Raw genomic sequence first — 108,770 nt, 5'->3', positions numbered from 1 at the left:
GACTCAAGGATGTGAATTGATGCTCTCATCAAGGGGAGTTAATACGCGTTGTACTCTTTTTTCCCTTACAAGGTTTTGTCCCACTAGGTTTTTCTTGCAAGGTTTTTAACGAGGCAACCAAAAGGCGTATTTCTAAACATGTGTACTCTTTTTCCTTCACTAGGATATTTTTTCCATAGGGTTTTTTCCTAATAAGGTTTTAACGAGGCACATTATTTATGGACATCCAAGGGGGAGTGTTATAAGAAAAATCAAATTATGGTGGATGTCTTCTCTTCCTCCATGATCTTCTCAAATGCTTAATAACATATTCAATGACATATTTCTATGCTTAATGACATATTCAGTGATATATTTTTCCTCACTTTCATGCCTATATAAAGGCCTTGTAATAGATAGAAAAATACACACAATTGAAGAAGAAAATCTCTTCTTTCTCTCTATCTCCATTTCTTGTTCATGTTTTACTAAATTGTTTTTATTTCATAACAACATGTCTTGTTCATATTTTACTAAATTACTTTTATTTTATAACAATGCTATTCTTTTTGCCATTTTTCCTCATTATTTTCATTCCACTCATGTTTAAAAAACTCAAAAGTCACTATTAAAGAAATATTCATTTTCCCCCAAAAGTCAAAACCCCTAGAATTCTCCTACACTAATGTATGTGCTGATAGTCAATCAATTTCATTATACTTAAAACTTTATTCTGTAGTTATTGTTGCTTGATGGAGGAGTATGTTAGTAATGTAAATTTTATTGTTGAAATGGGGGCAGTTGGGACTATGACTATACTAGGAAAGATTGATAAATTATTTTTATCAAATGGGATATTTATGATACTTCTATCCGGTCAAGAAGGAAATGCAAATTACTCTTAATAATAACCTATTACAGCTACTTCATTCTTTTATTTACCTGTTACGTTATTCCAAATTTTCATCAGCATGGTCTTATCCTTTTTATTTTTTGCTGAAATTCTTGGTCTTCTCTAAGGATGCGAAACTTTGGTTCCAATTAATATTATTATAATTTCTGATGTTCTTTAAATCATATGTTCATGTTTATGGTCACGAATGCCTTTGCTTTCACTTCAGAGTAAATGGTGCTTCTCCTACAAATTTGCTTCCACATATTGCTTCTCCTACAATGTATTTATCTGATGTCCCCTTTTGTTTAAAGTCATAATTTTTTAATATTTGATATTAGAAAAAGAAGTTTGTAAATTCAATGAAGTTTCTTATGATCGCGCGAAGCGTAGACAATTCCACTAGTCTTAATATAACTGAGAGACTTTACTTGACTAGACAATTATCGTTCATGCAATTGTGGAATTAAAACATCTTTCGATCATTCTCCTTAAATACTTGATTTGAAAGCCCAATAAGTTATTAGACAATAACATGTTTGGCCATGCTTCTAAAATCAACTTATTTTGAAAAATACTTTATTATTTTTTGTGAGAAGCAGTTTGTGTTTATCTAATAAGTTTAAAAAATACTTTTTTGAGCAACAATTAATGTTTGACCAAGCTATTTTCCTCAAAAATGCTTTTCAAAAAGTGCTTTTGAGAAGAAACTACTTTATTCCGCTTCTCAAAAAATGCTTCTGCTTCTATTGAAAAGACTTTTCCTTCTAAAAACTTGACCAAACACCTTAACTTTGGAGGAAAAAGTACTTTTGGCTATAAAGAAAACACTTCTTGCAAAAAAAAAAAAAGCACGGCCAAACAGGCTATAATTATAGTATCATGTGATAATGTTGCACAAATTTCCTTTGTTTCTTAATCTGATTTTCAAGAAGTTCAGATTTTCAACCCGAAATAGAAACCACATCTCCTACATCCTAGTTTAACTCAACTTTACGCAAATGATGAATAAGATTTACAATTATCAGGTTCGAGAAGAAAATAGTTACTGGAGAATAGTCATGTGGCTGGCGTAGGATGGTGAGGGAATTGGGGGGGGGGGGGGGTTGTTGGACCAAGAGGCTAGGAACCTTCTTCTTGGCAATAAAAGACTCAGAACACAGGGAATGTCATAAGTGACATCTTATACATTGAAAACCACATATTGCTCCAGTTTGGAAGAACTGAGACGAGTAAATTGTCGCGAAAATAGATTTGCAAAGCCAATAGAACATATAAATCCTTTGCCTTGGGAGGAAATCCAGCAGGCCGTGAAACGAGAAAGTGGTCATTGTGTTTCAATCAAACCAGTTCTATGCCTACTTCTTTCACTGAATCAATAACTGCTTTGACCTTTCCATGGTATCTTTGCTCTCTCTTAAAGAAAACAGATATGGCGGGAATACCTTTAGCCTGCAATCGCTCTCCTAACAACTTACCGATTTTTGCAGCAGCAGCAACATCTCTAGTATTTTCTTTTCCTTCTACCATGGCAAGCCTTAAGCCTTTCTCTTGTGTGCTTGCAGAAGCAGCCACTGTTGCAGTTGGTGTGTGAACTACTTGAGCATTTACATACTTGTTTGTGAAGTGCATCCTCAGCACGTAAGGTTTGAGATACTTTGTCACTCTGTCTGGTCTAATTGGGGGGGGGAATCACCATTCTGCTAGAAGTAACAAAGACATCAAAAGAAGTATCATCAAGGAAGTTAACTCAAAAGAAAAAAAGGGCAGCCCGGTGCACTAAGCTCCCGCTATGTGCGAGATCCAGGGAAGGGCCGGACCACAAGGGTCTATTGTACATGGCTTTAACCTGCATTTCTGCAAGAGGCTGTTTCCACGGCTCGAACCCGTGACCTCCTGATCACATGGCAGCAACTTTATCCGTTACGCCAAGGCTCCCCTTCCATCAAAGAAGTTAAATGAAATATCAAAAAATCTTAGATAGAGCTCAACATTCAGGGAGTACTTCTCATCATCAAGAAATGCAATTTTGTATCTTACACTAGAGCTAACAATAACTACTAATCCTAAAAGATAGCTAAGGGAGTACAAATCCATCATTTATGAGATGGCTTCATAGACCATCCGTTCCAAATCCAGCAATGGAAGAGTTATTTAGCAGATAATAGATATATACAACTTGACAGATAATTTACCATTTTGAGTTTCAAGGACTTAAAGTCTCTTTTTATATAGTCGATCTATCTGTAATTCATGTCCTCTAAAATCAGTGCTCTTCTTAAATTTCATTGAAAACTAATTCCTGATTTCCACATTGAACGAGGCAATCTTCCGTTTAATACCTTTTATAATTACATGGAAAGCAACAGGAAAGGTGAAGATGGACCTGAGATATAGCAAGTGTGGCTGGAAACGGCAGTTAGCAAGTAAACATGACGGTGGGCCAAGGTACAGACTGGTGTAAGTTAACAGAAAGGATACGATTGCAATGAATTGATAGCTGAGGTGCATGGCTATTGGGGCAAAACGTGGAATAGGATAAAGAATTGCACAGGCAAACATGGTAATTGTCACCATTTCCAGAAAGGTGGAATGGCTTCCTACTGTCTGAGAGGAAATAAACAGTAAAATAACCGTCACCTCCCCCCCCCCCCCCCCAACAAAAAAGTATCACTTCCGAAGGCGAAACATTGGGATGAATTTTGAAGAAACAGCTTTTTCCTTGATAAGTAATAAGGATTTTATTAACGCATCCAGCAAAAAAAGAAATGCTGGAATGTAATTACAAAAAGTGCATTAACACTTCATATCGTGTAATGTACTCAGTAGGTGTAACATGGCTTCAACATCATTTACATTTGCCACATTACACCAAGACGAAACAACTAATTTTTACTCATAAAAGTTGGTTTTAAGCCATTAAAACCCATCTTTTGTTAAGTTTAATAAGAGACTTTGTTTTAATTTTTCCAAATTTTAAGCTTAATACTTTATAGATTCCTCAATGATTACAGCTTATGGAAAAGATAACGGTGGCAAACTGGTAAACCAATTCCTCTAGCACTGGTAAAGATGGACTCAAGAACACACTGACTCTTGCAAGATATCTAGGCATGGTCGGTTTGGATTTTGAAACTGATTCTGACTCTTCCCGTATTGGGTACTAGATAATTGAGTAGAATTTAATCAACTATTAAGTAACAGTTTGGTTATTCACTAATAAGTGATTATTCTATACACTGGCAGAAATAAACTAAGCATAAGATATAAAAACTGCATACCAAACAGGGCTTTAACATCTCCATCTCCATGAAAACATCATTTTAATGCTTTACTTCCTCCTCAAACACTCATCTATAGCAAATACCAAATTCATTCCTACGAATTCTTTCAAATTTTAGCGATTTACTCACAACATTTCACTCGGTTGACCCAAAAACGAAAAGGGTTTTGTTAACCAAGATAGCCCAATTCCAATTACAGTAAAACAAGTTCATGTATAAACATTCCATCAAACAGGTAGCAGGCACTGGTCAATCCTAAACGAAATTTTCCAAGTTGCCTAACACGACATATTTAAGATCTGAAAAGGGTACAGTTTAAATGCTACATATATAGCGAGTAATATTAAAGCAAACCTGAATCAGGTGTGTGTTTGGACGACTCTTTAGATTTTCCTCACTGAAATGCAGCAGAGCAAATATAGAGAAGAGCGCTGTGTCTTTCTTTGAATGCGAGCATAAATATAAGAGACGAAGCATTTGAGGGCTCTTCTTGGGCCGGGTCCAATAAATTTTAAGTAACGAACAAATTGTCTCACTAGAGACAACAGAATACGGATAACAATACAGAGGAAGGTCTTTGGATGGCCCAACAATCAAATATCTACTCCCTCTCAAAGTACAAATAGCATGAGCTAGTCGGTTTCGGACCGGTAATGGAGAATTTGGAAAGTCATTAAAAATATAGTCATTATTTTAATAGAAAAACAGTAAGTTCCAACATAATATAGTCATTATTTTAATAGAAAAACGGTAAGTTTCAACATAATATGTTGGATTATGAATTTTTTGCATAAAATTTTTTGGCATATTATGCTGGAATTCAAACACATTATGAAATTACAGTATATTATATTGGTATCTCATAGGTAAAAAATTACGAAAAAGGGTCAGAAATGCCCTTAACGTATTAGAAATGGCTCAAAAATACCCTCCTTCCACCTATGGGTTCAAATTTGCCTTTAATGTTATTTTTAGGCTTAAAAATGCCTATTTAGGAATAGATTGGCTTTCTGAGTTCTGAAAAAATGGCTTTTTAATTAAACATGTAGCATTTATTTAGTCTGAAAAAAAGTGATTTTTTTTTATACTAAAAACTGAAAAAAACGAAAATATTTTAGTTTTGATGTAAGAACTAAAATATATAAAAAATAAACTCTGAAAGCATATGGACAAACAATGAAGGAAGAAGAATAGGAAATATTTTTTTTCAGTTTTTACAAAAACATTGCTTTAGAAAATTATTTTTTAATTTTTTTCCAGTTTTTACAAAAATATTATTTTAGAAAATATTTTTTCAGCTTTTTTAAAAGCAGTTTTTTTTCTAAAAACTGGAAAAAAAAATATTTTTATTTTTTTCAGTTTTTAGAAAAAAAAATCACTTTTTCCAGACTAAATAAATGCTACATGTTTAATTAAAACGGAAAAGGGTCAGAAATGCCCTTAACGTATTAAAAATGGCTCAAAAATGCCCTCCTTCCACCTATGACTTCAAATTTGCCCTTAATGTTAAAATGTTCATCAATGCCATGTCATTTTTCCGTTAAGAGAGGGGCATTTTTAAGTCTAAAAATAATATTAAGGGCAAATTTGAACCCATAGGTGGAAGGAAGGCATTTTTGAGTCATTTCTAATACGTTAAGGGCATTTCTGACCCTTTTCCGAAAAAATTATAACTCCAGATATCATGCTGAATTTTTTTTGAATTTTTAAGGATATTTTTATTTGATAAAATAGTGATTAAATTTCGATTACTTTTAAAATAGTGGCTATTTTTCAATTATACCTCTAAACATAAAATAGTCCCAAAGGTAAAAAAAGAAAAAAAGAGGCGGAAAAGATGAGATAACTAATTACTTGACTCATAGATGGAGATGGAGGGAAAGCCCTCCAACTCAAGTACGACATCAAAGTTGATCGCAGTCACTATTTTATCTTTTTACTGTTCCAGCAGTGTTTGGGCCTTTTTCTTATAGCTATAAATTGAATAGGTTCCGAAAATAAACCACCAGTCAACGATAGGTTCGGAAAATAAACTACATCAGTCAACGATATGGTTTCATTATCAAAATAGATGTATTTCTTTGCCTTTTAGCAGATTAGTCTCTCGCACGTGTACTTCAAATTATTTTTTACAAAATTTTGAATAATCACTTGAGATTATTAAAACTTATTTTTGAATAACGAATAAACCAAAGGACTTTATATAGCTGATGAAATTAAATAATTTGTCATTAATATTTAATTAGATACAATAAATAAGATAGAAATAAGATTAACCTCCGGTTAAGAAAATAAGGATAAAAAGAGAAAAAAGATAAATACATTACTTGGCTAGGAGAGGTCTCACGTCACCTCTCTATAGGAACAACAACCCAATATAACCTTACCCCTACCACCCCTACCATGATGTAGAGAGGCTGTTTCTAATAGACCATTACGCAGACCTTACCCTTACCATGAGGTAGAGAGGCTGTTTCTAATAGACCCTCGGCATCCTTCCCTCCAAGAACTCCCCACCTTGCTCTTGGGGTGACTCGAACTCACAACATCTTGGTTGGAAGTGGAGGTTGCTTACTATCAGAGCAACCCCTCTTGTCAACCCTTTAGGACTTATAAATTGAGTTGGCCTCGATGAGGATGTCGAGTTTCAAAGGGTGCAGGTGGTTTGTTAGGGGTCCGACTCTTTGAACTTGAGTGTGTGTGAAGAAGAAAATGGTATCCGGCACATTCTCTAACTTTGCAAAAGATAAAAGAAAAGATCAAGCACAAAACTTTCTAGTTTTTTACATTCTCCAACAAAAGCTATGGACTCCACACCTTTTACGGTCTCAATTCTTGCCCATTAACAGCATACAACATTATACGGGAATCGCATTCACAACGCTACGAGAAATATAATATGTCAATAATGAACTCAAGGCACTTAAACAAAAGATATATCCATATATAAATCCTTCGTTGAATAAATCATCTGATATTTAATTTAGATATGTTTGAGCAAAAAAAATAAAAGAAGTGAAGAAATGCATGAAGTACTCACTGTTGACTACTCCATGAGCAAATAAAACAGTGAAACTACATTTTTGGTTTAGTTTGTTGAGAATTCACATGAGAATGAAAGTTATTCTGTCTTTTTGTAGTTGCAAAAAAGGCAAATACATTTAAACCTCATTGAAGCCGAAGCCTTCTTATAGCGGTAAGTATCGGTAAGCATTTAAACCTTCTTGTAACGGTAAGCATTTATTCCATACAAATTAGCAAAAACATTACTAAGCATTTGTCTTAGAAACTAAAGGGAAAAGTCGCATATGTTAGGAACGCATCCATTAGAATTTAGAAACGGCGGTAAAATTTATTTTTCCTTATTTATCATGTAGCTACAATCAAGGGAAAAGACACAATTTTGTTAGTGTTTTTTTTTTTTTTTTTTTGTATTTTCTTTAAGTAAGGTAAAGGGAAATATTGCAAAAAAAAGGAGAAAAGAGATAAATCTAATTGCTGGTCATTGGGAATGCCACATCAGCTTTTTATTTAAAAACTAATGAATTACCAGCATGAAATAAAACTAAATTACTGCAATTTAAAAAAATTCTTTATGGTTTTAGTTCTATTAGTTGAATAAATTATAGGACATATTTATGTTTTCCGATTGCTCCAACACACTTCGTATAATCAGTTTCATAAAAATAAAAAATAAATTGAAGGCAAAAGAAAAAGTAATATTACTACCACAATGATATTACTAGTAAAAAGGGGGTTGAACATGGGGTTGTTCTTATTTTATTGGAGGGGTAGTAACTTTACATATACAACCACATAGTAACAAATAAATTTTTTTAGAAGTAACAAAAATGATAAAACTTTGTTGTTCTTCATCCTTATTAAAATCATGTTGTCATTAATTATATTCCGACAATTATGAAGCTTTATTTCCTTCCGTACATTAATTAATGTCTAAATTAACGATCATAAAATATTTTATATCCACCATATATCATTATACTTCTCCATTGAAGCACCATCAATAATTTATCTCTTTCTTCTCCATCACTAAAAGAAGAAAGAAAAAATTTACTCACTATAACCACTCTTTACATGTGTGTGATGTGATTCATATATAATTGAGGATATGAAGGTAATCCCATAATAAATATATATGAACACAATCCCAATGTTAATCACACTTCACTCAAAATGTCTACATTTCAAGTAATGGTTAGGTAAAATATTATTTTTGTTTTTAATTTTTGTATGGTTTCACACAAACAACTTTTTTTAGACACGTAAATGTTTTACCTTCTCGCTCATTTTAATCATTTTTATACTTTTAAGTATTATAAAAAAAGACTTTCAGTATCAAGTGTAGATATGTTTTATTTTTTCCTCGATTAGAAATTATAAACTTAACTAAATAATTTTATTAGATTTTTAGGTCTTACAATCTGTATAGGTTTCTAAATTTTTGTCATTTCTTTGATTTTCTGGAAATGGAAAGAAGAGAAAATACTTTTTGAAAAAGTTCATTTTTCTTATTTTTATAATAGGAGGTTTACTTGGACTTATTTTATATTTAAATTTAATAATAACTTCAATGTATAGTCATAAATTCATAATAATATATCTTGCATGATTCAAATGATAATCTAACACTCAGCATCAAGATACGAGTTAGCACGTGAGTTCCATCGAAAAAGATCTTAACAAATAAAAATATCATTAATTTTAAGAGAAGTAAAGATTTTAATAAACCTGGCCAATTGAGAAATGTAAAATTTATATCCGACCAACATCCATTCACATGAAATAGGGCCTTTCTACATCAAAGCTACAACGCCAAGGATCTTTCTGTCCTAGCGCCAAAATTTCATGCTCGTCTTTTAAACCTGAAAATAACCAAGAATCTCCAAGATATATTAATGAGAATATGCAAACAGTGATGTTGGTGGAAAAGTCGTGACCCTTATATCTCCTTTAGAAGTCATTTTTCCAGAATGATGAAATTCAAACGCCGTGATCCATTCATATGGGATAAGTGAGTAAAGGAAAAACAAAAATACATATGTATGAACGAAGGAAAGAAAACATAACTTTTAAAAAAGAGATGATGCATCCACTCCATAGAGATGGACAAAAGCTTTGAAGATGACAAATTGTTATTAAAGCCCAATCTGAAAAACATTTTCGGTTGCCTTTTCAACATACATGATGCTGAAATTCCTCACCATTGTGATGAGGCATTAGATTCTATATATAATTGCCACAAGTCCTTTACAATTTTGCCGTTGGGTTCTCTTATGTAAGAAACACGGTTGTTTATTAACAGTAATGACTTTTGAAATTCTTTTTCAAAAGACATGACTTTTGGACTCCTATAAAATTATTAAATTATTATTACAATAAAAAGAATGAGTTGTAGAAATGTGAAAAAATAGAGAAAAAAGATAATTTGAAATCCTTGTTTAGGAGAGTGTCACATCACCGGCCAAAGTCCCTCTATTTTATATATATATATATATATATATATATATATATATATATATATATATATATATATATATATATATATATATATATATATATATATATAAGCATGCACAAGGTTTTTATAATTACACATGCTATTGATGTATATCTTCTCTATAAAAAAATTTGTTCTCAAAGGATGTTGTCAACATGATCAAACTTGTAAATTGATAAGAAATTATGGCTTTGACTCCCTAGCTGGCGGCATACCTTGTATATTGTGTTTCTTTGTGGCCTTAAAATAAATGGCATGCATCAATACATATTATTCTTAATAAACATTAATAATAGGAATGTTGCTTTGAATGAGAGTGAAAAAAATATTCGAGAAAAAAGCTTAATGCATGTGCAAACACCTAATGAAACGAAAAAAAGAAAAAAAGAAATTTAATGCAAATAGATGAAATCAAATGCCAATTAAACATGAAGCTTTGTCCCTTCAGAAGAAATTACCCGTAGACATTAGACTATTATCTGAAAAACCAGACAAACAAAGTTTTTAATGACCAGAACACTCTATTGAGGGAGTTGTTTAAAAAAAACAATCCTTTCATACCTCTAAAACAAATACAACTACCTAACAATTTGAGACATAAGAATTGCGGTTTATGTTATATGAAATACTAATTTTATCTATTAGCCAATTTAGATATGTTTTTATATAAGTTTTGTCCGATAATGAGATAAAATTTTCATATGAAAATTTCATTTAGTTCTAAATATTGATGAAATTGCAACCGTGAAATACCATTATTAGAACTAGAGCCTAGATGAATTGTGTCTTTCATTATTATTTTTTCCTTAATAAATGAAAAATATAAAAAGATTTTCAAATAAGAGTTTCACTTTTAGGTATAATACGTGTATATGTGGTTTTACTACGTATAAATTTCTTAGTCTTATTATCTTATACTCCATAAATATAGGTATTTTGATTTCTTTCTTTCAATGCTCTTTTTTTTTCTTTCTTTTCTATTTAATATTCCCTCTATCAAATTCGCTATCACCTAAATAATCTCTTATTACAGAAAATTCGTTACTTCCCATCAAACTTCTATTTTCTATTTGTTCACTATTTTTTCCCCTCTTTCCTACGGTTAGTCTATAAAGTTATAAACTTTACTTTCATTTTCATGCCTACAAATCTCCATTAATCTTCTTCTCCAATTTTCGGGGGAATTCCCAACAGTTTGTTTCTTGCAATTTTAATATTTCTGTTACCCATACTATAAATTGAGAAAAGGTTAAAAAGAAAACGTTTGATCATAAAAAGAAATCATTTAGTAAAAATCAAAGAGATCCAAGTATAGAGAAGCTAAGAAGCAATTGTCATCACATGCAAATGTAAAATTGTAATTATAAAACTTACCATATTCGACACCGACGAATAGTATATCCAGCATGAAGAAAACATCCAATAGGATATAGCAAACACTTCCTCAATATTCTTCTTCCTAGCGCAAAAACAAAGGGAGACTATATTCATTAGTCAGACATAGGCCTGGCAAGTTGGCCGGTCCAGGCCCGGGACCGGCCCAGGACCGCGGGCCAGACGGGCCAAACGGCTAAACAGGCCAGGACCGTTTGGTCCGGTTTTAGCGGGCCTGGTCCGGTCTCGTAGACCGGTCCTATGATTGGGCCCGTCAGGCCCGGGATCGTTTGGCCCGCCAGGGCCCGGGACCGGCCCGGTCCCCTTAGCGGGCCTAGCGGGGCCCAACGGCTATTTTTTTTCAAAAATAGCCGTTGGCTATTTATGAAATAGCCATTTAACCCCTCAACTTTGTTTTAATCCCAAACTTTTTATAATTACACTTTTTCCCTATTTTCAACTATAAATACCCCATCATTATTTCATTTTTTCTTACAAAATCATCAATCTATCACAATCTCTCTCTAATTTACTTCTACTATTGCTTACTTTATTGTTACAATTTGTGAAACAATTGTGAAGTTGGTGAATTGAAGTCTTCAACGATAATCAATTTCCAACAAGTTGTTCGTCAATTCGGTAAACTCGTTCCAACTCTTAAGTTTTAATATTATAATTTTGTTTGTTTTATTTACTTTGCTTGATTAATTAAGATGGCTTATTCCTTAAAAAATATGTTTAGTAAAAATAAGGGAAAATCGAAGAGTGGTGAATCTAGTGGCCAATATGTTTCTCCTCCACTTCCCCCGGCTCCCCGACCCAAACATGTTATCCGTCCTACACCTCCTATTCTTGATAGCGATAATAGTTTATTACAATTTACCAAGAGTCAATTTTTTCATAATATAGCACTCGGTGAACAATTAAACCATGAATATATGAATGCTCTTTATGGTAATCCAACTATTGATGAAAATGATGATGAAGAAATAGATTTTGATGAAACGCAACCGGATGATGATACACCCACTAGTCCTGCTCCTGAAGTTAACCCAACTAATAATAATCTAGATGATCCCCCATCTGACCCTCCTATTAGTGCCCCTACTTTTTCTAGACAACCTCCTAAACGGGCAGAAACATCTCTTGTTTGGCAATTTTTTACTCAACTAAGAGAAAAAAATAGGGCTAAGTGTAAAACTTGTGGCAAAGAGTTAGTTTTTCAATATGTTGGAAGTCGGGGGGGACGGGAAGTTTGACTAGACACATATTGCTACACCCTCAAGATAAAGCTAGATATTTTCGTATGAAAGATTTGGCTGAGGGGACAAGTGCACCTAGTCAGGCTGACCTTAGTACCGGGTCAAATCAATTTCAACCGGGAATTAACACTGTTACCGGTGGTATTTTATATTATGATCCAAAAAAAGATCGGGAAGAATTGGCAAAAATGGTTATTGTTATATATATTAAGATGTATATATAGTATAGTATAGTATATATATATAAGCTTATATATATATGTATATATACTATAGTATATCGAATATACTATGTATATATAGTATAGTGTGTATATAACTATATATATATATATATATATATATATATATATATATATATCTTAAAATGTATATATACACTATAATATACTATAATATATATACATAGTTTATAAGTCATATTCGATAGTATACATCTTAAGATATACTATATATACATCTTACTATATATATATAGCTTATATATCTTAAGATGTATATATATCTTAAGATCTACTATACTATACTATATATATATAGTATATCTTAAGATGTATATATAGTATATTTTAAGATGTATACTATGTATATATAATATAGTATATATATATTTTAAGATGTATATATAGTATATAAATCAAATATAGCTTATATATCTTTATTACTATTTTTTTCTCTAACTTCTATAAAAAAAAATTAAAAATAGAAAGTTTCTGTTGGGCCTGTTTAGGCCCGTTTGGGTCCGGGACCGGCCCACTAAATCCGGACCCGTTAGTTCGTGGTCCCAGTCCCAAGCCGGTTCCAGCAATAAGCCCGCGAAGCCCAGAATCGTTTAGGACCGGACCGTATAGGACCGGCCTACTTAGGACCGGACCCGCGAAGCCCACTTAGGACAGGGCCCGACCCACTTGCCATTCATGAGTCAGACATGAGAGATATATACTTAACACTGATAAATAAGAATGCATACTTTATTATTTCTATGACCATCATTTCAAATGCACCACAAAATTAATAAAGCCAAAAGAATGTAGGAGGCAAAGTAAGTCAAACAGTTACAAACGTGAATAGATAATATACTATAAAAATATTTTACGTTTAATTCCCACTTATCAGTATCACAAGGGCAATTAAAAGCTGACAATTCTGAACATATGAAAGATGGGAATTTAGTGAATCAAACTCAAGAAAAAACACATCAAATTAAAACAAACCATCAAATACATAACTCAATGAATTCACTAAAATAATTACTACTATAATTTAATCAAAATTCTTTGGGCGAAAGAGCAGAGCAACATCAAAATGAAAAAAGCATTAGAGAGAATTGGAGATCAAAAAATAAAAAAAGGTGAAAAGGTTGAGATGGTTTTCCCATTCTTCATTTGTGAAGGACGAACACCGAAAATTAAATAAATGAAGGATGGTTTTTCTTTTAAAATTGTGGAAGTTGAAAAGCTAGAAGTTTTGAATTGAAACAGTGTCTTTTTCTTTCCTATTTTCATGCAATTCAATCAATATTGAAACTGTGGGGCTGCAATTAAAGCCGTAAATATTTTTGAAATGGTTCTTTCTTTTTCTATCTCTTTCTTCGTGGAGGGAGTATGAAAAGTTTGTGTAGTAAATTTAAGACGTTTAATTTTTTTTTTTATAATATGAAAATGAAAGAGTAAAGTAGTAATAATTGAGATATTTATTCCTACAATAAGTCTTTCACAATAAGAAATAGAAATGAGTCCAGTAGTAAAAACTAAGACATATTCTTAATAAACAAAACGTAGGAAAAGGACAAAAACGGATAAGAATGTAGAGAAGATTAAAGGGTGTAAACGGTGACAATATGAAGGGGTATTACGTTTGTTTTTCTCAATTAATTTTCTTAATTATTTATATTAGAATGTGTATTTACATTTTTTATACAAAAATATTTTAAAGTAATGTTTGATTGGAGGGCAAAGTGGTCACTTAGTTTTTAATGGATAAAATTATAAATCAACTTTTGACTTTTGGGTGTTCCTACTTTTAGTATAATATGATATGATTTGATAAAGATTGACAATATTGTAGCTTCCATAAATCTGGCCATCCCAAGCAATCTTTATTTCTCCTATAAATCTCAACAATATGAGTTAAAATCTGTCCTAGTGAGGAATCTGTTACTGGGACATATGGCAATTGACTAGTTTTTCCCTTCAAGGAACAAGACAAGTACTAAGAAAGCAGGCAATAAGTTGTAGAGAACTTCCTCAAATAGGCTGGCTCAAGTTATGCAAGACATAGCAACAACTAACCAACTGCATAATCATCAAATGCTATAAACAATTTCTCTTGGCAACCCCAACTAATTCCCAGTAAGGTCATAGCCACATGGTACAAGTTTAACATTGAAGTCCAACTCCAGAAAAGGACAACTCTGCCAAAGTTAAATGAGTAGGACAATTTCAAGCAGGGAAAAGACAAAAAGACAGTCAAATATAGGAATGGCAGGCGGTGCGGTGCTGTGCGGGTTCTGTCTGAACCCCACACAATTTCAACCCGCCTCGCCCTGAATAAGATTTAAACTCGCATCCGCCCGCCCCACCCTCCACCCCCACATTCACACGCACTGCCCTGCCCTCCCCTGCAAATTCTTTTAATAAAAATTCTCTTTTTTTTGTGGTTTTTTTGCCAACAAAAATTAGCCGAAGGAAATCCTGATTTTTGTCTCATATGTAATTGTTCTGCCATTAGTTCACTACTGTATTTGTATTTTCAATGGCATTACCATATACAATTATTTTTATAACTTACAATGGTTCTAGAATGACTTTCATCTGCAAATTTAAAATATATGCCAAAAGTTTGTCGCTGGTTCCAACTTATGCTAGCAAAACAGTCTTGGTTTTTGATTGATGTTTCCTATTTAATACTGCTCAAGAACATAATATTTAGCCTTTATGCCTGTTAGTTCAAAAAATTAAATCCCCAACCTATGACCCGCCCCGCGTGATTTTTTTAATTTAAACATTGAACCCGCCCCGCCCCGCAAGCTCCCAAACCCACCCCGCACCCGCACCACCCCATTGCCATCCCTAGTCAAATACGAGCTGGGAAATGAGTAAGCCAGTAACATGGAAAAAAGAAAATACAAGAGACAACTCTTGTCACACTGAATTCTACAAAGTACAAACACAACATAAGCTTACAATAGAAACATATTCGTTTGAAACAGCAAATCCTAGTTATCATAGGCGCATTGCTCAAAAGCTCTTTATCACATGAGAACAGAAATATAAATATTTTCAACGTCAAAGAACCAGATACCACACATCTGATTACTCATATTGTTCAATGCTTCACCGCTTTCTGGTATGCCTCTTGCTGCTCTTCTTACGGCTACTTCGCTCTTCAGAATCGGACCCAGAATCTGAAGAAGACTCAGAAGACTCAGAGGTTGAGCTGTATTTCCGGTGTCTTCTCTTCTTCTGCTGCTGCTGCTTCTTCTTCCTCTTCCTCCCCCTCTCTTCCTCTGAATCAGTTGAAGAACTATAACTTGATTCACTTTCCCCAGAAGATTTATCGGACCTTGTCACTGATGACGCCTCACTGTCAGATTCAAAGACTGAAGCCTCACTATCACTCCCGGACTCTGTATCCGACTTATGCTTCCTCTTACTCTTCTTCGCAGATTTTTCACTCTTCCTCTCCTTCTCAATATCTGGGTTTTCTAGATCATAAGATATTGATACTTTCATCCTCAATTTTGGATTTTTCAGCTGCTGTGTACGAGACGGTCGTGATATGTAAACCCTCTCATTCTTGCACTCATAAGTCCAGTGCCCTGACTGGAAACATTTCTGACATTGAGAAGCTGCAGCAAGGGTGGAATCTGAAGCCTTGAGGTCTTTCCTTTCCCCCAATCTCACCTGTTTCTCAGTACTCATCAAATACATCTGCCTCTTTGCTTCTTTTCTTTCCTGCCATCGACTGGGTCCTTCTTCCTTCTGGCCATATGCATTGACATTTCTAGTAGCGGCGGCGGCGGCGCGCTCAGCCTGAGCACGACTCAAACCCTTTGCAGCTGACAAGGTTGCAACCTTAATCCTTTCTGCTGCATCCTGAGCACCACTTTCCTCATTCTTAGAGGATGCCATGATATTGGCACTCAACAAAGAAGAGTCCCCTCTCCAAGTTAACCTTAATCTCTACCAGTACCCTGGACAGAAAACTAGAGAACAGCACAAAGAGTTAAGGTTAGTGAAAAGATAACCAAAAACCAGCCAAAACATTAAAGTAATCAAAGTATACTCTTTCAACCACAATTTTTAATACAATTTATACTCTTCCAAGTACAGTACATCCCCAAGTAAAAATCAAAAGATAATGCCTCAATCCTAAGCTAGTTGGTGTCAGCTATATAATTCGTAGCATCTACTCAGCCCCATTTCATTCCAAAACCCAAGAAAACCAATCTTGTCTTCTTATTCCTTTCTTTTTTTTTTTCCTTTTTTCCTAATTCAGAAAACAGCTTACGAAAGCATAAAAAGAAAGATTGATACATGGGAAACGGATAAATTTTGGAAAATTATATCATAAAAGACTGCAAAGAAGAAAAATACGAATCTGAGCAGGCTTTCTCAATCCAATTAGGCAAAGCAGAAATCATCCAAAAATCAGCATAAGAAAGGTACTAGAGTTTCTGGCCATTCGCGAAATCTGGGGGAGAGAGAGAGATACTTAGAACTTGGTTTCAATGGAGAGGAACGGATGTTGCTACACAAAAACAGCATCAATGAGTTGAGCGTAAAAATTGCAAGGGTTATAACTTACTTTGCCGATTTTTGTTTTACAACTTGTTTGACTTCAAAACTTAACATACGAATATTATATGATTCAATTACCATAAAGCACGACCTCCTTAGAATATTATGCAGTCCTAGCTTTACCCCGAAAGTACGGGTTATAGCATCTTTGATTCGTTTAACCTCCAGCCCTCACGACACTTCCTTAACACTTGTTTTAACCCATCATTATCTTTGTAAAGGTCCTTAAACTCTTCGGCTCGTATTGATTCACTTAAGACGCATTCTAACAGGGGTTTAACATGAATTTTGATAACACAACTATTTCTTTTTCTTTTTTTTTTTGTTATAAGTAATAAGGATTTAATTAACGCTTCCAGGGAAAGAAAATGCTGGAAGTGTGTTAAACTTCATATCGTGTAATGTACTCAGTAGGTGTAACACGGCTTCAGCATCATTTACATTTGTTATGTTACACCAAGAAGAAACAACTAATTTTTCCTCATAAAAGTTGGTTTTAAGACATTAAAACCCATCTTCTGTTAAGTTTAATACAGAGACTTCGTTTTAATTTTTCCAAATGTTGTGCTTAGTACTCTATAGGTTTCGATTTCAGCTTATGGAAAAGATTAAGGAGGCAAACTTGGTAAACCAATTCCTCTAGCACCGGTAAAGATGGACTCGAGAACACTCTATGACTCTTGCAAGATATCAGGGTGTGGTCGGTTTGAATTTTGAAATTGATTCTGACACTATTTGTATTTTGGTACTAGATAATTGAATAGAAAAATCAGTTGTATAACAGTTTGGTCATTCACTAATAAGTGATTATTCTATATCCTGGCAGAAATAAGGTAAGCAAAACACATAAAAACTACATACCAAACAGGGTTTAACATATCCATCTCCATGAAAACGTCATCATAATGGTTTATTTCCTCCTCAAACACTCATCTATAGCAATCCTAAAAATTCTTTCAAATTTTAGCGATTTACTCACAACATTTCACTCGATTGACCCAGAAACCAAAAGGGTTTTGTTAACCAAGATAGCCCAATACCAATTGCACTAAAACAGGTTCATGTATAAACATTCCATCGAACAGGTAGCAGGCACTGGTCAATCCTAAATGAAAATTTCGAAGTTCGCACGACTAACACAACACTTTTAAGATCTAAAAAGGGTATAATTTGAATGATTCATATATAACAAGTAATTTTAAAGCAAACCTGAATCAGATGTGTGTTTGGACGGCTCTTTAGGTTTTCCTCACCAAAATTCAGCAGAGCAAATATAGAGAGGAGCGTTATGTCTTTCTTTGAATGCGGCATAATAAAAGGGAAAGCATTTGAGGGCTCTTTTTGGGCAGCGTCCTATAAGTGAAATCTAAATTTTAAGTAATGAAAACATTCGGTGTAGTACGCAAATAGCCCGGTTTAGGACCCTATGTCACAACCCCAAATTTCCTCCGTAGGAAGTCGTAATGACACTTAGTTTCTAAAATTAGGTAATTCTATCAATGCGAAATAATCATAAATATCTGAAATAAATAAACTACAATTCAAATAATTACAACTCCCAAAACTCGGTAGAAATAAGTCACAAGCTTCTAAAAATTTATTCTCAATGTTTCTATGTATCAAGGTCTAGGAAAAATAAGAAAGTAACATAAAATGATAGAAGGGGACTCAGGAGGCTGCGGACGCTGGCAGATATACCTCGAAGTCTCCGTACGCAGGCAACTCACTGACGTCTAGACTGGTAAGATGTACCTGGATCTGCACAAAAAGATGTGCAGAAGCGTAGTATAAGTACACCACAGCGGTACCCAATAAGTGCCAAGCCTAACCTTGGTAGAGTAGTGACGAGGTCAGGTGAGGCCCTACTGAAATATAATAATGGCATGGTAAAATGTTTAACAATATAGTAAAATAAAATGACATTGAAAATGAATCAAGTAGTGTGTCACCATTTAATTAAGCAAAATAATGGCAAATAATATCCTGTGGAAACAAAACAGAATTTTCTTTCAACTTTAAGAAAATCACAATAAATAATCAAGGCAACTGCGGCCATAAATCAATATCAACAAGGGCACTCTCGAGGTACCGCCTCGTAGTCCCAAATCATAAACAAATTTACAATATCTCATTTCCTTATCTCACCGCGGGAGCCTTCACAATTTATTTTAAAGAAAATATTTTTCCCGAAATAGCATCCCGCGTTTTAGCCATCCTTATCACACCGCATGACTTCTAGTAGTTCCCCTTACTAGCCACGCGTATCAAGCCACCCTTATCTCACCGCATGCGTTTCAATACCCAAACCTTATACCACCGCATGTGTATCAATATCACAATATATCATAATTTGCACCTCAAGTGCTCAAATATTTTAACGTGCCAACATAATTCAACAACAATATTTTCTAAAATAAAAAGCTCACGGCTCATGCCAAAATAAGTCATCAATAATATTTTTCCACAATAAAGAGCTCACGACTCTATCACAATGAGTACAAAATTCTTATGCAAATATTCAGGAATAAATAATTCAGCAAAATAATATTTTAAAATCTTTAATACGTTGCTTCAATACCAAATTTAAAATGTCAAATATTTCATATTAATAATATTTAAATTTAAGAAAATCAATTTCAAATAATGCACAGAATAAAAGGAACCAAGTTTTAACTAAACAGGTAAAACAATTAGCAGAAATAACAAAATGCTCTAATTAAGAATTTGATGCTTTGCAGGAGCTACTCCGAGCTAGGAGGGAGCTAACGAGTGTTTTGGAGTCAACATGGAATGTGAAAGGGAAATCGAAGGTTAGCCCGGTCGAAAAGGAGCGAGAAAAGCAAGCAAAACGACCCATCCAGGTGCGCGGCCGCGGAGTGGGATGTGAACTGGTCCGCGAACTCAAGGCAGTGAGGCAGTCCAAATCCGTGGTCGAATCCATGGCCGCGGACGGGCGCACGAAAGCCAAACATGCAGGGTTAATTATGTAATTTTCTAGCCGACTAACCTAAACCTATATGAAACCTAAACTCGCCCAGAAGTGGGGGATAGCTGTTTTTAGAAGATTTTAGAGGCAAGAACGAGGGAGAGAAGACGGATAAATTCCTAATAATTTTCATCTTCTTCTTCATACTTCTATTTGTTGATTATGAATTATTTTAGTGATTTGTTTTTCATTAGTATGAGTAGCTAAATCTATTATCTAGGGTTGATGGAACCAATTATTGAATGAAGTCTTGACTCTATTTTGTTATAATTGAGCCGTGTTTGTTCTATGACTGTTCAATTACGTATTGTATTGTGGTTAATTGAAAGGGCCCTCGATTAATCATGTCTATTCACCTTGTGTTGCTTGAGAAAGAATACTTGGTTATATTGTTGTTGAACAACACCACTTTTGGGGAAGTTAAGAGATTAATTACTTGAATTTAAAAGTGGGGTTAGAAATAACGAAGCTTTGGTGGGATAATTCTGAGTTGCATAAATTGTTAACTAGAGTAGTTCGAGAGAATGCTTCTAGTAAATTGAACTTATATCAGATATACTCGGTCAATCGGTAGATTTGATGTCTTTGAACCGTCGAGTTTTGTTGTATACCTAGACAAAATAAGTCACACAATTAACCCTTAACCATCTATGGTTCTCACGGTTGTGTTCGTTTTAGCCATGAACACCGCCTGGTTTCATGAGTGCTTAGAGAATAGGCCTTTACTTTCATTCACCTTGTAGCGGCTTACACTTCACACTCACATAGGTGATTTCTAAACGTGTAATCCTATAGACACACTATCTGGTCATATCCTGCCAGACTTAGCAAATCATTAAAAAGCTTTAAGCTTTGTTGACTCATCAAAAAGCCTTAATGCTTTACCTCGATTTCTGAACATTGCCTTCATCACGAGAATGAGTTGAGTTGTTTGACAATGTTGAACCATCATTCATAACTTTGTTTGATCTCTTTGAACCTAGCTCGTAGGATCTCTAGTCTGCTAGGTAGAGTTACCGCCATGATGACTTGTCCTAGACCTTAACCCCATTCCCTTTGATGATCTTTAAACTGCCTCTCTAGATAGGCCTTTTTGTAAGTGGATCCGACGCCTTATCTCTTGACTTTACGTAGTCAATTGTGATAACACCACTAGAGAGTAGTTGTCTAACGGTATTGTGTCTCCGTCGTATATGATGAGATTTTCCGTTATACATAACGCTCCCTAGCCTGCCTATTGCCGCTTGACTATCACAATGTATACAAATAGGTGCCAAAGGTTTGGGCCAAAATGGAATATCTTCCAAGAAATTCTGGAGCCATTCGGCTTCTTCACCGGCCTTATCTAAAGTTATGAATTCAGATTCCATTGTAAAACGGGCAATGCACGTTTGCTTGGATGATTTCCAAGACAATGCTCCACCCCCAATTGTGAAAACATATCCACTCGTGGATTTAACTTCAGATGATCCGGTGATCCAATTTGCATCACTATATCCCTCGATCACGGAGGAATATTTGTTATAATGCAAAGCGTAATTTTTGGGTATGTTTGAGATACCCCAAAACTCGTTTCATTTCCATCCAATGTATTTGATTGGATTACTTGTAAACCGACTCAGTTTACTAATAGCACATGCTATATCTGGTAGCGTACAATTCATGATATACATCAAACTTCCCAATACTCTTGCATAGTCCAGTTGTGAGTCACTTTCACCTTCATTCTTTTGAAGTGCATAACTCACGTCAATTGGAGTCTTGGCAATTTTGAAATTCAATGAATTTTGATTTCTAAGATCACATCAGCAATTGCTAAGTCTTTCATGTCGAATTTGCTAGCCAACATGCGCTTAGTAGCATTTATATCTGCCATATTTTTGCTCATTATCAACATGTCATCAACATATAAACAAATAATGACTTTATGACTTGGAGTGCTTTTAATATAAACATATTTGTTGCACTCGTTGATTTTAAACCCACTTGCCAACATTGTTTGGTCAAATTTGGTATGCCATTGTTTGGGTGCTTGTTTAAGTCCATAAAGCGACTTAACAAGTTTGCACACTTTTTTTCTTTACCAGGAACCACAAAACCCTCAGGTCGTTCCATGTAAATCTCTTCCTCCAATTCTCCATTTAAGAAAGCTGTTTTAACATCCATTTGATGGATTTCAAGACCATATACGGCTGCCAGTGCCACTAATACCCTAATAGATGTTATCCTCGTTACTGGCGAGTAAGTGTCAAAGTAATCAAGGCCTTCCATTTGTCTATAAACTTTGACAACAAGTCTTGCCTTATATTTGTCAATAGTGCCATCAGCTTTCATTTTCCGTTTAAAGATCCATTTTGAACCTAAAGGCTTATTTCCCGGAGGAAGATCAACCAATTCCCATGTATGGTTATCTAAAATTGATTGAATCTCACTATTGACTGCCTCTTTCCAAAACGCTGAATCAGAAGATGACATAGCTTCTTTAAAAGTTTGAGGCTCATTTTCAAGCAAGAATGTCATAAAATCTGGTCCAAAGGAAGTAGATGTTCTTTAATGTTTACTATGCCTTAGATCTTCTACACTTGGAGTATTTTCCTTTGGTTCTTCCCGAGCTCGTTTAGGTCTTTTACTTAATGACTCGCATTCAGTTTTATACGGATAGATATTTTCAAAGAATTCTGCATTATCTGATTCCATTACCGTATTAACATGAATTTCGGGATTATTGAATTTATGAACCAAAAACTTACATACTTTACTGTTTGTAGCATATCCAGTGAAAATGCAATCTACAGTTTTTGGTCTGATTTTAACCCTTTTAGGTAAAGGAACTTGTACCTTTGCTAGACACCCCCCACACTTTGAAATATTTCAAGTTGGGTTTTCTACCTTTCAATTTTTCATATGGAATAAATTGCGTTTTGTTGTGGGGTACTCTGTTGAGTATTCGGTTAGCTGTAAGGATAGCTTCCCCCCACAAACTCTGCGGTAATCCGGAACTTATTAATAAAGAATTCATAATTTTCTTTAATGTCCGATTTTTCCTTTCCGCAATTCCATTAGATTGAGGTGTGTAAGGTGCAGTAGTTTGATAGATAATTCCATATTCCGAACATATTTCTGCAAACGGAGATTCATATTCTCCACCCCTATAACTTTTAATCATTTTGATCTTTTTATTCAATTGATTCTCCACTTCATTCTTGTATTGCTTAAATAATTCAATTGCTTCATCCTTAATATTAAGCAAATAAACATAACAATATTGAGTGCAATCGTCAATAAAAGTAATAAAATACTTTTCCCACCTTGAGATGGTGTCGACTTCATATCACAAATGTCAGTATTAATTAAGTCTAAAGGATTTGAATTCCTTTCAATGAACTTATAAGGACGTTTTACAAACTTAGATTCAATACATATATGACATTTTGATTTATTACACTCGAATTTAGGCAATACTTCAAAATAAATTAACTTCCGCAAGGTTTTATAATTGACATGTCCTAAACGAATATGCCATAAATCATTTGACTCCAATAAATAAGAAGAAGCTGAAATTTTATTCATATTGTCAACAACCATTATATTTAGTTTGAAAAGGCCCTCTGTGAGGTAGCCCTTTCCAACATACATTTCATTCTTGCTTACAACAACTTTATCAGAAACAAATACACATTTGAATCCATTCTTAACAAGTAAATAAGTAGAAACTAAATTCTTCCTAATAGTAGGAATATGAAGAAGGTTGTTGAGCGTTAACACCTTGCCGGAAGTCATCTTCAGGAATATCTTCCCATAACCTTCAATCTTGGCTGTTGCAGTATTTCCCATGGAAAGCTCTTCGTCGGGACCAGCAGTAGAGTAAGTCGCAAATGCTTCTTTGACAGCACAAACATGTCAAGTAGCTCCATAGTCAATCTACCACTCCTTCGAATTTCCAACTAGGTTGCATTCCAAAAGCATTGCACACAGATCATCAATGTCATCATTCTTCTCCACTATGTTGGCCTGCCCCTTCTTCTTATCCTTTTTCGGGAGACGACAATCAGGGACTTTGTGACTAGTTTTTCCACAATTGTAGCAGCTGCCCTTGAATTTCTTTTTGTTCTTCTCCTTAGTCAGTCCAGAAGACCTCTTTCTCTTCTTACTTTTTGGAGCAGTCTCCTCAACGATATTAGCTCCCATGATCGTTGAATTTCTACGAGACTTCTTCTCGGCTGTTTTGTTGTCTTCCTCAATCTTGAGACGTATCACAAGATCTTTCAACTTCATTTCTTTGCGCTTGTGCTTAAAATAGTTCTTGAAATCTCTCCACGAAGGAGGCAATTTTTCAATCATTGCAGCCACTTGAAATGTTTCATTCACGACCATACCTTCAGAAATAAGGTCATGAAAAATAAGTTGAAGCTCCTGAACTTGGGTTCCAACAGTTTTGCTGTCCATAATTTTATAGTCTAGAAACTTGGCAACCACGAACTTCTTCAAGCATGCATCTTCAGCCTTGTACTTCTTTTCAAGTGCGTCCCATAATTCTTTTGAAGTATTCATCACACTGTACACATTGTACAAGTCATCCTCTAAAGCTCTTAAGATATATCCTTTGCAAAGAAAATCTGCATGTTTCTACGCCTCAACAATCATGAATTTCTCGTTGTCCGGCATGTCCGCAGCTGGCACTGGAGGTTCTTCACTAGTGGATTTCTGCATACCAAGTGTGGTAAACCAAAAGAACACCCTTTGCTGCCATCCTTTGAAGTTGGCTCCAGAAAATTTCCCCGGTTTCTCTGCCGGTGGAACAACAGTCCGTCTTGACAAGGCTATCGTCATTGCCGCAATAGTTGCAGAAGAAATTCCGTTATCAATTGCCATTTTTCACTGTCAATAACAGAAGAGTTCAATTAATGGCAAAATCAGAACAGTAAACAATACTGTTATTAACAATAAACAGTACGTATAATAAATAAAACCAAAGTTTTTATATATTGTTTCACAAAACGATGAAGGCTTTATGTTCTTCAAATCGTTTTCTGAATTTCAATACTCTGATGGAGTTTTTATATCTTCAAATCAGAATAGTAAAATTCAGAAGGAATAAAAAACCACACAGGTTTTAATCTCCACAAACAGAATACAGAATATAATAAAATAATTTCCTTAAGATTGTTATTAACCTGTATTGATGTAATAAATAATTAAACCATTAAACTTTCTGAAATATATAAACAAAAATAGAAAGTTAGTAACTCTGGTTTAACGAAATAAATTCTTAAAAATAGTATAGGAAAAAATCGAGCCCACTGAATGCACAGTGTGTCCTTAAGAAAAAATTATTCCCCTCAAGTACCCGAGGTACTGGAATATATCCTCCCAGGATAGAACGATTAACTCACCAGAGTGTTGGTACCAAAAACGCCGATGAACAGCGAATCACTCGAAGGCTGTAAAAATACAGTGAAATTTTTGTGCAGATGAAGAAGAAGAAGAAGATCAGAAAATTTAGTAAGTAAAAATTCTGAGATTCAAGGCATATTTATAGACCATTTGGCACTGATTATGAGCGGGAAACAACAAACGAATATAAAATAATCTGGGAAAGAAAATGGACCGTAACGGGTCGCGGGTCATGGGTTATTCCGGATTGAATTTTTGTTAATTAATTAAATTAATTAATTGAAAGAAATTTTGTCCAAAAAGATTAATTAATCAATCTTTGACGGAAGCCGAGCGAGCGACGACGACGGCGCGGGACTTGCCTTCTTCTTAACTCTTTAAGAGCTAGAAGAAGAGCAATTGTATATATACCCATGAAAAGTTTTTTTTTCCTCCAATATAGGATAATGTCCCTATGCTGAGGAGGGAAACTCAAATATTTTATTTTTTTCCTCTATTTCCTATTCACCCTCTTTAAGCTACACAAGCTTAAAATCCCAACAGAAATACTCTGTCATCATCCAGTAGCCATTCAAAGAGGAGTCTTTCTTGTGCTTATAACTCAAGCTTCTTTTATACCCAATAATCAGACTCTCATCCTCATCAAGAATTTTCTTGCCTTTATTCTGCTGTGTCCAAGTCCCATTAGCAGTAGTTCTATTGTATCTGGCATCAGTGGGCTTCTTCTTCTTCAATTGGGTAAGGAAGTAATGGGTTTTCATGGAACTAATGTCTCCAATTAATCGCCATGGCTCATTGCTGTAAACATCTGCAAAGCCAATCAATCCTTCAGTTGGTAAGCATTTTCCAGCCACAAATTTCAACAATTGCATTATCAGATCAGTGTCAGAGGGACGAAATTGAGGATTCTTTTCCATGGGTTCCGTTCTTTCTTGAAGACTTTGAAAACAATGACAAAAAAAACTTTCTTGAATGAGTGAGAATGACACAAAAAACTTTCTTGATTGAAAATGAAACAGAACTAGGAAGAACATATAAGAAGAAGAAACAGCGTATTTAAGAAGAAGAAACAGCGTATTCTGAACTACAGAATCTTGATCCCGTTTTGGAAACTATGACAAGGTGTTATTTTACACGCAAAAAAACAGCTAAGACTCCTTTTAAGAAACTAATTGAACGGCATTTTTACCCCCTCATACTCCTATAATATTTTTGTAGCAAATAGTAAATTTACCCTTCAATAAATGATAAATAAATCAATTAAATTGGAAGTGACATGAAGTTCCATGTATCTATCTACCTGGCATTTAGTGTAGTCTATTTGTTTATGCACAATAAAGTTGCTTAATTAATTTGGGATCCTATTAAAGAGTAATGATGGCTACAAAATGTGTAAATTGAAATGAATTTCTTATCACCATAAAAGCGTTTTCAATTCCTACTAGGATAAATGCACAATGAAGTTGGTTAATTATTTTGGATCCTATTAAAAGATAAATGATGACTACAAATCTGCACAATGAAGGTAATTTTTTTCCTTTTTTACTTCCTATGAGTATTTATGAAATTGTAAACTCTGATTTTTGCTAATTTTATTAAGCAACACTTTCTACTGTTATTAATAATTTTTGTTGCGATGAATGATTAGAAAATTAAGTTATTTTCTATTTGACTCTACACTCCGCTTGAAGTGGTACTGTAGAAGCAACTACTCCCTCTATTATTACATTTGTTAAAAGTTTATCATTCATCCTTCGTGCATAACAAGTAACAACAGCCAAAACCCAGATAAAGATTTGGGGACGCATATTCCCCCAAAACCTCATGATATTACTAAGGGTGGCAAGTGGGCCGGTCCGGGACCGCGGGCTATGTGGGCTAAGTCGGTCGGGATCGGTAGGACCGCTAGAGGTGGGCCTGAGCCGATCTCGTGGGCCGGCTCTTGGCTTTGAACCGTTAGGACCTAGACCGTTTGGCCCGCCAAGGGACCGGGACCGGACCGGTCCCTTGGTGGGCCCAACGGTAATTTTATTTTTAAAAAAATTAGTTGTTTGGCTATTTTCAAAAACAGCCATTGGACTTTAAAAAATAGTCGTTGGCTATTTAGAAAATAGCCATTAACCTCCCCCATCCCCCAAAACTTTGTTTTAACCCCAAACGTTTTATAATTACACTTTTCCCTATTTTAAACTATAAATACCCCCTCATTCTTTCATTTTTCTTACAAAATCAATATCAATCTATCACAATCTCTCTCTAATTTTCTTATATACTTGCTACTATTGCTTACTTTATTCCAAAAAATAGTAAAACAATTGAGGTTGTTACAATTTGTGAAAACATTGTGTGAAGTTGGTGAATTGAAGTCTTCAACGATAATCAATTTTCAACAAGTTGTTCGTCAATTCAGTAAACTCGTTCCAACTCTTAAATCTTAATATTATAGTTTTGTTTGTTTTATTTATTTGCTATTAGTTGATTTATTAAGATGGCTTCCTTAAAAAATATTTTTGGTAAAAACAATAATAAGGAAAAATCCAAGAGTGTCGAATCTAGTGGTCATGTTGTTCCTCCTCCCCGGCTCCCCAAACCAAATCCCATATTCGTCCTACACCTGCTGTTCTTGATAGCGATAATAGTTTATCACAATTTACCGAGAGTCAATTTATCTATAATATTGCAGCCGGTGAACAATTAGACCATAAAATAATGAATGCTCTTTATTCTAATAATTATAATACTGATGATGAGGAAATTGATCTTGATGAAACTCAACCGGATGATGATACACCCACTAGTCCTGGTTATGATGTTAACCTAACTAGTGATAACCCTGCTAATTCAAATAATGACCTATCTGATACTCCTGTTACTGCCCCTACTTTTTCTAAACAACCTACCAAATGGACGGAAACCTCTCCTTTTTGGCCAATTTTTACTCAACTAATTCTAGAAAATAAGGCTAAGTGTAAAACTTGTGGTATGCAGTTAGCTTTTAAATATTTTGGATCGCGGGGGAAGGGGAAACTTTGGCTAGACACATAAAAAAACACCCTCAATATATAGTCAGATATCTTCGTCTGAAAGTTTTGGCCGGGAGAAAAAATATACCTAGTCTTAGTCAGGCTGATCCTAGTACCAGTTCAAATCAATTTCAACAGGGAATTAACATTGTTACCAGTGGTATTTTATATTATGATCCAAAAAAAGATCGGGAAGAATTGGCAGAAATGGTAACTGTTATGTGCTTACCCCATAGTTTTCCTTCTGACCCTTCGTTTGTGCATTGTATTAGAAAATATTTTAATCCTACTTATAAAGGTTTTCCTCGCACAACTGTAAAGAGCGATATTTATAAATATAAGCATGAATATGAACAATATTTGCGCTATTTATTTACTCATATAAATTGTTGTATTACTATTACAACTGATATTGGTAGAAGTGGCAACGACTGTGATTACCTTACTGTTACCAGTCATTGGATTGATGAGGATTGGATAATGTAAAAGCAGATAATTGCGTATAGAATAATTAATTCACGTCACACATGGCAGTTTATTACTAACACAGTTACGGATATTTGCAGATATTTTTGCATTAGTGATAAAATAATGTCGGTTTCAATGGATAATGCTACTAATAACACAAATGCTATAGACTTGCTTACCACTACGCTAAATCCTGCATTTAGTAACATTTTTCATGTTAGATGTATTTATCATATTTACCATTTAATTGTGGGTGATGGTATTAGAATTTTAAATATTGAAATTTAAAAGGTTAAAATGGCTCTTAACTGGATTTTTTATTCAAACCGTAGAAGTAGACTTAGAGAATATTTTAAAAGATGCGATGAATGTGGCCTAAGAGAAAGAAAGGTTCCTAAACCTTATCCAACTAGATGGAATTACATGTATGAAAGTTTGGTTGTTGCATATGAATATAGAAACCCCATAAACTCAACGTTTAATGCACATGTAAGTGATGATGATGAGCACCTTACGAATGGGGATTGGGCTAATGTTAAAATGCTTGTTGATTTTTTAGAAAAATTTCATATTGCTACAAATGAATTTTCTGGGCAATATTATCCTACTATTTCTAACCGTTTAGTTTATATTGCAGAACTTGCTAATTTGTTTACTCATTTTTCAAAGGGCGAGAAAATTTATAAACTTGCTATTGATTCTATGAGAAAAAAGTTTAAAAACTATTTTTTCCCTATTCCCCCTATTTATTGTGTTGCTGCTTTGTTAAATCCTTGTATGAATTAGGAGGTCCTCAATTTTGATATGAAACTGTTTATAATGGTTTAGCACTTGAAGATGATGAGTTGTCTCAACTTTTAGAAGCAATAGCCTCAATTAGAATAAATGCTTAAACTATTTATAATGCTTATCAAGTTGCATTAAATCATGCTAGACTAAATGTTTCAACTCCTTCTTCTTTTTCTTCTTCTGATTCTCAATCATTAAAAGAACTGCGGGAGTAAAAGCACTTAATACTTGGGCAAGGTTTACGGGTTTTCAAGGTTCTAGTAGTAATAATTTTTCACAAGTAAATGAGCTTGAAGTTTATTTGTCGCAGGGAATTGAGGAAGTGAATCCCGATGGCTCCTTTAATCTTTTGCAATGGTGGAATGACAAAGAAAAATACTTTCCATTTCTTTCAAGGATGGCCCGAGATATTTTAACTATTCAAGCTTCATCAGTGGCATCGGAGAACGCTTTCAGTCAAGCAAGACTTCAAATCGGTGATTATAGAGCGTCTATGAGGGAGAGCTTGGAAAAATCAGTACTTTTCAGAGATTGGATCCGTTCGAAAAGAAGAAATTTTGGACTTGCTGAATCACGACCAGAGGAAGACAAAGCTTATGAAGAAATGCTAGCTGAACTTGCGGAGGATGCTGCTTCACCCGACAATAGAAGCGGCGATGATCAAGCTACTTTTCTGCCACTACCAACGGAAATTACTCCGGACCTTGAAGGATTTATGAAATTTGTAAGAGATACCATGTAACTTGTATGAAAAAGAATTAGTATGTATTATGTAACTTGTATTTTGGCACATCTTGATTAGTTTTTTTTTCTTCTCAATAGTAGTATTAACATCTTGTTGTGCTCATTCCATAGGGAGGAGGAAGACTAAGAAAGATATTGCTATATTTTTTAATGCTATAATAAAATTACAAGGCATGACTTTGAATATCTCTTTACAATATTTTTGTCTTTAAATTTGAATTAAAATATTTATGTCACAATTCTATAATAAATTTATAAGGTATTGCCTTAGATATTTTTTAACATCTTTTTCTCTCTAATTTCAATTTAATATTTTTTAAAAAATTAATATTTAGCCGTTGGACCCACTTAGCCCGCGGGCCCGGCCGTTTAACCCAGGACGATGAGTTCGTGGCCCGGTCTCAGTCCGGTTCCTACAAAAAGACCGTTTAGCTCGGGACCGGTAGGTCCGTTTAATTAAGGACCGGCCCGGGACCGAGATCGGGACCGTTTGGACCGGACCACTGGCCCGTTTAGGAATCGGACTGGCCCACATACCACCCCTAGATATTACCAACGGAAATGATACTGGAGATCAAAAAATTCACTTATCCTCATTCAAAGAAAAGCTGCTTGCCTATGAAACTGTGGCAGACCCCAACACAATTCACCTAAACACCAACCCCACCACTTGGTTACTGGGTACCCCATCCTCGCAGTCGACGGAATCTATGGAAGATGTGATTCATGGTAACAACACAACCAGTAATACCAAAGGTATCAAAGAAATGTAATTAACGGAGAAAGATCGAAATAGTATGTACTCCCTATGGAAATACTCCCTAATAATCAAGCTTATTGGTAAACGTATCCTACACTAATATCTAAAAGAAAAAATTACCTAACTTTGAAAACCCACAGAACCCTTCCCTTAAATCGATCTGGATCACAACTATTTTGTTATCAAATTCACCAAAGAAGAAAGTATGACACAAGCTCTTCAAAATGTCCCATGGTTCATTAATGGTTACTTCCTATCCGTTAAACAATAGGAACCAAATTTTGTAGCCGGAAAAGCAAAACAAGTGCATACGACCATTTGGGTACGACTTCCGCAATTAGCTACTGAGTTCTACGATGGCATAATCCTATGAAAAATTAGTAACTTTATTGGGAAACTTCTTAAAATTAATGCATGTACCAGTGCCACACTAACGGGTCGATACGCGCGACTTTGTGTAGTATTGCCTCTAGATGATCTCGTCCAACCATGTATCCTAATTGGATCTCACCTCCAGCAATTAACATATAAAGGAAACAATTTTTTATGCAAAAATTGTGGTGGTTTGGGACATGTAGCTCTCTCATGCCCCCACGATAGGATCAAACCAATAATGATGAAAGACTCCAACAAAGATGTGGAAATTCCCCCCGACGGAGAATAAGTGGCACAGTGTCACCTTCCCCAGAAAAAAGGAACCAAAGCAGGCAAAAAACTCTGGAGAAGCAGCCATCCTTACAAGAAGAATATCTTTTAGGCATTCCTTCGGATCCAAAAACAGGTATATATGTAAAGATTTTCGATGCGGCATCAGGTAAGTATCTCAACACTAAAAAATTATTTTATAAAGCTAAAAAACATGACTCCTTTAATGTTTCCTCTTCTCAAGACCTAAGAATAATTGATACCTCTAATGTTTCATCTTCTCAAGACCTAAAAACTATTAACTCCTCTGACAACCTCTCGCCGACGGGCATAAATTTGGGCCCAGTTCCTACATTAAATGAAAAAGAGTCCATTCCTATTCCAAATAAATTCTCCACCTTAATGGATGAAGACATTAATTCCTTTGATTCTAGGATGCAAATAGAAAGTTTTGTCACTATTTACCTTGTTTTGCCCGTGTGCATCTTGTATCCAAGTATATTACTTTATCAACTTAGAAGAAATGTATCAAGATGAGTATGGATATGGGTTAAAATTGGATCTTGTTGATGTCACTCTGTAGATGGGGTAAGTTGTATTTCATATCTTTTCTGCAAGTAAAGTCGTAGCTGCCATGTGACCAGGAGGTCACGGGTTCGAGTCGTGAAAACAGCCTATTGCAGAAATGCAGGGTAAGACTGCGTACAATAGACCCTTGTGGCCCGGCCCTTCCCCGGATTCCGCGCTAGTGAACCAGGCTGCTCTTTTTCTGCTTGAAGAGTGAAATTTTAGGGTTAAGTTAATTTCTCATTCCTACATTTATTCTCATGATATACAGCTCCTATATGTCTGAAGAAATTCTTGTACATATCACTTCAGCATTCCTTCTTAAAGACTAGCAACTTTCTTTGCTTAGCAAATAATTCTTCCTCCCCTCATCTAGAAATCTATTGTCCCCTTGAAAGATGGTAGGTTTGAGGTGTTTAATGTTTCCTTGCATAATATGGATTCCAAACATTCATGATCTGAATGTAAATGAGTCGAATGACTTATCCCTCGGTCTATTAGTGAACCATCTGTCTAGGGATTGTAAAAGATGTTATACTAGAAATATAATAAATTTAGAAATATAAATAGTTTTAATCATTCTGTTGAGATTATTTAATAGTTAGTCATCTTGTATTCATTTTACATAGGATTTTTCTGTAAATATTTAGGCTATCAATGTAATAAGGCAGTCAGAGTAGTAGTTAGTAGAGGTTAGAGCTTGTGACGGTTGTACACGTGTATAAATACATTGTACAGATATTTTGGAATATAAGTAAGTTTCATTTTTGCTTTAGTCTGCTTCTCGAAGCTTCCCAGAGTGAGATTAATTTCCCTTTTCCTCTATTGGAACTCAATCTGAGCTCGATTACACTGTCAATCCTCAATATTTTGCCATTGTATCAGAGCGTAGGCTCCGATTCTCTCTTTAAACACTCAATTTGTTCATTTTCTCTAAGTGCGTGTTCGTTTTTCTCTGAAATTACCAATTCAACATATTTAGGGCAAGGATCATAGGAGGAAAAATCACTTTCGCTAATTTTGAGCACTATTCGATTGTGATTATGTTCCTACATTTCGATTCATGGCAGGAGACAAAGATACTTTGGATTCGACTAGCCCTTTGTACATGCATCCGTCAGAGAACGCCGGAACGATGCTGGTACCAGTGGCTTTCAACAGCACAGGTTATAGATCCTAGAGGAGAGGATTATTTAGAGCGTTATCGGTGAAGAACAAGGTTGGATTTATCACTGGAAAGGTTAAGAAACCATATGCGGGTCACGCTACTTTCGATCAATAGGAACGATGCGATGATATGGTTACTTCGTGTGTTCTCAACTCACTGTCGAAGGATTTGGCTGATAGTCTGCAATATGTTAGGGATGCGAAGGAATTGTGGCAGGAATTGGAAGATAGATATGACCAAACTAACGGTGCTAAGCTATATCAGCTTCAGAAGGAAATCAGTGACTTAAGCCAGGAAACTCTCGATATCACTGGCTACTATACCAAAAGTAAGAAACTTTGGGAATAACTCAATACCCTGAATGCACATGCTTAATGAAATTGCACCTGCACCTGTGGAGCCAAGGCAAACATGCACAAGGGAGAGCATGATAAAAGATTAATTCAGTTCTTAATAGGGCTGAATGAGGTATACACTGTGGTAAGAGGCAGTATTTTAATGATGAACCCTCTCCCTAGCATTGCACATGCATTTTCTATACTCATTCAAGAGGAAAAACAAAGGAAAGTTAAGTCGCACAATTAATTTGTGATGGAATCTGCATCTCTTAATGCAAGTGTTGGAAACAACAATTTCAAGACCAATTATAGTACAAGTGGATACAATGCTGGGAACAATACAAATAAGGGAGGATATTCATCAAACAAGTCTCGTATATTTTGTGAGTATGGCAAGAAGCCAGGATATACTAAAGACAAGTGCTTCAAACTCTATGGGTATCCTCAGAATTCAATGTATCCTAGTTACGAAAACAATAATAAAGGGAAGAGAGTTGCATCAAAAGTATTTGGAGCACCAAATGAAGGGCCTAGTGTTCCATAAATCGAAGGAGGTCCTCATGAATAGGGAAGGATTATGCAACACCTAACTCAAGAACAATATGGACAGCTTCTTAGCATTATGGAAAAGCTTCAAACAGGAAACACAAAGGAGAAGCCAGGTGACATGAGCCTGATAGGAGGAATTGTAAACTTTGCAGGTATTGTTGCTTGTTCTTCTTCTATTGAATATAGTAATCAGTTATGTGAACATTCTAAATCAGATGTTGACTCATGGATTCATGATTCCGGGGCCACAAACCATATGACCTATAATAGAATATTACTATGCAATACCCAAACCTTAGTATACCTTTACCTAGTTTCACTATCCAATGGATACAAAGTGAAGGTGACACTTATTGGTGATATGATTCTTAGTCCAAAATTCATTCTAAGAAAAGTGCTTTATGTGCCCAGTTTCAAATTCAATTTAATTTCTGTCCATTCCCTAACTGTGCAACTAGACTGCATAGTTGTATTCACAAAATTCTCATATCTTCTTCTACAAGGCCCTTCAATGAAGAGGCCACTGGAGATTGGTAAAGCCAAAGGCAACCTTTACTTCTATTGCTCAAATTCGTACAATAGTAATTCAACTTTTCCTTTCTACACTTGACACTACTGTTTCATCACATAGTTCTCACATTGCACCTTGTGCATCCACCACCACTTCCATACACAATAGAAATAATGTACAGTCCATTGTAGGAACTACTGTTTCAAGAAATAAAAATGAATGTTCTGTTTCAAATACCTCTTCTTACTCTTCTTCTGAAATCCATAAACTTTGTAGTTCTGTTCCAAATGCTTCTGCTTCTGAGAAATATAATGTAGACATTTTGTGGCATAATAGATTGGTCCATGTACCTTTTGTCAAAATGAGGGGCATCTCAGCCATTCTAACTACCTTTGCACAAAACAACCATTTATCTGCCATGTCTGTCTAATGGCCAGGCAAAGCAGATCCCTCTTTCCACAAAGCACCACAAACACACTTAAAACCTTTGGGCTATTACATGTAGACCTTTGGGGTCCTATCAAATTTCAACTCATGATGGTTATAAGTATTTTATTACTCTTGTAGATGATTATAGCAGGTTCACATGGACACACCTTCTGACTTGCAAAAGCAATGTTTTGCATGTCATCGAAGCTTTTGTTGCTATGGTAGAAAATCAATTTCAGACTACCATTAAGACAGTTAGAACATATAATGTTCTGGAGTTTGTTAATGCTAGTAGCACCAAGTTTTTTAAAGTAAAGGAATCATACACTAAAAGACTTGCCCTTATAAACCTCAATAAAATGTCATAGTGGAGAGAAAACACAAATACCTCCTTGAAACAGCAAGAGTATTGTTGTATCAATCCAAACTACCTTTACAATATTGGGGTGAATGTACCTCACCTCAACTTACTTGATAAACAGACTGCCATCATCCTCTATAAAAAAACAAGTGCCCATATGGACTACTCTACCAAAAAATACCACTTTATTCACACCTTAGGAGTTTTGATTGTCTTTGCTTTCTGGCCACACTTAACACTCACAAAGACAAGTTTTAACCTAGATCAACCCTCACATGTTTTTATGGGATACTCTTTTGGGACAAAAGGTTACAAGGTATTAAATCTTGCCACAAAAAGAATACATATTTCAAGAGATGTATTCTTTCATGAAAATATTTTTCCATTTAGCTTGAAATCAAATTCTAATAATCTATCTTCTAACTTTGATGTTCCCTCCTTCCCTTTACCTCAAATGCATTTGAATGTCGAAAATCATGCACCAAATGACCTTAGCTAAAATGATTCTATTGCATCTCCCACTGCATCACCTCACAGTCACAATATGGTGTCACCAATATCTGTATCAGGGGATTATGACACTGGAAGTGATCATGATCTAATTGAACCTAGTATCCCATTTCCACAACTCCAGAATCAAAACAACCCACATAGTCCTAACAACTCTTATATTCCACATAATACTAGTAGCTCATCTAATTCTAACCAAAGTGTTCCAGCCCCATCTCTACATCAGACCACCTAGAGTTCACAAACTTCCTACTTACTTGAGGGATTATGTATATACACTCCCAAACCAACCTATCAATATTGCACCTCAAGATGAACAAAGCACATCTTCTCTTTCTTTCAATACTTTTATCCATGATATGCAACCCATTGATTTTAGATCCTTAGCCATTGATAGTCAACATTTGATAAAGAATGTGTCACTAGACTCTGAGACTGTTTCTTAGGAAGAGGCAGTTGCAATACCTGCCTGACAAGCAACAATGACTAAAGAATTTGAGGCATTATATGCTATTAATACTTGGGATTTGGTGTCACTTCTAGTTGGCAAAAGGGCCATAGGGTGAAAATGGTGTATAAGATAAAACACAAGGCAGGTGGGAGTATAGAAAGGTTCAAAGCTAGGTTGGTAGTGAAAGGTTACACTCAACATGACGGAGTGGATTACACTGATATTTTTTCATCTGTTGTGAATATGACAACAGTGAGGACTCTGATTGAGGTAGCAATTAAGAAGGGATGGAAAATATTTCAATTAGATGTGAACAATGCATTCCTCCATGGTGATTTACCTGAGGAAGTATATATGGAAGTACCACCATGATTGCTTATAGATCAATCTGGGATAATGTGCAAGTTGAACAAATCCTTGCATGGATTAAAGGAGGCTAGTAGACAGTGGTATGCCAAGTTGATAGAAGCTCTCTGTTCTAGAGGCTATATACATTCTATTAGACAGTGGTATGCCAAGTTGATAGAAGCTCTCTGTTCTAGAGGCTATATACATTCTATGTTTGATTACTCCCTGTTCTACAAAGGTAAAGGGAACTCAGTGACTTTTGTAGCTGTGTATGTAGTTGATGTTATCATCATAGGAGCTCACTTGGAGGAAATTACCAGCTTGAAGAAGTTCCTACATGAGACTTTCAGAATAAAAGATCTGGGCAGACTTCATTACTTCCTAGGGTTGGAGATACTTTATAAAGGCGATGGAGTCTTGATTACACAGAGGAATTTCACTCAAGACCTTCTTAAGGAGTTTGACTGTACATGGTGTTCTGTTGTGACCTCACCTCTTGATTCAACAGTGAAGTTGAAAGCAGGGGAATGGATACTACTTCCAGATCCTAGTCACTATAGGAAACTAATTGGGAAATTGAACTTCCTTATAGGAACTAGGCCTGATATAGCTTATATTGTTCAACACTTGAGCCAATACATGCAAAGTCCTACAGATAGTCACCTAAAAGCAGCAGCACATGTGTTGAGATATTTTAAAGGAAATTTATCTCTAGGCAGCTTTTTATCCAACAACAGAGATTACAGAGTAAGAGCCTTTCGTGACTCTGATTGGGCTAGACCAATCAATTGGAAATCAAAGAAACAATCTACCATTTCCCTGTCTTCAGCAGAGGCTGAGTATAGAGCAGTCAGAAAAGTAGTTGGAGAACTGATTTGGCTTGCACGACTGCTTGAGGAACTCACAATACCCCTTTCTCTGCCTATACCTGTCTTGTGTGACAGCCAAGCAACACTTCACATTGTAAAGAATCAGGTCTTCCGTGAGCGGACCAAGCATATAGAAGTGGATTGTCAGTTTGTAAGTGACAAGCTTCAAGATGGCCTGATTTCATTACACTACATCCCTACTCATGAACCTCCAAATTGGGGGGGGGGTGGTGTTGAGATTATTTAATAGTTAGTCATCTTGTATTCATTTTACATAGGCTATTTCTGTAAACATTTAGGCTATCAATGTAATAAGGCAGTTAGAGTAGTAGTTAGTGGAGGTTAGAGCTGGTGACAACTGTGCACGTATATAAATACATTGTACATCTATTTTGGAAAGTAAGTTTCATTTTTGCTTCAGTCTGCTTCTCGAAGCTTCCTAGAGTGGGATTACTTTCCCCTTTCCTCCATTGCAGCTCAATCTGAGCGCGATTACACTATCAATCCTCAATATTTTGTCTCCTTCCTTATAAGTTGAATCTTTGCTATTTGAAGAAGTATGAAATAGGTCAATCTCTCTTATTGAGTCACGTAAAGATGCAGAATGAAAAAGAACTCATTTATTCGTCTTATTTATTATTATTATATCAAATTATTTCGTCGATTGGATTTCACTTGACTGTTTACGATTCCATTGTGTGTGCTCGGGGTAGAGGTTTATTTATCCAACTTACAAAATATTGAAGTTTATTTACTGTAAATTGGATGAGTTAACTATCCCTTGTTAGAATATTTTTGACTCCTCTTTTTCAATATTTTAAGAACATTTGAACTGGTAAACATTTCTTCATGTTATTCGCTTTACTAATAAACCTTTTTTCTCCTTTTTCGTTTTAGGAAACTACATAGCTAGTATTAATTTGAAAAATATAATAGAGAAGAGTTGTGAATCGTTGGCTCATAATTTCATGTATTATCTTCATTTGACAAAAGGAAGTTACTGATAATTAGGCCTAATCGTTCACCACTTAAATGTATATATAGTAAAAGGAGTGATGTTAAAACGTTATGCGATATTAAATTTTTTTTTGAATGTTGAGGAAAATTTTAATGCCGAAATAGTAGAAGAAAATTCCAATTATCGGTCTATCTTACTGTATAGGAGTAATATATGTAGCTAATTTAAAGCATTTAATTCCATGTTTTGTTACACAAATAAAAAGTAGACAAGTATTATTTAGAAAAAGGCCAAATACATTGACAACCACCTAAACTTGTCACCAAATTCCACTTAGACACCTCAACTAAGAGCCCGTTTGATCATGAAAAGTTTTTCTCTTTTTTTCGAAATCGGTGTTTGGCCATAAAATTTCCAATTTTCACTCAAAGATGAGTTTTGGAATTTTTTAAAAATTTGAAAAACAGCTCTAACAAAATTTCAAAAACAACCCAAAATTATATTCATGTCCAAAAATAAATTTAATTTTCAAATACTATTTTCACTTGAAAAAAAAATATATTTTTTGAAATTTTACAATTCTTATGTCCAAACGCCCACTAAGATTTGTTCCTTTTAAACATTCCAACATCCATTAAAGTGTACCTATCAAACACAAATTCAACAATTCCAAAACCAATATTAATGTGTGAGCCTCGCTTTCTTTTAAAGTGACAGATCAAACCAATAAAATAGCTACATGTCAGCTAAAGAGAAGAAGATAAAATTAATATAAAATCTGACCAAAAAATAAGAAAGAGAGAGGAGCAGTCCCTCCCTCACCTTCCCCCTTTTTATCTCCACCGCAGTTCGTATGAACGGAGGTGGCAGTTTTCAGAGAAATTGACCAAGGTTTAACTTTTGAGCAAACGAGCTCGGAATCGGTATTTGAAGATTCCAGCAGGTTCGTATGATGATTTCGGACTTGGGCGAATGTTCGGATTGAGTATCGGGTCGCCCGAGAGCATTTTGGCACCTATTATGGAAAGTTGGCATTTTTGATGAGTTTCATAAGTTTGGTTTGAAGTGAATTTTGATGTTTCTGATGTCCGTTTGGGATTCCATGCCCTGGAATAGCTTTGTATGGTGATTTTGGTCTTAGAAGCGTGTCCGGACGTTGATTTAGAAGTCCGTAGGTCGTTTCGGCGATTTAGAAGTTGGAAGATTTAGGAAAGTTTTACCGGGAGTGGACTTTTTGATATCGGGGTCGGATCTTGATTCCGGAAGTTGGAATAGGTCTGTAATATCATTTAGGACTTGTGCGCAAAATTTGAAGTCATTCTGGATTGATTTGATATGTTTCGGCACAAGATATAGAATTTGAAAATTTGGAAATTTATAAGTTTGATTCGAGGCGCAGTTCATGATTTTAATGTTGTTGACATAGTTTGAGGCTTCGACTAAGTTCGTATTGTATTTTGGGAAGTGTTGGTATAATTGGTTAAGGTCCCAAGGGCCTCGGGTGGATTCCGGATGGTTAATGGATCAATTTTTGGAATTAGGGAAAGAGCTGGAATTTCTGGTTGCTGGTGCTTTGATTCTGCAGAAGTTTGGTCGCAGAAGCGAGGTGAGGCTCGTAGAAGCAAGGCGAGGCTCGCAGAAGCGGTCCTGGGTGAGCTGGGCAGTGGCCGCAGGTGCGAGACTTTTTCTGCATCTGCGATGGCACAGATGCGGCTTCCCGGAGAGCAAAAGCAGAGTGAAGCGCAGGAGCAAGGGGGATTTGCGCACCTTCGGACCTTGTCCGCAGGTGCGAAGGGGCAGCTTTCAGTGTCTTCCGCAGAAGTGGACTTGGTGCCGCAGAAGCGACGCCGCAGAAACGGCCTTTGGCTGCGCAGATGCGAAGGTCGCTGGGCAGTGTTGTTTTAAGAATAGGATTTGGCCTATTTTTCTCTCATTTTCATTTGGTTAGGACGATTTTGGAGAGCTTCAAGGGGAGATTTTCATCAAGCAAAATAAGGTAAGTGATTCCTACCTATTACAAGTTAAATACAAGGGTTGTATATGGATTTTTACATGAAAATTAGTAGAAATTGTGAGATTTTGAAGAAAATCTAGAAATTGGTATTTTTGGAGTTTGACCACAAAATTTGACATGAAATTGGGAATAAGTTATATATTTGAGTTCATAATATAATATTATGGGTAATGTTTATATTTGAAAAATTTTGGAATCCGTGCACGTGGGCCCGAGAGTTGTCTTTGTTGGCTTTTCGAGCGAAGTTGGGAATCATTATAAATTGTCTAATTGTAAGCTTTGGAGTATATTTTGATTAATTTGCTCATTGTTTGACTAGTTTCGGAACGTTTGGCTTGGAGTTGAGGTGTTAGAGAGGCGTTGGAGCTGGTTATGGAACTTCGGAGCGAGGTAAGTCTCCTATCTAACCTTGTGAGGGGAAACTACCCCATAGGTGATGTAATTGTTATGTGCTATTAGTTGTGGGAGCTATATATGAACGGGGTGACGAGAGTCCATACGTAGCTAAAACATGTTTATGTCCGGGTAGACTTAGGATTTTATCATGCAATATGTGAATTACTTGAACTTATTCGGTTGGCTTAATTAATCAAAAATATAATTGAACTTGATTTAGAAATTAAATATATCTTAGGTCAAGCCTTATCACTTTGAGTTGCGGGAAAGATAATTGAGAAACGGTAAAGGTTATACTCACTTTGTATTCATGTACTGTATTGTAAATACGTATCTTGTAATTCGGAAACTTTCTTCATTTCTTGTGGAGCGGGATGAACGCCTCGGCAATATATAGATGCATTTATGGTTCGTGCCACTCGACCCTCGGCAGTGTACACATTATTCTGGATCGAGCCGAACGACCTCAGCAGAATCATGCGTGATATCGCTAGTAGTCCGAATATTCACGAGATAAACCTTCCACTGATGCCCAGCATTTTATGGTATTCCTTATTTATTTGATGTTGACACTTGGCAGTTTCTGAACTATTAAGGTAGAATACAAGATCGAGGAATTTATATTTTAAAGGAATATTTGGAAGATTATGAAATTTACAGATTCTCCCCACTATTTTTGTGCACTTCATATCTGTGATGAATTAGTATATTATTTTTTTGGACCTCTAGTAAGTGTCGATATCGACCCCTCGTCACTACTTCTCCGGGGTTAGGCTAGATACTTACTGGGTACGAGTTGATTTACGTACTTATGCTGCACTTCTGCACTAAGTGTGCAGGATCCGACAGGTTTCTTTGGTGATCACCATGGCGCGTAGGCACATCTGTTGAGGAGACTTTATGTGAGCTGCAACTCAGGCTACGCACCGCAGTCCACTGAGTCCCCACTGTACCATTTATTTTATCTTGTCTTATTTACGTTCTGGACTGATATTGTATTATTGTTGTACTCCTTAAAAAATGGTTATGCACTTATGGCACCAGGTTTTGAGGGTTTCTACTAGATTTTTAGTATGGTAGTTCACATAATTACTATCATGTTACCCTGTAAATTTTATTTCATACTGTTAAATTAAGGAAAATTATGATTTCAAAATAATAAAGTGAGTAATTAAGCTGGTTATTCACCATTGGCTTGCCTGATGGCGGTGTTAGGCGCCATCACGACCTTTAGTGGATTTTGGGTTGTGACAACTTTGTATTAGAGCATTAGGTTCACTTGGGTCTCAAGAGGCACGATTAAGTCTAGTAGAGTCTCGTGGATCGGTACTGAGACGTCTGTACTTATCTTCAAGAGGCTGCAAGGCTGTTAGGAGCACTTCCCTTCTTGATTTCTCATTGTGCGATTTGATTCCTTTGAGGCTTATGCCTTTATTTCCTTCCTACTCATTCTTATACGATGTTGAGTGCTCGTGTCGATTGGGTATCGAGGAGTTGCAGTGATACTACAAACGTGGAGCAGGATGTTTCTCCATGCGCATTCGAGCAAGTTAATATCGTTTTCTTGCAGAAGGATATTTTGTCATTCCATCTTAGTAGCTGGATTTCTGATGGTTTTGAGGCTACGCACATGTTGCTATGATGTTCATGAGTTGTTAGTATTGATGTAATGGTGGGGTGCTTGTTTATGTGTCGACGCAGTGAATCACTTGAAATGAGGTTTTTCTCAGTGCGTGATTCAGAGGTTCTGCATTTAATTCCAACAGAGGAAAGGCAATCATACTATGGATGTTCAGTCTTAGGTTGATGGAGTAACGCGACTTGATATTTTTGAGTGTGGTAGAATTCTCATTTGGGGATGTGGTGTCATCGTCCTTGTAGAATGCATTAAGGTTCGCCGGTGTTATGGTCTTCTTGGGTCTGCCTTCAGGGCAGGGTGTTGTGAAATGGTGCCTATGAAGCGGTTGTCAGAGATAGCGGTGTGTAGCAGTCCAGAATCGAATTGGTAATTCTAATATTGGTGGCTCGAGAAAGATGGTCTTCTAGGAGGTTTAGAGTTGGTAGAAATTCATTAGTTCAAGTGCTACAAGTATGGATTCGAATTTGAGGCATCTATTGGGCAGCGAAGAACGAGGAAGGACATGGCGGGAGGAGTCTTGCTGTGGTTGGATTGCAGACCAACTATGAAAAGCGGAGGTCGAGAAATTGCTTAAAGGAGACGGTTCAACCGAAGTGGGAGTGGCAGAGTAGTATATGGATTATGTGGTAGGAATCCACTTGCTTGAAGAAAGTTTAGAGCGATTTGGAAATCTTGTTGGAAGAGTGACTAGGTCTACGAATTGTATTTGGGGATGGTGCCTACTGTACTGAGGAACATTGAAAATGACAAAAAGGAGTTTGCTTGAAATGAACAGGAGTGTGAAAAACTTGATTATCGTCGGGATGAAACATGACTTCTAGTTGGAATGTATTATCGCACTTTTAGTTGATGTCAATGGGGAGTGAACAGACTTGTACAACTGGTGAATGAGCACGGGCTCAGGAAGGTTTACTGGTTTCGTAGTAATTGTACCCAATGCAACGTCATTGGAAGATGTCAGCATGGAATTTCTACAGGTGGGTTATCTCCTTAGTAGTTGCGCGATATTGGTGAAGCTTCTACGAAGAATTTTACTTGCTATCCGGTAAGAGGTCGAATATGTGATTGTGGCTAATAATTCAGAATGTCCATGAAATGTTTAACAGAAAGATTTCGAGAATTTTGGCAGGTTAGTTGTTCGAGATCATGGTGATTGGGAAGGAAGAATCTTGGTATGTTCCAGGGTTATGTAATTATAGCTTCAAGCTAAGTGGGTAGCCCTACCGCCTACGATTGGATCACGTGGTTGTCTGCTCGTGCGGTTTCTGGTTATCGGTGTACTGGTGGGTTATTATGACTAAGGAAAGAAAGCATCAGTGGTAATTCGGGCAAAGGATTTGAGGCAGGTGTGTTATATTTGGACTTATCGATTCGTGTTCAGGTTTTGGGAAGACTCAGAGTTTATTCTTCTTGTGGGGGTTATATAGAAGGAAAAGAATTTCGTCGGGTGCTTCTTTGATAGGGTGTTCACGTACTAGCAACGCACTAGAGTTTGGCTTATATTCGGGGCCAAGTCAGAGTGGGTGACTCTCAACAGTGGTCCTAGTGGGTTCAAGAATTTGAGTGCAGTGCCTAAGGACTTGGAAGGTTCTATGCTATCATTAGGTATGCAATACAGTATTGGAGGAAAGGAGGAAAAATCTTCGAATTCGCGGAAGGTCTTGCAAGAATGGGTGTACTAGTTGGAGATGCCATGGTGCGCTTGAGAAAGCTATGAGATGATTATTGGGTATGAATTCACTTGCGTGTTACATTTGGTTCTTCTGAAATGAGCTAAGTGAAAGGTTTCTAGCCAATGAAGTGTTTAATTCCACTAGTAGTTCAAGGGTTATGGTGAATACGTGTATTATCGCATAGCATCATGGTAGATGTAATGAGCGGCATGGGGACTGGAAGTTGAAGGTCAAGGTTGTGGTTCGGTGTTGATAAAATGTCACGAGCCCGGATGAGCAGTGGGTGAATTCAGATGTTCAAAATAAGTTGGCATTTTTTTAGTGTCACCTGAGAATGGTGTTCTGTGGAAGAGGTTTTGTGTATTGACTTGCGGATTTTTGATTCGCTTTACAGAATTAGGACGGTTGGTGGAATGGAGGTGCAGACTTTGCTACCTGAGCGGAAGGTCGTGGGAGCGTACCCCCACAGGGAGATTTGTGTAAGTGTGGCATGTTATTAACTTGATTGTCAAAGATTGAAACCAAGTATGGAAGTTATGGTAATATCGCAAATATGAGAGTTTATGCTTGGAAGGCATTCTATTCCTTTGGGTTGTGGACTGTGTGAGTTTATTCCGGCTTTGACGGCTATCCTTATGTGTCAAGAATAGGTCATTGTGGATCCTTGAAAGGTTATTAGCCCAGTATGGTATGATCAGAATAGACTGAAGGTCCGTTGATGGGTCTAAATGTGGATGTGTGCGCTATATCAGGCCGGGTATGTTCATTCAGCATAGCATTTTTTATGGAGGAGTCTTCGGGCATTGGATGTTATTTTCGCCATCAGCTATTTCATGTAATACTCTATTGTGCCATATGGGTTATGAGACGACTTAATTATTCGCACATGTGTTGAGGTCCCGCGTAGCTGTGGTGTAATGTGAGTAGGATGGTTCTCTAGATGCAGATCATATCTCGCACCTTAGTTGTGCCTGAGTTTCGTAGCGTATGGCGCTACCCGTCTCCTCAAGATTTATATTATGCACTTGGCATACTTGTGGTTGATATTCAAACATTTCATAAGTATAAGCATTACAACTTGATGTGTGTTTTCTTTTTGATTGTTATGTGCGGATCGGGTGGCACGCCGCCACGGGTATATTGCTTGGATCGGGTGGCACGCCGCCACAAGTATGTTGTGTGGATCGGGTTGCACGCCGTAACATCGTCATATTGGATCGGGTTACACGCCGCAACAAATATTATATTAGATCGGGTTGCACGCCGCAACAATGTTACATTGGATCGGGTTGCACGCCGCAATAGTGAGATGTTGAGCATAGTTCCTTACACTCATTTTGTGCGCTTTGTTTTCATCCCTGAGATAGGTTCATAGCACCTATTCGGCCGTTTTATTCGTTACGTGAATTGGGTAATTCCCTGTCAGAGTTCGTTCTTTCTTATGAGTTATATTCGAGTTTGTCGCTTGTTGGCGCATTGTTGGTGTTATATGAGATTTTGGCAGTGTTCGAGATTGCTAATCACCGGAACAACTTGTATTGGGCGAGACGAGATTATTGGACCTGAAATCAGTGCAATCAGATTTACATAAAGTCTATTAAAGAGCAAATATCGTTATTCAGTTCAGAATGTGGTAATGGTCCTTGTCAGGAGGAGAGACTCCATGATTTGTCGATTCGGCAGGTGGTTATTAGTCTCTATGCACCTCTTCTGTCGTGACAGTATTGCGAGAGCTAGAACAGGACTTACATGCATCCTGAGGTGGGTTGTAGGCATCGAATTCGTGGAATTGCAGTTATTGTTGTTAGAGGATGTTAAAATGGTCATGTGAACTATGCGATGCACGGTGTGAATTCAGCAAAGGTGTGCAATCATGTTTTGGTGCAGTGTGTCGTGATTGATACAGTGTTCATCTGAAAAAAAAATTAGGTCTCGTAGAAAAAATTCGGAAGTTGGAACTTGGCTCTAAAGCTTGTTAGCTAAGGCTGTAGGGAGGATCTTCAGTCTGGCTCGAGCTAATGTGCTCAACTGGGTTGTGATAGCACGGGTAGGTGCACGAGACGATAAACAATGATTTTAGACAACTCTGGACCAGTCCTTAGCACGTTCGAGGACGAACGTATGTTTAAGTGGGGGAGAATGTGACGACCCGACCGATCGTTTTGAGCTCTTGTGCGTCGCTCAACAATTTGAGGCATTGAGTAGCTTCACTTCAGGTATTATGACTTGTACGTGTGGTCGGAATTGAATTTTGGGAAGTTCGAAGTTGATTTGAAAAGGAAATTCTAAATTCGGAAGCTTTAAATTGGAAGAATTGACCAAGGTTTGACTTTTGAGAAAACGACTTTGGAATCGGGATTTGAAGGTTCCAACAGATTTGTATGATGATTTCGGACTTGGGCGTATGTTCGGATTGAGTATCGGGTCACCTGGGAGCATTTTGGCCCCTATTATGGATAGTTGGCATTTTTGATGAGTTTCATAAGTTTGGGTTGAAGTGGATTTTGATGTTTCCTATGTCCATTTGGGATTCCGGGCCTAGGAATAGCTCCGTATGGTGATTTTGGTCTTAGGAGCGCGTCCAGACGTTGATTTGGAAGTCCGTAGGTCATTTTGGCGTTAATTGGCAAAGTCCGTAGATATCCTTCTGCATACCATGAAGTATCTTTGACTAACTTTGTCCTAATAGTTCCATACCCTTTTTATTTGTAGAGTTCATCAATTTTGCCCATGATAGGAGCAGAATATCCCTCCCCCCCACCACAAAAAAAGCTAAAAGAATTGAAAGTAAACTGTTAAGGCATGCTTATCAATTGAAGAGAAGGATACCTGGATCAATAGTCTGTACGATATTCGTCGCGCACCTGGGAAAAAAAGATGTAAATCAAATGAAATGCTGACATGAATCTCAAGATGAAAGAATGAAACCACCGTGGAGATTACCTATTACTACTCCTACCACGACCCCATTGTCTACCTTCTTGAAATCCCCAATCAAAATCCACATGAATAGGGCGATCATCAGGAATTGTCCCACTGATCAAAATCAGTCTTCCAAACATGTCACAATACTGAGTAATGCTTGATCTTGCCCTGTTGTCATCACTCTATGCAATGCAGACATAAAAGTAGAAGCAAGCTTCATAAAGCATACAAAAGGGAGAGTAGTATATTAGTGTGATAACCAAGTAATTCAACTTCAGTAAGAAACATGTAAAAATTAGATGAACAAGTATCACTAGCGTTGAATATTGACAAGGCAACCATCCTAGGAGGATTTAAATATGACTTTAGATATAGAAAAGGACTGAAAAAGTTTAGATTACTGTTAAAAGAAATTTCCACCTCTCAATCATGATCTGATAACTTATAACATAGAGACCATGAAGCATGTATACCTCCTTAGACAGCACACTAAAAAGGAACTCAATGATTTTTTTTGGCAAGTCAGAAGAAATTAAGTGTGAGTTAGCTCGATCTATCTCTGCCATACTAGTTTCCCAATAGTTAGATACGAGTTACTATGTCGACTGGAAAATTCAGATGTAAAAACTGTTTGTTCCAAAAAGCATCAAGAATCTCCTTTTGCTCTCTCAAAACTCCTTATTTAAGCACCCATGTTCGGATAACTGAGTGTAATACTGATGTGGGCTAGTCTTGTTAGTTGGGTTATATCTTGTAACTGGGCCTAGCCCAATTTGTATTTATACTTTCATTTTATAATTAGTAGCTTAGTTAATTTGGGCCCCTACTGGGTCATATATAGTATGGGCATTGTCTCATTTGTACAGATAAGAGAAAATGATTTCTTCTTCCAAAATAATATCTCCCGATTCTCTCTAAGCTCAATATAAACCTTAACCATTGTTGCTCAATTCGAGCATTAATTTTGCATTTCTAACATGGTATCAGAGTGGAAAGCATTAAATCTGGTGCTTGGCTCCCTTCCGATGCTAAACTCGTAGTGTTTTACTCGCGTTTTCTCATTTTTGGCATTTGAGATCATTTTTTTTGTGTTGTTTCAATATCGTTCTTCCGTCTCTCGATTTGAGGTCTGAAGGTACCTGGATTGTACTGAAGATTCATTTTTTAGTCTTCATCAATTATGAGAATCTCTACGTCGATTGGAGTTGTTCTGATAACTAGGGTTTTGGTTCGTCAATTTTCATCCGGCTGATTGGAGATTATTTTGAAGATTAGGGTTCTTCTATTGCTGCTACTAGGCCGTCTCCTTCTGGTCGCGAAGGTGTTGGTAACATCGTATCTCTCATCATCTGATTTTTTTTATTGCCTCTGCTTATTGCTCGAGATTTGTGAGTTGTAAAGCCAATTGGTTGTCTATTATCATTAAACTGTTGCCGTTCTATTTGGTATTGTATGGGATTTTCATATGCTATGACGATTGGTAACATTACTTCTCCTTCCGATGTTACTCTTGTTGATGACAAAGGAAACTCTTCTTCCTCTCGTCCTACTGCTTTCCATCCTGATGACTATACTCACCCGTGCCATCCTCTTTATGTACATCCGTCCGATGTATTAGGAGCCTCTCTAGTCTACACTCCTTTCGATGGCACTAGCTATGGAAGTTGGCGTCAAAATATTCTGATCGCCCTATCTATGCGCAATAAATTGAACTTTATAAATGGCACTACTGAAAAACCACCTGTTGGTTCCCCTGTAGTCAGGCAATGGCAATGTTGTAATGATTTATTTGTATCTTGGCTGACCAATTCTCTCACCAAGGAGATTTCCCGCAGTGTTGAGTATTCAGAACTGGCCAAAGACATTTGGCGTGAGTTAGAGGAGAGATATGGTATGGCTGATGGTGCTAGAATTTTTGAACTTAAAGAAGGAGTTATCTCACATGTCTCAGGGTCCTTTGGACATAGCCTCTTACTTCAACAAAATAAAATAACTTTGAGATGAAATAGCTTCCATTTCTGTTAATCACCTCTCTGTATGCACATGTGGGGGAAATAAAAAGGCTTAGGAAGAGCAGAAGGTATATCAATTCTTAATAGGGCTCAATGAGACTTACCTTCTAGTCAGAAGCAATATCTTGATGATAAAACCCCTTCCATCTATGAGTACAGTTTATGGAATTCTACTAAGTGATGAGAAACAAAGGAAAGTATCTTCCATTTCTCTGTTTCCTTCAAACTCAGCTTGTTTTATTGCTGGAGTGTCCAAGCAGCCTTTCCCTTCCAAGGTCACTGTCAGTCCTTAGTGGTCCTCTATCATTTGTATGTACCGAAAGAAACTAGGGCATTCTATTAAAAAGTGCTACAAGCTACATGGTTTTCCTCAAAATTTCAAATTCACTAAAGGTAATGCACCTAGGAGAACTACAACACATGTTGAAGTTTAATATCCTGTTAACTCTGATGAGATTGGAAATGCTGGTGGTCCTGCCATGCATACTGAGTCTGAGCAGCTTTACACTTTGCATGGGTTGACGAAGGATCAGTACTCTCAGTTGATCACTTTGCTTCAACAGTCTCACCTCTCTGCTTCTCCTACTACTCCAAACCTTTTGGCTTCTGCTAATTTTGCTGGTAAGTAGAGTTACCAATATTGGTTCATTAAGTTTGTCTCCTGATCTTACCCTTCATAATGTTCTTTATGTCCCCAGCTTTCAACACAATCTTATTTCTATTTATAAGTTAGTTGAAAAGCCTGGTGATATAGTTCAATTTACCAACGCTGGCTGTACTCTATAGGGCCCTTCACTGAAGAAGCCAGTGGTGCTAGGTAGACCAGACAATGGACTTTACAAGCTGTTTCAACTTCCTGCAAATTCTGGTCCTTTGTGTTGTCATTCTACTTTACCCACTATTTTTTCTTGTTCTATTCCCTATAATCGTTCCTCTACTGAATGTCCTAGTGCACCTAGTAGTCATGCAAGCTTGTCTATTGATCACACAAATGTAACCACTGATGCACATGTAAATACAGTGAATAAAGAGGATGTTGTTTGGCATTACAGGCTTGGGAATTGTCTTTTTCCAAAATGAAATCTGTTTCTACATGTAGTCTATATTTATCTTCTAAACAATCTTTCTATTGTCCAATTTTCCCTTTAGCCAAACAAACTAGATTACCATTTCGTGATAGTTCAATACAATCAACTGCCCCTTTTCAATTAATACATATCGATACTTGGGGACCCTACCATGCACCAACATACACTGGATCCAAATAATTCTTGACCACAGTTGATGATTATACTAGAGCTACTTGGATGCATCTCCTAGGGTCCAAAAGAAATATTTTTGATATGTTGAAAGCCTTTATTGCCATGGTAAGGACTCATTTTCACATTAAGGTGCAAACTGTAAGAAGCGATAATGCATTAGAATTGGGGTCTAGTCTTTTTGGTTCTCAATATTTCTCTGCTAAGGGAATTGTGAATCAAACCTCTTGCCCTCATACTCCTCAACAAAATGGAGTGGTGAAGAGGAAGCATATACATTTGCTTGATACTGCTAGGTCTTTACTTTTTCAGTCCCATCTTCTCATTAGATTATGGGGTAATTGTGTCTTGATAGCCACCTATTTGATCAACATGTTTCCTTCTCCCCTTTTGTCTCACAAAAGCCCTTTTGAACTTCTTTATGGTAAGCCTCCTTCCTACTCACATCTTAGAGCCTTTGGCTGTCTCTGTTATTCTACTGTGCCTAAGCTTCATAGAGATAAATTCTAACCCAGGGCTGTACCATGTGTGTTTGTGGGTACCCTTTTGCCAATATAGGCTACAAGTTGTACAATTTGGAGTCTCATTCCTGTTTTGTTTCCAGGGATATAGTATTTCATGAACACATTTTCCCTTTTCTCAAGACCTCTTCTGTCTCTTCTAGTATGTGTCCTTTCCCTTTCTCTGCTTGTTTTGATGACTTGTTTCCTGCCTCTCACCCTGTTCATGCTCCCTCCTTGGGTGTAAGCCCTATTCCTTCTTATTTTCCTTCTATCTCTCTTGCTTCCACTTTTTCTGTTCCTTCTGTTTCCACTCCTTATTCCTCCTCTTCTGCACCTTAATCTTCCTCATCTCATTCTCCTGTTTCATCATCTCCTTCTCCTGCTTCTCCTCATTTGAGAAGGTCCACTAGGGAACAGAAATAACCTGCCTATCTTCAAAGTTATGTCTGTAGCTCCTCCTCAGGTGAATCCACCTCTGATCCTCCACCTCCTATTTCTAGTCAGTTGCATGTTCTTGAGCCTTCATCTTATTCTCAGGAAGCAGTTGTTCCAGAATGGCAGGCTGCCACGAGAGCTGAATTTGAGGCTTTGGAAGCTAACAACACATAGGAGGTTGTCCCTCTACCTCTTGGGAAGAAGGTCCACTAGGGAACAGAAATAACCTGCCTATCTTCAAAGTTATGTCTGTAGCTCCTCCTCAGGTGAATCCACCTCTGATCCTCCACCTCCTATTTCTAGTTAGTTGCATGTTCTTGAGCCTTCATCTTATTCTCAGGAAGCAGTTGTTCCAGAATGGCAGGCTGCCACGAGAGCTGAATTTGAGGCTTTGGAGGCTAACAACACATAGGAGGTTGTCCCTCTACCTCTTGGGAAGAAGCCTATAGGCTGCAAATGGGTCTACAAGGTTAAATATAAAGCTGATGGTAGCATTGAAAGGTATAAGGCTAGGCTAGTGGTTCGGGATGATACTCAAGTTGAAGGTATTGATTTTCATGAAACTTTTTCCCCAGTTGTAAAAATGTCTACAGTCAAAACTCTTGTTGCTGTGGAAGTAAAGACGGGATGGCCCCTATTTCAATTGGATGTTAATAATGCTTTCTTGTATGGTGACTTAGTTGAGGAAGTATATATGAGGCTTCCTCCTGGTTTGTCTGTTTCTTCCCCACCTTCTTCTTCCCCTTTAGTGTGCAAATTGCAGAAGTCTCTTTATGGTTTGAGGCAAGCATCCAGGCAATAGTATGCCAAACTATCGCAAGCATTACAGTCAAGAGGGTACCACCATTCTTTCAATAACTATTCTCTATTTACTAGGGGTTCAGGTGATTCTTTGGTTACTATAGCTGTGTATGTGGATGACATTGTCTTAACTGGGACTGATTTGCATGAGATTACTGCTTTAAAGTACTTTCTACATGACCTATTTAAAATCAAGGATTTGGGGCTGCTTAATTATTTTCTTGGGATTGAGATGCTATACACTCCATTCAGGGTTTTCCTTCATCAGAAGAAATTTATCAATGATTTGCTAAAGGAGTTTCATTGTGATGTTTGTACCCCTATTGTCTGCCCTCTTGAATTGAATGAGAAATTAAAGGCCTCTGTTGGTGAGCCTTTTCCCAATCCTAAAGTCTACAGAAATCTCATACGGAAGTTCAATTTTTTCACTCTCACCAGGCCAGACCTCTCATTTGCTGTGCAACACCTTAGCCAATTTATGCAGAAACCTTGTGTTCCTCATACGAAATCTGCCCTCCACCTCCTGAGGTATCTGAGTGGTACTTCTGATCCTGGGATTTTTCTTAATAACTCCTCATATTTTTCTGTTCAGGTTTATTGTGATAGTGATTGGGGATCTTGTCCTGATAGCAGAAGATCAGTGACGAGTTTCTGCATCCTGTTAGGTGGCAGTTTGGTTTGCTGGAAATCTAAGAAGCAGCTGGTTATCTCTCTTTCTTCAGCTGAAGCTGAATATAGGTCTTTGAGCAAGGTTGTGGCAGAGGTTACATGGTTAGCTAGACTTTTGGTTGACTTTGGCATTACTGATCTCTCTTCTATTCCAGTTTATTGTGATAACCAGGCTGCAATTCACATTACTAAGAACCATGTGTTCCATGAAAGGACCAAGCATATTGAGCTGGATTGTCACTTTGTTCGCACCAAGCTGGCTGATGGTTTGGTTACCCTGCTCCATACTTCCAGTTCCACTCAAATGGCTGATGTATTCACCAAAAGTCTGCCTGGTGCTGCCCATCATTCACATTTGTCCAAGTTGGGGTGTTTTATCACACTCCAACTTGAAGGGGGGTGTTTGGATAACAGAGTGTAATGCTGATGTGGGCTAGTCTTGTTAGTTGGGTTGTATCTTATAATTGGGCCTGGCCCAATTTGTATTTATGCTTTCATTTTTAGATAGTTAGTAGCTTAGTTAATTTGGGTCACTACCGGGTCATATATAGTATGGGCACTGTCTCATTTGTACAGATAAGAGAAAAAGATTTCTTCTTCCAAAATAATAACTCCCGATTCTCTCTAAGCTCAGTATAAACCTTAACCATTGTTGCTCAATTCGAGCTTTAATTTTGCATTTCTAACAACCCATTTCTGATGATAGCAATCAGCACTTTGCAATCAACATCCTTTATTACAAAAAAAAAAAAAAGATATGATGTTTAATTTGGTTTATTATTCAGTAAACAGATACAATTGATTAGTTTCTTTTTGCTATAAAAAATGATCCAAATTAAATCACGAACCCCCCTAATTTAAGTTTGGCACTGAGAGAGTATAATTACTTAAGTAATAGTATGTGTTTAATTACTTTTTTAATACATGTTAATTATCATTTAGAGTATTTGCTCGGCCCATTAAAAATTAGTAAGAGGTTACTTTGATTTTTGTATTATTATCTCATTAACATTGTGTTCGATGTAATCCTTTCACAAATGCGCAAGTAAAGTATAGTTCTGGTTCTAGGTAACCGCATGTGTAGATGAGTTATAGAATAGGAGAGTTCCATCCAATTAATTAATTTTCTTTTGTAATTGGAATTAGGGGCGGCTCAACGGATCTTGTGGCCTAACGCGAAACCATATTGAGAGGCCCTTAAATACATTCTATAAAACTTTTACACTAACAACAAAATTTGCTTTTTAAATAACAAATTAATTATTTAAGACAAAAAATAGTGAATTTTTTTTTTAAAAAAAACTAGGAAGAAGAGCACAAAGAATAAAGTGGTGGATTATCGGATGTTGAGGTCCAGAATTCAAAGTGAAATTTTTGATTTGGCTATCATCACAATCAAGAAAAAGAAATAAACGTACATAACATAATAGCTTTAGTTTTGAGCATTGACGGTGTCAAAAATATTTATTCCTTCCGATCGATTTAAACGATAATTGTAGTTCATTCTATTAATTAGTAGCACGTATTGGTGAATATCTAAAATAAATTATAAATAACCTAATATAATATGTTGAACTACACTAAAAGAAAAGTGGTGCATGAATACTTTTGTGTTCATGCAGTTTCAGAGAAGATTGTAAAAGAAATTCATTATGTTGTCGATATATATAACTTAATTACTATATAAAAAAGATAAAATTAAAATTGAAGAGTGAAGCAAATATACTATTTAATGAGTGAGAAAATTATCATAATTTATGAATTTATTGGTATAAAATAACTTCAATCAAATAATAAAAAAATATATTGTAACACTTTTCTTTATAATAATTATTTATATAAATTAAGTAGTATAGAGTAGTAATAGTAACAATAAGAGTTTAAGGTAAATTTGGGGCCTTCAAATTTTCGGGGCCTAAGGCAATGGCCTCACTGGCCAAGCCTTTAGAGCCGCCCCTGATTGGAATTAATAAGGATTGAACATGTTTTTGACTTTAAAAAAATTCCAAAAACAATGTGACGGAAATAAACATGATAGCTATTTTTACCCTCTATAATTGAAAAGGTTAAAGTTGTTTAATCCCAGAATAAGCAAATGCATGTGCTTTCTAGTGTATTAAGCTATGCTATTAGTACTTAAAAGGTTGCAGATAAATGCAGATGCATCAACTAACCAATAGGAAGTAATATTTCCAAAAAAGTATATAGCTACGTCCAAAGCAACTTATCTGAGAGTATGGGTGAGATTTTATTTTTGCGCTGGTTTCAAGCACAATATCATAGAAGGGATACTAAAAAAGCACCTAATAGTGTATATAGTAAAGCGTAAAAAAAGAGGGAGGAAATAGCTTTGTGTCTACTGAAGATATGCGTAGATAACTGAACTTTTCAATTCTGGTCCAAGCCACAATCGCTGCATAAAATTTTGGTTGAGATTGCTCAGATTCCATAGGAATGTACATAAGAAAAGAAGCCAGAGAAGATCTTTTAATTCTTAGGAAAAATAGCTTTTGTTGGTTCTTTTGGAGGCTGTACAATGTGTTCCATGAGCCTGTTGGTTGTATAGAAGAAATTTAGTTAGGTTGTCATGTTCCATGTTCATTTTCATACTTAATTAGTTTCATTTATTTCTTTTAAAGCATGAAATACATTTGGTTATAGTTATCCAACTTGTAATATTCTTCTATCCAACATGTAAAATGCTATAGAGGCATGGAATTTAAGTCAAAATTAGATGAGGCTCAAGGGATCAAAAGCTTCTTTATGAATTTGGATTTGAATTGAAAAGATTTTGGAAGCAACTTAAGAATGCACAGCATTTCCATGGTATCCTATTACAAAGTATCTACAATTCCATGTGCAATAACAAAGGAAAGCTAAGTAACAGTTGGCCTCTTATTAAAAAACACTACAAACGCCAAAATTCTTTTGGAAGCTAACATAAGGTGTTACTACATATACATTAATAAATGCTCAATCATACATCTACTAGAATAAAGATTTATGGAGCTAGTTGAAATGCTTCGTTTGGCTCCAACATCTCGTAACATGTATCTTCCAATTCCATCCTAGACAACCAATATAACTGCTCTTCATAATCTGCAGCACAACCTTGTTGTCCTTGTCCCTTCTCAAAAGCAGCCACTTCAGAATAGTGTACGTGCACTGAATTATCAGATACCGACTGATCAACATTGAGCATGTCCGTGGCTTCAGCAGGATAAGTCGCCTCTGTAGGTTCCATTGTTGCTGCTAATCGTTCGGCAATATTCACCTCTACATCAACCTCGGGCACATCATATAACATCTGATTTTGTTCGTCGTATTCCTTTCCATCCCATTGATACAAGTCATCAGGCACTTGTAGTTCGGGCACCTCAAAAGTAGTCCCTTCAGTAGGTTCAACACTATTATTCATCACCATTGATTCCACAGCCTCATGTGATTCTTGAAAAGCCATCGTTGCAGAGTAGTGTTCCAAATGTATTTGAGACATATCAGCCACTTCAGAATATTCAATATGCGCTGTATAAGTCGGCATTGAAGGATCCAAATTGGGCATGCATGTGGCTTCAACAGAATGTTGCCCCCAAGTTGTATAAGTCGCCTCTGGTTCTACTGCTGCTAATGGCTCAACTGCTACATCAACCTCGGGTACACCATCTAATATCTGATTTAATTCGTCCAATTCCTTTCCATCCCATTGATACAAGTCCTCTGGCACTTCTAGTTCTGGCATCTCAAAAGTAGTCCCTTCAGCTGCTTCGTCAACACTATTATTCATCACCATTGATTCTTGAAAAGCCATCGTTTCAGAGTGTTCCAAATTCTTGCACATATTATAGTAATCCTTGCAATTCTTAGTAGCCAACAAGCCATCAACAGAACTCGTTACCTCATCAGTTCCATCGGAAATATTATTCAACGCCGTGATTGTGAAAGTTTCGGATGAACTATTAACGTGATTCAGGTTCTTGATAGCGCAGAGAACATAATCTCTACGCTCTTCGTCGAACTTGTGAAGAATAACCTTAGAAAGCTTGTACTCCTTCATCAGCCAATGTCCGTCTTTCTGATCTTCAGGGTAAAACTTTTTATTTTTGTAAGACAAACACGTCTTGGATCCAATATTAACCACTGAAGATGTGTTTCCCATATTTTTGTAGTGAACTGGTTTGTCCTTGGCGTCCTGTTTCCAAGTTCCCTTGTTTCCGACAGAACGATGATACCTTGCGTTGCTTTTCTTCTTCAGCTTTGTGATGAAATAGCGATAACTGGTGCTGTCCTCATCATCACCACAGGGTACTCCGTTGTCGTAAATCTCCCAAGGTTCTTGTTTGCCATAGACATCAACGTTAGTGGTAATAAAACCATAATCATGCATCTCTTGTCCAGCGACGAATCTCAACAAGAACATAAGTCCTTCTGAATCGGTGGGACGGAAACGGAAACCGTCCTCGAGCTTTAAGTGCTGATCCATGGAATAAACTCAACAAGAACGTAAGTAACTTGCTTGTTCAGAATAACAATGATTGAAACAGAACAAGGAAGAACAAGAATAGTATGAAAGAATGTAATAATTTGCATCTGAGAGGCAGGAAGGGAGAGTTTATGAGATTTTATAGGTTTTGTTTAGGAACTTAAGTGAGCAACAAGTAGGTTCCGTTGGTTAGTTATGTTTCTTCCACCCAAAGTAACAATATGGTAATTATTTTCATTTTTTACTAATAAATATGGAAAGTTTCCTAAGTATTCATGTGAATTTAACTAGGCACCAATTGAGTTTCTTTCGCTCAAAGTAACACTTTAAAAGACGGCTAATTTTTCTCTAAAAATAAAGGCTGTTCTTTTTGAAGAAAAACGAAGAAGAGAAGAAATCCTTTATTTTACAAACATATATGAAAACTTTTGACTTCAACGCAAATTAAAACACCAAATTGTGTTAATTCCAAAAGTAACTTAATATATCCATCTTACAAAACATTAGAGTTAGTCATTTTTGTGTTGAACGAAATTCAATATGGAGTTAATTATTTCTAGCTTAGTAAATATTAATTGAATTTTCTTGTTGAATTTACTGTAAACTGGATGACTTTAAGAACATTTCTTCATGTGATTCGTTGTACTAATAAACTTTCTTTTTTTCCTTTCATTTCAGGAAACTACGTAGCTACTATTAATTTAAAAAAATTAGAGAAGAGTTGTGATGTAATACCGCATATTTAAGTTAGGGCCTATTAGTTATTTACTTAAATAAATAGAATTAAAAAAATGAAGATAAACAAATAAAACAAGACCAACAACAACAAAAAAAAAAAAAAAAAGGGGGATTAGGGCCAAAGCCCAGTACGAGAGTATAAGAAGCAAAAGGCTTAGGCATTGAAGCAATAAAGCTTCGGCAGAAGCCATTCAAAGGCAAAAGAAAAAAAAACCGAGTACCTGGCTTTGCAGATCAGAGAACAACAAGGTAAACTATATTTTCTCAATTCCTAACTTACTGATAGTTATTATTGGTGGGAAGGTATGAAGAAAGATGTTGCTAACTTTGTTTCTAGTTGTTTGACTTGTCAGCAGGTCAAGGCTGAGCATCAGCAACCAACAAGACTAAAGAATTACTATGGATTTTATCACCGGTCTACACGAACCCTTAGAGGTTATGACTATGTATGGGTGATTGTCAGATCGATTGACAAAATCAGCACACTTTTTGCCAGTGAAGACTACATATAGGGGAGTAAGATATGCACAAATATTTATGAACAAAATTGTCTGATTTCACGGAGTTCCAGTATCCATCATCTCTGATAGAGGATCACAATTTACTTCACGCTTTTGGAAATCTTTTTAAGAAGCATTAGGTACATGAGTAGATCTTAATACTGCATTTCACCCATAGACAGACGGGCAATCAGAACATACTATACAGATCTTAGAGGATATGTTGAGAGCTTGTATTCTTGAGTTTGGAGGTAGTTGGGACGCTTATCTAACTTTAGCTGAATTTGCTTACAACAATAGCTTCCATTCCAGTATTCAAATGGCACAGTACGAAGCACTGTCATTCTCCTATCGGATGGTTTAAAGCTGGTGAGATTAACTTATTTGGACCCGACTTAGTACAAGAAGCTATTGACAAGGTCCAGTTGATTAGACAGAGATTACTCACAGATCAAAGTAGACAAAAGTCTTATGCAGATAAGAGAAGAAGAGATTTAATATTTACAATTAGGGACAAGGTGTTCCTACGAGTCTCCCCTATGAAAGGTGTGATGCGGTTTGGGAAAAGAGGCAAGTTGAGCCCCAGTTTATAGGACTGTATGAGATACTAGACCGAGTGGGAGTTGTGGCTTATCGTTTCGCACTTCCTCCTGAGTTATCTTTTATTCATCCAGCGTTTCATGTCTCTATGCTAAGAAAATGTATATCAGACTCATCTCAGGCGCTTGATGTACCTACTATACCGCTTGATGAGATGTTGTCTTACGAGGAGGAGCCGATGGCTATTGTTGATAGACAAGTAAGAAAGCTACAATAAAAAAAATTGTGTTCGTGAAAGTCTTATGGAGAAATCATACTGTTAAAGAAGCTACACGAGAAACAGAAGAAGCTATGCGAGTCAAGTATCCTCATTTATTTCAGTCCACAGGTACGTACCTGAGCTAAATTCGGGGACCAAATTTCATAAGGTAGAGAGAATGTAAAATCGCATATTTTAGTTAGGGCCTATTAGTTATTTACCTGATTATTATTACCGTTTTAAAAAGGGCATTTTATTAAAACAAGACCAACAACAACAAAAAAAAAAAAAATAAGACAAGGGGATTAGGGCCAAAGCCCAGTACGAGAGTAAAAGAAGCAAAAGGCTTAGGCCTTGAAGCAATAAAGCTTCGGCAGAAGCCATTCAAAGGCAAAAGAAAAAAAAACCGAGTACCTATTTTCAGCGAAGAGATTTGCAGATCAGAGAACAAAAAGGTAAACTATATTTTCTCAATTCCTAAGTTACTGATAGTTATTATTCCGCTAACCAAGGGATAGGAACAACACTAACAACTTAAGGTGTTCTTATATATAGCAAAATAATGAATTTTCTATTAGATTGAATAAAGATTCTTTTAGTTTATACCAAGAACTCGTGTACAGATTAGGAGTATTTGGTACAAGTACTAACTGACGAGAAGAATATAGTTTTTGCGCAATCAAAATAAAATTCTTCTTTTCTTCTACGAATAGTTGTATTAATCTGGGTGTAAGAACAAATAGAGAACAAGATACATTTCCTGTCTATATATGTGCTACTTAAGTGATTGAGAAAGAATCAATGCTCAGTTCCATAGGAATGAAAGCAGGGTAGTTAACTAAATTTGAAGGATTGGACTAATTATGTTGGTAACTCACAAAGTAAATACATAGATTGATTTTGTTACAAGTAGGTAGTTGAAGAAGTTGAATGAAGTGCTCGAGGTGACGTGTTTGGTATTCATGCACAAGTAATGTGAGTAGTTATCTTACCGCAATTTGTGTTTTCATAACCTGCATGGTTTATACATGATTTTTGAAAATATTACATGTTACCGAGTATTTGAAACTGCATATGGGACAAGTCCTTTACTTGATATGGTACTGAATAGTTTACTGGAGATGTTTACAGCTATTTAAAATGTTCTCACTGTTACTATACATGTTTTACTGTTACTTGAGATATGATAACCATTACCAGAATGGGATTACATGATTTGATAAGAATTGAAATGCCCTGTACTATTTTGAAAATGCATTCAAAATTATAGCCCTTGTATTTACCAATTACCTAGTACAATTATAGCCCTCGCTAGTAGGAAGGTAGAACTAGCATACAGTTACAGTTTTCCCTCAAGTAGGGACCTACAGTTATATTTGACTCTTTTTACGAAGGGGTCCACACAGTGATACAGATTACATGATCCTTTTCTGGAAACCTCCCAAATATAAAGATTTGCTATGATACAGTATTTACCGAGTTTATTACTGAATTGTTAAATTGATTTTGTTACAGGAAACACATGATGAGACTGATTATTATTACCGTTTTAAAAAGGGCATTTTATTAAAACAAGACCAACAACAACAAAAAAAAAAAAAATAAGACAAGGGGATTAGGGCCAAAGCCCAGTACGAGAGTAAAAGAAGCAAAAGGCTTAGGCCTTGAAGCAATAAAGCTTCGGCAGAAGCCATTCAAAGGCAAAAGAAAAAAAAACCGAGTACCTATTTTCAGCGAAGAGATTTGCAGATCAGAGAACAAAAAGGTAAACTATATTTTCTCAATTCCTAAGTTACTGATAGTTATTATTCCGCTAACCAAGGGATAGGAACAACACTAACAACTTAAGGTGTTCTTATATATAGCAAAATAATGAATTTTCTATTAGATTGAATAAAGATTCTTTTAGTTTATACCAAGAACTCGTGTACAGATTAGGAGTATTTGGTACAAGTACTAACTGACGAGAAGAATATAGTTTTTGCGCAATCAAAATAAAATTCTTCTTTTCTTCTACGAATAGTTGTATTAATCTGGGTGTAAGAACAAATAGAGAACAAGATACATTTCCTGTCTATATATGTGCTACTTAAGTGATTGAGAAAGAATCAATGCTCAGTTCCATAGGAATGAAAGCAGGGTAGTTAACTAAATTTGAAGGATTGGACTAATTATGTTGGTAACTCACAAAGTAAATACATAGATTGATTTTGTTACAAGTAGGTAGTTGAAGAAGTTGAATGAAGTGCTCGAGGTGACGTGTTTGGTATTCATGCACAAGTAATGTGAGTAGTTATCTTACCGCAATTTGTGTTTTCATAACCTGCATGGTTTATACATGATTTTTGAAAATATTACATGTTACCGAGTATTTGAAACTGCATATGGGACAAGTCCTTTACTTGATATGGTACTGAATAGTTTACTGGAGATGTTTACAGCTATTTAAAATGTTCTCACTGTTACTATACATGTTTTACTGTTACTTGAGATATGATAACCATTACCAGAATGGGATTACATGATTTGATAAGAATTGAAATGCCCTGTACTATTTTGAAAATGCATTCAAAATTATAGCCCTTGTATTTACCAATTACCTAGTACAATTATAGCCCTCGCTAGTAGGAAGGTAGAACTAGCATACAGTTACAGTTTTCCCTCAAGTAGGGACCTACAGTTATATTTGACTCTTTTTACGAAGGGGTCCACACAGTGATACAGATTACATGATCCTTTTCTGGAAACCTCCCAAATATAAAGATTTGCTATGATACAGTATTTACCGAGTTTATTACTGAATTGTTAAATTGATTTTGTTACAGGAAACACATGATGAGACTGATTATTATTACCGTTTTAAAAAGGGCATTTTATTTTTATGATTATTATACAAGCATGTTTTCTGACTTGTCCTGAATTAAAAACAGTTGTGGTTAAGTGTTATTACTCACTGAGTTAGCGACTCACTCCCCGCTATTTTTTTTACAGAGACAGCAGTTGACACGAGCGAGAATTTTGTTAATTAGAGTACACGATTTGATAGTTCTTGGTGAGCCCCGCACTTGTTCGCGTGGTCAAAGAGTTTATTTATTTGTTATCGTCTTTTCTTATGAACTCTTAGAGTCGCTCCATAGTCATTTTTATTAGTGTCATGAGCATTCGTTCATTATATTGTACTAGTCACTAGTATTGTATTTCTTTCCGTATTTTTGAGATGAGTTTAGTATTATTATGTTGATAAGGTTGGTAATGTTGGTGAAGACCCATTTTTGGTTAGTTGGTGAAGATTGTGATTGATTTAGGTGAATATGGGTTGGTTGTTATTTGTTTATGAGATAGGAAAACTTTTGGATAGTCCTAAATTAGGGGAAACTCTGTCAAATTTTCTGTAAAATACCGATGAGGCTTACTTGGGGGCACTTGCTCCCAAGCGCCAGCCGTGATCCTAAATTTGGGTCGTGACAAAGTTGGTATCAGAGCCCTAGGTTATTCTTGTGACTAATGGAGCACATGTCAGTAGTAGAATCTCAATTATGGTTATGTAACTGGCCATTCCGATAATCGTGATTCTGCGAGGGCGTGATAGATGTGCCTGGTCTTTCTTTCTTGTTCCTCCATACGTGTGTGATGACTAGGGTCAAATAGATGAATCTAACACTATTTATCTTGTTACCCTATGGCTCGAGCTTCATTATCTGATATCAGTAAAGGCTCGAGGTTTAGGGACATGAAATGCTGCCTTTAGTAGTCGTCTCTCCTAGCTAATGGGAAGAGACAAAGGGACAAGGAAGGTCCGTGCCACCGCAATAGGGTATCATACTGCCACAAGACGTGTAATAGAATCCATTCCTGAAGTAAATACTAATCCACTACCATAACTAGGAGATTGTTATCATTGAGTTAACTACCTCTGTGCAGAGGAAAAATTGATGTGATGGATATAATAGATAGAAACGAGAAGAATGAGCAACAAAATAAGGTTCTAGAGGCCTCATGTACCTAGAAGATTATTGAGAACAAATGAGTATCATTAATAGAGTTCCAAAAAAAAAATACAAACTCCTAAGTTTACCATTTTATTAGTTTGGAGGACTCATATGCTCTTCATGAATACTTAAGGTATTATAAACTCTAGGATATTTCAGTGGCAGGTCCGTGAAGCTCGAACTTTACAAACCGGAGAACATGGCTAGTAAATACAAGGCATGATACCTCACTATTAAGAATACTGATAGGTGAACGCAACTAACTTGGGAACGAGTTCACTAAACTGTTTATGAGTCACTTCCTTCCTGACAGTTGAAAGTATGAATTTGCTAGGTAGTTTAAGAATTAATTTAGACAATGAATCTATCAATATATGACACCAGTTTTCTCACCAGGATAGATATGCTCCCTACTCGATGTCTGATGCAATACCTCGAGTTTTAGGTTTTGTCGAAGGATTGGTTCCTCCAAACAAGGCAATAACCCCACATACAAAGACTTTGACTTGGATTAAGGAAGTCGATCTTACTATAAAGATTAAGTAAGAGACATAATAGGCGTACAGGAATCAATAAGAAGGACGGAGTAGAAAATCTTTCAGTACGGATTTTAATACAAATCAAAGAGTTAGAAATGAAGGACATCTTGAGATATTGATCGATCCTTTTTCGGGTTGCTACATCTAAAGAAAAATCTCTATTAGTTGAACATGTGTATAAAAGTTTGTTGGATTTGAGTTTAGAGAAGGAATATCCTAGATAACCAAATCGTACTTGATATGGCTGACTTTGACGTGCCGATGGGTATAGATTAGCTATCTTATTGCCACACTACCTCTGATTTTCATGTAAAGGTAGATTGATTGATATACCTAGTGAGACCAGTTTCGTACTAAAAGATGATCATTTACTAGTAATGGGCAAAGTTATATCAATTATCAAGATTGAATAATAATTGAAGAAAGGTGGTATGGGACTCATAACTATGGTCAATGGACATATGAGATGAGACACATCATTTGGAATGAATGGACATAGGAGATGAGACTCATAGTTTGAAGAGGTACCAGTAGTACGAGAATTCTCAATATTTCATAAGGAGTTACCAAGACACATCCAATAAAAGAAATAGACTTCAGTATTAATTAAACACATGGCACACAAACCATATTATATGACACCGATGGAGTTGAGAGAGCTAAATGAACAGTTGCAAAACCTATTGGATAAAGGTCTTATCATACCGAGTGTTTTACCATGGGGTGCATCAATATTGTAAAAAAAATAAAAAAAAAAGAAAAGAAATAGGTCCCTAAGAATGTATATCGACTACATACAATTGAATAAGGTAACGATACACAATACACATTGTCTCGTATAGATAACTTGGTTGATCCATTAAAAGAAGCCGCCAACTTTTAAAAGATTAATCTTTAGTCTGGTTACCACTAGAATGAGAAAGGAATATAATTTGATGTTAGCCTCTAGAACTCAGTACATACATTATGAGTTACTTGTGATGCCTTTTGCACTGGTCAATGCTTCGACAACATTCATAGATATAATATATATGGTGTTTAAGTTGTTTTTTTAAAAAAAAGGGAATCATACTCTTTATTATGATATTTTGGTATATTCTCCTCGCGAGAAAGAACATGAGGATCACTTGAAAAAAATACGTTGCAGACGCCGCCAAAAAAATATTAGCTTTTTGCCAAACCCTTAAAGTATGATTTCTGGCTAGAATGGTGGCATTCCTTGGGCATATTGTAAGTAAGGATGTGATTATGGTAAATTCTAAGAAGATAGAAATAGTTCAGAAATGGAAAAGATCAACTATTCCTACAGAGATCTGCAACTAATTGGCTTGGTAGGCTACTACATGCATTTTGTGCAGGATTTCTCCAAATAGTAGCGCCACTAACCTACTTAATACAAAGAAAAAAAAACAAAGTTCCAGTGGATAGAGGAATGAGGAATGTGAGCAGAGCTTTCAGAAACTCAAAATGTGTTTGACAACCACACTAGCCTTAACATCAGGTTCTAGAGGATTTGCAATATTATCTGATTCTTCGAGGATGGATTAGGATGTTTCGCACTTCTCACGCACATGGTTGTGTTGTAGCTTATGCTTCAAGATAGTTCAAGAAACACTAGTTAAATTATCCTACTCATGATTTGGAGATGGCTGTAGTGGTATTTGCTCTAAAAATTGGAGGCATTACCTATACGGCGAAACATGTGAGATTTGTAAGGACCATAAAAGTCTGAAGTATATATTTCAGCAGAGAGATCTGAATCTTCGGCATCGTCGGTGGATGGAACTACTCAAAGACTGGCTGTTTTATTTTGTATCATCCTAGAAAAGCCAATATAGTGGCTGATGCATTGAGCAGAAAATCTATGGGGAGTTTGGCACATATAGCTCCTACAAAGAGACTTTTGGCCAAAGATATCTAGAGACTAGAAGATATCGGTGTCAGATTTAATGTCGGAAATTCAGAGGCATTGTTGGCTTTTGCTCAGGCTAAGTCTTCATTAGTTGAGTGCATTAAGGCCACACAATATGAGGATATGCGATTATGCAAATACAACGATGAGGCCTTAGCTGGTAAAAGCAAGGATATGATTGTTGAAAATGATGGTGCTCTTTGAATGTGTGACATGCTATGTTTAGCAGACGTAGACGGGTTGAGACAGGCTATTCTTGAAGAAGCTCACAACTCTAGATACACTATACATCCTGGATCCACAAAAAAATGTCTCATGACCTAAAGCAATTTTATTGGCGGGAAGGTATGAAGAAAGATGTTGCTAACTTTGTTTCTAGTTGTTTGACTTGTCAGTAGGTCAAGGCTGAGCATCAGCGACCAACAAGACTACTACAACAAATTGAGATTCCAGAGTGGAAATGAAAAAGAATTACTATGGATTTTGTCACCGGTCTACCACGAACCCTCAGAGGTTATGACTATGTATGGGTGATTGTCAGATCGATTGAAAATATCAGCTCACTTTTTGCCAGTGAAGACTACATATAGTGGAGTAAGATATGCACAGATATTTATGAACGAAATTTTCTGACTTCACGGAGTTCCAGTATCCATCATCTCTGATAGAGGATCACAATTTACTTCACGCTTTTGGAAATCGTTTCAAGAAGTATTGGGTATATGAGTAGATCTTAATACTGCATTTCACCCACAGACAGACGGGCAACCAGAACGTACTATACAGATCTTAGAGGATATGTTGAGAGCTTGTATTCTTGAGTTTGGAGGTAGTTGGGATGCTTATCTACCTTTAGCTGAATTTGCTTACAACAATAGCTTCCATTCCAGTATTCAAATGGCACAGTACGAAGCATTGTCATTCTCCTATCGGATGGTTTGAAGCTGGTGAGATTAACTTATTTGGACCCGACTTAGTACAAGAAGCTATTGACAAGGTCCAGTTGATCAGACAGAGATTACTCATATATCAAAGTAGACAAAAGTCTTATGCAGATAAGAGAAGAATAGATTTAATGTTCACAATTGGGGACAATGTGTTCCTAGGAGTCTCCCCTATGAAAGGTGTGATGCGGTTTGGGAAAAGAGGCAAGTTGAGCCCAGTTTATAAAACCGTATGAGATACTAGACCGTGTGGGAGCTGTGGCTTATCGTTTTGCACTTCCTCCTGAGTTATCTTTTATTCATCCAGTGTTTCATGTCTCTATGCTAAGAAAATGTATATCAGACTCATCTCAGGCGCTTGAAGTACCTACTATACCGCTTGATGAGAAGTTGTCCTACGAGGAGGAGTCGATGGCTATTGTTGATAGACAAGTAAGAAAGCTACAATCAAAAAATATTGTGTTCGTGAAAGTCTTATGGAGAAATCATACTGTTAAAGAAGCTACACGAGAAATAGAAGACGCTAAGCGAGTTAAGTATCCTCATTAATTTCAGTCTACAGGTACGTACCTGAGCTAAATTCGGGGACAAAATTTCATAAGGTGGAGAGAATGTAATACCGCATATTTAAATTTGGGCCTATTAGTTATTTACCTAAATAAATAGAATTGAAAAGAATGAAGATAAACAAATAAAACAAGACCAACAACAACAAAACAAAAACAAGGGGATTAGGGCCAAAGCCCAGTACGAGAGCAAAAGAAGCAAAAGGCTTAGGCCTTGAAGCAATAAAGCTTCGGCAGAAGCCATTCAAAGGCAAAAGAAAAAAAAAACGAGTACCTATTTTCAGTGAAGAGATTTGCAGATCAGAGAACAACAAGGTAAACTATATTTTCTCAATTCCTAACTTACTGATAGTTATTATTCCACTAACCAAGGGATAGGAACAACATTAACAACTTAAGGTGTTCTTATATAGCAAAATAATGAATTTCCTATTAGATTGAATAAAGATTCTTTTAGTTTATACCATGAACTCGTGTACAGATTAGGAGTATTTGGTACAAGTACTAACTGACGAGAAGAATATAGTTTTTGTGCAATCAAAATAAAATTCTTCTTTTCTTCTACGAATAGTTGTATTAATCTGAAGGAATGAAAGCAGGGTAGTTAACTAAATTTGAAGGATTGGACTAATTATGTTGTTAACTCACAAAGTAAATACATAGATTGATTTTGTTACAAGTAGGTAGTTGAAGAAGTTGAATGAAGCGCTCGAGGTGACGCGTTTGGTATTCATGCACAAGTAATGTGATTAGTAATCTTACCGCAATTTGTGTTTTCATAACCTGCATAGTTTATACATGATTTTTGAAAATATTACATGTTACCAAGTATTTGAAACTGCATATGGGACAAGTCCTTTACTTGATATGGTACTGAACAGTTTACTGGAGATGTTTACAGTTATTTAAAATGTTCTCACTGTTACTATACATGTTTTACTGTTACTTGAGATATGATAACCATTACCAGAATGGGATTACATGATTTGATAAGAATTGAAATGCCCTGTACTATTTTGAAAATGCATTCATATGAATATGTACTGTTTACAAAGAAAAGTATGAATGGGAGGAGACTTTGAAGGATCCCGTAGCTAACGACGGGTTCGTTAGACCTGGTGCACCTTGTATTTACCGATTACCTAGTACAATTATAGCCCTCGCTAGTGGGAAGGTAGAACTAGCATACAGTTACAGTTTTCCCTCGAGTAGGGACCTACAGTTATATTTGACTCCTTTTACGAAGGGGCCACACAGTGATACAGATTACATGATCCTTTTCTGGAAACCTCCCAAATATAAAGATTTGCTATGATACAGTATTTACCGAGTTTATTACTGAATTGTTAAATTGATTTTGTTACAGGAAACACATGATGAGACTGATTATTATTACCGTTTTAAAAAGGGCATTTTATTTTTATGATTATTATACAAGCATGTTTTCTGACTTGTCCCGAATTAAAAATAGTTGTGGTTAAGTGTTATTACTCACTGAGTTAGCGACTCACTCACCGCTATTTTTTTTTTACAGAGACAGCAGTTGACACGAGCAAGAATTTTGTTAATTAGAGTACACGATTTGATAGTTCCTGGTGAGCCCCGCACTTCTTCGCGTGAGCAAAGAGTTTATTTATTTGTTATCGTCTTTTCTTATGAACTCTTAGAGTCGCTACATAGTCATTTTTATTAGTGTCATGAGCATTCGTTCGTTATATTGTACTAGTCACTAGTATTGTATTTCTTTCCGTATTTTTGAGATGAGTTTAGTATTATTATGTTGATAAGGTTGGAAATGCTGGTGAAGACCCGTTTTTGGTTAGTTGGTGAAGATTGGAATTGATTTAGGTGAATATGGGTTGGTTGTTATTTGTTTATGAGACAGGAAAACTTTTGGATAGTCTTAAATTAGGGAAAACTCTGTCCGATTTTCTGTAAAATACAGATGAGACTTACTTGGGGGCACTTGCTCCCAAGCGCCGGTCGTGATCCTAAATTTAGGTAATCGGTAGTTCTACCTTCCCACTAGCGAGGGCTATAATTGTTCTAGGTAATCGGTAAATACAAGGTGCACCAGATCTAACGAACCCGTCGCTAGCTACGGGATCCTTCAAAGTCTCCTCTCATTCACACTTTTCTTTGTAAACAGTACATATTCATATGAATGCATTTTCCGCTCCTGGGAGCTCGCAGGTGCCTGGAAAGTGATCGCAGATGCGGGTGAGGCCAAGAAGGCCTGGGGTCGCATGAGCTGGAGTTTCTCCGCAGGCGCGAGTGCATAGGGGCGTACGATTTTCGTAGAAGCGGATGCGCAGGTGCGCATGCTTCTCCGCAGAAGAAGACTTGGCCAAACATGGTGAGAACCGCAGGTGCAACATCACAGGTGCGACCCAAGGTCTGCAGAAGCGGAAACCGCTAGGTAGTGATTAAAAGCAACTCAAATCCAACCGCGAAAACGAGCAAGAAGGGTGTTTAAACTTCCACAATTCTACTCTTGGTTTATGATTTGTAAAATTTCTTCTTTTTTTTTGGACTAATTGTTAATTTTCATTCAGAGTATCTTTTTAATCCATTTTAAAATTAGAATGAGGTTATTTTGATCAAGCAATATCTTTTATTGGAGTATGCATTATCTCACTAATATTGTGTTTAGTGTAATACTTGCAAAAAATATATGCTGAAAAATATAGACTTGATAGTAGGTAAGTACTTGTAAAATAGAGTTATAGAATAAGAGAGTTATGTTCTATTAATTTCTTTTCTTTTGCAATAGGAATTAACAAGGACCATAGAGAGGTGGACCCTACCAGGGTCAGATTATCTTTTTCATGCCTCCTTTTGGAAGCTAAACTATTATATGCAGTAACAGTGTCAGACCCCAAGGTATTTTCCTAGTAATCAAATTTTCAAAGTGATAACTCAAGTTCGAACTTAAGGATGAAATATTGTTTCATTTGCCCTAAGACATGTTAGGCACAGTATGATCACGCTAGTGGTACATATATTGGATTAATCGAGATAAGCACAAGTTGATCTTAAATTATAGTAGAAAATACTTTCATTGGTTTTTAAACTGAAGTTCATGCAAAATTTATAGAAACCTCCCTTATGTTATGAGAGTGCGAGTGTGTTATTCGATTGTGGAGTTGATTGACCAACTAGGCATCTTTAATCTTTAAATATCCATGTTATCCGTATTCTGTTGCTCTATCCAAGAGACAAGAAGATACTGCCAACTCTACTTTATTGGCTATTTCCACTACACAACTTGCTTGGCTAGAAGAAGTTAACCATTCCTATGAAGATGTTCCTAGGGCTACTCAGTTATTGGCTGAGTTAATAACAACAGCTCAGGGCAATTCAGACTACACACTACAACAAGAGATAATCAGGTATAAATAGAAGATATAGGTAGGAAAGGGTAACACAGTGAGAAGAAGAGTATGGGAAGCATTGTATCAATCACCACTGGGAGGCCACTCAGGACAACAAGGTACTTATACGAGGTTACATATGAACTTTTATTGGCCAAATATGAAGTCAGACAGCTGCAAATGGGTCAGTGAATGTGACATATGTCAAAGGGTGAAATCAGAGAATGTTCACTATCCTGGGTTACTACAGCCTTTTCCTATTCCTGAGTAAGCATGGCAGGACATCTCTATGGATTTTGTAGAAGGATTACCTACTTCAAATAAGAAGAATACAATTTTGGTGGTGGTTGATAGACTCACTAAGTATGGTCACTTTCTGCCTCTTAAACATCCCTTTACAGCACAGGATGTAGCAGAACTATTTCTCTAGGAAATTTATAGACTGCATGGCATTCCTAGGTCCATAGTGTCTGACAGGAATTCAGTTTTCACTAGCCACTTTTGGCAGCACCTTTTCAGATCTATGAGCACCAAACTCAATCTGAGTTCAGCTTATCACCCTCAGAGTGATGGTCAAACGGAGAGACTCAACAGGTGTATGGAAACTTACCTAAGGGAAATGGTTTTTGATAATCCTAAGCAATAGGTCAAGTGGCTTCACATGGCAGAGTGGTGGTACAACACCAACTACTACAGTGCTTTAAAGATCACACCTTTTGAAGCATTATATGGGTATGCACCACCTCAGCTACCAATGGGATCATTACCAAGTTCTGGGCAGACCATGGCAAGTGTGAGTTTAGCACAAAGACAGCACATGGTGCAGATACTTAAGGACAACCTAACTCGGGCACAGTCACGCATGAAATTATTTGCAGACAGATGAAGGTCGGAAAGAACCTTGGAGGTTGGGAACCATGTCTATCTTAAGCTACAATCGTATAGACAATCATCAATCGAGGTTCGTAGAAATGTTAAGTTGTGTGCTCGTTATTTTGGTCCTTACAAGATATTGAAGAAAGTGGGTACAATAGCTTACCTCTTGGAGCTTCCTGAAGGCTCCCAGCTCAAGAAGAGAATCGGTCCAACGACCGAACCTCAGCTTCAGCCACCAACGTGTGATGCTAACAGTCAAGTGCTAATTCAACCAGTGGCCATATTGCAGCGAAAAATGATGAATATTGATAATGGTGTGGGAGTTAAAGTGTTGGTTAAGTGGGCAAATCTTAAGGAGGAGGATGCTACATGAGAAGACTGGGGGTATATCAAGCATCACTTTCTTGATTTTATGGCTCAACAGGCTCAACATCGACCTTGAGGACAAGGTCATTCTCGAAGGAATGGGGAATGTTATGAATTGGGAAAGTATGTTGAAATGGGAAAGTGGGCAGTGATAGGTAAGGGCAGTGTAATAAAAGAGTGGACTGGGCCACTAGAGACGGGCAGAGAATTAGGCCAAGCGGGAAGCTCAATAGTAATGACCTCTTATTCAACCCAAGTGAATATGAATAAATACTATGAGTTAGGTAGGGGAGTTAGGTAATTTTCTGTTAAATCAGTTAAACTCTTAACCACTTTCTCTCTTCTTCTAGATTCTTCTTCTTCTTCTCCATTTCTTAATTCTCATTCATCAATTCTAGTGACTGCATGTAATAATGGTGATTATCTTCCATTGATATTGAATAAAGAGTTCCGATTTTCCTTTTCTGATTCTTTTAATTGTCACTTAATTGCTAAATTGTGTCAAGCCATAACAATTATCTCTTATATTGTGGGAATGGTTATTTGATTAGGTGCCAGAGATAGGCTTTGTATCTTGGAATAAAATGATTAATGGGTATGCCAAGAGTTGTAAGATGGAGAAAAGCTCTTAGGCCCTTTTTTGGTTAAACTGACAAGTTTTTATTTAACCAAGTAATATATGTGCAAGTTGACTCTTTTGAACTCAAGAGTCATACCTCACAATTAGAATCCTCTCTATAAAACTTGATCCTACACAAGATGTAACTATTTAAGCTCTATAAGTGTATCTTCCATTTACATTTTTCTGTACTATTGTATGAAGCTGCAGTTCTCTAATTATTTGCTAGCTTTCCTTCTTCTATTTGTTGAATCTACACGCGTTCCTTTTCTATCCAGATATGGTATAAATAGATGTTGCCCATGTAATCAATCTATCAACAGTAGCTAATCTTTTTTGTATGGCTAACCACAATACAAATTGATGTCTGGGCTTTAACCCTTTAGCCAACACCAAGCTATTCCATGGATCTTTATGAAATCGAGGCATATAAAAAAATAAAATAAAAAAGCTTTTTTGATGCTGGATGGACCTTACCGGTGAGGTTATAAAGGATCTCCAATTTCTAACAACCATGCCCTTGCATCAAAAATCTTTCTAACTAACCAACTTGCTTGCTTTGGAGTAGTCATTTGCATCAAGTCCTTGTCATTTTTATAAATGTATGAAGCCATTGAATACACAGTTTGTCCTTCTGCGACACTTCCTAAAGAAGCTTTGCATATTGCAATTTTATTCCACCCGAAGAAGTCAATTATATTTAGTCCTCCTGTAGAATTTGGCAAACATAATCTGTCCCAAGAAACCAATGACTTCATAGAGAATTCATTGCTACCGGCCAGTTCATAAAAAGTTTCTACATATAGCTGTCACAATAGTTAGTATCTTCTTAGGGAGTAGGAAGACCTGATGAGTAGTTCCCTTCCGCTGTAGGATAGGCATTTTCTAGTCTAAAACACCCGATTCTGGCCACTATTCTATCCACAAGAAGTAGATATTGATGCACTGTATGCTTTCTAGAAGAGAGTGGAATTTTCAGGTATGTGACAGGCAACACTACAGGTGAAAATTGCAATTCCTGTATAAGCTGCTCTTTGAACTCAGGTGCTACTCCAGCTACATAAAGGGATATTTTGTCTAGATTAAACCTTAGCCTACAAACCTCAGAGAATTTCTATCAGCTCTACAACATAGAGTTAGGCCTTTTAACTTGAAGCCTAAGGAGAATGTAGTGTCTTGGAATTATGTGATTTCTGAGTATGTAAAGATAGTGATATAAATTTGCAGCATTTTTTAAATTAGCAACTAAGAAGTGAGAACACTGTTTCTTATTCTCCCTTAACATTTGTCAGTGTTGATGGAACACTTCAAAGCAGAACAAGCCAAAAGAAAGCTAAGTAGCTATTGGACATTTAATAAAATACTAAAATGGATGTAGTACTTCTTACTTGCAGCATTTAAACACAAGAACATCAAAATTCTTCATGAGTTATGACTGAACATCGAGAGAAAAAGAAAAATGAGGACAAAAAGAAACGATTCACTTTCATTTCATACAAATTGATCACTGAATGGCAACCCAGAAGTTGTAGGTCATCCTTTGCAGCATAACTTGTCATCGTGTGCACGTTATTGTTGGTCCTAAAGAGATTCAAGAGTGAGTTTACAGAGAACTTCTTCATCTATTACATTGAGATTCTTTAAATACAAGATGGAGGAGCAAGGTTGCTCAGGTACAAAAGGAAAGAAGGATCCTAAAGGATCGCAATCAAAGATATACATAAAAGAATAAGGATTGTAATCAGAAAAAATAAATTACAGAATAATGAAATAGATTACAGTGAATCAAATATAGAAAAAGATTATGTTGCCTTATTATGCCCCCGCAAGATAGGCGGTGACTCGACAACGCCAATCTTAGATCGATGATGAAGAAACACTATAGCTGATACCACCTTAGTAAGAGAATCAGCAAGCTGAGATTAAGAAGGAACATGATGAACAACCAGTGTTTTGTGACGACGCAGGGAAATAAGTAATGGAAAATCATGCTTAAAATTCATGAAATACGTTAGGATCGGGAACCCGAGTAGTGCGGAATTTAGCCAAACAACGGTATAATGACAATAACAAAGACAATGGAAGTTAATAATAACGGCAATTAAAGAAGATAAAGAAGACACAAATTTAACGTGGTTCAGTCAAGGTGACCTACGTCCACAAGCGGAGAGAAGCAATTTTACTATACCAACAAGAGTACAAAAGAGAGTACAAAATTAGAGTAAATACTCTAATTAATCCCAAATACCCCAAGAGAATAACCTCACAAGATCACTCCAAAGAAAGGGTTCACACAAGTGTTTCCCAACACTTACTCTCTTACAAAATACTCTATAATGAAATAAATGGGGAGAAAGAAAGACAAGAGTGAAAAGCTCTTGAATTGGTGTATTTGCAAATGAGGAGAAACTCCTCTATTTATAGCAAGAAATTATTGGCCTAATAATGGATATTATGTCATGGCAAATGTCATGATCCACAAATTTGTTATAATGGATATTATGTCATGGCAAATGTCATGAACCACGAATTTGTTATAATGGATATTATGTCATGGCAAATGTCATGAAAATTTGGCCATATTACAAATCTCCACCTTGGCCTAATTTCGGCTTATAGTAAATTTGCTCCACCTTCTCCGCAAAAACCCTAATGGGCAAAATCATTCTTCATAAATGCAAATCAAGTTCAGGCAAAGCTTGAACTTGGATACTGGAAGAGGTTTTGTGAACATGTCAGCAGGATTGTCTCTAGTGTTGATCTTCTGAACAGAGACTTTTCTTTCAGCAATGGTTTTTCGGATGAAATGATACTTTATATCAATGTGCTTCGTCCTTTCATGATATATTTGATCTTTAGTCAAGTGAATGGCACTTACTATTACAGAAAATGGTAATACCACCTTGGTGTAAACTGAGTTCCGCAAATAGACCCTTGAACCATAAATCTTCTTTGATCGCCTCGGTCAATTCCATATATTATTCTTCGGTAGTAGATAAAGCTACTACATGTTGTAATGCAGCTTTTCAACTAATAGCACAACCCCCGATGCAAAATATATAGCCTGTCAGTGATATTCTTTTGTCAAGATCACCTGCATAATCTGAGTCTACAAAACCAACCAAAGTGTTAGTATTTCTCCCAAACTCCAAACTTGTGTTTGAAGTACCTCGCAAGTATCTGAGAATCCATTTCACAGCATGCCAATGTGCTTTACCAGGGCAAGACATATACCGGCTTACCACGCTCACTGCTTGTGAAATGTCTGGACGTGTACAAACCATTGCATACATAATACTGCCGACTGCACTGGAATAAGGAACCTGTGCCATGTACCTCTCTTCTTCCTCTGACTGCGGGAACTGAGCAGCTGATAACTTAAAATGAGCAGCAAGAGGGGTACTAACTGGTTTAGCATCTTTCATGCCAAACCTCTCCAAGACTTTCTCCAAGTACTTCTTCTGGGTCAGAAATAACCTATTGTCTTTTCGATCTCTTTTGATCTCCATGCCAAGGATTGTCTTAGCTGCTCCCAAATCTTTCATCTCAAATTCACTTTTCAGCTGACTTTTCAAATTGTGAATTTATGTTAAATCCTTAGCAGCAATAAGCATGTCATCAACATATAATAATAGGTACACAAATGAACCATCATTTAACTTCCGGAAGTAAACACAACTATCATGCATGCTCCTCGAATAACCATGACCCAACATAAAGGAATCAAACCTTTTATACCATTGCCTTGGAGACTGCTTTAATCTGTACAAGGATTTCTTCAACAAGCAAACATGATCTTCTTTTCCTTCAATTTCAAATCCTTCAGGTTGATGCATGTATATTTGTTCCTCAAGTTCGCCATGTAAGAAAGCTGTCTTAATATCATGTTGTTCTAATTCCAAATCATACATGGCAACGAAGGCAAGCAAGACACGAATAGAGCTATGTTTAACAACATGTGAGAAAATATCATTAAAATTAACTCCTTGTACCTGACTATAGCCCTTTGCAACTAATCGTGCATTATACCTCGCATCTTCAACCCCTGGAATGCCATCATTTTTCTTGAAGACCCATTTGCAACCAACAATTCTTTTTCCTGATGGAAGCCTCACAAGAGACCAAGTACCATTCTTGTGGAGAGACTCAATTTCTTCATTCATTACAATCAGCCACTTGGCTGAGTCAGCACCAGAAACTGCTTCTGAATATTTTGATGGTTCTCCAATTTCTTCAGTTTCCTGTGCAACTGAAAAAGCAAATGCAACATAATCTCCAAACCTTAATGGTTGTTTACCTTCTCTTTTTGGTCTATGTTTGGCTATAGAATACTCCTCTTCTTCTGGTTCAACTTCAGGAGTCTCAACTTCAGGAATTTCAACTTCTGTCTCAAATTCAGGAGTTTCAACTGTATTTTGCTCCAAAGTTGATGAGCTTGGCTCAGAAGGAATGCCAACCTCAATCTCCACCGGGTTCCGTGTACACTTTCCTTTATCTGTATCACAAGAACTAGAAGACTCTTTTCTAGAATGTAACATAGAGGATTCATCAAAGGTTACATCTCTGCTAATTAAAAATTTTGGTGCCATTGGATCAGGATACCATAGTCGTTATCCTTTCACCCCAGATGCATACCCAAGGAAAATGTACTTTTCAGCCCTTGGCTCTAATTTTCCATCATTTACATGCATGTATGCAGGGCAACCAAATATCTTTAAATCAGAATAATTAGCAAGAGTACCTGACCACACTTCCTCTGGAGTCTTACAGTTCAAAGGTGCAGAAGGAGCTCGGTTGACAATATAACAAGCTGTAGAGATAGCTTCTGCCCAAAAGGCGTTTGTCAACCCAGCATTTGAAATCATGCAATGAGCCCTTTCCAAAAGAGTTCTATTCATCCTTTCTTCCACACCATTTTGCTGAGGTGTCATTCTCATAATACGATGTCGAGCAATTCCTTCATTCTTGCAAAATTTGTTGAATTCATCATTACAAAATTCCAAGCCATTATCTGTTCTAAGCTGCTTAACCTGTTTTCCTGTTTGCTTCTCAATCAAAATTTTCCATTGTTTGAAATTTAAGAAAACATCACTTTTATTTTTCAGGAAATAAACCCAAACTTTCCTAGAATAATCATCAATGAAAGTTAACATATACCTGGCACCACCTTTTGATGGGGTACGTGAAGGACCCCAAAGATCTGAATAAATGTAATCCAAAGTACCTTTTGTTATATGAATCGCTGGAGATTTGAAGCTGGCTCTTTTCTATTTTCCGAACACACAATGTTCATAGAACTCCATATTTTCGTTACTTTGGCTACATAAGAGACCTCTTTTGCTGAGGATGGAAAGACCTTTTTCACTCATATGCCCCAATCGCATATGCCACAATTTGGTGATATCAGAATCTGATTTATCTGATATTGAAACTGCAGCAGCACCTGTAACAGTAGATCCCAAAAGAGTATACGACGTACCAGATCTGCGTGCTTTCATGATCACAAGAGCACCATGAGAAATTTTCAGAACTCCACCTTCACCTGTGTACTTGCACCCAAGAGATTCTAGAGTGCCCAAAGAGATGCGATTTTTCTTCAAGTCAGGAACATGTATAACATCAGTGAGATTTCTCACCATACCATCGTGCATTTTGATTTGGACTGTACCTTTTCCAATAACTTTGCAGGCAACATTGTTGCCCATCAAGACAACTCCACCTCTAATAGATTCATATGTGGTAAATAAATCCCGACTGGGACACATATGATAAGAACAACCCAAATCTAAAATCCACTCATTGTTATATTTGAAACTATTATTAGTTGCTAAAAAAATAGTTCCCTCAGTCTCATCAGCAGCTACACTTGCTTTGGCAGTGTTAGTATTTTTGTGCTCATTTTTCTTTTCTGTATGCTTTTCTTTGTTTTTCAATTTAAAGCATTCAGAAATAATGTGACATTTCTTATGACAATATTTGCACATGACATTTCTGTATCTGGATTTTGACCTTGATTTAGGTTTCTCACTACTTGAATCTTTCTTATTGGATCTACCTCTTATGAATAAGCCTTCCCCTTGGTTCCCACTAGTTTCCCCAGTAATATCTCTATCTATTTGTTCTTTTGATTTCAAAATAGATTTGATATCTTTATAAGAGATATTATCCTTTCCATAAAGCATAGTGTCTCTTATATGTTTAAACGACTGGGGTAAGGAAACAAGCAATAACACAGCTTGATCCTCATCTTTGATTTCAGCATCTATGTTACTTAAATCCATAAGCAGAGAATCAAAAGTATTAAGATGAGTAAGTATAGAGGTACCTTCAGCCATACGAAAAGTGTAGAGTTTTTGCTTTAGATAAAGCCTATTTTCTACTGTTTTTTTCATATATAAGGTTTTACGCTTTTCCCATATGCCTTTGGCTGAGCTATCTGCTGCAACTTCATGCAAAACCTCATTTGAAAGATTTAAAATAATACCTGCTTTTGCCTTTTTGTCTATGATGGCAAACTCCTTGTCCGTCATTTTATCCGGCATCTTCTCCTTTCCTTGCATTGCCAAATCTAAGCCATCCTAAATTAGGATAGCTTCCATCTTTAATTGCCACATTTTGAAGATTGCACTTCGGTCAAATTTCTCAACATAAGACTTTGTTAGAGTCATTTTGGCTATTTAAACTAACCCAGTTAGATCTGGCTCTGATACCAATTTGTTAGGATCGGGAACCCGGATAGTGCGAAATTTAGCCAAACAACGGTATAATGACAATAACAAAGACAATGGAAGTTGATAATAACAGTAATTAAAGAAGATAAAGAATACACAAATTTAACGTGGTTCGGTCAAGGTGACCTACGTCCACAAGCAGAGAGAAGCAATTTCACTATACCAATAAGAGTACAAAAGAAAGTACAAAATTAGAGTAAATACTCTAATTAATCCCAAATACCCCAAGAGAATAACCTCACAAGATCACTCCAAAGAAAGGGTTCACATAAGTATTTCCCAAAACTCACTCTCTTACAAAATACTCTATAATGAAATAAATGGGGAGAAAGAAAGACAAGAGTGAAAAGCTCTTGAATTGGTATGTTTGCAAATGAGGAGAAACTCCTTTATTTATAGAAAGAAATCCTTGGCCTAATAATGGATATTATGTCATGGAAAATGTCATGATCCACAAATTTGTTATAATGGATATTATGTCATGGCAAATGTCATGAACCACAAATTTGTTATAATGGATATTATGTCATGGCAAATGTCATGAAAATTTGGCCATATTACATGAAAGATTGGGTTTTGACTGAGAAAAGTGGCTCCTAGATTATCACAACAGATTGTTGGAGTGTTGGAGGTAGAGAAATGGAGTTCACTCAAAAGGTTGACAATCCAATTAGTTTCTGCGGCTGCATTGGCAATGGCCTTATATTCTGCTTTTGTGGAGGAGCGAGCTACTGTTCGTTGCTTCTTAGAAGACCAACTGATAGGTGAGCCTCCAAGGAACACAACGTAAGCACTAGTGGAGCACCTGCCATCTGGATTTCCACCCCAATTAGAGTCCGAGTAAGTAATGAGATTAAATGGGGCACGAGGAGCAAGATAAAGAGAAAGGGTAGATGTAGCCTTGAGATAGCGCAGAACACGTTTGGCAGCTTGCCAGTGGAGGCGAGTAGGCTGGTGCATGAACTGTGAAAGTCGGTTGACAGCAAAGCAATGTCAGGTCTAGTGATAGAGAGGTATTGAAGAGCACCTACAAGGTGACGATATTGCTTTTGATCCATAGGGGCAGATCCATCTGCAAGCTTAAATACAACAGAGGCTGCAAGAGGTGTAGTAACACCTTTGGCATCAAGCATATTGAACCGCTGAAGAAGATCAGTAATATACTTCTTCTGGGAGAGATAAAGACTTGTGGTAGTTCGACAAACTTCAACACCAAGAAAATAAGTGAGTGCAGTCAAGTCTTTGAGCGAGAGGCAGGCATCAAGCGCTTTGATGACTTGAAGTATCTTGGTGCTGGATGAACCCGTTAAAAAAATATCATCTACATATAAAAGTAGGAAAAGAACAAAACCTGGACCATGCATTGTAAACAGAGAGGTATCTGATTTGGAACCAACAAACCCGATGAAACATATAAAATTCTTGAACTCAATATACCAAGCTCGAGGTGCTTGACGAAGACCATAGATTGCCTTGCGAAGTCTGCAAACATGAGAGGGGTACTGATGGTTCACGAAACCAGGGGGTTGTTCTATGTAAAATTTTCCTTCTAAAGTGCCTTGCAAGAAGGCATTATTGACATCAAGCTGATAGAGAGGCCACTTGAAATAAGTGGCAAAAGTGAGAATGAGACGAATGGTAGTAGGCTTGACTACGGGACTGAATGTGGAGTTGAAGTCAATGCCAGGGCGCTGATGAAAACCTTTTGCAACTAACCGAGCCTTTAAATGATCAATGTTTCCATCTGTTTTTTGTTTGACCCGAAATACCCACTTTCACCCAATAACATTTTGTGTGGAGGAGGGAGGTACTAGACTCCAAGTTTCGTTCTTCACAAGCGCATCAACCTCTTCCTGCATTGCATCTCGCCATTCTTTAGATTTGGCTGCCTGCTTATATGTGTGAGGAGTGATCATGGAACCTGTGGATACTACTAAAGTCGAGTAATCAAGAGGCTTCTTTGGTCTAAAGATGTTATGCTGAGAACGAGTAACTATACGAGCAGGTTCAGGAGCAGGGCTACTTACCTGCTGCAAAGGAGAGCTGGAAGCATCTTCACTCAATGCCGGAGTAGAGGTGGACTGTGATTGGACTGGAGACTCATGAGAACTGGTGGTTGAAGATAAACTAGAAGTAGCAGGTGGTGAAATAATGGTGTCTGATGGCTGCAGCATAGGAGCTGACATGACAGGGGGTAGACAAAAGTCATGTGAAGTGATTGTAGTATTGTTCTGATCATGAGAGGTAGGGGTGAGTGATCAGTGGGTACAACATCAAGCCAGGTGTGGAGATTAGATTCAGTTAGGCTCGATAAAGAGGAGAACATGGTGGCAAAAGGGAAGTTATTTTCTAAAAAATCAACTTGGCGGGAAAGGAAAAGCTTAGAGGTAGAAGGATCAAAACATTGGTAGCAATGATATTTGGTGGAATAGTCAAAAAAGACACATGGTTTGGATTTTGGATCAAGTTTATGGTTAGTGTAGGGATGTAGCCAAGGATAGCACAAGCAACCAAATGTGCGAAGTGATTTATAATTTGGAGGGGTATGAAACGGAGATTCATATGGAGATTTGCCTTGTAGTATCGGCGCGGTCATTCTATTTATAAGATAGACAGTTGTTGAGCGCGCGTAAGGCCATTATGCAAGTGGTATGTAGGCTTGATGTAAAAGAGTCATAGTTGTTTCCGTAATATGACGATGGTGTCATTCAGCACTACTAACTCTTTGAGGAGTGTAGGGGGTGAGAAAAGGTGTTGAATTCCCATATCTGAAAGTGTTTTTGTGAGACCCTCATATTCTCCACCACCATCAGAATAAACAGTAAGAATTGGAACACTAAAATATTTTTCAGCATGCAATCTGGAGTTGATAAAAGTTAAAACAAAATCAGATTTCCTTTTTAAAGGGAAAAACCATATGTATTTAGTGAAATGATCCACAAAGATAACATAGAAGCGAAATCCATGAGAGGATGTGACTGGAGAAGGTCCCCATACATCAGTAAATAGAAGTTCTAATGGTTATGAACTTTTCAAAGTCGATTGTTTAAATGGTAAACGATGACTTTTATTGCAAAAACAAGAATTACAATGATCTTGATAAGAATTGAAAACGGGCAAATTAAACTGGGAGATAATTGACTTTAGAACTTTTAAATGGGGGTGACCAAGACGATGATGCCAAAGGGTGAACGAGGAATTGTTGGCAGAAGAAGCAAGATAGGCTGCTTGTGGTGGCGAGGATCCAGTCCATTCGTAAGTCTGAGCTCTATTCGGGCCTTGAGCCACAGGTGCTCCCGTGGTCAAATCCTTCACAACAAAGAAAGTAGGAAAGAACTAAACAGATATTTTATTTTGCTCGCAAAATTGAGGAACAAATATTAAATTACGATGAATGGAAGTAGCACATAAAACATTTTTCAAAACAAAGTTTCGAGAAGTAGAGGGAAGAGTAGTATGTCCTGTATGGGTAATTTTAATACCATTACCATCACCAACATTTACATCATCGGTACCAGTGTAGTCTGAGTAAGCCTGCGGGTTTTGTGTGTCAGAAGTAATGTGGTGTGAAGCCCCAGTATCCATGACCCAATTAGAATTTCCTGATGATCACTTAACTGAAAAATTGGCTTGGGGATCATTTGCATTATGAGAGTGTGACCGGCAAACCTTGGCAATATGTCCAAATTTCTCACATAACTGGCATTGAACTCGAGGTTTGTTGCTGTTGGAAGTGGATGAGTGCCAATTCTACTGGCGATTGGAGTTGCCAGTAGATTGATTCGGACGCTAATTGTTGTTTTCATTGGGAGACTATTGGTAGTTCCTTTGGTTGTTATTGCCATTGTAGTTGTTACTGCTATTATAGTTGTTCTGTCGTTGTGGATGGCGATTTTGCTGGTTGGATCTTTGGGTATATTAGGCCTGTGATGGTAGCAGATTCTTGTCGATGATGAAGGAAAACTTCATGACTGCTTAGCTTGTCGAAAAGCTCTTCGAGAGTGATGGGTGTGTCTCTGGCGCGAATAGCAGCACTCATCTCATTGTATTCAGGACCAAGGCCACTAAGAACCTTGATCACAAGGGCAGCACTATCAATAGGGGATCCTGCAATGGCAATTTCATCAGCAAGGGCACGTATCTCATTGAGATATTGAGCGACGGGCTTGGTACCTTTAACAAGGCGATTGAGAGAGTCTTGGAGACCATAGACTCTTGTTTGCGATTTGTTTCCATACTGTTGAGTGAGTTTTTTCCAAGCAACATAGGCATTGGGCGCCGTGGCAACAAGGGGCGCAATAGTGTCATCAACTGACGCCATGATGGCATGTCGAATAAGGCTATCTTGTCGGAGCCAATTTTTGTAATTTGGGTCTGTGGCTGGCGGCCATGAAAGTGTTCCATCAATGTATGAAACAAGATCATATCCAAGAAAAAGCATCTCATGTTGTGCTTTCCATGTTAGGAAATTGCTGCTACCAGTCAACTTGATTGGAAGTTGAGAGGTTGGGTTGATTGTGACAAACTGGCTAGCCTGAGCGATTGGATTAATAACACGATGAGAAGGAAGAATAGATGAACTGGAATCAGTAGATGAAGTTGGCACAATTGGGGTGGTTACTGAACTTGAGTTGACAGTCATGGTAGCAAAGGGAAGTTTACAGAGATTCAAGAGTGAGTTTACAGAGAACTTCTTCATCTATTACATTGAGATTCTTTAAATACAAGATGGAGGAGCAAGGTTGCTCAGGTACAAAAGGAAAGAAGGATCCTAAAGGATCGCAATCAAAGATATACATAAAAGAATAAGGATTGTAATCAGAAAAAATAAATTACAGAATAATGAAAAGATTCTTCAAAGGCACGCTCAGTTAAACTAATATTGCTTACTACATAAACAAAATACAGAAATTTGATTAGAACTTAATATACATGCTCTATCATTTACTAGAAAAGGATTATACAGCTTGTTGAAGAATGTCTATATATAAAGGTTCATTAATAAAGCTGAAATGCTTCGTTTTGTTTCGTCTGCTCAATCATATGTTGTTGTTGGTCCTCGTTAGCATCAATTTGGACAAAACTCAGATACATCTTCTAATATCCGATTTAACTCATTCGAGTCCATTATATCCCATGGGTCCAAGCCAAGCAGATCTTCCGGCACTGACCGATCAAAGCTAATCAAATTCATTTGAGACATATCAGTCATATGATTAGCCACTTCAGAATATTCCACATATCAGGCTGCGACCGATCAAAATTATTGAGCATAGCTGTGGCTTCAACAGAATATTGCCCACAAGTAGTATAAGTCGCCTCTGGTTCTACTGCTACATCAACCTCGGATACACCATCCAATTCCTTTCCATCCCATTGATACAAGTCATCTGGCACTGGTAGTTCTCGCATCTCAAAAGTAGTCCCTTCAGCATTGATTCTTGATGAAAAGCTATCGTTCCGGAGTGTTCCAAATTCTTGCACATATTATAATAACCCTTGCAAGTATTAGTAGCCAACAAGTCATCAACAGAACTCGTTACCTCATCAGTTCCATCGGAATCGTTATTCAATGTCGTGATTGTGGAAGTTTCGGATGAATTGTTAACGTGCTTCAGCTTCTTGATGGCGCAGAGAACATAATCTCTACATTCTTCGTCGAACTTGTGAAGAATAACCTTAGAAACCTCGTACTCCTTCATGAGCCAATGTCCGTCTTTCTGAAAGAGCGTACTCTAATAACTTGAAGAGAACGAATTAGGTTTGAGAGTATTATTACACTGAATTTATAGATATCTTGTCTGAGGTAACTCCCTTTAGGAAATTATTACTTAGGCAACAAGTAGGGCTTACATTAGTTCATTATATCTTCCGCCTAAAGTAACAACTTATGGAAACTTTTCTTTTCCCAATCATATATGGAAAACTTTAATAAGGAAATAGTAGTAAAGAAAACTCCACTTAATTCCAACTCTATCTTTCCTTATATTATAAGCTAATTTTAAGTATTTGGTGTTTGTGATTTTTTTCCCATCGAAATAAGTTATTCATGGCTCCAGGGGCATACGTTGAATTTCTTGCAAGCGGTGTCGATATTTGAAGAAGAGCGGTGTCAATATTTGAAGAAGTGAACGAATAAAAAAACTTAAAGATATATAATGCAACTCATATTAATATATAAAATAAAATTCAAGTTATTATAAGTACTCTACTGGACGACGAGTTTTTATTTTTTTTAAAATATTAGTAATAGTCTTATTAAAAATAATACTAATTAATACTTCTTACCTTTTTTTATTTTTTTATAAGGCACCAAACAACCATTTAAAACTCATCACTCCACTTAATTTCAACTCTATATTTCTTTATACTATAAGTTAATTTTATGTATTTGGTGTTTGTGACTTTTTAACCCAAATAGGCTATCCATGGCCCTACCTGAGCCTACCTTTTAATTTCAGAGTTATCTAAAAGATAGATAAAAATTGGCCGACTCTCAATTAATTATAGGAGAAATGCATAAGTACTCCCCTGAGTGAAAAAGGCAACCTATTCTTTAATGAAACTTGAATGTACCAAATACACTTGATCTTAGTCAATAAGCAAAAGCTAAAGGGGACGTAAACAAGCCAATGAATCTTAGTCACTAACCTAAAAAATAATATGAAAGTAATTAGTGAATATTACTAATATATATCTCAAGACTCTTTGTATAATTAAGTGAATGTAAAAGTTTAAAGTTCGTGAGTTCACAAAATAAAACTGTAAATAGAGTTGTGTTAGTATTTTGTTCATAAAACTGTGTAGGAGCTTCATATTCAAGTTCTTGTTATATTTTACAATTCTTGATAATGCTCTCGCTCTTCAGTTTTTTGCTCAATTCATTATATTTTTTTCTATTTTACATACTCCACTATGTTTATGCTATCTTTGTCTAATTAAAATCGTACGCCTCGTCATTAGGTAAGGAGTGCACTTTTTAGTTGCCTCAGCTTTCACCTTTATCATTGCCATCACTGGTTGCAATTTAGTTGTTTGTTAAGGTTTGATACATGATATTTGTCTAGACAACAGAATCCCAACTCTGTGGAACAATGACGTTTGACATCGAGCAGTTATAGGAAACCAAACATTATATAAATCTTTTGAAGAGCTGATTAATCGGAGCAGAATAAATATAGAGTCATGTTCTACATATCAATACCGGCAACACTGAAATTATATAGTAAGAGAAAAATCTGCCGACTTTAAAAATCGTGAGGGTTCAATTCCCTCTATCACCAAAAAGACTATTTCACTCCCCAACTATTAATCTAACCCCCATTCCTTAGCGGCAAAATTCCTTATCTTTCTCATTGACTATATTCTCTTAAAAATGGATTTGAGCGTAAATGACTTTCTCTTATCATAAGTCTTGGGATATATATGATACACATAAAAATTAACATCTTTGAGCAAGGAATCCCTGGTTGAATGTTTCGCTATCAATATCATTACTCATACTGAAACTTACAAAGTCATCTTTTTGAAGATCGAAGAAATTCCCCGGCTTTGATAAAAAAAATCTACTTTTGGCCTTTTATTTGACATAGACCCCAGTTCTCTAATAAAATGAGGATAATACATTATGAATAGCCGGGATAGCTCAGTTGATAGAGCGGAGGACTGAAAATCCTCGTGTGACCAGTTCTATTCTTGTTCCTGGCACATGATTAATTTGTATGGGTCTCTCTTCCCTCGAATTAATTTCTAATTAATTGGTATGAATCAACATTCATATCCTTTTAGAGTCTAAATTAGAATAATAGCTTTATTTAGTTTGGCGAGATATACCCCATCTATATTCTATCCCCACTCTTTTTTTCTCCCACTCTTTCAAACAAATTTGAATACGTAATACATATTCGAAAGGTTAAATATGTGAATTGTTGAATGGCTCAAAAGTCGAATTCGAATCTTGGGGGATTGAAATAGACAAGATTCATGTACGACCCGACCGGTCGTTTTTACTTTCTAGATCCTTGTACTCCTAAATAAGACTCCCCATATATAATTTAACTATTTTATGACTTGCGGGGATGGTTAGTTCGGGTTTGGAAGGGTTCGGGTTGAAATCGGAACACTTAGTTCCTTAATATTGGCCTTAAAGGGTTAAGTTTGGCTTGGGTCAACATTTTTAGTAAACGATCTCAGAATTAGAATTTGACGATCCCAATAGGTTCGTATGATAATTTTGGACTTGGGCGTACGTTCGGATCAGATTTTGGATGAACCGGGAGCGTTTCGACGCTTAATATTGAAAGTTGGCACATTGAAGATTTTTTGAGTTCTTTAAATTTGGTTTGAAGTAGGTTTTGGTGTTTTCGAGGTCAGTTTGGGATTCTGAGCCTGGAAATAGTTCCGTATGGTAATTTATGACTTGCACGCAAAATTTGGTGTTATTCCGAGTAGTCTAAGTATAATTCGGCGCATTCGGAGCAAGTTGGAAGAACTTGAAGTTCATAAGTTAATTCGATTTTGTTTGGAGTGTGATTCTTTGTTTTGGTGTTGTATTCCGTGTTTCGATAGTTCGAGCAGGTCCGTTTTATAATTTAAAGCTTGTTGGTATGTTTGGACGAGGCCTCGGGGGCCTCGGATGCCTTTCGAACGATGCGCAGAACTCATTTGGACTTGGAAGAAGTTGCTGAAGCAGCAGGGCTTCTGGTGCGTTTGCACCTGCGAAGGATTTGCCGCAGGTGCGGCACCGTAGAAGTGGCTCGTTGGCTATAGGTGGGCCTTTGGACTGCGTGGGTTGAGTCCGCAGGTGTGGACATGGGGGCGCAGATGCGTGACCGCAGAAGCAGTCAGTGGTCCGCAGAAGCGTGCAAAGTCGCAGGTGCGGCGCGTACGCCGCAGGCGCGGGCTCGCAGAAGGGAGCCACTTTTCAGAGATGCAGAAGTAGGCCAGCTAAAGGAGAGCCATATCTGCTATGCATTTTCTGTAGATGCGGAGCCGTAAAAGCGGCCAATTCTCCGCAGAAGCGGAAATCGCTAGGCAGTGAGGTTCATTTAAGACGGGACTTAGGCCATTTTGGTTCATTTATTTCATTTCTTGGGTGATTTTGGAGCTTCATAGAGAGTGGTTTTCACCTAACTATTGAAGGTAAGTAATTCCTACCCAATATAAGTTTAATACATAGATTATGGGTAGATTTTAACATGTAAAATTATGGGTTTAGTTGAAAAACTTAGGTTTTGATAAAAATGGGATTTAACCACGAAAATGATTATGAAATTGGGTGAAAATGATATATTTGAGTTTGTGAGGTTATGAGTAACAATTAACTTCAAACATTTCTGAAATCTGGGTACGTGGACCCGAGGGTGAATTTTAGGAATCTTTCAATTTGGGTTGGGTAATTACTCTAATAGTTAAATTATGAACTTTTGAACATGTATTGATTAATTTATATAACATTTGACTAATTTCGTATTGTTCGGCGCCGAGTTGAGGCTTCAGAACGAATTGTGGTCCGAAAAGTGAGCTTTGAGACGAGGTAAGTCTCTTGCCTAACCTTGTAAAAGGGAACTCATCCCCTTAGGTGTATTTTGTTGTGAATTATTTGTGTGGGGAGCTACGTACGCACTAGGTAAAGAGAGTTCGTGCGTAGCTATATTCCATGAGATGTCTGGGTAGTCTTAGATTTACATCATGCTTTGATTGTACTGTTATGTTGATTGTGCATATTAATTGTCTTAAATATAGCTGAGATAAAGGATTGTAAGGTTGAAATTTTCCAATTTAGATTTCTTATTATAACTCTGAGAAATCCATGTCCACTCGCATCGCAAGCACTTCCGTGAGCGAGGTAAACTTCTCTACTCTCATGGGAGCAGGCCGTTCGCCTCGGCAGGTTAATAGATGCATCTATGGGTCATGCCGTTCGACCCTCGGCAGTGCACACAATATATTTTTTGATCGGGTCGTACGACCTCGGCATAAATCATGCGTGATAATACTCAGAGCGTGATTACACTTGATATTATTTCATGGCTTGAGAGGTTATAATTTATTTAATGACATAAATTGAATTGGAATTAGTAGGTGTTGGCTAAAGAATTCTTGGAATTTATTATTAGTTAAGGAACCATTTATTCACTGCTTGTCATTGTGTTATTATTATTATTTTCATGTTCCACACCCGCTTATAATTTCTGCATTTTATTGTTGGCCTATAGTAAGTGTCGATGTTGACCCCTCGTCATTACTTCTTCGAGGTTAGACTGGATACTTACTGGGTACATGTTGTTTATGTACTTACGCAACACTTCTGCACTAACCGCGCAGGATCTGAGACAGGTGCATCTGGTAGTCATCCCGGCGCGCACCCCTGATACTCTGAGACTTAGTGGTGAGCTGCTTTCCGAGTCCGTTCTGCAGCACTCGAAGTCTCTCTTTTGTATTTACTTTCTGTCTACTCTATTTCAGACAATAGTTTAGTGTTTTATATATGCTACTAGTAGCTCATACACTTGTGACACCAGGTCTTGGAATTTTGCTAGTAGATATTTGATGATTTTTGAGTATTTATTTCACCACACTTGTCTTATAATTGGTTACACTTTATTTTATTAAATTTCTCACCTCTTAGTTATTTAATAAATAACAATCAACTATTTCTAAAATGTTAACAAGAGTAATACATGGTTAGTTCATCGTTGGCTTGCCTAGCGGCGACGTTGGGTGCCATCACGACCAATAAGGGAAATTGAGTCGTGACAACATGGTATCAAAGCACTAGGTTGACGTAGGTCTCACACATTATGAGCATGCCTAATAGAGTCTTGTGGATCAGTGCGGAGACGTCTGTACTTATCTTCGAAAGGTTATAGAGTGTTAGGAAACTACTCTTTCTTCATCTCCTATCGTGTAGTTGATTTTATGCTAGGTATCTTTCTCTTATTCTCTAACAGATGGTGAGAACGCGCGTGATGGATGTGCCCGACCATGGAAGAGCTGCTACTCCTGTTGCTAGAAGCTGAGGGAGAGCTTCAGCTTGTGGTAGAGGACGAGGACGTCCTAGAGTTGCTCCAATTATACCACCAGTGGATCCGGTAGAGGATCCTATTATTGAGGAGCATGGCGAGGTACCTGTAGCAGAGCCAGCCCCGGTGGATTTCATGTACGCACTGGGATTCCAAGAGGTCATGGGCCGTATGATGTGGTTCATGGATTCTATGACTTAGGATGGTTTATTTCCAGCAGACCTAGCTACATCTCAAGCGCGAGGGGGAGCAAAGACCCCTACCGCTCAGGCTCCTAGGTATGCAGTTGCCGTATATCATACCCTGGGCACACTACCCGTGGGAGGAGCCCAACCAGTTGCAGCAGCTATACCTGAGCCTAGACAAGCTGCGGCCAGCGAGCCGCAGAATCTATTGGACAGATGGACCAGGCTATACCTTTCTGTCTTTGGAGGTGAGCGAAATGAGGATCCCTAGGACTTTATTGATCGGTGCAGGGATAGACTACACACATGAGGATATTGGAGTCCCACGGGGTGGTCTTTACCACATTCCAGCTGGAGGGCAAGGCCCGTAGGTGGTGGCAGTCCTATCTTCTTGGCAGACCAGCAGGTTCTCCTCCCTTGACCTGAGACTAATTCACACATTTTTTTCTGGATAGGTATATTCCACCCTCTCAGAGGGAAACGTTGCGGTTTCAGTTCGAGCAGCTCATGCAGGGTTAGGTGTCAGTGACCGACTATGAGGCAAGATTTTTTGAGTTGTCTCGCCACGCACTTATGATACTCCCCACCGATGCAGAGAGAGTGCGAAGGTTTATTACAGGTTTGCACTCTGGTATCCAGGACACTATGGCCCTAGAGCGAGATGGGGACTTCTTACGAGCTAGTCGTAGAGATAGCTCAGAGGATCGAGGGTGTTTGTCAGCGGAGCCGAGAGCAGGTTTCGCGTGACAAGTGGTTTCGTTATTCTAGAGGGTTTTGTAGTGCTCCGTCTGGGGACAGAGGTCAGTTTAGGAGAGGTCAGCCTAGCTGGCCCACATATCCAGCACCGCCGTCTTCTCGGGGTGCCCAGTGCGGCCCTATTTCAGCGCCATGCCAGAGAGTTCCTACCGCCTACCAGCTATTCAAGGTTCCTCCAGTGGGTATTCAGGACATCAGGGTCAGACTTCAGGTCAGCAGTCCTCTGTTCCGAGGGGTTTTTAGGAATGCGGGGATCCTGGCCACATGAAGAGGTTTTGTCCCAGACTTCAGGGCAAGGCAGTACAGTAGGGTCATCAGCCTATGATTACAGCACCAGCTGTCGCAACAGCCATGCGGCCACCTGGAGGCGGAGGGCAGGTGGGTTGGGACTGTCCTAGAGGCGAAGGCCAGACAGGGGGAGGCCGGTCAGGTGGTGCTCCAACTAGATTTTATGCTTTTTCGGCCAGACCAGATGAAGTGGCCTCAGATGTCATGATCACATGTATTATCTCTATCTACGGTAGGGATTATTCGGTACTTTTTGATCCAGGGTCTACATTTTCATATGTTTCATCGTTGTTTGCTCATTTCTTGGGTGTTCCTCGTGAGTACTTGGGTACACATGTTTATGTGTCCACACCGGTGGGCGATTCTGTTGTTGTGGATCGGATCTATCAGACCTGCATTGTTACTTTCTGTGGGTATGAGACTAGAGCGGATCTTCTGTTGCTCGATATGACCGACTTTGAGATCATCCTGGGCATGGGCTGGTTATCTCCATATCACGCCATCTTTGATTGCCATGCCAAGACTATTACCTTGGCGATGCCAGAGTTGCCTAGAATGGAGTGAAAGGGTTCGTCTATCAGTGCATCTAGTCGGGTTATCTCTTTTCGGAATGATCGACACATCGCCGAGAAGGGTTGTTTGGCTTATCTAGCCTTTGTCCGGGATACTACTACACCGACGATTGATTCAATGCCCGTGGTCCGGGAGTTCTCCGATGTGTTTCCTTCTGATCTTCCAGGCATGCCACCAGATCGTGATATCGATTTATGTATTGATTTGGCTCCAGGTACCCAGCCTATATATATTCCACCGTACCGCATGGCTCCGAAAGAGTTAAAGGAGTTGAAGGAATAGCTTGAGGAGTTGCTAGCAAAGGGGTTCGTCAGGCCGAGTGTGTTGCCTTGGGGCACACCAGTGTTATTCGTGAAGAAAAAAGATGGGGCTATGCGGAAGTGCATTGATTATCGCAAGTTAAACAAGGTTACCATTAAGAACAAGTACCCGTTGCCGCGTATTGATGATTTGTTTGACTAGTTGCGGGGTGCCAGGGTGTTCTCTAAGATTGACTTGAGATCGGGGTACCATCAGTTGAAAATTCATGATTCGGATGTTCCGAAGACGGCTTTCCGGACTAGATATGGCCACTATGAGTTTCTAGTGATGTCCTTCAGTTTGACTAACACCCCGACGGTGTTTATAGATTTGATGAACCGGGTGTTCAGGCCATGTATTGACTCGTTTGTCATCGTTTTCATTGATGACATTTTGATCTACTCGCGTAGAATGGAGGACCACGAGCAGCATTTCAGAGTGATGCTTCAGATCTTGCGGGAATAGAAGCTATATGCTAAGTTCTCCAAGTATGAGTTTTCATTAGATTCTATGGCATTATTGGGGCATGTTGTATCGGGCGAGGGTATTAAAGTAGATCCCAAGACGATTAAGGAAGTCCAGAGTTGGCCTCGTCCTACCACAACGACCGAGATTAGGAGCTTCTTGGGGTTAGCAGGTTATTATCGTCGGTTCGTGGAGGGCTTCTCATCTATTGCAGCACTTTTGGCTAGATTGACCCAGAAGGGTGCTCCGTTTTGATGATCCGACGATTGAAAGGTGAGCTTTTAGAAGCTCAAGACCGCCTTGACTTCAGCATCAGTGTTAATGTTGCCTTCCAGTTCAGGGGTGTATACTGTGCATTGTGACGCTTCACGCATTCGCCTAGGTTGTGTATTAATGCAGGAGGGGCAAGGTATTGCATATGCTTCATGTCAGTTGAAGCCCCACGAGAAGAATTACCCTGTGCACGATTTGGAGTTGGCCGCGATAGTTCATGCTCTTAAGATATGGAGGCATTATCTGTATGGGGTGTCCTGTGAGGTTTACACCGATCATTGTAGCTTGCAACATTTGTTCAAGCAGAGGAATATCAATTTGAGGCAGCGCAGGTAGCTTGAGTTACTAAAAGGTTATGATATTACCATCCTTTATCATCTGGGCAAGGCGAATATGGTTGCGGATGCCTTGAGTAGAAAGGCAGAGAGTATGGGTAGTTTGGCATTCATTTCAGCAGAGGAGAGGCCATTAGCTTTGGACATTCAGTCCTTGGCTAACAGACTTGTGAGGTTGGATATTTCAGAGCCCAGTCGAGTCCTTGCATGTGTCGTCGCCCGATTTTCACTATTCGAGCAGATCAAGGCTCGCCAGTACGACGACCCACACTTATTGGTTCTCAGAGAGACGGTACTATATGGTGGTGCCAAGGAGGTTACTATCGGTAAGGATGGTGTTCTGCGACTCCAGGGTCGTCTATGTGTCCCTAATGTTGATGGATTGAGGGAAAAGATTCTAGAAGAGGCACACAATTCTCGGTATTCTATCCATCTAAGTGCTACAAAGATGTATCGCGACCTGAGGCAACATTATTGGTGGAGGTGGATGAAGAAAGACATAGTTGAGTATGTAGCGAGGTGCCTTAATTGCCAGCAGATTAAGTACGGGCATCAAAGGCCAGGTGGCCTACTCCAGCAGATGGTTATAACTGAGTGGAAATAGGAGAGCATTACTATGGATTTCGTAGTTGGGTTGCCGCGGACCTTGCGGAAGTTGGATGCAGTATGGGTCATTATTGACAGGTTGACCAAGTCGGCACAATTCATTCCGGTTGTGACCACGTATTCTTCAAAGAGATTGGCCCAGATTTACATTTAGGAGATTGATTGGTTGCATGGTGTGCCTGTTTCTATTATATCAGATAGAGGACCTCAGTTTACTTCGCATTTCTGGAGGTCGGTACAGAGTGAGTTGGGGACCCGGGTAGAGCTCAACACAACCTTTCATCAGCAGACCGATGGGCAGTCAGAGCGAATGATTTAAATCTTGGAGGATATGCTCAGATCATGTGTGATTGACTTCGGAGGGCAGTGGGATCGATTCTTGCCTTTGGCCGAGTTTTCTTACAACAACAATTACCAGTCCAACATCAAGATGGCTCCATTTGAGGCTTTATATGGTTGGCGATGTCGTTCGCCCATCGGATGGTTTGAGCCCGGTGAGGCTAAGTTATATGGTACTAATTTGGTGAAGGATGCCTTCGAAAAGGTAAAGTTGATTCAGGAGCGACTTCGCACAGCATAGTCCAGCCAGAAGAGTTACGCGGATCAGAAGGCGCGTGATTTATCATTTATGGTGGGCGAGAAGGTTCTCTTGAAAGTCTTGCCGATGAAGGGGATTATGAGATTCGGAAAGAAGGGCAAGTGGAGCCCAAGGTTTATAGGCGCATTTGAGGTGCTGAGGCGAGTTGGGGAGGTTCCTTATGAGCTTGCTTTACCTCCCAGCCTATCAGGAGTTCATCCACTTTTTCACGTATCTGGCTCCGGAGGTATCACGCCGACTTGTCACATGTGTTAGACTTCAGCACTATCCAGTTAGATGAGAGCCTGGGATTGTTTTTAGACAGGATCGCCATTTGAGATCTAAGAGAATTTCCACGGTAAAGGTTCAGTGTAGGGTCCAACCAGTCGAGGAGGCGACCTGAGAGTTCGAGGAGGACATGCGGAGCAGATATCCACACTTATTCAACACTCCAAGTATGATTCTAGACTCGTTCGAGGACGAACGTTTGTTTAAGAGGTGGAGAATGTAACGACCCGACCGGTCATTTTGCTTTCTAGATCCCTGTTCCCTAAATAAGACTCCTCGTATGTGCTTTTACTATTTTATGACTTGCGGGGATGGTTAGTTCGAGTTTGGAAGGGTTCGAGTTGAAATCGAAACACTTTGTTGCTTAATATTGGCCTTAAAAGGTTAAGTTTGACTTGGATCAACATTTCTAGTAAACTATCTCGAAATTGAGATTTGACGGTCCCAATAGGTTCATATGATGATTTTGGACTTGGGCGTATGTTCGGACCAGGTTTTGGATGACCCGGGAGCGTTTCAGCGCTTAATATTGAAAGTTGGCACATGAAGGTTTTTCGAGTTCTTTAAATTTGGTTTGAAGTTGGTTTTGGTGTTATAGAGGTCTGTTTGGGATTCTGAGTCTGGAAATAGTTCCGTATGGTGATTTGTGGCTTGCACTCAAAATTCGGTGTCATTCCGAGTAGCCTAAGTATGATTCGGCGCATTCGGAGCAAGTTGGAAGAACTTGAAATTCATAAGTTGATTCGATTTGGTTTGGAGTGTGATTCTTAGTTTTGGTGTTGTTTTCCGTGTTTTGAGAAGTCGAGCAAGTCCTCTTAAATATATGGAGTTAATTATTTCTAGCTTAGTAAATATTGATTGGATTTTCTCGTTGAATTTACTGTAAACTGGATGACTTGTTGAATATCCTTTGCTGGAATATTATTGACTCTTCTCTTTCACTATTTTACTGTAAACTGGATGGCTTTAAGAACATTTTTTCATGTGATTCGTTGTACTAATAAACTTTCTTTTTTTCCTTTCATTTCATGAAACTACGTAGCTACTATTAATTTAAAAATATTAGAGAAGAGTTGTGACTCTGTTTGACTCGTAATAATTTCATATCTTATCTTCTATAACAAAAGGAAATTATGGCGAATTCGGCCTAATTTTCACCACTTAAATGTATTTTATAGTAAAAGGAGTGATGTTAAAATCGTTATGCGCTAGTTAAATTCTTTTTGAATGTTGAGGAAAACTTTAATAAGGAAATACTAGTAAAGAAAATTCCACTTGTCGGTCTTACTGTGTAGGAGTAATAAGCACTTACATCCAATAAAAAGTAGTATCATTTAGAAAGAAAATAAAAACAAGGGAAAATGCATAAGTACTCGTGAACTATGATCATATTTCTAACTACACACCTTTTCTTTACGGGGTCCTATTATCCCCCAAAATATTTTAGAGTAGAATTATTTCCACCCTAAAGGTTTATGTGATAGTGTGTGTATTTCACTCGTTCAAAGAGAGTGAGGAGAGATTTATTTAATTAAATATATACTTTCTAACTTTTTTTTTTGTCTTTTTCTATAATATTCCTTTCTTCTCTTCTTTACATCAGGTTCCTTCGAACACAACATAAGCCGACGACCCCTTATATTCTTTCTCACCGAAAATATTTTTCGAGCCGGAAAAAATGAAGTCCTCGAAAATCCGACGACCGCTTATATTCTTTCTTTTTTGTTTCTTTCTTTCTTTATTTTTCTCTTCCTTCCACACCTAAATCACACTTTCAAGAAAATATTTCCCCGTTTGAAAAAATGGAGTCTTTGAAATTCCGACGACCACCATTTTTCAGCTTATATTTTTTTCTTTCTTTCTTTTTCTCTTCCTCCCACACATAAATCGCACTTTCAAGAAGAATTTATACATATATAAAGCAAAATACACTCAGATCTGGACAAAAATATTATTCGTGCCGGAAAAAATGGAGTCCTTGAAATTCCGACGACCACTATTTTTACGTTGCCCATATTCACTAGTGATATCCGCCATCTAAAAATCCTCCAACACAATAGCCATTTAAAGGCCTCAAGCCAAGAATACTAGCAAATTGGAGTTTTAACAAGTTAGAGTTTTTAGGAATTATTTCATACATACCAAATGTTTCATCCATGAAAGAAGAAAGAAGACTGTAAGAATTATATGTAAATCATTTTATCTAAGAAGGGAAAAAGAGAAAGGAAAAGAAAAGAAAGAAAGAAAGAAAAGAAAAATAAGTGAAAGAATAAGAAAAAAAATTATTTTTAATGAAATATACATGTGTCAAGCGAGTGTAGTTCACAGCCCACCAGTAGTCTGGTTGTGGTATTTCAAGGGTGAATTTATTCTACTCTAAAGTAGTTTAGGGGTAATAGGACCCCCGTAAAGGAAAGGTGTGTAGTTGAAAATATGGTCATAGTTCAGGAGGGTACTTATGCATTTTCCTTTTTAGAAATGAAGAGAGTATGCGACAACCAAATTTTGACCTTCATATCTATATGTGCTATCGTGTATTAAAAATTGTCTGATGTTCTGACTCAATTAATTTATTTGACTTAGAATTGTTTGATGTTTCGCTTCATTTTATTATCCTATTTGATTTTTACATCCATTGTTTGTAATGGAAATAAACATATTATGTGAAAGGATTATAGTTGAAACGCACTGTATAATGAACACTTATATTACAAAGACAAGAGATGTAACGACCCGATCGATCGTTTTACTTTATAAATCTCCGTTCCCCTAATTAAGATTCCCCGTATGTGCTTTTACTGTTGGGGATAGTTGGTTTAGGTTTGGAAGGGTTCGGGTTGAAATTGGAATACTTAGTTCCTTAATAGTGGCCTATAATGATTAAGTTTGACATGAGTCAATATTTTGAGTAAACGACCTCGGAACCGGGATTTAACGGTCCCAATAGGTGCATATGATAATTTTGGACTTAGACGTGCGTTTGGATCGGGTTTCGGATGACCCGGGAGCGTTTCGGCGTTTAATATTGAAAGTTGGCGCATTGAAGGTTTTCAAGTTCTTTAGGTTTGGTTTGGAGTAGGTTTTGGTTTTATCGAGGTCCGTTTTGGATTCCGAGCCTGGGAATAGTTCCATATGGTGATTTATGACTTATACACAAAATTTGGCAACATTCCGAGTTGATTTGATAGGAATCGGACGCGAGGAAGTCTTTTTAGAAGTTTTTGAGTTTCATGTCGAATTCATGCGTTTTGGCGTCTGATTCGTAATTCTAGATATTATTTTGGTATTTTGATCGCGCGAGTGAGTACGTATTATGTTGTTGGATGCGTGAGTGTAATTGGATGCGGCCCCGGGGTCCTCCGATGCAAAACAGATTGAAATCAGACTCAGTTTTGGACTTGGGGGACTGCCGGTGGCTTCAAGTCTGGTGCGTTTGCACCTACCTAGAATTGGCTGCATGTGCGAGCTTGCAGAAGCGGCCCAATGATCGCATAAGCGGCCTGGAGTAGGCTGGGCAGTGGTCACAGAAGCGGAGGATTTTCCGCACTTGGGAGCTCGCAGGTGCCTGAAAAGTAATCGTAGATGCGGGTGAGGCCAAGAAGGCCTTGGGTCACAGGAGCGGGAGTTTCACCGCTTGCGTGAGTGCGCAGGTGCGTACAATTTTCGTAGAAGCAGATGCGCAGGTCCGCATGCTTCTCCGCAGAAGTGAACTTGGCCAAACTTGGTGAGAACCGCACCTGGGATGGATTTTCCGCAGGTGCAGCGTCACAGGTGCGACCCAAGATCCGCAGAAGCGGAAACCGCTGGGCAATGAGGCCTTTTAATCCGATACTTAGGCCATTTTTCCTCACATTTCATTTGGTGTTGGGCAATTTTGAGAGAATATTTGAGGGGGATTCTCATTAACATCCTAAGGTAAGTAAATCTGTGATGACCCAAAAGGTCATCTTATGTTTTATAACTCGAATCTGCGCTCTTAAACCTTAAAAATCTCATTTTTACCCTCCACGATTTGCGTGCGCAGTCCGTGCAGGTTTCCAGAAAGTTTTTATGTTAAAAACTGATAAAAATAATAATTTTTGCCTTAAAAAGTTGAATTTAGTTGACTTTGGTCAATATTTTTGGTAAACGGACCCAGATCTGTGCTTTGAAGGCCCCGATAGGTCCGTATCAAATTATGGGACCTGGACGTATGCCCGGAATCGAATTTGGAGGTCCCTAGCCCAAGTTATGAATTTTTGATGAAAATTAAAAGTCTGAAAATTAATTATTTTGATAATTGATTTATGTTTGGCATTGTTAGTACCGGGTCCGTATTTTGGTTCCGGAGCCCGGTACAGGTTCATTATGATATTTAAGACATGTCTGTGAAATTTGGTGAGAAACGGAGTTGATTTGATGTGATTCTGACGTCCAGTTGAGAAAATAGAAATTTTAAAGTGTTCTTGAGAATTTCATTTGATTTGGTGCTAAATTTAGAGTTCTGGGTGTTATTTTGGCGATTTGATCGCGCGAACAGGTTCGTATGATGTTTTTAGACTTGCGTGCATGTTTGGTTTTGAGCCCCGAGGGCTCGGGTGCCATTTGGGCGATGCGTGAGTTGAGTTCAAACCTCAACAAGGCTGTTGGTGCACCAAATCTGGTGTGCCTGCACCTGCGAGCCTTTGGTCGCAGGTGTGAGCTCGTAGGTGCGAGCGAAAGCCCCGCAGATGCGACCCAGGCCTGGACTTCATTTTTCCACAGATGCAAACTTTTCTCCGGAGGAGCGGGACCGCAGAAGAGGAACCCTGTCCGTAGGTGCAGCCCCAGTTGGCCCAGCCCTTTTCCGCAGAAGCGCACACCCCATCCGCACATGCGGATGCACAGGTGCGACCAAAGCACCGCAGTTGCGAAGGTCGCTGGGCAGTGAGCATTTAATTTGGATTCCAGCCACTTGTTTTTTCTCGTTTTCAAAAGGATAGGAGGCCTAGGGCGATTTTTCAAAGACATTTTCTTCCCCAAATCATAGGTAAGTGTTCCTTAACTCGTTTCTTTCAATCTTTTACTTCATTTCACTAGAATTCAACCTAGAAATCTAGAGTTTCATGGTAGAATTAGGGGTTAGGGTAGAAAATAAGGATTTCGGGAATTTGGGGATTTAGACCTCAATTTGAGGTTTGCTTCCAAAACTAATTACATATTCGGGCTCGGGGTTGAATGGGTAAAAGGATTTTGGTCCGAACCTCGGGTTTTGACCAAGCGGGCCCGGGGTCGATTTTTCGACTTTTTGGAGAAAAATTTGGGAAATTTAATTAATGCAATATAATTGATTCCTTTAGCAATATTTGATTCTATTGAGTTATTTTTGAATAGATACGAGTGGTTTGGAGGTGAATTCCAAAGGAAAAGCTATGATTGAGAATTAAGTGGCCTTCGGAGCGAGGTAAGTGTTATGTCTAACCCTGACTTGAGGAAATTAGGAACCTTAGATTATTTTCTATGTGAAATTCATGTGAGCGGCATATATGTGAGGTAACGAGTACCTATGCATCGCCAATTTACCTGTTTTTCCATGTTTCTCTGTTTTTCTGATATTGTCCCATTCCTATGCCAAATTGCTACGTGTTATACTAGTGTTGTTCAAATTATCGTTCTTATCATGTTTACAGAATTTTCTGGTGATAATTGAGTTTTTATTTCAAAGTTAAGATTGATATTATGGAACCAAATGTTGAAGTAAGGTTTGTACTTGTTATTCTCTCTCCCTGTTGTTATTTATGTATTGCATTATGGTAAGGGAGAGTATTAATGCACGAAGGGTGATGCCGTGCCGTATTGTGACTATTAATGCACGAAGGGTGATGCTGTGCCATATTGTGAGTATTAATGCACGAAGGGTGATGTCGTGCCATATTGTGAGTGTTAATGCATGAAGGGTGATGCCGTGCCATATTGTGAGTGTTAATGCACGAAGGGTGATGTCGTTCCATATTGTGAGTGTTAATGCACGAAGGGTGATGTCGTGCCATGATATGAGAGTAAAATCACGAAGGGTGATGCCGTGCTGTTTCTATTAATTTTATGGTGAGATTGAGAGTAAAAGCACGAATGGTGATGTCGTGCATTCTTCTTTACTGTATTCACTATTCCTGTTGATTCATGGTATATTGACTGCTCCGGTGATCATTCTGTTGTAGTTCTTTATCTTGTATTCCCCTCAGTATGTCTCCCCTCCCGACATTTCCTGTTTAGTTCTTCATTCCTGTTATTTGCGTATACACTGTTAAATTGTACAGGTTGATTGTAGGTGCCTTGCCTTAGCCTCGTCACTACTTCGTCGAGGTTAGGCTCGACACTTACCAGTACATGGGGTCGGTTGTACTGATGCTGCACTCTCCACTTTCTGTGCAGATTTTGATACTGGCTCAGGTTGATCGAGATTTGCTATTGGTCCGTTGTCCGAAGACTCAAGGTAGATCTGTCGGCGTTTACAGACCTTGAAGTCCCAATCTATCTTTTTATGCCCTACTGTTTTCTTTCATTCAGACAGTTGTATTTCTTTCAGACTATTACTTGTAGTAAGTTCTTGAATGCTCGTGAATTGTGACTCCAGATCCGGGTAGTAGTAGTTAATACAGATTTATGATATTCCGCACTTGTTATGTTTCATCGTATTTAATTATTGCTAATTACTGAACGGAAATAAGGAATTGGTAAATGATTCTCTAACGTTGGCTTGCCTAGTAAGTGAAATGTTAGGCGCCATCACGGTCCTGTCGGTGGGAAATTTCTGGTCGTGACAGTTGGTATCAGAGCACTAGGTTGCCTAGGTATCACGATTCACGAGCAAGCTTAGTAGAGTCTGCAGGATCAGTACGGAGACGTCTGTGCTTATCTTCCAGAGGCTATGAAGTTTAGGAACAAGTTTCACTTCTTTTCTTCTTTGTCATGCGATTTTGCTTTCTCAATGCTGATTGAACTCTTCTACTCTTATTCTCTCGCAGATGGCGAGAACACGTACCGCTTCCTCAACTGAGCATTAGCCAGAGCCTCTAGTGGCAGCTCCTACACAGGGCAGAGGTCGAGGCCGATGTAGGGGTAGGGCGCAACCTAGAGCCCGAGCAGCAGCCCCAGCAGTGGAGCCTCAGATAGAGCTTGACGAGGAGGTTCCCGCCTAGACTGTTCCTGCTGGACCAGCTCAGGTTCTGGAGGGGTTCATTGCTACCCCAGTACTTCAGGACGCTTTGATCTGTTTGGTGGGCCTTATGGAGAGTGTGGCCCAGAATGGCGCATTTCCCATGGCACCAGCAGTCTCTCAGGCTGGATGAGGAGCCCAGACTCCCACCACTCCCGCTCCGGAGGAGATAGTTCCCCAGTATCAGGCTCCAGCAGCTCAGCCAGTGGGATTAGTTCAGCCGGTTATTGCGGCACAGGTTGGAGATAGGCCAGCTATGTCTTTTGAGGCTTTATGGAGATTGGACAGGTTTACCAAGCTCTTTCCTGTTCACTTCAGTGGTGCTCCTTCAGAGGATCCCCAAATGATTTTGCTGCATTTCAGATGACTGGTTCCGCCAAGAAATGGTGGAGAGACTACTTGTTGACCAGACCAGCTGGGTCGCCTGCTCTTACTTGGGACCAGTTCTCTCAGCTCTTCATAGAGAAGTTTCTGCCTATCACATTGAGAGAGGAGCGTCGCCGTAAGTTTGAGCATCTTCAGTAGGGCGGTATGACTGTTACTCAGTATAAGACCCGTTTTGTGGATTTGGCCCGCCATGCCATTCTTCTGCTTCCCACCGAGAGAGAGAGGGTGAGGAGGTTTATTGATGGACTTGCTCAGCCTATCAGATTGCAGATGGCTAAGAAGACTAGGAGTGAGATTTCTTTTCAGGAGGCTACTGATGTCGCCAGACGAGTCGAGGTGGTTCTTACTCAGGGAGGTCAGGGGTCTGACAAGAGGCCTCGTCATTCCGGTGAGTTCAACGGTGCCTCATCTAGAGGCAGGAGTATGTTTGGTAGAGGCCATCCTCCCAGGCCGTTTCATTCAGCACTCCAGGCATCCCATGGTGCCTTAGGTGGTCGTGGACCTCAGATGCATTACTCCGACCAGCTAGCCTACAGTGCACCACCAGCTCCTATTAGTGCACCTCCACTCCAGAGTTATCAGGGTGGTTATTCAGGTAGACAGGGTCAGTTTTAGGGTCAGCAGTCACAACAGCCGAGGTTATGTTATACTTGTGGTGATCCGAGGCACATTGCTAGATTTTGCCCTCGGGCAACGGGCAGCTCACAGCATCAGAGTTCTCATGCCATGGTTCCGGCACCAGTTGCTGCACCACCTGCTCAGCCAGCCAGAGGCAGGGGTCAGGCAGCCAGAGGTAGGGGCCAGATAGTTAGAGATGGAGGTCAGGCCGTTAGAGGTGGAGACCAGCCAGCTAGAGGTCGTCCCAGGGACGTAGTTCAGGGTGGTGGGGCCCAGCCCCGGTGTTATGCTTTCCCAGCCAGGCCTGAGGCTGAGTCATCTAACGCTGTTATCACATGTATTGTTTCAGTTTGTAGTAGAGATGCTTCAGTTCTATTTGATTCGGGATGTACTTACTCCTATGCGTCATCCTATTTTGCTTCCTATTTGGTTGTGCCCCGTGATTATTTGAGTGCTCCTGTGTATATGTCCTCACCAGTGGGAAATGCTATTGTTGTAGATCGTGTTTATCGTTCGTGTGTGGTCACCATTGGGAGTCTTGAGACTCGTGTAGACCTTTTACTTCTCGACATGGTTGATTTTGATGTCATATTGGGTATGGATTGGCTGTCACCTTATCATGCTATATTTGATTGTCACGCCAAGATGATGACTTTTGCCTTGCAGGGGTTGCCTTGATTAGAGTGAAGAGGGAATCTTGGCCATTCTGCCAGCAGGGTTATCTCTTATGTGAAAGCTCGGCATATGGTCGAGAAGGGGTATCTAGCTTATTTGGCTTATGTCCGCGATTCTAGTGCGGAGGTTCCTTCCATGGATTCAGTGCCGGTTGTTCATAAGTTTCCAGAGGTGTTTCCTGCAGACCTGCCGGGGATGCCACCCGATAGGGATATTGATTTCTGCATTGATTTGGCTCCGGGCACTCAGCCCATTTCCATTCCGCCATACCGTATGGCCCCGCCAGAGTTGAAAGAATTGAAGGAGTAGTTGCAAGATTTGCTTGATAAGGGCTTCATTAGACCTAGTATCTTGCCCTGGGGTGCATCTGTGTTGTTTGTGAAGAAGAAAGATGGATCGATGAGGATGTGTATAGACTATCGGCAGTTGAACAAAGTCACCATCAAGAACAAGTATCCATTGCCGAGGATTGATGATTTATTTGATCAGCTTCAGGGTGCCAAGGTTTTTTCAAAGATTGATTTGGGATCTGGCTACCATCAGTTGAGGATTAGGGCATCCGATGTTCCTAAGACAGCTTTTCAGACTCGGTATGGGCATTATGAGTTTCTAGTGATGTCATTTGGGCTGACAAATGCCCCGGCAGCATTCATGGATTTGATGAACCGGGTGTTCCAACCCTACTTGGATTCCTTTGTGGTTGTGTTTATTGATGATATCTTGATCTACTCCCACAGTCGAGAGGAGCATGAGCAGCATCTTTGGATCGTTCTTCAGACTCTGAAAGACAGCCAATTATATGCTAAGTTCTCATAATGCGAGTTTTGGTTAAGTTCAGTTGCTTTCTTGGGTCACGTTGTTTTAGCAGAGGGTATTCAGGTGGATCCTAAGAAGATTGAGGCAGTCCAGAATTGGCTTAGACCCACATCAACTACAGAGATCCATAGTTTCCTGGGTTTGGTGGGCTATTACTGTCGATTTGTGGAGGGGTTTTCATCCATAGCAGCCTCATTGACCAGATTGACCTAGAAGGGTGCCCCGTTTCGGTGGTCAGATGAGTGTGAAGCGAGCTTTCAGAAGCTCAAGACAGCTTTGACTACGACACCGATATTGGTGTTACCCACAGGTTCAGGATCTTATATAGTATATTGTGATGAATCTCGTATTGGTCTGGGTGTGGTATTGATGCAGGGTGGAAAGGTTATTGCATATGCTTCGCGGCAGCTAATGGTTCATGAGAAGAATTACCCTGTCCATGATCTAGAGCTGGCAGCCATTGTTCACGTGCTGAAGATTTGGAGGCACTATCTTTACGACGTGCCATGTGAGGTATTCATTGATCATCGGAGCTTGCAGTATTTGTTCAAGTAGAAGGAACTCAATTTGAGGTAGAGGAGGTGGCTGGAGCTATTGAAAGACTATGATATCATCATATTGTATCATCCCGGGAAGGCCAATGTGGTGGCCGATGCTTTGAGTAGAAAGTCAGTCAGCATGGGTAGCCTTGCATATATTCCAGTTGGTGAGATACCGCTTGCATTAGATGTTTAGGCCTTGGCCAACCAGTTCGTGAGGTTAGATGTTTCTGAGCCCAGCCATGTTTTAGCTTGTATAGTTGCTCGGTCTTCTTTATTTGAGCGCATCAGAGATCGACAGGATGACGATCCTCATTTACTTGTCCTTAGAGACACAGTGCGGCACGATGGTGCCAAGCAGGTTACAGTTGGAGATGACGGAGTTTTGAGGATGCAGGGTTATATTTGTGTGCCAAATGTGGATGGACTTCATGAGTTGATCCTTGAGGATTCCCACAGTTCCTGGTATTCTATACATCCGGGCACCGCCAAGATGTATCAGGACTTAAGGCAGTATTATTGGTGGAGGCGAATGAAGAAGGACATAGTTGCCTATGTAGCTCGGTGCCTAGATTGCCAGCAGGTAAAGTGTGAGCATCAGAGACCTGGTGGTTTACTTCAGAGGTTAGATATTCCTGAGTGGAAAAGGGAGAGTATCACTATGGACTTTGTTGTTGGAATCCCACGGACTCAGAGGAAGTTCAATGCATTTTGGGTTATTGTGGACAGGCTGACTAAGTCAGCGCATTTTATTCCTGTGGCAGTTACTTATTCCTTGGAGTGGTTGGCAGAGATTTATATTCGTGAGATCGTCCGTCTTCACGGTGTGCCCGTGTCTATCATTTCTGATCGAGGTACGCAGTTTACCTCGCACTTTTGGAGGGCAGTTCAACATCAGTTGGGTATGCGGGTTGAGTTGAACACATCATTTCATCCTCAGACGGACGGGCAGTCCGAGCGTACTATTCAGATCTCGGAGGATATGCTCCGCGTCTGTGTTATTGACTTTGGAGGTTCTTGGGATCAGTTTTTGCCGTTAGCGGAATTTGCCTACAATAACAGCTACCAGTCGAGCATTCAGATGGCTCCCTATGAGGCATTGTATGGTAGACGGTGCAGGTCACCAGTTGGGTGGTTCGAGCCGGGGGAGGCTCGGTTATTGGGTAAAGATTTAGTTCAGGAGGCCTTGGACAAGGTCAAGATTATACAGGATCGACTTCGTGCAGCTCAGTCCAGGCAAAAGAGTTATGCTGACCGTAAAGTTTGTGATATTGCATTCATGGTTGGAGAAAGAATATTGCTTCAAATATCGCCCATGAAGGGTGTTATGAGATTTGAGAAGAAGGGCAAGTTGAGCCCTAGGTATATCGGGCCATTTGAGATCCTCGAGAGAGTGAGGGAGGTAGCTTATATACTTGCATTGCCTCCGGGGTTATCCTCAGTTCATCCGGTATTCCATGTGTCTATGCTCTGAAAATATCATGGTGACCCGTCCCACATGTTAGATTTCAGCTCTGTCCAGTTGGACAAGGATTTGACTTACGAGGAGGAGCCGGTGGCCATTCTAGACCAGCAGGTTCGTCAGTTGAGGTCAAAGAGTTACCCTTCAGTTCGAGTGCACTGGAGAGGTCAGCCTATTGAGGCAGCTACTTGGGAGTCCGAGTCCGATATGTGGAGTAGATATCCCCACCTTTTCACCAGCCCAGGTATTTTTCTATGTCCGTTCGAGGACGAACGGTTGTTTTAGAGGTGGAGAATGTGATGACCTAAAAGGTCATCTTATATTTTAAAACTCGAATCTGCGCTCTTAAGCCTTAAAATCTCATTTTTACCCTCCTCGATTTGTGTGCACAGTCCAAGCAGGTTTCTAAAAAGCTTTTATGTTGAAAACTGATGAAAATAAGAATTTTTGCCTTAAAAATTAATTTTAGTTGACTTTGGTCAATATTTTTAGTAAACGGGCTCGGATCAGTGCTTTGACGGTCCCGGTATGTCCGTATCGAATTATGGGACCTGGGCGTATGCCCGGAATCGAATTCAGAGGTCGATAGCCCAAGTTATGAATTTTTGATGAAAATTAAAAGTTTGAAAATTAATTATTTTTAAGAATTGATTGATGTTTGACATTGATAGTACCGGGTCCGTATTTTGGTTCCGGAGCCCGGTACATGTTCATTATGATATTTAAGACATGTCTATGAAATTTGGTGAGAAACGGAGTTGATTTGACGTGATTCGGACGTCCAGTTGAGAAAATAGAAATTATAAAGTGTTCTTGAGAATTTTATTTGAGTTGGTGCTATATTTAGAGTTCTAGGTGTTATTTTGGCGATTTGATCGCGCGAACATGTCCGTATGATATTTTTAGACTTGCATGCATGTTTGGTTTGGAGCCCCGAGGGCTCGGGTGCTATTCGGGCGATGCGCGAGTTGAGTTAAAACCTCAACAAGGCTGTTGGTGCACCAAATTTGGTGTGCCCGCACCTGCGAGCCTATGGTCGCAGGTGCGAGCGAAAGCCCCGCAGATGCGACCCAGGCCTAGACTTCGTTTTTCCGCAGGAACGGGATCCGCAGAAGCGGAACCCTGTCAGCAGGTGCGGCCCCAGTTGGCCCAGCCCTTTCCGCAGAAGCACACACCCCATCCGTACATGCAGATGTGCAAGTGCGACCAAAGCACCGCAGGTGCGAAGGTCGCTGGGCAGTGAGCATTTAATTTGGACTCCAACCATTTTTTCTTCTCGTTTTCAAAAGGATAGGAGGCCTAGGGCGATTTTTCAAAGACATTTTCTTCCCCAAATCATAGGTAAGTGTTCCTTAACTCGTTTCTTTTAATCTTTTACTTCATTTCACTAGAATTCAACCTAGAAATCTAGAGGTTCATGGTAGAATTAGGGGTTAGGGTAGAAAATAGAGATTTCGGGAATTTGGGGATTTAGACCTCAATTTGAGGTCGGATTCCAAAACTAATTACATATTCGGGCTCGGGGGTGAATGGGTAATAGGATTTTGGTCCGAACCTTGGGTTTTGACCAAGCGGGCCCGAGGTCGATTTTTTGACTTTTTGGAGGAAAATTTGGAAAATTTAATTTATGCAATATAATTGATTTCTTTAGCAATATTTGATATTATTGAGTCATTTTTGAATAGATACGA

The 108,770-nt window shown here is 38.0% G+C and overlaps 3 protein-coding genes and 1 long non-coding RNA gene across 4 annotated transcripts; all 4 read right to left on the bottom strand.

Moving 5' to 3' along the window:
- Positions 1 to 1,863: 1,863 nt before the first annotated feature.
- Positions 1,864 to 4,601, bottom strand: LOC107785563 (uncharacterized). The gene is made up of 2 exons (XR_012708981.1): positions 4,510 to 4,601; positions 1,864 to 2,571 (listed from the first exon to the last, which is right to left on the bottom strand). It is a non-coding gene; the product is annotated as an uncharacterized LOC107785563 (long non-coding RNA).
- Positions 4,602 to 15,431: 10,830 nt separating this feature from the next.
- On the bottom strand, positions 15,432 to 18,475 carry LOC107795621 (uncharacterized). The gene is made up of 2 exons (XM_016618284.2): positions 18,321 to 18,475; positions 15,432 to 16,516 (listed from the first exon to the last, which is right to left on the bottom strand). Exon 2 carries the CDS (start codon positions 16,440 to 16,442, stop codon positions 15,645 to 15,647), a length of 798 nt encoding a protein of 265 aa, XP_016473770.1. The 5' UTR covers positions 16,443 to 16,516; positions 18,321 to 18,475; the 3' UTR covers positions 15,432 to 15,644.
- Positions 18,476 to 25,573: 7,098 nt separating this feature from the next.
- Positions 25,574 to 26,627, bottom strand: LOC142180235 (NAC domain-containing protein 46-like). The gene has a single exon (XM_075251184.1). The coding sequence runs from the start codon at positions 26,523 to 26,525 to the stop codon at positions 26,010 to 26,012; it is 516 nt and encodes a 171-aa protein (XP_075107285.1). The 5' UTR covers positions 26,526 to 26,627; the 3' UTR covers positions 25,574 to 26,009.
- Positions 26,628 to 56,182: 29,555 nt separating this feature from the next.
- LOC107829465 (uncharacterized) lies at positions 56,183 to 72,374 on the bottom strand. The gene is made up of 2 exons (XM_075252553.1): positions 72,186 to 72,374; positions 56,183 to 57,776 (listed from the first exon to the last, which is right to left on the bottom strand). Exon 2 carries the CDS (start codon positions 57,720 to 57,722, stop codon positions 56,307 to 56,309), a length of 1,416 nt encoding a protein of 471 aa, XP_075108654.1. The 5' UTR covers positions 57,723 to 57,776; positions 72,186 to 72,374; the 3' UTR covers positions 56,183 to 56,306.
- Positions 72,375 to 108,770: the final 36,396 nt, after the last annotated feature.

The sequence above is a fragment of the Nicotiana tabacum genome, chromosome 4 (assembly GCF_000715075.1).
Source record: "Nicotiana tabacum cultivar K326 chromosome 4, ASM71507v2, whole genome shotgun sequence".
NCBI lineage: Eukaryota > Viridiplantae > Streptophyta > Magnoliopsida > Solanales > Solanaceae > Nicotiana > Nicotiana tabacum.
Note: the sequence above shows the minus strand (reverse complement) of the source record. Positions and strands in the feature narration are given on the sequence as shown.

Excerpts from the sequence above, each read along its gene's own strand:
- LOC107795621 (XM_016618284.2), bottom strand. The coding sequence starts at position 16,442 with ATGGCATCCTCTAAGAATGAGGAAAGTGGTGCTCAGGATGCAGCAGAA.
- LOC142180235 (XM_075251184.1), bottom strand. The coding sequence starts at position 26,525 with ATGTTCTTCCTAGTTCTGTTTCATTTTCAATCAAGAAAGTTTTTTGTG.
- LOC107829465 (XM_075252553.1), bottom strand. The coding sequence starts at position 57,722 with ATGTTCTTGTTGAGATTCGTCGCTGGACAAGAGATGCATGATTATGGT.